This window comes from Nymphaea colorata, chromosome 8 (assembly GCF_008831285.2).
Source record: "Nymphaea colorata isolate Beijing-Zhang1983 chromosome 8, ASM883128v2, whole genome shotgun sequence".
Taxonomy (NCBI): Eukaryota; Viridiplantae; Streptophyta; class Magnoliopsida; order Nymphaeales; family Nymphaeaceae; genus Nymphaea; species Nymphaea colorata.
The window spans coordinates 3,309,319-3,423,723 of record NC_045145.1 but is presented as its reverse complement, the minus strand read 5'-3'; the positions used below and the strand labels follow the sequence as shown (position 1 = coordinate 3,423,723).

At 39.1% G+C, this 114,405-nt stretch overlaps 8 protein-coding genes and 2 pseudogenes across 32 annotated transcripts; all 10 read right to left on the bottom strand.

Moving 5' to 3' along the window:
• Window positions 1–15,111: 15,111 nt before the first annotated feature.
• On the bottom strand, window positions 15,112–28,010 carry LOC116258925 (zinc finger BED domain-containing protein RICESLEEPER 2-like). 25 transcript variants are annotated; one of them, XM_050079151.1, is made up of 13 exons: window positions 27,863–28,010; window positions 27,648–27,754; window positions 21,747–21,788; window positions 21,204–21,347; window positions 18,278–20,398; window positions 18,144–18,198; window positions 17,992–18,064; window positions 16,841–17,876; window positions 16,530–16,564; window positions 16,385–16,439; window positions 16,135–16,258; window positions 15,826–15,951; window positions 15,112–15,742 (listed from the first exon to the last, which is right to left on the bottom strand). In XM_050079151.1, the coding sequence occupies exons 5-6, from the start codon at window positions 19,457–19,459 to the stop codon at window positions 18,160–18,162; spliced, it is 1,221 nt and encodes a 406-aa protein (XP_049935108.1). In that variant the 5' UTR covers window positions 19,460–20,398; window positions 21,204–21,347; window positions 21,747–21,788; window positions 27,648–27,754; window positions 27,863–28,010; the 3' UTR covers window positions 15,112–15,742; window positions 15,826–15,951; window positions 16,135–16,258; window positions 16,385–16,439; window positions 16,530–16,564; window positions 16,841–17,876; window positions 17,992–18,064; window positions 18,144–18,159. The 25 variants fall into 25 exon arrangements, 23 of the variants coding, with proteins under 23 accessions (XP_049935108.1, XP_049935110.1, XP_049935103.1 ...); XM_050079153.1 differs by lacking the exon at window positions 16,530–16,564 and having other exon boundaries at window positions 16,841–16,955; window positions 17,097–17,876; XM_050079146.1 differs by lacking the exon at window positions 16,530–16,564 and having other exon boundaries at window positions 16,841–16,955; window positions 17,289–17,876.
• LOC116258830 (UDP-glycosyltransferase 708G1-like) lies at window positions 24,907–27,023 on the bottom strand (annotated as a pseudogene).
• Window positions 28,011–31,675: 3,665 nt separating the features above from the next.
• Window positions 31,676–36,839, bottom strand: LOC116258829 (cationic amino acid transporter 3, mitochondrial-like). The gene is made up of 5 exons (XM_050079242.1): window positions 36,828–36,839; window positions 33,036–33,132; window positions 32,657–32,829; window positions 32,502–32,568; window positions 31,676–31,943 (listed from the first exon to the last, which is right to left on the bottom strand). The coding sequence occupies exons 2-5, from the start codon at window positions 33,105–33,107 to the stop codon at window positions 31,935–31,937; spliced, it is 321 nt and encodes a 106-aa protein (XP_049935199.1). The 5' UTR covers window positions 33,108–33,132; window positions 36,828–36,839; the 3' UTR covers window positions 31,676–31,934.
• Window positions 36,840–38,422: 1,583 nt separating this feature from the next.
• LOC116258828 (UDP-glycosyltransferase 708G1-like) lies at window positions 38,423–39,817 on the bottom strand. The gene has a single exon (XM_031636241.1). The coding sequence runs from the start codon at window positions 39,815–39,817 to the stop codon at window positions 38,423–38,425; it is 1,395 nt and encodes a 464-aa protein (XP_031492101.1).
• Window positions 39,818–40,346: 529 nt separating this feature from the next.
• Window positions 40,347–61,350, bottom strand: LOC116258827 (UDP-glycosyltransferase 13-like; annotated as a pseudogene).
• A 4,173-nt stretch (window positions 61,351–65,523) lies between these two features.
• Window positions 65,524–67,821, bottom strand: LOC116258585 (UDP-glycosyltransferase 708G1-like). Its single transcript, XM_031635783.2, has 2 exons — window positions 65,973–67,821; window positions 65,524–65,889 (listed from the first exon to the last, which is right to left on the bottom strand). Exon 1 carries the CDS (start codon window positions 67,484–67,486, stop codon window positions 66,092–66,094), a length of 1,395 nt encoding a protein of 464 aa, XP_031491643.1. The 5' UTR covers window positions 67,487–67,821; the 3' UTR covers window positions 65,524–65,889; window positions 65,973–66,091.
• Window positions 67,822–69,284: 1,463 nt separating this feature from the next.
• LOC116258826 (UDP-glycosyltransferase CGT-like) lies at window positions 69,285–69,986 on the bottom strand. The gene has a single exon (XM_031636240.1). The coding sequence runs from the start codon at window positions 69,984–69,986 to the stop codon at window positions 69,285–69,287; it is 702 nt and encodes a 233-aa protein (XP_031492100.1).
• A 5,317-nt stretch (window positions 69,987–75,303) lies between these two features.
• LOC116258506 (UDP-glycosyltransferase 708G1-like) lies at window positions 75,304–77,717 on the bottom strand. Its single transcript, XM_031635675.2, has 2 exons — window positions 75,870–77,717; window positions 75,304–75,710 (listed from the first exon to the last, which is right to left on the bottom strand). Exon 1 carries the CDS (start codon window positions 77,265–77,267, stop codon window positions 75,891–75,893), a length of 1,377 nt encoding a protein of 458 aa, XP_031491535.1. The 5' UTR covers window positions 77,268–77,717; the 3' UTR covers window positions 75,304–75,710; window positions 75,870–75,890.
• A 3,255-nt stretch (window positions 77,718–80,972) lies between these two features.
• LOC116258502 (pentatricopeptide repeat-containing protein At3g20730-like) lies at window positions 80,973–83,858 on the bottom strand. Its single transcript, XM_031635668.2, has one exon. The coding sequence runs from the start codon at window positions 83,578–83,580 to the stop codon at window positions 81,139–81,141; it is 2,442 nt and encodes an 813-aa protein (XP_031491528.1). The 5' UTR covers window positions 83,581–83,858; the 3' UTR covers window positions 80,973–81,138.
• Window positions 83,859–84,882: 1,024 nt separating this feature from the next.
• LOC116258644 (uncharacterized) lies at window positions 84,883–94,042 on the bottom strand. Its single transcript, XM_031635913.2, has 5 exons — window positions 93,439–94,042; window positions 91,114–91,307; window positions 90,165–90,447; window positions 89,191–90,004; window positions 84,883–87,678 (listed from the first exon to the last, which is right to left on the bottom strand). The coding sequence occupies exons 3-5, from the start codon at window positions 90,393–90,395 to the stop codon at window positions 85,235–85,237; spliced, it is 3,489 nt and encodes a 1,162-aa protein (XP_031491773.1). The 5' UTR covers window positions 90,396–90,447; window positions 91,114–91,307; window positions 93,439–94,042; the 3' UTR covers window positions 84,883–85,234.
• Between the last annotated feature and the right edge of the window lie 20,363 nt (window positions 94,043–114,405).

Sequence of the window (114,405 nt, the reverse complement as noted above, 5' to 3'; positions counted from 1 at the left end):
TTAATAGTATCTATATTTATATATTTTGATTTAAATATGAATACAGAAAAATTATAATTGAATCAAAATCCAAAATCTGATTTCACAAACTGAATTGGATTTGAATTTGATTTTTACATTTATATTCAAATTTGAATCTAAATTTTGAATTCAATCTACACACTTTTTCAAAATATAAAAGCATTGAATATAGGATATTTATTCAAAACTTAATCAAATTCAAATTCGAATAGATATTTAAGTATGTCTAAATTTGAAACGAAATCATTCAAATCTGATTGGTTGTCATTTTTAAAATCTAAATTCAGTTTTACTTTTTAATTGGATATTAAATTATTTTATATATCCAAATTTTTTACAACGAATCAATAAGATACTCGGATCTAAATCCATAACTAACTTAATGTAGTCATTTTCAATTTTAATAGAACCTCCACATGAAGGCTTGTATTTGAAATTAGAGTGAATGATGTGGGCGTTGTGGAGAATTGCGCTCAATCATTTGATGCCGATAGCCTCGTCGTTACCGTCGGGATGACCTGTCGATCCGGTAGAACTGCCAGTCATGCACCTTCCGTAGTTCTACAAACGGGTCCGATCCGGATCCAGTCTATCTTTATGTGCAATGCAAAATCTTACGCCACGTATGAGCTTGAGAGGGAAGGTGGCAGGAGGTTCGTAGCTATGAACGCCTCGAATTTGGATCTGGTGTGGTAAGGATGTCAATATATTTATTCATTCGGGTATGCGATCAAAATCATTCAATTAAAAAAAAAAAAAGAATATAACAAGATTTAATATCTAATTAAAAAATCGGATGAAAGAATACATATAATGACATCGGATCAAATTCAGATACAAATGCAGATATGTAATATATATAAATGTCTATTTAAATTCAGATAGGAGTTAGTTTTAAATAAGTATCATATATTCAATGCTCTTATATTTTCTAAATCAGCTAGATTTGGTTCAAAATTCAGATTTAAATTTGGATATAAATATAAAAAAAAAACTGATTCAGACCAAATTTGGATTATGAAATCTGATTCTGGATTCAGATCCAGATATGATTTTTCATCATTCATATTCAAATCTGAATTCAAATCTAAATACATGAATATCCAACAAAATGGATGTGGTTAAGATTTTATGTGATTTGAATATGATCTGTTGACATCCCTACTAGGTTCAAGTTTGAATCCGAATGTGAATTTCACATCTACTACAATAGGTATTCTATAGCGTGGACCAAATCTGCCTTCATTTTAATATAGATAAATTCTTTTTAATTAACAGATTTTTTATTACAATTTGAGAGTTCGTCGGCCTTCTCAATCATCACATGTTTTTAGTCCAAAATAGTTGGTGACCTTGATTTTGTTAATGTGTATATTTGTGTCCTCAAATGGCATGTCATTTTTCGGAGAAAGTTGGCACAATGGTCCACAGGATTTGGTAGGTCGCTAGTTAGTGTTTTGAATCCCTAGAGTTTAACCCTTTGCACTTCAAACGGAGGTCACTGGTACATAAGTTGGAACATGGCTAGGGTGGTACCTCGAGACACCAAAAGCATACTTTGAAGTTGACAAAGGGTTGGTGGAAACTTCGGCTATCTTCTAGGGTTGATGGGAGCTTCGGCTATCTTCTGGCAGTAGAATGAAATACTTTTTCTGTTCACCCAAAAATCGCATGATCATTCAAGCCGACCATGTGGACAAGCCTCATGCTATAATGTGAATTAAAAGGTTTGAATGGAGAAAACGTTGGCAATATTACTTTATTGCATAATAGGGTTTAAGGTTCTAACTACATAAAATTTCGAAAACACCTGGGTGCATTTGATTGGAAAACTAAAACGTTATGTTACCAGGATACATGTTCCTACAACACATATTTATATTCTTGATTAAGAAAACATGATAACTATAGACGTTCTTAAATCTAATACCAAATGCAAAGACATAATCCCGCCATTTTTCTGGAATAAATGCATGGTATATTTGAAACATGTATTTTGATAACTTAAATTTCCAAAACATAATGTTCTTTTCACGTACGAATGATTCTCTAGATTGTGAGGCTTGCATTACTCAAAAGTGCTAATGCAATTTTGTGTGCGACAACAACAAACATGGAATACATTTTTTCGGAAACTATATTCACAAAACCATGATTTCACTACTAAGAACTAAGCATTATTGGCTATAAACACATGCTACTTTTTATATTTATCTCTTGGATTTAAATTTTACGCCCAAGATATACATACCCACTTCGGAATCTGACAATCTTACAAAGTAGCACCTTTTGTATATGTGTATCTGACTTAATAAGGTCATCATCATAGTTCCCTCTTCTTACCTAATGATGTGTATATAGTCATGTAGTTATATATAGTAAATATATAAAATTTTTATATTCTGGTTGTATTCATAAATGACCAATTTGAGTACTCCAACTGGATATTATTGTAATTACCTTTAATTTGTCCTTAGACTAGCCATCTTGCACTAAGAATGCCAGTTTATGGATGCGAATCTTGTATAATATATATGCGTGAAAGCTTATGGGAACAAAATTTTTAGGGTTTTTCTCTTGTTATGCATGTGAATTGTCGTGTAAGCAGTAATAAATAATAATCTCTCAATCATGAATGCCTTTAGCTGGAGTTCTTCAAAAGTATCCCTTTAGACTCATTTGGCAAATTGAATAATATGTAACTGTCCCATTAATATGGTCTAAAGATTGCAGCAAATTCATATAGAACACATTAAAAAGTGTTTCAACTTTTAAGACAGATTTATAGAACAGTTACAAACTATTTCATTTGCCAAATAAGCTAGAAACTCTTCATAATTTTTGAAGGTTTTAACAAAAGTATAATGCATTAGGTAAATTTAGAATGAATTATACACAAATGCCATCTTACAAGGTGATTTTATTTTGGACTATGACACCTTTTTTTCTTGTCCAATCTCTTTAACTTTTTTTTTTTATGTAGGTTGTCTTATTGGAGAAATGTTATGTACAAATGGAGTGGTTCATCTTCAATGTAAAAACACAATAATGGGATTCCTGGATCGACAAAAAAGTTGTGTTTTTATAAGAGGAAATACTCTTAGCTATTTTCAAGTACTCCTACATTTTTCATTTTCTCATTAAATATATTTTGTCCATGAGTTCATCTTGTTAACAATTTGAATATCATTATTTGTTCAACTGATACATGGTGAAACTATTTGAGGCTTACAACCTAATTTGTATTTGTAAGGAAGCAAGATTGATTGACATTAATGGGTCATTTGGCAATGACAACAATAACATTCTATTTTTACATATTTACCCCAATAATTGGGGTATATTTATGAAATACTATGTTACAGTATTCGATGAATGTACCTCAATACTTTGGGTACATAGAATAATATATTATTGTTCTCATTGTCAAACGACCCTGAAAAATAACACGAGGTAAAAGAGGGTAAGCAAGTTAGATGGCTAGATGACGAGAGAATTTGAGAAAATCAAATGTTTAGAAGGTAAAATTGGAGGTAAGAAATTAGCCTTAACGATGAGTAAAGTAGCACAGACTCGACTTAATAAAGCTCCTTTCGAGCCTAAGTTTGAGTTGTACAAATGAAAAGAGTACGAGTTTTTATTAGAAGTCACTTGTTTTAACCTAGTGAAGCTTGGGTTCACTTAAGTTTTGACATCCTTTCTTGCTCATGGAGTTCCGATTTCATGTCTGACTCTCTCACTTTAGATTTTCCACCATTTCTTCATCTCTTAGCTTCAATTTGCAATTGCCATTTCTGTCAAGGAGTGCCAAATCGAGGAGCAATCCAGTGTTTTCTTCTTCCTTCAACATGCTCTCTTCTCAAAGTCATCCGTACATCACCCGAGGTGTTAATGGTTCTCTCTCTCTCTCTCTCGATCTTCTGCACTCTCAGCTTCTGTTTGTAGTCACTGCTATTACCAAAGGATTGCGAGAGACAAGCAAGTCAGCCTTCTCTTTTCCCTCCCTTCGCTTTTTTTTTTTTCATTCTTGAAACTATGTGTTCTTCATTTGAGTGTTTTATTGATATACTTTACTGTTTGAAATTTAGGGTTCATGAATTTGAGTGTTCATTATTTGATTGTCTTATCACTTAACTGGATTCTTTTAGGGATTCATGCATTGCAGCAGGTCGGGCCGGTTTGCAGAACAAATATGGCAACAACAACAATGGTATTGGCAGGGATGGTGTGTTAAAGATTGTGAAAGAAGAGAACAAGAGGGAAAAGAGGAAAACGAGAGAAGAGGAAGAAGTTGATTTATTCATTGTCGACTACACAATATATATAGTCTTTGATTTTGGTGATATACATAGAAACCTCTAATGTTGCCTAAGATCAAGGATTAGCTTTAGATAAGATCTTAAGAAGATTGATCCACCTTATCCGCCTTATCTTGATAAGACACATCTTTTCAACACTCCCCTTCAAGTTGACGCTCTCGGATTGCCAAGCGCCAACTTGCTTCTCAGACTGTGGAATGCTTCTCGTCCCAAGGGCTTGGTAAACATGTCTGCAACTTGTTTAGTTGTGGGAACAAATTGAGTTTGGATGTCTCCATTCTGAATCTTATCTCTCACCACATGACAATCTATTTCGATGTGTTTTGTTCTCTCATGAAACACTGGATTGGCTGCAATATGCATTGCAGCTTGGTTGTCACAGAATAACGTCATGGGCTCTTTGTGGACGATCCCGAGATCTTTGAGTAAAGCCTTTAGCCAAATAAGCTCACATGTGGCGAGGGCCATAGACCTGTATTCTGCCTCTGCAGATGATCTAGAGACTGTTGTTTGCTTCTTGGTTTTCCAAGTAATAGGACTATTCCCAATCATGGTGCAATATCCACTTGTAGATCTTCGTGTCATTGGACATGAAGCCCAATCTGAATCACAATATGCTTTGAGGTGAATCGGCCCCTTTGATGACAACATAACTCCATATCCAGCAGTTCCCTTCAGATATTTCAATAAACGGTTCATGGCTTCTTTATGCGGCACTCGTGGTTGACTCATAAATTGGCTCAAGATGTGGACTGTGTGAACAATGTCTGGCCTTGTTAAGGTCAGATATATTAGTTTCCCAATCACTTTTCTATAATGATTTGGATCTTTGAGGATGTCTCCCTTTTCATTGTCAAACTTTATGTGTTGTTCCATAGGTGTCTCACATGGTTTTGCTCCCATGTACCCTGTCTCATGAAGTATGTTGAGGAGATATTTCTTTTGAGATAAGAAGATACCATCCTTTGAAGTAGCTAATTCTATGCCAAGAATATATCTGAGTCTGCCTAAATCTTTCAACTTGAATCTTTCATTCATCATGTGCTTTAGGGAATTGATTGCATTCAAATCATCCCCTGCAATGATGATGTCATCGACATACACTGCAACAAATGTTCGTCCTCTAGTGCCGATCTTGGAAAATAATGAGTAATCTGCTTTGGATTGAATATAGCCCATGTCTTTGAGAAAGGTAGCAAGTTTGGAAAACCAATTTCGAGAAGACTGTTTAAGCTCATATATAGACTTATTTAGGCGACATGTCATTCCTTCCTCCCCTTGTCGACTAAATCCAGGAGGTAATTGCATATAAACCTCTTCTTCTAGATCACCATGTAAGAAGGCGTTATTAACATCAACTTGAAACAAGTGCCACTTTTGAATAGCGGCAATAGTCAATAGACCTCGAATAGTAGAGATCTTGGCGACTGGAGCAAAAGTCTCATTGTAATCAATTCCTTCTGTTTGTGTATACCCTTTTGCAACTAAGCGGGCCTTGTATCGCTCGATAGAGCCATCAGATTGGTATTTGATTTTGAATACCCATTTGCAGCCTATGGGAACTTTGCCAGGAGGAAGTTTCGTCACAGTCCAGGTATGGTTGGCTTCTAATGCATCAATTTCAGCCTTCATAGCATCACGCCATCTAAGGTCCTGCATGGCTTGGGCAAAGGATGAAGGTTCACATTGCTCAAGGAGGGTAGACATGAAACACTTGTAGTTGGAATTGAAGTTAGTGATATCAAGACATTGTGCAATCGGGTAACGAGTACCTTTTGTGGGGCTTGTCCCTTCACTCTTCAACAAATGGCTGAAACTGGGCAAGATTGAGAAACATTTGTAGTCCTTTAGATGAGTTGGTATATGCCTAGGTCGCATAGATCTGCGAAGCTGGATTGAATCATTATGAGTAGGTTCGATGGATTGAGGAATGGGATCTGGGTTGGTCTCATCATCTAGAAGAGGTTTGCTTGGGCTTGAAAGAAACTCATGTTCTCCTGAGACATAATCATTGAATGGTAAAGGAAGAACCACTTGTTCATTGTCCCCAGTGTGCACTTCATTTTTATATGGAAAATGATTTTCACAAAATCTGATGTCTCTGCTGGTGAACAACGACCCACTTTCAAGATCATAAACCTTGTAAGCTGATTGACCATATGGATATCCAAGAAATATGCATCGCCTTCCCCTTAAGTCAAACTTGTGATCTTTATGAATATTGTAGGCATAACATAGACATCCAAAAACACGCATATGTTTGTAGTTTGGTGGGCGTTTGTATAAAACTTCATATGGAGTTTTATTATTTAATGCACTAGATGGTAACCTATTGATAATGTAAGCAGCAGTGGTGACACATTCTCCCCAAAATTTTATGGGTAGTTTAGCTTGAAAAATCAATGCTCGTGCCATGTTTAAGAGGTCTCGATGCTTGCGTTCGACCACACCATTTTGTTGAGGAGTCGCAACACAACTATGTTGACGATCAATGCCTTTTTCATGAAGAAAGTTATTCATCTCTTGTGAAAAGAATTCAGTTCCATTGTCACTTCTAAGAATTTTGATTCTAGTTCGAAACTGGTTTTCAATAAGTGCGACAAAATTTTTAATGACTCCAAAAACTTCAGATTTATATCTCATAAGATAAATCCATGTAGATCGAGAAAAATCATCAACTATAGTTAGAAAATATTGTGCACCAGTCAATGAAGGCGTGTGATAACTTCCCCACACATCACAATGAATTAAGTCAAAAGGAGCATGTGTTGAAATAGTACTGTTGGGAAAATGAAGTCTAGTGTTCTTAGCAACAAGGCAAATATCACATGTATCAACAGATCTACAAGTGTCAATAAGGTTCAAACGAGATAAAATAGAAAGTTTGGAATCAGAAGCATGCCCGAGCCGAAGATGCCATGGAGCAGATTTGGTGGTAGCTAAGTTTATGCTGAGATTTGTTTCATCTAGGACATACAATCCATTCTGCAATCTACCCGTTCCAATCATAGTCGTCGAGTGACGGTCCTGCACCACACAAGAGTTCTCATTAAATTTTGCATCACATCTTAAATCACTACAGAGTTTAGGAATAGATATCAAGTTGAATGCAAAGCTAGGAACATAAAGAACATTTTTCAGTGTTATCTTAGGGCTCAAATGAATGTCACCTATATGGGTGACGTTGGCTTTGGACCTATTTGGTAGACTGATAGGAGGGTGATTGGTGATGATGGGTTCATAAAGGTTGGAGATAACGTTAGTGATATGGTGGGTTGCACCGGTGTCAAGGATCCATGATTGTTTAAGACATGAAATGGGCGAGGAGTATTTACCTGAGAGGTTAACTCTGGGTTCAATGGTACCTTGATTAGAGTTCTCCATGAAGTCAAGGAATTTTTTGAATAGTTGCTCATTGGGTTGATCGTTGGATGCAGTTCCTAGGGCAGCGTTAGCCTTTGGCTTTGTCAATGCATTAGAAGAACCAGACCTGTTAGGGAAACCAACAAGAAAATAACACTTAGCTTTGATGTGTCCAATTTTACCACAATGTTCGCATTTCATACGTGGTCTTCCTCTCTCCTTGGTCTGACTGTTTTTGTTTCTTTCATACATTTGTGGTGAAGGCTGCATTGCAAGAATAGAGACCTTTTCCTGAGCATGTACCATATTCACATCCCTTTGTTTCTCCTCCTGAATAAGAAGAGAATAAGCTTTGGCTATAGTAGGAAGCGGATCCATCAACAAGAGTTGGCTTCTAATGGCTGCATAGCTATCATTAAGGCCCATCAAGAACTGCATAAGTTGATCTTGTTGGTGAAGATTCTCAATAGCCTTCATGGTACCACACGAACAATCAGGGATGTTAGCATAGAGGGCTAACTCATCCCATAATCCCTTCATTCTTGTGTAATGAGCTGCAATAGACGATTGATTTTGCTTGCAATTCATTATCTGAAATTGTATTTGGTAAATGCGTGGGCCATTGGCTTGAGAAAATCGAGCCTCAAGATCACTCCAAATTTGGGCAGCAGTCTTGGCATGAATTACACTAGCCAAGATATCTTTATGGATGGAGTTTAAAATCCAAGATTGAACCAAGTTGTTGCATCTTTCCCACGTAATTTTGAGGAACATAGGACTGTTAGGCTTGGTGATGGATCCGTCGACAAATCATAACTTGTTTTTGGCGGAAAGGGCCATTGTCATGGCCTTCCTCCACATCATATAGTTATCTCCTGTCAAGACATTAGAGACTAAAGGGGTACCTGGTCCATCAGAATGATGAACATAATATGGGCTTCCTGTACTAATGTCGTCATCTTTGCGTTCCTTTAGAATGACCTCTCCCCTTTCTGCCATCTTCCCCAAACCTGTGAGGTTCTCTGCAGTCGCAGCTATCGTTGCCACAGCAACAGCGATGCAGCAGCAGCAACGCGGGTCGCCTGCACCTCAAGCCGGAGAAACTCAGAAGTCACCGAGTGTTGCAGAACAGAAACCAGAACATCACTTTTCTGTTCAGAAGAAAGAATTCTGGAACAACATGTTTTTCTGATTGAAAAGTGGAACAGGACTCTCCGCTAGAAGGCGCTGCAATAGGAGGCCTGCAGCAGAACAGGGAACCGCCAGAAGAAACTTCAATTCCGGCCGGCTCAGGATCCAGCACGGTCGCCTTAGGCTGGAGTGTCAGTCTGAGCGCCAAGAACGCCGTCGATCGCTGGAATTGTCGCTAGCGATTGATGAAGCTACTAACGCCCAAACAGGCAATAACAGGACAGGAGGCCAGAAATCGGGCTATTCCGGCGGGTACCGACCACCACACAGGTCGAGCTCATGTCTGTTGGAACCGCCACTCACCGGAGACATTGCTTGAGCAATTTCATGGTGAATGAACTCTAGTGAAAACAGCGGCAAGCAGATGATCGGAGGGCGGAAGTCTGGTTTTGCCCCTGTTCAGTCGCACAGGAAGAAGGATGCCCAAGTTTCCTCGATTCCTGCCTGCTCAGGCGTTGGTTCCAGTCGAACGACCCAAGGATGCCCTTTGGGCACTATGAAGGGGAATGATCACCGAAGTATACAACGCTCTGGCCTGTGACGATGGCTGGGATTACCTCTGGCCTGTGACGATCCCTTGGTCTGTCAGATTGGAAATTTCTGCAAAGACAGCATATGCCATTGCTCATCTTTACTCTGCTCTGATACCATGTTAAAGATTGTGAAAGAAGAGAACAAGAGGGAAAAGAGGAAAACGAGAGAAGAGGAAGAAGTTGATTTATTCATTGTCGACTACACAATATATATAGTCTTTGATTTTGGTGATATACATAGAAACCTCTAATGTTGCCTAAGATCAAGGATTAGCTTTAGATAAGATCTTAAGAAGATTGATCCACCTTATCCGCCTTATCTTGATAAGACACATCTTTTCAACATGGTGGCAGTGATGCATGGTCTTTTCTTCCCTCTGAATGACACGGCTTTAGCAATTCATGTATTTAGTTGATTGCACACTGCAGGCGTTCTTTTCACTGCAAGCGTTTTTTTTCTTCTTGTCTAAATCTTTCACTGTTTTTACATGCTTCGCACAAGGTGGGGGGATGACCAACATCAATTTCTCTTCTGCTTTATATTAAGTTTATACAAATCTAGGTATAAATTAGGACCTTTTTGTGGTTCATTCAGCTACTTCAGTTAAAATGACATGGGATTTGTGATTGTTTACCTAATGAATACCTGAGTTCCGTGGCTTCTGAATCTTCACCTTTGCTTTTCCTCTCCTTTATATATTTATTTGACTTATGTGCTTGTTATGAAATATCTGGGGTTTGAGTAGGATGGGTCGTTGGAATCAACAAATGTGGCTACTAAGCATGAGAAGGACCACTTGGAGAAAATGGAAAACAATTTGATAAAGCATGATAGCCCGATGCAGACTGCTGATAATTTTGTTATAAATCTTGGATTTCTATTGTAGATTGTGATTTTTGTATTGTTACACATTTGAATGTGTAAAAAACTTATTTTAATGAAATTGATCTTTATATTGTTAGGAAAAAATTCTTATGTCCAGTGTATTTAACTTTCTATGTAATAGTAACTAAAGATCTGTAATGATGTTTGTAATAGGCCTTCAGTGGCAATCAAAAATTGTCATCAATAATGGCATTTTATCATTGTCATTGAAAGTCTTTCAATGATGCAGTAACGAAGTCATAAACCATGGGTAGAGTGTCATAGAAGCATTTGTTTTTGGTATTTCATAAAAGTCTAATAGCAACACTCAAAGAATGCCACTGAAAGCTCTTTGCATACCCCATTAAAAATATGTACTATGGCATAAATGCAACATCACTGAAATCTCTTCAGTGACAAAACGTCACAGAATGTGTTCCATTTTATGGCATCCCACTATTAAGTCATAGAATAACATCAGAGTTGCAACATCTATTGGCATTTATAGTGACATTCATTATGCCCTACAAAAGACATTCAAAGGTGCTTTTTGAACACTACTAAAAGTTATATATCTTGCACTGGCTGCATCTCTCTATCTTTCTCTCTTTTTGTGTGTTTACACCTCAAATTTTTCTCAGTAAATTTTGAAAAATTTCATAAAATATTTTGGGCAAGCGTCGATGTCCACCCAATACAATCCTAGACCCGAGTCTATGAATTATAGACCCGAGTCTACGAATTACTAGCAAATTCAGTTTAGAATAATGAACTGCAAAATCAGAATATTGAACAAGATTTCAAATTCAATTGGAACCAAAACTAAAATTCTGGAATCAATCCAGATCGAGGCCCATAAGTTAGAACTTTCACATGCAAAATTAAAATTCTCATTAGTAAGAAGAATTAAAATCTTCTCTCAATTTTGTTTCAAAGCAAAGAGAGAAGATAGTGACTCTCCCTCTCTCATATATATATATATATATATATATATATATATATATATATATATATATATATATATATATATATATATATATATATATATATATATATATATATTCTTCCTTAGAATTATTCTAGGAAGACACTACCAATGAAAAATAATCTAGGAATAATTCGCCTAAAGCAAGGACTTTCTAATTTTCAGAAATTATCTTGAAGTCAATTTAGAAATTGACTCTTTCTAGAAATTAAAACCCAAGTTTATAATTTCAAGGAATCCTAGAATTGACTTCAAACGCCTCGATAGCAAATCAACTCGGATCAGCCCCAACCGAGCTTATCCTCTCCCATTAGCCAAGAAGCTATCCGAGTGAGCATGTTTCTCTCCCTTCCCAAAACTCTTTCAAAAATTCAAGAGAAAGGCACCTCGGCACACTCGAGGCCGAGCCAATCTCCAAGCAAATCAATACTGCACCCCAACCTGCGCGTGTTCTAAATTTTTCGAACAGGTCAATCCAAATAAGCTGACCATTAGAAAAAAACAAGAGAGAATTGAGAATAATATGCTCTCTTTAGATTTTTTTTTTTTTTTTTTTGAAAAATTCCAAAGTGTGATATACTAGAGAACAGCCTGAAATTAAGCGTGCTCCTCTCTTTTACTCCTTCATTTGGAACGAAGAAGACAAGGAAACTTGAAATTTTGAAAATCAAGAGCAGCCCAGTTGGGTTGGGCGTGCCCTTCAAATAACTTTGCCAAGAAATCAAAGAGTAGTTCTTGGTCTTACTCTCTCAGGAACAGCAAATATGTTCCTAAGTTCCAAGGCCTGAAAATCAGAATCAAAACATGAGGGCACTGCCATGACTGGCTTGTTCCCATCCTCCTTTGCTTTCCTCTTTGGAAATCTACAAAGCTGACTGAAGTCAGGCCAACTTCAGCAGATCTCCTCCTAGAAAACATGGAAAGAAGCAGCTGAAACCAGCATGCATGAAGAAAGACACCGGTTGGTGGAGAAGAAGGTGCACGCTGTTGGTGTATGGAAGTTGATCCATACTGGACACTCATTTGCAATACCGCGGATCCAACTTCGCGGTAAGGGCATATATGTCATTTTGTACAAATGCAGGTTTGCCCTAATCCTTATGTTTTGAGGATGGCCGCCGCTTGAGAGTGTCTGTTCTGTGTGTTCATAGAAGAGAGAGAATACAAGAGATCTGTGCGACCGTGGACGTAGGAGATTATTGCTCCGAACCACGTAAATCGTTGTCTTCTTCTTTGTTGCTTTTAACCCCCTCTTGAGAGTGCGAGATGAGAGTTTATTCTGTGTTGTTTCTAACACACGCAACAGACGTGGTGTCTTCCTGCCCATGCAAAATCAAGTGGGAGTCCCCCAAATTTCAGGTGCCTATAAATTAGGCCCGTTGAAAACCAGCAAGGGAACTCTCTCAAGCTAGCTGAAACGGCCCTAGAGAGAGAAGCATTCCAGCTCCACAAGTGTGGTGGTGTCATCCAGCCGAGTCCACATTCCAGACATCTATGGTTTTGAAAACCAGCAATTAACCAAAATGCCTAATTTAAATAGTTTCTAAAAGAATCTCTTGATCGAAATGCAAGTATTTTGGCCAATGGGTAGTCGAAACCAATAGCCACAAAGAAATCTGATTTTTTACAAAGTACATTTGGAAACACGTATATCCAAAATCAAGCTATTCCAAAATCTATTAACTTTAAAAAAATCCAGCAATCTAATCAAAGCCAAGCTTCTAAAGATCTAGAGAAATCCAAAAATGTGATTTTCCTGGCCAATAAAGCATTTCCTAAAACTTAGTCCCTAAATTTGGGTTTTGATCAAATAAACCCATTTTTACCCACGGTCGAGCCAAAAATGAAATTTAATCAATCCCTCACAATTTGTCAAATAAAATTTTGGAATTCTATGGATTTCCAAAACGAAGATTTCAAAACCTAAGCTCCTGGACCTTACTCCTAAAAGCCTTCTCGACATCGAGAATAGACTTGGAGGACGTCCAACATTTCTTACTTCCAAGGTGAACCAATGTCTATGTGAGATTCAATTAAATTGTGTATGGAGAGAAATAGAGTGAAGTATTAATAGAGATACCCCAAGGGGTGGTACTGGACGGTAAGATGGTCTGGTTCCTTTAAGGACTCAGGTTCGAACCTTGGAGTGGTCACTGTTACATCCCAGTACGCTCTAACTTTGGCCCATAAAAAGGCCTGAAGCATGTTATGTAAAAACCCAAGGAGGGGGTCACCGAGGGGAGGGGTCAAGTGGCCTTTCTTAGGGCGGTGGAATGAACCACTCACCCTTTAAATGAAATGAGAAGTGAATAAAGATGTAGTTTATTTTAATGGAAGCATGCATGCACTCACTTCATAAATGCACCTACTCATCTTTGCCAAGATCTTAGTGAGTCGAGTAGGATTCGCTACAATGATCAAGTCATATTGCGACAACAACTTAAAAACACTTCACTTGTTTTGGAGAAAAAATACAAAATTTCTCAAAATGACTACAAACCTAAGAATTTTCAAAGTCGATTTCAGACGGATTCAATGATTGAGATTTTCTCAAAATCAATTTCATCCTGGAGTCAATTTTCAACCCAGAATCTACTCAAAATCAAGCAAATTTTCATGTCCTTATCAAAGTCTCAAAAGAACTTCAGGATTTCTAAAAAAAACTTCTCTAAAAAATCCTAAAGTCTAACGGACGTACAAAATTATTCAAAATTCCGAAACCAAAATTCAAATTTGCCCAAAATCAAGAAAATTTCTCATGACTAAGATTGACCGGAATTTCAAGGCACTAAATGCCAAATCCAAATATGTTTTCAAAAATTCTGAATTTGTCGAGTTCCAATCATTCTAAACCCAAAATTTCGACCTCCAAGATTCAATTCTCAAATGATTCCAACTCCAATTTCTAGATTTTGGCTTCAAAACCAAATTCCAGTTCAAATGCTCCCAAGAATTTTTCCAATCAGTTTCAAATCCCAAAACCCAAACTATCTTCAAAATTATAGCTTAAATGTTCTAGTCGTCCCTACCTAAAATTTTAGCTTCCAAGTCCAAAAATCCTTTACCTAAGCTTCAATTGTTCAAATTTTATTTAAAATCCAAATTTCACCGATTCAAAGTTCCAACTTTTGGGGTAAAATCAAAGTTCAACTACTAAATCTGGCATTAATCCAATAATTCTATTCCAAAGACAATTTAAAATCTTCAAAATTCCTGAAATACAAAATATTTCTAAACAAATCCAAGTCTCTATTCAAAATAAACTTAAAAAAAAATTCCAAAATCCAATTCTTGTATAGGCATATGAAAAACATAGCTTGTCAAGCTTGAGAAAAACCTAAACCTTGTCTACTAATGCAGGGTGACTCTCCCGCCTTGTCTGTCCTCAAATTTTGCCATATATTTCTATTTTATCGTGTGTATCTCTTTCTCCCTCTCTCTCTCCAATTTTTGCTATTAATTCCCATTAGGATGACACCCTCTCTTTCACATCCAATCTTAGTCATTATTTCAAAGTCTTGTTACCTTGATAAAGTAAGTGGCAGATTTTAGTTAGATAATTTGAAGATCAAATGAACAAGTTTATCAGAGTACAGTTATAGACATGCATTATGAAGTTAAGCCTGAGGCCTAGGGCTGAACACGAGCTGAGTCGAGCCCGAGCTCGGCTAGCTCGAACTCGGCTCGCCTAAGTAAGAGTCAAGCTCGGCTCGACAATAACTCGACTACAATAGCTCAAACTCGACTCGATAGTCATGAGTCAAGCTCGAGCTCGACTCAATTAAGCTCGATAAACTCGTTTGCTCTTGAAGAGACAGACGCAAGAACAACTCGTTTAAGCTCGATTAACTCCACGCCATATATTAACATCATTTGACACATATATTAACATCATTTGACACATACAAATGCTCGGTAGTAGTAAATTTACAAGAACGTCTGTGGCCAGAACATCACCATAGTCCATAGGTCATGCCCAACTCGTCACGAGCCAGCATTGCCAAGGCAATCACCATAGCACATGGAGGTGGACACCATGATCCAACCAGGAAGCAGATTGTAACCATCACCATCAAATTTTGACGATTGCCTAGGTCCCAAACTCAAAATATGAAAAAAACATGGTGCCAAAAAAATGGATCATCTGAGTGCCTAGGTCCCAGCATGAAGTGGGCATCACGGTGCTTTCCTCCGTGAAAAAGAGGCTCTTTCTGATAGTGGACAAATGATCTCAAACAAATTATACGACATCCGTTGATCATATAGGTTCTCCTTAGAAGCAGCAGCTTCCTCCTCCTCCCACCGGAAGGCAGAGAAGGGCCAGATGCACCTTCTTTCTTGGAAACGGCTTTTGCCATACACTAAGCCACCCCTCCAAGCACCCACCCTCCTTGAGGGCTGCGCTGCTTGCCTTAGCCTTGTTTACTCGGGTCTTCCAGCTTATGTAGTCTGCCCACTTAAAAGTCTGTAAATTTCAAAATACAAGATTTCATCAGATAAAGTCACCTAAAAAAAGCAAGCAGTCTTCGCATTAAGATCTCAACAAACCTCATTAGTCGTGGTGTTTGACAGACAGAGATGAGCATGGTATATGAAGAAACCCGCTAGCAGCATCGAAACAACCGCAAGGAATACTATCAAAAGAATATGTGTGTTGTAGGTGCCCAATAACCACTGAGCACAAAATTTAAAAAGAAGGAAGAAATATTAACATGGTAATAAGAAATGAAAGAAAGAAAACTGCAGAAAAGGCAAAATGAAGCTCAATTAGTTGATAGTAGACCTGTAGAATCATCTTTACCTTTTTGTCAGAGAGAAACTGAATCAGTAATAAAAAATTTAGACCAATATACTTACAGTTAATCAGTTGAGAACTTGAGATACATAATCTCAACTGATCTACAACTTTGACCGGCCATCAATCACAATCACCTACAAACCAAATCTGTTGTTGGGGCCCGCATGCTGAGCACTTTCATGTCTACATTTTAGGGCAATAATATCGTAACTTTAGGAACATAATATACCAATTCAAGCTTCATCAAACTGTTAGATAAGATACATGGAAAAAGGCCCAAAAAGTTTAAAGGATGAGTTCAGCTTTTACGCTTTCTGTCATGTGCTAAACTGGAACTTGGCAGGCCCTTGACTCCTCAGGATCTCTGGTTTAATCAACGCCTTAAGTGAGTTTCATCAAGATAAAAGCTAGGGAAAACGAGTACTGTACTGCCAATCATGATATGGGCCTTGACCTTTTCAATGAACTCATGAACCAGTCTTATCATCACTGTAAGTATTTAGCAAAAAACATAATCTCATTCAATTAAGGGATTCAACCAATGAATCTATCTTCTGACACAAACTTGTGTTGACGCTGATTAGTGTAACCCAGTGACTCAACCCAACTATGACAAGAGCAACACTATTCTTTTTCAACTTCTTTCCAATTGCCTCCAAGACTTTTTTTTATCATGTTTAATTGGACTACAACCACAGAATTTCAAGCAGAAAATGAATACGAAAGACTTTTCATGGTATGTCAAATTATGTTAGTTACACAAACCTTCCAGCAAATACTATGATTCGCTGTTGCTGCTTTTTGTTCTGGCGATGTTTAAGTGCTAGTTGAGCCACTTGAATTCCAGAAGTCAGATTCATTTCACCACCAATCTCCAGACCTGCAAAGATGAAGTGACCAATCGTTCAAATTTAGTGGCAAAAGTTACACCTTTAAATGTATATCTTCAGTCAAAATTATGTAAAGGCATGCACCAAACGTGAAATCTAAAAGTCTTTTTACAGTTTGTAGGAGTACTAACAAAAGAAGGAGCCCGTTTGAAAGCAATGAAGTCCACATAAGCATTTAGCTGATACAATTGAGTTAAAAACCATGACTTACTCAAATTGGGCCTAGTAATAATAATAAAGAAAAATTATACATTGCAAATCACAAGAAGAATGAAATATAAGTAACACACACACACATTTGGAACTCACTGTAAATAACTTACCAGAACTCAATCACATGCTGGAGACACGTGAACAATAATAGACCAACTTTCCTTTGGCAACTTGGTTTTCCATGAGGACCACATATGAATCAATATCTTAGTATGCAACAGCAGCACCAGACTACCAACAATAGTACATTACTAATAGACCACATACATGCAATAGATGAGTCATCACTCATCAGTTGCTTGGAAAGCATTCAACGTGCAGGCAGAAAGTTGTTGAACAGGTATAGATGTTTTGCCACCTTTCACATATGAGCGAATTGCCATCTCAAGTCCCAATTCCTCAGCCATCGCAAGTTCACAACCATAGCGATTCTAAGAACAGCAGGTCCCTGATGGACTTCTGAACTTACAAGTTACAAAGTTTCATAGAGTGTATCATAAACAAATAAAATGACAGTGCAGAAAATTAGTCCATCAAATTCATTCCAAATGAATGGGACTTAAACATAATTAGCTTGTTCATAAGTATGTAAAAATAAGTGAACAAATGTTTTGAGAACCCTCACTCCTCTCAACTCTCAAGGAACCAAAACTTGAAAATAAATCATCCCTTCCTCTAGCCACAATAACAGCCACCTCCTGAATGACATAGAAAAAAAGGCTATGTCACATTATTGCCAAATTTAAAATACTGCTCTTAATTGGTAAAGGAAAGTTAAGAAACGGTACCACTAACTCGAATTCACATACTCACTTCATATAGAAGCTCTTCACACAATCATGAGTCATGAACATTGGACATCAAAGCAGAAAACTACAAGAGGCAACTGAAACAGACACTAGAATCACATTAGATCAAGAAAAAAAAGAAAACAAAACAACGAAAAAAAAAAAAAAAAGCATTACCAAGAGATAACTTGAATCATTCTAATGATATATATTCACTTGATTCATCCTCAACCTGAAAGAAATACATATAGTCAATTAACAAATTATTTACAAAATATTTAATGAATACAATTTCTTCAAAACATACTTACTTTTGTTAAAACTTCATGCATTGGATCATCATCATTCTTTACCCAATTACCCAAACAAACCAAAGCTTCAACTGTTTTTGGCATCAATGAACTACAACTATCATTAATAATTCGACCTCCTGTACTGAAAGCTTTTTCTGAAGCAACAGAAGTTATTGGAATTGACAACAGATCACGCGCCATTTGTGAAAGAATTCGATACTTAGATTCCTTATCCTTCCACCATTGCAAAATATTGAAAGAATCTTCATCACCATTATCATCATGCTTAATCAATCCATCCTCCAAATATGTGTCTATCTCAGATTTGGTGACCTGAAAAGCAACATTCTCAGCTTTACCTAAGAACTCAAAAAATAGCTCTGTTCCACTACGTGGGGCGTCTCGACTCTCTCGACCTTGAATACTAGAGGAAGTAGTTGATGCAGTAGAAATATTGACATCCACTTCATTTCTTTGAATGTAACTTTCATAAACATCTTGTAAAGATTGTTTTATTATTTGCATTTGTTCTTCCCTTTCTTCTCTTGACTGGTAAATTCTTGAAAAAAAAAATTCTGATAATGTGAGTTTCACGCGTGGATCTAATATGGATGCAATAATCATTAACAAGTTACAAGATTTCCAATATTTATCAAATTTCTCCTTCATTTTCACTGCCATTGCCTTCATAAACCCACCTTCATTTTCAACCTTTTCCTGCAATATTTCTTTAACTCTCCAAATTTCAAGAAAATATAAGTTTGCTGTTGCATACGATGACCCAGAAAATAAGGTGGACACATCATAGAAAACCTGAAGAAAATCACATACCACTGCTATTTTTTCCCAATCCTTAGGTCCAAGCAACCATACAAAACCTGGGTCTTCCATGCTATACCTTGCAAAAGCATCTTTATATGCAAGAGCTGTTTCCAACATAAAATATGTTGAATTCCATCGAGTTGGTACATCTAACACAAACTTCTTTGTCGTTGAAAGATCCAACTCTCTAGCTGCAGCAGCAAAACCATGGAGTCTTGAAGGTGACATTTTGATATATTTAATTGCATCTCTAATGCTAATGATTTCATCTTTAATGGCACTCAACCCATCTTGTACCATCAGATTCAAAATATGTGCACCACATCGCACATGAAAAAATTTACCTCCATAATACAAGCTGATACCACTTTTTTCCATGTTATCTTTTAATTTTCTAGCAAGAACATCGTTTGATGAAGTGTTGTCAACTGTAATGGATATTATTTTTTTTAATCTCTCACTCTGCAAGATGCTTAGCAATTACATTTGCTAAAACTAACCCAGTATGAGGTGGCTCAACTTCAGTAAAGTTGATGATACGTTGTTGCATATTCCACTCTTTATCAATGAAATGTGCTGTTAATGCCATATATCTAAGTTGTTGGTTTGACGTCCACATATCTGTAGTCAAAGCAATCTTATCAACACCCTTCAAGACATGAAGCAATTTTTTCTTTTCATCTTCATATAATTTCATAACATCTCTCTTAACTGTCGTTCTTGAAACTGGCACCCAATTAGGAAAACCAAGCCTAAGAAGGAATCTAAACCAACAATTATCTACTATGGAAAAAACATGTTCTCCGGTTGCCACTAGTTTTGCAATTATCTCTCTTATTGCCTGAGCATTGATGTTGGAACTTATTTCCATAAGCTTCTTCGTGACATCAGAAGTATTCTCAGATTTAAAACTTAAAATCGTTTGTTTTTTGTTAGCAAAACGTGTCAAACATTTGTGTCTTCTCATTGATGATGTAGATCCTCCTGCACTTATTAAAAATAGTGTACTGCAGTACTTACATTTTCCTTTTTTGATACCATTTATAATGGCCTCATCAAAATCATTCCATATTGATGAAGTCTTTGACCTTGATCTTTTTGCACCACTTATACATACTTCAGGAGCATCTATTGAAACTCCTTCATTTTCAGTGTCTTGCGAATCCATAGGAGTTTCATTAGAGGAATGTACTCCGTTTGGGACATCATCTGAACTCTGTCTCGAATCACATACTTGTTTGCCCTTATCAATGATATTTCTTCCTAAATTTGTCATTCTTCAAACTAGTGTTCTTCCCTCCTGCTCAAGCTTTTCTCCTATTTGAACATGAAATTTAACAGAAACATATTACAATCTAAGGGAATACCAACAAAAGACATCCTTACAATTTAAGGGAATACCAAAAGAAGACATCCATCCATATATATATATATATATATATATAGTGTGGCATAACTGAACCACACTTAGTTTTGCTTGCATGCATTGATTGATAAGAACAGGTTCACATCGATTTATTTAAAAACATAGTAGAAAATCAACAAAGCAATAAATAAACAGAAAAGAAAAAATATGAAATATACCCAAATACCATTGGAGCGTTTTAACAGAAATCCTTAAAGAAGCATTAGAACCTTCCATATGATGTCATCCAGACCAATCATTGTGACATCAACTGCCTTTTCATTTCACAAATGACACAAATACTTGTTCAAAAAAAAAATAAAAAAACAATGACATCAAGCATTTTTCAAATGACATTAGACTGTTTTGTTAAGTTAAATACATGACTGTGACATGCTGTAAATCATGGTTGCACTAAAAGCAAATGTGTTGAGAAGGTGGAAAGAGAAGAAGACTTTTGAAGTGTTACCACCAAAGAACACACAGTATGATAGGTATGCATATCATACTTCCATACATGCATCACACGCTGCATTAACACATATCATGTGCTTTGGAATGCAAAATTAACAACAAAGAAAATATTATCAACAGCCTTGCAAAGTATAAGAAAATATCATCATCAGCCTTGCAAACAATGTGTGCCCAAAAGACCAAGATAAAAGTATAATCAAATTAACATTTGCAGATCAAGATATGAAAACAGTTTTTGCTTACAGGAATCGCAGCTTTGTAAGCTTGCCCAAAGTGCTAGGAATGGGTCCAACGAACTTGTTCAAGTAAAGATCCAAACTAACCAGGCTTGAAAGATTCCCAAGTTCATTAGGTACTGCACCACTTAAATTGTTACTGTAAAGCTCCCTGCAAGAGAGTTATTTTTATTAGATACATTGTTATGGAAATTTATGCAAGTCATAGAAAAAAAAGACTAAAATTGCACAAAACTAAAACCTTGCTTTGACCTATACTGCCTAAACATTCATATGCTTGGTGAAGCTTGGTGATTCTTCATTGCAACACACATGAAAAACAAACAGAAATGACCCAGAGTGAGTTGACTTGTAGTTTGGTTAGGGAAGTTTAGTGAATGCCAAGTCATAGCATCTTTGTGTTTTGAAATATTGCTCTGGATTTGCTTAGCTTGAGCTTGTTTTGACCTCAGCCTACACTTGGGGGAAAGCAAACGAAAGCCTGAATAGGCAAGAGGCCCAATCGATTCAAGAACCAAGCACATATTTTAAACAAGTACTAAATTTTCACCTTCATGTATCGATAATCCTCAGGCATGATTGTTGCAACAACCTGCAAACAAAAAATGATTTGCTATGAGGCAAGGGAAGGCTCTACAATTAGAAAAGCGACCTTAATTCCTTGTTCTCAGACGTGCTAAACTAGGAGAAAACTCAAATAATATAAAAGGGAGAAAAGTACTTAATCAGCTAGGTGCTATGATTGCTACTCCAGTTGCTCTACACTAAAAAAAACTAACATCTTAAACTCCCAGGGAAAACACATAAAAATTGTTTAATATCCAGAAACCATGTATTACAAAAGTGGAAAACAATAAAAGAAAGACGAGGATGAACCATCATCAAGAAGTCTTAGTATCAATAGCCGAATGGATATCGCCCAACTTGCTTACTAAATATGAAAAAACTAAACGTTTACCGACATTTAAGATCAAAAGTAATGTTGTATGAAGAAATATAATCAGTTTGGGCAGCCTTATGCAAATGGGCAAGGCACAATGATGAGGATGATGATAAATAGTACCGGTGGACAAGCATTACAACCATATGCAGTACCATGATAAATAGGTGAGTATATGATCTAGAGAAATGTAATCAGTCAGACATCCATTTTGGAGATTAAGGCTGTATATGACAGGCATGACCTGAGGCAGCTTCGTTACCTAAGTTTTAGACTTAAATTCTGAAGACCTAAACATCATGAAAGTTCACACTCCTATCGAGTGCAATGCAGACGGTTGAAATGTTTGGCCCCCCAAGCACATGTTTTAAAGTTCAAAACCTATGTCTCAAATCTCTCAGCCAGAAAATAAAGTCTTGTTCAAAAACTCCAGAAACAGAAATCCAAAATATCGACATCAAGAAGATAGATGATCCTAGATAAGTAAACTGTATAACAAGTAATTTACATTCACTAGAGAAGCGCATACAATGACAACTACAGTGACTCCAACGGTTTCATATATAAGATACAATTAATCCAGATAATAAAAGGTTGAATAGTGGACACCCACCCTGGAACAACCACAATGGAGAAGCTGGTCGAAGGAGGAGAAGCGGCAGCCGGCAGGAGCACAGAGCACAAGCGGAGAAGAAGAGCACAAGCAGGGCGGCAGCGGCAGCTGTGCAGAGCACAGGTGTCAGGCGGAGAAGAGAAGAGAAGTCGGACTGTCGGAGACGACGGTCGACGGAGAGACCGAGAGAGAGAGGGAGAGTCGGAGTCGGAAAGAGGGAGAACGAAAAAAAGAAAGTAAGAAACCCTAGCCTAAACTTTTTCTTTTCCCGCCTGAGAAAAGTGAGACAGCTGAACCGATTTTTTTAAAACCGGTATGTTAATCGAGCCGAGTCGAGCTTTAACGAGTCCTGTAGAGTGAACTCGAGCTCGACTCGATTAGTTAAACGAGTTGACTCGTGAACTCGAGCTCGACTCGTTTAACTAATGAAGCAGCTCGTTTAACTTACGAGTCGAGCTTAAACGATCGAGCTCGAGTAGCTCGACTCGTTGTGCAGCCCTAGCTTGAGCCTAATTTTTTGAGTTGGAATCGAGCTCCAGTTGAGTATTTCAGGTGTCGAGCCCAGCCTCAACTCTTCTCCTGTTTAGGCCGACAAGAAATGAAGTGGGAGATTTTCCTTGCCAAATATCTAAACCCAATCCAAATATGTCACTAATCATCTGGGTCAATTATTAAGGGCACCAAGAGATCTAGGCCTAAAACCCATAGCAAACTTATTATGCTCAACTCTGAGTGTTCCAATTGGACCAGTTTTATTGGGTTATCATTTGGGTCTTGGATTGCATTTAGGTATTAGATTTTAAAAAATAGATTCATATTCAATGAGGAGACCCTTTAAGAAGTTGTTTAGTTTGATACTTATTAATTACTTAGATAGTGTATACTCAAATGTCATCATCTACCAAGTACAAGACTTGCATGTTTTTCTCTAAAAATGAACTTAGAACTGAGAGTGATCCTTGATAAAACAACGAGATGGCCCCATCTGCAAGGATCTTGGCCAGGACTAGGCATCTGGCCAGGCCATAGCGTGACTGTAGCCCGCACCTGAGTCCATCTGGATTGCCTACAATTGGGCTCGATTAAAAAATATACTTTTATAACATATATAATTTTATATTTATTTAAATAAAATAATATTAAAAATAAGATATCGAATAGGCTTGGTCCAGGGCCCGAGTTGGGTCAGATACTAAATACCCATCAGGTGCCAACCTGGTGCCTTTAACATAGACCAGGCCTTGTTTTAGTTCGATCCAAACCCACCCCTACCATGGGTCTTCAAAGTTCTCATCTTAGCCCTTTTGGCCTGTGGTGTTTTGCTATACATGACATATTAGATCACCTCTCAAATTGGATTTTTATTACAATGCAATGCAACAAATGGTGTGCAGTAAGAGGCCAAAAGACTTTTCCATCCAACCTAGAATGGAAAAATCAGCAATATATATATATATATAAAAGTTGGATCATTCCAGCTAGGATTGATCTATTCTGACAAATGCACCACGGTTCATGTGTGTGTGTGCCCCGATGCATGAATCAGGACTTGTGCTATGAATGACAGAGGATTGCACCAGCCAAACCTGGTTAGAGGGGCCCACTGTCTTTCTTTCTCATACCAATAGGTCAGGGACAAAAACCAAGCCCATTAAAGTTTTATTAAAACATTTTAAACAAAATATAAACATGTTAATATATTTAAAAAAATATTTAACGTAAGCATGCTTTGGTTCTAGTTGTTTTTATGAAAAATGTGAAGTTCTGTAAAATGTTGATATTACTGGGAGCTGTTCATCTTTGCTTACTAGAAAGGACTACTAAACCCCAAAAAATGTTCAACCTAATACATGTTTTACATCAACCTGTTCTTAAAGTAAGGTTAGATCACCAAAAAAGAAACATGTTAGCCATTGAACTAAAACTGTTTGGTTGTTGTCTCTGGCATAATGTCTCATACAGCTTTCTCTGTCTCTCTCTCATACTGTTTGGGCGTTACAAGCTGTAGGAACAGTTTTTGCGTTCTCTGGTGACGAGAGAACACTCGTCCTCCACAATTTCTTTCCAGCGTTTGGTGCGGCCAGCTAGAAAAATCTAATTCTACAACCTTTTCATTATACAAGAAACATTTTCACTGCACAAGGAACAACACAGAAATGCTTGAAGCAATGTGATTACATTTTTCTTTGGAAACCTAACAAGCAATGCCATTACATTCAAATGAAAAAAGAAACAAAGAAACAAATGATGGAAACCAAATCAGAAGGAGCATAAATTGAGTTCACATAGCTTCTTAAACAAAAGCAACTGAACCGCATACTTCTGAACCCACCAAAATAGCCATTCCTACAACACAAATTTCTACACCAAATTTATTGACGTTCCATTTTCATCCTCCACATCTACACATTTTAGAGAACAAGATCCAAGATTACGCAACTGCTTTCCATCTACCCATGAGTTCGGCCAGAGTCCTACGATAGTCTCCAGCCATGCTAATCGACCTCCTAGCCTCCTCCCGCAGCTGCTGGGCGTGCTCTCATTGAGATGCTTGTCTCCCATCCACAGTCTCAGTTGCCTGCCAATCTCCTGGCCCTTGAGCAGCCCTCCTCCATTACACTCTCTCCAACTTCTTTCCCAGATCCCCAGTCCACTCCTCTCCACAGCCATAGCATTGAGCAGCTGATCTCCAGCCTGTGGCCATTCAAAAATGGGCACCCCATGCCACACTGCCTCAATCACTGAGCTCCAACCACAGTGACTGAGGAAGCCACCGACCGAGCCATGGGCCAACACTTCTTCTTGGTCAGTCCAATTGTCTACAACCAGGGCCCTGGCCTTAGCCCTTTCCACAAACCCATCAGGCAACACATTCTGAGCTTCCCCTTGGCTCTCCTCTTTGTCCACAATCTTGGTCTTGAGCACCCACAAGAAGTTGCAGCCAGCCATCTCCAGCCCATTAGCCAACTCCACAACCTGTGCAGGCGCCAGAGCGTGACGACTCCCAAAAACTGATATACAGCACACTGCCCTCAGGCTGCTCGTCGAACCACTCGGTCACATGGGCACAACCCTCGCCGCCGGCGGGCCTTCCACCCACCAACGGGCCTATGGGAAACATGCTCGGCAACGACATCAGTGCCAGCTTCCCATCAGTGAGTGCCTGTAAAGACTCTGCCTCCAACTTGGAGAATGTGTTGATGAGAACTCCAATTGCTCTGTTGAGAGCTCTGTTGTTCTTGTGGAAGAGGGTGGTGAAGAGGTGCTCGTGGTTCTTTACGGCCGGCGGAACACAGTAAGACGGGACGGCCCCGACTCCCAGTATCTGAATTTCCTCGGTCAGGTCGCCACTTGGTTCAGAGCTTGAGAAGCAGATGCTGAAAGCAAGCATGGTTGCAGAGGACACGAAGAGGACGTAGTTCGGTATAGAGTGATTCTGATGTCGCACATGCAGGAAACAAGGAAGATGTCGAAGATGAAGGCAGAGATAGGGGCCTTCGTAGCAAGTTGGCTTAGGAGAGGGCGAAGTACGTCCTTCGAGCGGCTTAAGGTTTCAAACTGAAGGCAGAATGGATCAGTGGTATTGTGGTGGGAAGAGTTAGGATTCAGGGGAAGAGGGTCGTACCATAGAGGATGTACGCCTGGAGAAGATGAAAGGAATGCAGAAATATGGTGTCATTCTGCATATGATACTGTGGATTTGGTGGCAACAAAGATGACGTTGAAGCCGTGTTCGACGATGGTCTCAGTGAAGCGGATGAAAAGCAAGATATGGCACATGCCCGCACTTGGAACCATCACAATCCATGGCTTCTTAGAGTTCATAGTGCACGACTCGGTGACGGCTGCTACAGATAAGAATGTTGGAAAGCTATTGAATTGAAGGGCAAGTTAATAACCAAACCTGGTTATATGTTGGTAGAAGGGGAAACTTTCAAGAGCCAACATGGAAGATCTGCTAATAAGGAGGTGATTGGTAGCCTTGGAAGATCCGAGGGTTGTGTGGGATCCGAAGTGAAAGAAATCTACTGTTCAAATATGCATGTCCGGTTGCCTCTTTAATATGTAGTTTGCCTTTGATCACATGAATATGTCTTCTTTTGTTTTCTACATTAAAACCTCCGACTCTTTTCCAACTTTTTTTAGGAAAGCATTACCTAGAAGTAGGGCTGCACACGAACGACTCAAAAAACTTGAGGTTAAGCATGCCACCAAGGTGCGTGGTGTGGGTGCTGGTGCGGGTGCCGGCGCGGCACATTTCAAAAAATTTAAGTGCGGCGGTGCGGCGAGAGTATTTATTATTATTATTATTACTAATTTATTGTAATAATAATAATATGTATATAATATATATGACAAAAAAAAAACCTCCAAGGAATCCACAATAAACATTTTCTCATAATAGCTAACAGTTCTTGCTCATCTAAAGCGATCTTGCTTTGTGTAAATAAAAGGTCCTGCTTTCCCTTATTAACAATTTTCAGTATCATTGAGTATCTAGTTTATGAACCACTCTATGTAAGACACAAAGACTGTCGGTGCATGGAGTTTACATAAGTTTACAAAGTAAAGGCTGATCAAAATGGCACTAATCCGCCCTGCTTAATAATCTATACATCCAAACCTGAAACCTAGGAAACAGGTTTTCAGGTGATACACCTAAATTTCTGAAGGCTACCGAAACAATTAGCCCCAAATCCCTCATGATCTCAGACGAATTCCGAGTTTCCAATCAAGATTTCAGATCATTAGAGCAACAAAAAACTCGATTCATGATCGGAGAAACAAATAAACGAGATACATCAATCCAAGCACAAAAGAGAAACCCTAACACTAAAGATAACTGCATCCCTTCGGGTTAGGAGAAAAAAATATCTGATCGTGGAACTCTGCAATACCTTGGGTACAAAGAGTGGCAGCACTTGCTCTCGCTTTCTGCAGGCAACCGAGTGGGTCAAGTTCCACGCACAAGGAAATCCTTCTGCTATGCAAGGAAAGGCAATGGCTGTAACAATAAACCGAGAGAAAACAAGGGCATTGAAAGAGGGTTGAGGAAGAAGATGAAATGGGGAAAACAATGGAGGGAGACAGACGGCTGGAAAAAACAAACTACCTGAACTAATTTGATGCAGCCGGAAGAAGACGATCGCAGCCAAGTGCCAACACCGGTCGCCGGACACTCAGGGAGGAAGCTACCGCCGGTGGAAGGGATCGCAGCAGAGAGAGAGAGAACTAAGAAGGCTGAAGGCGTTAGCAAAGGGAAAAAACGAAAAAGTCGTGCCCGCCATAGTTTTTCATTACAATTAAAAGAAAGGACAAAAATGCACAGACACCGCACCGGACTCGCGTCAAACGCGAGTCGGGTGCGAATCAATAACATTTTAGTCGGATGCGTCTGACCACCAGCGGACTAAGAAGTTTTAGCGAGGCACTAATCCATTTTATTATTGGAATGATGTATAGCATAATAATGTATATAGTATATTATATACATTATGTGACCAAAATATAATATAAGTTGTAAACATAATATGTTATAAACATCGTATGTACATGTTATGTTATTATTATAATACTAAGATACGTATATTATATAATATATATAGTAAAAAATATAACACGTATATGTATTTATCGCAGTTTCCTACATAAGAAAGCGAGCCAACGTGTGGGGTAGGGTTTCTTAAAAGCTAGGAATGATGTCTAGTTGGGTCGCCACACAAAAATGTATATGTGAAAAGCATATGTGCATGCATTCTCGAGATTTACACCATCAATCCAAACCTAAACTCTGTTTTGAATGGGGCAGGTGGATCCGACTCCATAGCTAACCAAATCCATTCCCCAACTCAAGTCATGAGCGCAGTCCATCTTATAAATGGAAAAAGCAATCAAATCAAGCTTATTTCGATTTCTAAAAATTTTCAGAAATTTCTATGTTTTTGAAAAACAGCAATAACCAAAATGCCTAATTTAGTTAGGAATCTCTTGATCGAAATGCAAGGATTTTGGCCCAATGGGTAGTCGAAACCAATAACTACAAAAAGAATCCGATTTTTTACAAAGTACATTTGGAAATACGTATTTCCAAAATTCAAGCTATTCCAAAAACTATTAACTTTACAAAAATCCAGCATTCTAATCAAAACCAAGCTTCTAAAAGGAAGAACTTCGTCCCAAAGAGACCTAGAGAAATTCAAAAATGCGATTTTCCTGGCCAAGAAAGCATTTCCTAAAATTTAATCCCTAAACTTAAGCGAGTCGAGTTGGAGTTGTTACCGTGATCAAGTCAAGTCATATTACGAGAAAAACTTAAATACTTCACTTATTTTTTGAGGAAAAATACAAAAATTTCTCAAAATAACTACAAAAACTGAGAACTTTTAAAGTCGATTTAAAATGGATTCAATGATTGGGATTTTCTCAAAATCAATTTCATCTTGGAATTAATTCTCAATCTACAATCTAGTCAAAATCAAGAAATTTTCATGACCTTAACCAAAGTCTCAAAAAAAATTCAGGATTTCGAAAAAAAATATCTAAAAAATCTTAGAGTCTAACGAACATCCAAAGTTATTCAAAATTCCCAAACCGAAATTCCAATTATCCAAAAATCAAGAAAATTCCTCATGACTACGATTTAGATTATCCAATTTTCAGTACCCATTTTGGGAGCAAAATTTTGAAGCACTAATGCTCAAATCCGAATATTTTTTCAAAAATTTTGAGGTTGTCGAGTCCCAATAATTCTAAAGCCCAAAATTTTGACCTCCAAGATTCGCTTCTCAAATTATTTCAAATCCAATTTCTAGATTTTGGCTTCTAAACCAAATTCCAGTTCAAAGGCTCCCAAGAAATTTTCCAATCGGTTTCAAATCCCAAAACCCAAACTATCTCCAAAATTCTAGCGCAAATTTTCTAGTCGTTCCTAGCTCAAATTTTTAGATTCCAAGTCCAATTCTCAATTCCAAAAGTCCCTAGCTAAGCTTCAATTATCCAAACTTTATTTGAAATCCAAATTTCAACTACCTAATCAAAGTTCCAAAACAAATTCATGGCTATTCAATCCAAAATAAATCTCTAAACCCATGTCCGAACCCAAACACAAAATTCAAATCTAAAATCCAACTCTTGGATCCGAATTAGATCCAAAAACCTGAGTTAAGATCTAAATTGAGAATTTCAAACCAAAATCCAAAGCCGAGATTGAACCAACAAAATTTGATGCTACCAAGCGCTACACACACATGCACGGACCCTCCCTTTGTTTTATGTTTTGTTCTCACACCAAAAATACGTTTTTGACGTTAAACCACTCACTAGAACGTGTCTGCGACCAATTGAACCTAATCTGAATCTAAAAAAGGCCCAGAGTCACTTAAAACAGTGTCAGCCTCCCCATTTGTAACAAAAACCATTTTTGCATATTTAAAATATGATTTTTGTTAATATTTTTATGAACAGCCCTCTTTTTAGGTTAGGGAGGTGAATCCGCCCCTCATTGGTCCAGACAAGACAATAAAGGGGGCATTTTCCCCCCATTATAAAGAATCGGCGTGCGCGCTGCTAAGTGCAATGCATCGGCACAGGGCTTGCACATGGTGCAGATCCTATTTTGGGTCAAAAACCACCACTTGAGAAACGGTTTTGGCCTTGTTGTTGGCAATAGCCCTCCCTGGACACCAAAGAGATATTTGCACGGATAAGGGCTAATCCAACTTAATCAAAGTTTATTTAAAAAGAAAAATAAAAAAACATTTAAAAATACTTGAAATTCTCGTGAAGATTTTGTGAAATTTAAAAAACTTCAAATTTTGAGTTTTGACTCCAAAACCTTTTATAAATGCCCCTATAATCTTCTCTCTTGGGCATGAGCTAACCCTTGGGAAACCTTCATTGCTTTCTCACTTAAAAATCTAAATTTTTCATTATATCTCTCTTTACATTTCTCCTCTTCTCCAACCTTGGATGCAAGCTTCTCCAAGTTCAAACTATTCAAAAGAGCACATTGAGACCTCTTGGGGGGGATATTTTCATCATTTTGGAGCTTCATCCAAGGTGATCCTAGAACCATTCAAAGGAGGAGGCTTATTTCTAATATCATCTATATTCGAGGACGGCAGCAAGGGAAGGCCTGCCAAGGCCATATGCCCATGGGTGCAGAATTCTTCAAAAAAGCGCGGGTTGACTGGATGACTTGAGACCTTGGCTTAGAATGTAGTCTTCCTCTTATTTCTATTTTATTTTCATTTCCTCTTGCAACTTCCCCATAGCCCTCTAAAGATTTCCTCTCGAGAGTCGAAAGCTACTCTTGAGTGCACGGGGAGTATGAGTAAGGCGAAATAAATCTCATTTCTTCATTTATTTCCAAAAATATGTTTGTTACATTGTTTTATTCATCGTTTATGTTGAAGATTATGTTTATCCATGGTGTATTATTTTTTCCTTAATTAATGAGCAAATGCACGGTGAAAATGAGTGGTTGGTTGAGACTTCTTCAATCTTATGTTGATTTTTTAGGTTGGGAAAGCCCTTCACGGAGATATAAATGTTAAAGTGCATCTTCATGTAATTTTCGTGCTCAGTTTTTTTTCTTAAACATCCGATTAGGAACCCCAATGTGTGTTTTCTTATGTTGCTCTCCATTTCACTTTCATACCTAAGGTCACTTTTGATGGCACCGATTTTTTAGAGGGGGAACTTTTTCTAGGGTAATTTTACCCTGAAAAAATGACAGAAGGGTAAAATTCCCTTCTTCTTGTTTCAGACCATGTTTGATGGTCTGGAACTTTTTTGAAGGGGAAAGAATGCCTATTTTGATAGGCAGGAAAATTTTTTCAAGAAAAATTTTTTTGACCGTTTTTTGTCATGGTCAAAAACTGCAACCGACCGTCCACCACCTACACATAGATATGCAATTCAGCCATGGAAAAAATATTTAAAGCCATTCAATAATAGAGTTATTACATAAAACCCTGTGTAATGTACAACATAAACGCTAGAAAGTTGTAAACATCATCTGTTAAAACTGATAACAAGCCATCCTCTATAAAACTGCACGAAAACCAGGAGAAGACAGCAAAAAAAGAAGGTTCCGTTAGATGATCCAATTACTTCATAGATTAAAACTTGCAAAACTGTGAATCCTGTCAGTAGAACCGCGTGTGTTGAAAACGCTACATCGTTCAAAGCCACTGGAATCATCTACAAGTTATGGAATACAGAAACATTAGTTTATACAAAGATTAATGCTGCTAAAACAAATGTTCACTACAAACTTGCAACTTTTAGTTGAAATTCTAAGTAGTGCAACTAACTCCACAATCTTGAACAAACAAATAAAAATTTCTCAAATCAACTGAAGCTTCAATCAGGGGAGCTTGTGGGATCAAACCACCAAAGACTAAAATCCACAGAAAAACTAACAAAACCATTAGAAAAATTTTTGGAAGAGGACTGCAAGAATGTATAAACACACACAGAGGATGTACTTTCAAAAAATTAAACTAAAAAAATGTCAAAAATTGACAGATGAACCTAATATGTATGAAAAAAATTCAGAAAATGCACCTGGACACTAATTTCTAATTTCATGAAAATGAAAAAGGCAGTAAGCACAAATCATTAACGTTGTTTCCAACACATGTTTTACATGTACAGGACAAAAAACAAGCAAATACATGATTACTAAATAATTGCAATGGTATGCAATCTCATTGGTTAACTATTTGTTCAAGCTGCGAAGAACTTGCCTGGGGAAGGATTGAACCCAACAATGTTGCACAGAGAGCAGTAATTGCACCGGCAGTGATAATGTACCTAAAACAAAACGCAGATGAATTAAGCCAACCACAGTCATTTGGCTAACCTACAAAAAACAACACGATTTCCATTGAAGCTGACTTACACTGTCCACTGCATCCCATGGCTGGAGAAAGCAGATGAAATTGGTGTGTCAGGATCCATTCCATAATAAGGCACCAAACCAACTATAACCACAGATACCAGCATGTACAAGACACAGCATAGGGATAATGCGATTCCAATTCCCAATGGCAAATCACGTTGTGGATTCTTCACCTGCAAGATAGGATGAGCGTCAAGCATGAAGTGACTACTGACTACAAATATCAGGCTATATTTACAATAAAAGCTTTGACTAACAAGTGCCTATGAAAGTTAATAACGAATTGTTTCTGCTATATCCAACTTCAACAATTTTTGTCACATGGAATGAAGCAAAAATGCATTGAAGGGCATTCATAATTACGTAAATAGCAATATACCTCCTCAGCCGTGCTTGCAACCGCATCAAAGCCTATATATGCAAAGAAAACAGTAGCGGATCCAGCAAGCATCCCATTAACTCCAAAAGGAAAGTACCTAGAACCACAACAAGAACCTTCAACAAAACCAAGAAATAAATTGAGAATTTCTCATAAAAATAGTTCCAGTGCATATAGGAGAAAAAGTAAAAAGTGCATAACCATCTAGAGTGCACTTTTCCCTTACCCATTGGAAATCCAAGGACACTACCCGCTATGATGACAAAAATCATCACACAAACGTTTGCAGTGATAAATGCTGACCTAGAAAAGTGCACTCTTTAAATTAACATGTCCCAGACATAATTCTTACCAAAGGCTGCTCTTGCGACCCCAGATACAATGGCCTGATTCAAGGAAGGTAGGGCCACAGGCCATCATCAAAATATGCATATAGGGATATCTTTTTGGTCATTGTATCATATCATACTGTATTAACAACTGAAATTCTAGATTCAGTATGTTGGTAGTTCAACCATTGGAAGCCCTGTTTTTCTTGCTCCTGAAGTTAAGAGAACGTTCAAAACGATAAATGAAGCATGACAAAAGTCAGTCCTATTGTAAAGTGGCCATAAGATTTCTACAACTGTGGCAGAGATCAGACAACATGTTGGCGTTAATATGGAGGTCACTAGCATGGTTTCCAAGGTAGGCGGCATTGCCTCCAGCCCACTGCAAGCAAGTGGTCTTGAGTGGGCAGTTGGAACCCACTGCACAGAAATCAGGGGGACAAGCTTTTAAAGAGGGAAAAGTTTCCATTGATAGGGATATCCACTAAGTGTGTAGTCTTGGTTGGGATTGCCTAAAACAGATTTGATTAAGAAATCTGAGTACAACAGGAATCTTTAAGTTCATTGTCTTTCTAAAACAAGAATTGACCATCTAGAGCCATCCAGATTGAGGACGGAAGAAGGCAAGGATCACCCATGAAGCAGCGGAAGGAAAAAAGCAGATGGCGATGAATAGAAAAATACAGAACGCAGAATAGGGATAGCGTACTTCAACTTCTTCGAAATACCACGACGATGGCTGGAGGCAGACCAGCGTCGGTGGTGGAGAGCACGGCGAGCGGACGACGGCTGGAGGCTGGAGCGAATGATGGTGATGAGGATGCCTAACGGGCAGAAAATTTGTCTCCGCCAAAAAGTCAGACCCTCTAGGGTCCAACTTTTTTCCAGGGTAATTTTACCCTGGATCCAACCTTTTACCAAGGGGAAAAACCTGCTTGCTGGAATCACAAAAGCCGTACAAGTTCGACAAATTTACCCTGATGCACAGTGAATCCCTGTGCATCAAACGGAGCCTAATTGTGGGATAAATCGATTTTCTTGTCATAATTATGGTTTTATGTTTACATATTTATGATCATGTTTTCCAAAAAAAAATTGAAAGCAAGAACCCTTTTTAATGAGGCCTTGGAGACTTAGCATAGGCTCTTGCATGAGCCTAAGTTCCTCTCCGACATACTTAAAAAAATCAAAGTTGGATATTTTTAAGTTATTTTTTTTATTTCAATTCTTATAAAGACGTGTATATACATGTTATATACGTATACGTGCACATGACTATTTTTCTTTGTCCTTTTGTTTTTATGATTTAACATATTCTTTTACAAATTCTCGTATATGTACATATAAATATGTATACGTATATTCAACTATAAAATCTCTCTCTTTTTAAAATCTTTTTCGCCCTTTTTATTTGATTTATACTTTGTTTTTATAAGCTTTCATATGTGTATATATATATATATATATATCTCCCTTTTAATTCTTTTGTTTTGTGATTTTCAAAATCTCTTTTTTCTCTCTTTCTCTTTATTCCTCTCATATTCAAGTATTTTTCTTTTTCGTTCTTTTGAATACTTTTTTCTCCCAAGCTCGTTTCATTTTTCGACTTCACCAAAACCGAAACTTAACTACTGTCTTAATATTGGAATCTTGCTTGATGGTTTACAACCTCATTCCATTTTCATTTTTTTTTCTTTTCATAAAAGTATTTATGACAATTATTCAAATAAAAACGAGAAGTTTAGATGAATGTTGTGGTAGAAATGAGTGATTTGCTTTTAATAATGTATGGTCAATGTATTCATATATCCATTTTCACTTAAAATCACGAAGATTCATAAGTACATCTCTAAAAGAACTTAAACAAGATGAGATTGAGCTACAGCTAGGTAGCAACCGAATTAGAGTAAAGTCTAAAACCTACTTAGCTTCTTAAGATAAACTCAATCAACTTCAAAAATGATTTTCAAAGGTTTTTAAATAATATGCGTAAAGATTTTTCAATTCAAAATTTCTCAAATTAAAATGTTTTACACTCTCAAATGATTCTGGGAAATTTTTTCAAAAGTTTGAAACATCGAATCTTCAATATTTTCTCAAACAAAAATGAAATGCATCAAGAATAAACATAGCTCTTGAATTGGTTACCCCCTTCCCTGGTAAAGACGTCAAGAATGATCAATCCTCATACTAATAGGCGAGCCCATTTCCCTCTCATTTTAAAATAAACTCATTTTTTGGCGCACTCCAAAAAACCAAAATATTTTTAGAGATACAAAGAGATAAATGAAAAATTTGCTTTTTCTTCCTCTATGCAAATATAAATAGCCTAAAATCCACATACAATGAAATACAGTACTTCATGAAATATGTATAAAATATAGTAGACAATAAAAATGCGCTCTCTCTCTCCTATCCCAAACTCCCAAGCAGGAAGGCTACATTTGGAATATGATCACGAGGATGATGGCCATTGTATCCCAAAATCCCCAATAGTTACAGCCCTCTTTCGTGGTTTGGGAAAAAAGATACACATTTCCTATGGTGGTGACTAATTAATTGTAAGTAGTAAGTCATTGAAGAACAAGAGATGAGGAATTAGAGGTGGGGTCGATCAACGTTCTCAGATAGGGCAACCCTGCTGACAGAAAAGAAGTCATAGAAGAAGTCAAGGTAGAGGAGGAGGAACAATGAAAGGATAAAAAAAGTGAGATGCACTATGCCGACTACCAACCAGGATTAGAATTACATGCAGGGGCAGAGCTAGAATTTTGTTAAGGAACGTGCTAAATAGTTCAACTTCAAATTTGGGTAGGATCAAACTGAACCTAAATAAAAAAAATACATTACACAATTAATTTTTTTTTTATTTTTCTAATAAATTTTTTTTCAGCTAATTCGGGGTGGGCCATGTTCTAGGCGGGCCCACCCCTCCCTCCTCCCCTGATTACATGCATGAGAGTGCAGCACCAGCATTTGAACAGACTGAAGAATGAGCCGATTTTGAGCCAATGAAGGTTTGGAGAAAGGGTTTCAGAAAAACGTTCCAGAGGTAAGGGCGTTACAAGCTGTAGGAACAGTTTTTGCGTTCTATGGTGACAAGAGAACACTCTGTCCTCCATATTTTCTGTCTACCGCTAGGTGCTGATAAACCATTTCGAAGAACATTCTGTTCTTGGAACAGCTTGTTCCTGCAACCGAACGCCCTTAAAAGGGGGCTGTTGGGTAACAGTAACATTTTGTTACTGCACATGAATTGTCTTGAAAGATCTGCTAATAGGGTAATTATATGTTGGTAGAAGGGGAAGCTTTCAAGAGCCAACAACAAAGATATGCTAATAAGGAGGCGATTGGGTACAAGCATATATATGTTATTGTATACTAATCTTCTATGCATGTAAATACATTAGGAAAAGCTAAAAGAAAAAGATAACTACTTTGCTCCATGAAGCATCTGACTTACCTGGCAGCGATGATGTCCTATCCAGGGGGGGGGGGGGGGCGCATAGGCCATGGCTCCACACTGCCAATGAAAAAAAAACTTTTACATTGAAAAAAATATTATTTTTTAATCACTCTATGTATTTTTTAGATTTAAATTCAGTTTGGCCTTACCCGGATCCAGAGGTTGGACTGTCCTGGCTCTGCCACTAGTCCTATCCCAAGTGATGGGAGAAGATAGCTTTGCTAAAATATGCACAATGAGAATATTAAGTATATTAAAAGAACAAGTCAATACACTACAGGGAAATCTAGTTGTACTTGAGGAGAAATGTACAAGATATGATTAGTTCAAAGCAACATGTGCTAGAGTACCTCAGTTCGAGGCAACCTGTGTAAAGGTCCTTGAGCTAGAGGCTAAATGTGCAAGGGTGGATATGCTGAAAGATCATACCAGTCAAATTATAGTTTCGCTTGCGGGATCATTCTATTAAGTTTTGAATATATTATATATTTTACTGCTCCCTCAATTTCTTAGAACATATTTTACTTCTTTTATGCAGGTTTGCCCACACCTCCTGATTTCTCCCATTGATGCATGCAAGATTAATGTACTAATTTTCATGTATTGAACACATGTACTTGTACAATCTTCATATGAAAGACGGCCTAAAATTATCAACAATTTGTTGACTTATTTCATTGTGAATTTATGTAATAGAACCTTCATTGTAAATTACAACTGTTGTTTTTGTATTCCCATTATCTGGGTTGAACAGAAAATATTTTAAACAAAATATAAGCATCCTCATATATGCTAAAAATATTTTTATGTAAAACATGCTTTAATTCAAGTTGTTTTTGTGAAAGAAGTGAAGTTGTACTATGAAAATGTTGACATTATATAAAGGGTTCATCCTTGCTTATTATAAAAGGACTATTAAACTCCAAGAAATAATGAACTTATTATATCTTTTCAGCCAACATTTTCTTAAGGTTATATCAGTAAAGTTAGATTGCATTAGATTAAAAAAAAGAAGTCGTTGCCATATGCCGTCTAGTTTTTGTCCCTGGCTTAACGGCCTCAGACCTCTTCTCTCTCTCACTCAAATATATATATATATATATACACACGGGAACGATTTCTGTCTCCCACATATTTTAACTTACGTGCAACCGTCAAGTTACATACAACGTGCAATTAAAAAAAAAATATAACTCCACAAGAAACATTTTAACTACACAAGAAACAACATCGAAATGCTTGAAGCAATGTTATTACATCTTTCTTTCGAAAGCTGACAAGCAAGGCCATTACATTCAAATGAAAAAGAGTGAAAGAGAAATACGAACAGGCATTAGACGAAACAAGAAATGTGTCGTTCAAATTGGTGCTGCTGAAGAGGCATTTCAACAAAAGCTTGAAACAGCACTGGAACTAAAAAGGATGGGCTCCGGTGAAATTTGTCTTCTTTGAAGATGAACAAATTAAGCAGTTTCGTGAACCACAGAATCGGACGTCTTCATTCCTGCATAAATTTCTACAGCTAATTTATTAAATTGGCGTTCCACAATCAACCTACACATCTACTGATTCTAGAGAACAAGGATCCATGATTATGCAACTGCTTTCCATGCGTCCATGAGTTCGGCAAGAGTTCTATGAGAGTCTCCGGCCGCCCCGATCGACGTCCGAGCCTCCTCCCGTAGCTGCCGGGCGCGCTCCTTGACATGCTTGTCTCCCATCCACAGTCTCAGTTGCCTGCCAATCTCCTCGCCCTTGATCAGCTCTCCTCCATTAGACCCTCTCCAACTCCTTTCCCAGAACCCCAGTCCACTCCTCTCCACAACCATAGCATTGAGCAACTGATCTGCAGCCTGTGGCCACCCAAAAATGGGCACCCCATGCCACACTGCCTCAACCACAGAGCTCCAACCACAGTGGCCAAGGAAGCCACCGACCGAGCGATGGGCCAACACTTCTTCTTGGTCCGCCCAAGTGTCTGCAACCAGGCCCCTGGGCTTAACCCTTTCCACAAAACCATCAGGCAAGACATTCTGTGCTTCCCCTTGGCTCTCCTCTTTGTCCACAATCTTGGTCTTGAGCATCCACAAGAAGTTGCAGCCAGCCATCTCCAGCCCATTGGCCAGCTCCACAATCTGTTCAGGCGCCAGAGGGGTGCGACTCCCAAAGCTGATATACAGCACCCTGCCCTCAGGCTGCTCGTCCAGCCACTCAGTCACAAGGGCACAACTCTCGCCGCCGGCGGGCCTTCGACCCACCAACGGGCCTATGGGAAACACGCGCCGCAATGACGTCGGCGCCAGCTTCCCACCATTGAGTGCCTGTAGAGACTCTGCCTCCAACTTGTAGAATGTGTTGAGGAGAACTCCAGTTGCTCTGCTGAGAGCTCTGTTGTTCTTGTGAAACACGGTGGTGAAGAGGTGCTCGGGGTTCTTTAAGGCCGGTGGGACACAGTAAGACGGGACGGCGCCGACTCCCGGAATCAGAATTTCCTCGATCGGGTCGCCATTTGGTTCGGAGCTTGAGAAGCAGATGCTGAAAGCAAGCATGGTTGCAGAGGACGAGTAGAGGACGTAATTCGGTATAGAGAGTGATTCTGCGACGTCGCACATGCATGAAGCAAGGAAGATGTCAGAGATGAAGGCAGCGATGGAGGCCTTGGTAGCCAGTTGGCTTAGCAGAGGGAGAAGTACGTCCTTCGAGCGGCTCAAGGCATCAAAGTGTAGGTAGTATGGATCAGCGGTCTTGTGGTGGGAAAAGTCGGGATTCAGGGGAAGAGGGTCGTACCACAGAGGTTGTATGCTTGGAGAAGATGAAAGGAATTGGGAAATATGGTGTGATTCTGCAGATGAGACTGTGGATTTGGTGGCAACAAAGACGACGTTGAGGCCGTGTTCCATGATGGTCGAAGCAAAGCGGATGAACAGCAAGATATGAGACATGCCCGCACTTGGAACCAGCACAATCCATGGCTTCTCGGAGTTCATGGTGCACCACTCGGTGATGGCTGCTACAGATCAGAATGTTGGAAAGCTATTGAATCAAAGGGCAAGTTACTAACCAAACCTGGTTATATGTTGGTAGAAGGGAAAACTTTCAAGAGCCAACATAAAAAATCTGCTAATAAGGAGGCGATTCGTAGGCTTGGAAAGATCTGAGGGTTGGGTGAGATCCGAAGTGAAAGAAATCTACTGGTCAAATATGCACGTCCGGTTGCCTCTTTAATCTGTAGTTTGCCTTTGATCACATGAATATGTCTTCTTTTGTTTCCTACGATTCCTTTCCTACTTTTTATTAGGGAACATTACCTAAAAGTAGGGCTGTACACGAGCGACTCACTTTTTTGTAGGGAAGCATTACCTAAAAGTAGCTGTACACGAGCGACTTACTTAGGGCTGCACACAAACTTGAGTTCAACTTGCTTAACTAGTTTCTATTAACTTAACCTGTTTAGTTTTTTTTTTCAGTCGTTTAACTTGTTAACTCGTTTAACTTCTTTAATTCGTTTCTTTCAACTAATTCAATTTTGAACAACCATTTAACAGAAAATTAAAAAAAAATGCATATATTCTAAGTCCATATATCCCTTAAAAAAACTTTGCAATAGAAAATGTCTCGTTCATGACTCATTTATGCAGTCACCCCAGCCGATCCACTACTCATTTAACATTTTGAGCATAAATTTAAAGTGCAAACCTGTCAAGCTGAGTCCAGTTTTTACAGCCCCACATAAAAGTATATCCAATTAACTAAGCACACAGGAATCCGGCCAGTCACAGGTCGTATTTAAATCTGATCATGTGATTCTAATTAGTTATGCAGAAGGAGGTGTTCATTGAAAAGTTGGTTCTACCATGTCAGTAGTTATAAATGTCGTTGTAAAATCGCATTAATCACACTGCAGTTGCAACTACTCGTTGGCAACTGACGAGGGCTCAATCGCTATCAATTTTGTCAGAAAATGTTATTATATACATTTCTTTCAAGAAAATGTTCTTTTTATTTTTAACTTTTTTCTGTATAATTTCATTTATTAAAAAATAATGTTTTTGCCTATTCACAACTCGTCGATTCTTTGCACCACTGATTTCAGCTATATATGACTTTGTTTACTGCACACTAAGGAAGTTTGCTACAAAAAGACTTACAATAACAAGGCCAACAACAATAGATTGTATTCTTACATAAAAAGATGTTGGTATACTTTATACTAAAGTTGACGGGTGAGGAAAATGAACAGGAACCAGCAAAAATTAGGCAAAAATCACTCAAGCATGCTTGTGACTTCTCCACCCTGTTAGGTCCATCTCTTCATGACTTCCATTAATGCAATCTCCGACGACCCTCCGCTCTCCTCGCCTTCTCTTTGATTTATCCCTCCTCTCTGAACCTCAGATCCTCCATCCACTCCTTCAAACGCTTACCAATCTCCTCTCCCTTTACCACCAGCCCTTCTCCCCCTCTCGAGCTCCTCTCACAAACTCTACCTCCGCTCTTTTCCACAACTGTGGCATTCAGCATCTGGTCTCCTGTCAGGGGCCAAGCGAATATGGGCACGCCATGCCACACTGCCTCTGTGACAAAGTTCCAGCCGAGTGGTTGACGAACCCACCCATTGCAGGGTGAGCTAAGACCGGCTCCTGTCGAACCCATCTGTTCACAACCATTCCCCTTTGATAAAATTAAAGAGACGTTGAGTGATCATCAATTGCCCTTTTCATTAATTGAATGAATAAGGAAGGAGCTACTATTCCAATTAAACGCTGAATAAACGTTCCCTTTATTTTGGCAGCTCCTGCTCTCTTAACGCCATTAGCCTCTGCTGTATAGCAGAAATTGTAATTCAATTTTTGAATAAAGAAGATTGATCTCTCTCCCCGTGGACATAGTCAACAATAGCCCAGCCACGTCAAATGTCTTCTCTTCATCTCTCTTAGCTCTGTCCAAACTCTGTTTTATCGCAATTCTTCACCCTTCCCTTCACCCTCTCGAGAAATCCACCGGGCAGAAGCTCCTCCAGCACTGCGCCTACGTCTTCGTCTATATCGATGTCCTCTCTTCACCACCCACAAGAACCTGCAGCCTGACCTCTCTAGACCAGCAGCCAACTCCAAGATCAGGTTCGTGCTCAAGGCATTGCGACTGCCAAAGCTTGTTATAGTCGTGTCCCCCAAAAGAATGCTCAACAACAATAAAAGAGGGCAAACCACCACAAAACTGCTAAAAACGGAATCACAGGGCAGCGAGCATAAGATTGAATTTCCAACACCAATGTTGCAGCAATATATATCAAAATATATGCTAGAGATGCAGAAAAATAGGAGATACCAATTTACGTGGAAAAACCCCCAATAATGGGGTAAAAAACCACAGGCAAGAGAGAGATATATTTATATTTCAAAGAGGCAATACAACTACGTTGTTCTTCTTGCAGAGAATAGCATAAATCATTCTCAAGAATGAATGCGCAAGAAAACAACAAGAAAAGAAATCACCTATGTTCTTCTTTTCTTTCCCTTGTTTTCTTCACGTTCTCTCTCTACACTTGAACCCACACGGCTGCCCAAACCCACAACCGTGCTCTTCTTCCTCTTTCCTTCTTGCCTTCCTTCTCTCCTTCTCTTCTTTGCTTTCTTCTTCTCCTTCTCCTTTATTAGTAGCCACAAGAAGCTTCCCCTTCTCTTTTTCCCCAAAAAAGAAACCCACGATAGAGAGAGAGAGGGATGTGAGAGCAATGAGGGCACCATCGGGTGCTCTCTCCTTTCTCCCGCCTGTCACTTAAGTGACGGGCCGGATCGGGTCTTGAGGCTGGACCCGACCCAACAAACTCCCCCTCCAGCCTAAGAGAGGGATCATACCTGCAAAATGAACAAAATTAATACATTGCCTTAAAGGCAGTCATCCCAACTAAGTCTCTACACATATCATGTTTCTCCTTAGGTAGAGACTTCGTCATCATATTTGCAGGATTCTTCTCTGTCTTTATCTTCTCTAACTGAATCAATTTTTGCTCAAGCACATCACGTATCCAATAATATCTGATATCAATGTGCTTAGTCCTCGAGTGGAACGCTGAATTCTTCGCCAAATGTATAGCGCTTTGGCTATCACAATGCAACACATAGGTCTTCTGACTAAGGCCTATATCATGAAGAAAACTCTTCATCCACAACAACTCTTTAAAAGCTTCAGTTGCTGCAATATATTCTGCCTCTGTAGTGGAAAGAGCAACACACTTCTGCAACCTGGACTGCCATGATACAGCTCCCCCTGCAAAAGTAAAAACATAACCACAAAGAAACTTCCTAGAGTTCAAATCATCTGTCATGTCTGCATCAACAAATCTTTGTATCTCTGGATTAGATTCATCAAAACATAAACAGTAAGTGGAAGTACTTTTTTAGGATCCACTTCACTGCTGCCCAATGCTCCTTGCTTGGATTTGACAAGAACCAGCTAACTACACCAACTGTATAAGCCAAGTCTGGGCGTGTGCAAACCATAGCATACATGAGACTCCCTACTGCGGAGGCATATGAAACATTCTCAATTCTTTCTTTTTCATCTGCTGAACAAGGACATTGCTCATTTTCCAATTTAAAATGTGCTGCTAAAGGTGTACTTACAGTTTTGACATCTTTCATGTTGAACTTGCTAAGCACCTTCTCAATGTATTTCTCTTGTGATAACCACAACTTCTTGGCCTTCCTATCACGAACAATCCTCATGCCTAACAATTGTTGTGCTGACCCCAAGTCTTTCATATCAAAGAACTTGTCCATATCGATCTTTAATTGGATAATCAATTGACAATCCTGTCCAACAATAAGCATGTCATCAACATATAACAACAAGATAATGAAGCTACCTGATGAGAGCTCTCTGATGTAGACACAATGATCTACGGCTGACCTGCGATACTTTTGATTTATCATAAATGCATCAAATTTTTTGTACCACTGTCTGGGTGCTTGTTTAAGTCCATACAAGCTCTTCTTCAACTTACAAACCATGTGTTTCTTCCTGGCAACCACAAAACCTTCTGGCTGTGTCATGTAGAATTCTTCCTCTAGATCTCCATGAAGAAAAGCAGTTTTTACATTTAACTGCTCCAACTCCAAGTCTAGACAAGCCACCATACCAAGTATTACCCTGATAGATGACATTTTAACAACAGGAGAAAAAATTTCATCAAAATCAATACCTCTTTCCTGCTTGAAACCTTTCACCACTAACCGAGCTTTGTATCTCAACTTGCCTTGACCTTCATTTTTAAGCTTGTAGACCCACTTGTTCTGCAACACTTTCTTAACTTTTGATAGCTCTACTAAATCAAAAGTGTGATTCTTGTATAAAGAATTCATCTCATCCTTCATAGCTTTAATCCATTCATCTTTATGCACATCATCTAGCACATCTGCATAGCATTCTGGCTCTCCACTATCTGCAAACATAATATATTCATCAGTAGAATATCTAGTAGATGGTATACGTGTTCTTTTACCTCTTCTCAATTGCTCCTCAATTGGTTCTGAATGAGGAAGAAACTCCTCCTCCAACTCATGCTCATAATCAGTTTGAGTCTCCATAGGGCTGCCATGTGTATACTGCTCATCTGCCTCTCTTTCCTCTTTCTCTATATCTTCATCAGTCTCACCATGCTCAGATGAAAGTTCTTCAGGTTCTGCATAGGTTGGCTCATGAATACCACTAGCATTCACACCTGACTTCGTGTCTCCCATGACATCTTCAATAATCTGATCCTCTCTGAATACAACATCACGACTCCTGTAGATTGTCATTCTTTGGATCTCATAACCTGTAACCAAATTCATCATCTGCATAACCAAGAAATATTAGAGGAATGGCTTTATCATCTAATGTGGTCCTATATTCTTTAGGTACATGCATAAATGCTTTGCAACCAAAAACTCTGAGGTGATCATACTTAACCTCTTCATCTGACCAAACTCTCTGTGGAATGTCTCAATCTAGAGGCACTGAACGAGACTTATTTATTAAATAAACTGCAGTACGCATTGCATCTACCCAAAAATACTTAGGCAACTTAGAGCTAGATAACAAACTTCTAATTCTCTCAATTATTGTTCTATTCATCCTTTCTTCAACTTTATTATGCTATGGAGTATAGGGAACTGTCTTTTCATGTCTAATACCATGTTTTAGACAATACTCTCGTAAAGAAGATGCTATGTACTCACCATTGTTATCTGTACGCAGTCTCTTCATCTTCTTACCAGTCTCGCACTCAACCGCTGCATGAAAAGTCATGAAGATGCTACTTACTTCACTTTTGCTTTTCATTGTAAAGGCCCACACCTTCCTAGATGCATCATCAATGAATGTAACAAAATAGGATGCTCCACCTTTAGATGTCACATTTATAGGTCCACATACATCTGAATAAACTAAATCTAAAACATGTTTAGTTTTTGAAGAGCGCTTTTTCTGAAAGGAAACTCGATGCAACTTACCAACCAAACAATGATCACATGGAGATATCTGTGCACCATCTGCTTGGTAACAAATTCTTCTTGGTGAGCAAGTCGATTCCTCTTTGACTCATGTGACCTAACCTCTTATGTCACAAATCTGACGAAGTACGACCAGTAACTGCATTAACATCCACACTACTGATTTGAGACTTCATCTCATACAATGAGCCAAATCTGTCACCTCTAGCCAACACTAGTGCCCCCTTGGTAAGTTTCCAACATGTCTGACTAAACGAAGTACAATATCCATCTTCACTTAGTCTTCCTGCAGAAATCAAATTCATTCTCAAGTCTGGAACATGTCTCACATCTCTCAAAGTCAACTTGCATCTTATGCTCGTCTGAATGCAAACATCTCCTATCCCAACAATCTTCACAGTGTCACTATTGCCCATGTGAACTACTCTAAAATCACCTGCTCTATATGATAAGAATAACTCTCTACATGGTGTGGCATGATATGATGCCCCTGTATCAAAAATCCATGTAGAATCACCATTCTGAACCGTAAGACAATCATTTTCTTCAGATAAAAATAACACTACCTCATCATCTGAAGCAACTGCAGTGTACTCTTTTAGCTTCACATTCTCTTGAGTCTTCTTTTTTTGCTCTTTTTCTTCTTTCAATTTCCTGCAATCAATCTTTTTGTGCCCTGGAATACTACAGTGGAAGCATTTACCTGTCATCTTGGGTCTTGATTTGGACCTAGAGTTTGACCTGTCATGCCATTTGTTATGGTTCTTTTGTCTGCCCCTGTCTCCAATCACTAGCACTTGCGAGCTACCAGTACCAAGAGAATTTCTTCTTGTTTCTTCATTTAGAATGTTGCTGGTTACATGCTTCATTGTAAGCACACCATCTAGAGCGGAGTTGCTCAAAGAAACAACTAAAATCTCCTAACTGTCGGGAAGAGAACTAAGTAACAAGAGTGCCTGTAACTCATCATCTAATATCATTTTCATGACTGACAACTGATTGATTATGCTCTGCACTTCATTCAAATGCTCTGACACTGGTTTTCTCTCTCTAAGTTTTAGATTTACCAATTGCCTAATCAAGAAAGCCTTGTTCCCAGCTGTTTTCCTCTCGTAAAGATCATGCAACTTCTGCCATAACGACTTCGCGCTCGTCTCTGTGGATACCAAATGAAAAACACAGTCATCTAACCATTGTCTGATGGTGCTAATGGTTTTTCTATCCAATAACTTCCATTTGTCATTTGTCATATTCGCTGGCTTCTGGTTCTCAATGGGTGCATATAGGTCTTTACAATACAGCAAATCTTCCATTTTCGCTTTCCATATAGTCCAATTGTTCCCATTTAAAGAGACCATCCTAGTGGGGGTCGACTCCATCCTTTAATAAGAATGCACCCAACCAACCTGGCGCTAACCTGTCTCTGATACCACTTTGTTATAGTCGTGTCTCCTAAAAGAATGCTCAACAACAATAAAAGAGGGCAAACCACCACAAAACTGCTAAAAACAAAATCACAGGACAGCGAGCATAAGATTGAATTTTCAACACCAATGTTGCAGCAATATATATCAAAATATATGATAGAGATGCAGAAAAATAGGAGACACCAATTTACGTGGAAAAACCCCCAATAATGGGGTAAAAAACCACGGGCAAGAGAGATATATATTTATATTTCAAAGAGGCAATACAACTACATTGTTCTTCTTGCAAAGAATAGCATAAATCATTCTCAAGAATGAATGCACAAGAAAACAACAAGAAAAGAAATCACATATGTTCTTCTTTTCTTTCCCTTGTTTTCTTCACTTTCTCTCTCTACACTTGAACCCACACGGCTGCCCAAACCCACAACCGTGCTCTTCTTCCTCTTTCCTTCTTGCCTTCCTTCTCCCCTTCTCTTCTTTGCTTTCTTCTTCTCCTTCTCCTCTATTAGCAGCCACAAGAAAGCTGACAAACGCCACAGGCCTCTCCTTCTGCTGGTCTAACCATTCTAGTGTTTGGTCATGGCCGCCTACTTTAGGCATGGCTTCACCGCCAACTACTAATGGCCCTATGTGGAAGACACTCACGAAGCCTGCAACCACTGTCACGAGAACACTCACAATAACAACCATGTCAATTACATAAGCTTCCCTACCAGATGTTGATACATGTTCATTTCATTTATGGAGTCACCATCTTTCTTTCTCAATTTATTGTTGGCCTCAAGGGGGTACCTTTGGTTTAAATCTCATCATTCTAATCTCTTTAAGAAGATCTAAGGTATAATTCCTCTGACATAACAAAATACCTTTGTCTGAATAAGCTACTTTGATCCACAAAAAGTAGTGTAGCTTTTGAAGACCTTTAATTTCAAACTTGTGTAATATTTTCTTTACACTTTTCCATCATCTGTACATTGTTCCCTGTCAAGACTATGTCATTAATATAGGCTAGTAATATCACTATATCTTGATTAGAATGAGACACGAACATGGTGTAGTCAACTGTGTCACACTTGAAACCTATCTCAGCCAGTATTTGACTTAGCTTTGAAAACCAAGCTTGTGGTGATTGTTTTAATCCATGGATAAACTTTTGTAACTTGCTGAAGAAAGTTAATCAGAGAATAAAAGAAGACACGATTTTAAGTGGTTCTGGCATTCAGGCCTACATCCATGAGAGAGAACTCCACACCCTGATTTTTCTTATTATTATGCTCAAACGTTACACACAATATATTATTAGCAGTCCCATTAAGGAAAGGACCGAGCTGCAACTCTTTACAAGGCAGTTCACGCCATCAAGGAAATAAATTATGGCCACTTCCCAACTTCCAAAGATGAGCACCCTTCAACCTCAATAAACCAACGGGTGGGAGATAAAAAAGGCAATCTGTATTTTCAACACTTGCCCCTTCTTGGGATTGTGATCATACCTTCGAGGAGGTTGCATGTAAACCTCTCTGTCTAACTCACCATGCAAGAAAGCATTTTTAACATTATGCTGAAATGCCTCCCAACCTTTGTTAGCTGCCACTTACAGAAGAATTCAAACAGAGCTCATTTTACCTACAAAAGCAAAGGCTTCTGAGAAGTCAATTTCTTCTCTTTGAGTGTACCCTTTCGCCATGAGCTGAGCTTTGTATCTTTCTCTAGATCCATAACTATTACACTTGATCTTGTATATCTAACGCCATTGGCCGCCACACAATCAGCTCCCCTTATGCTTGTGATGATTATTTTGAAGAGTTCTATAATGCATATCACTCTGATGGCATGATGAAGGATGGATGCACTGATGCCCTTTTTGTTACTGTTCACAAGTGCCAGATGTTTTATAACCTATAGAAGGCAATGAAATAAGAAAGGTTATATTTGAATCCAATAGAGAATTAGTGACAAAGCCTCTCAACCAAACAGTTTTCAAACAAGCTTCTTCAAAGCCTACTGGTATGTGGTTGGAAAGAATGTGTGTAATGTAGTTAAACATTTGTCAAAATTGGTAGGCTTGTGAAGAAGATTAATAGAACTCATATGGTCCTTATTCCTAAATTCTCAGGTGTAGAAAACATCAAGGACTTCAGTCTGATTGCATTTTGTAACAACATAGTTCTTTGCCAAATCATACGTAACTATATGTAGAACATCTTAGGGCAAATTCTAACCAAGAACAAGGGGCTTCCTCCCAACTCGACTGATCCACAAGCATATCCTTCTTGCAAATGACTATGTCAATAGCATTTTTTTTGCTGAAACTTGACCTATCAAAAGCCTATGATAAGGTGAACTTTGACTTCCTTAGGAGATCCATGTGTTACTTAAGCTTCCATGCGCCTGGAGTGATAGAGTTTTGACTCATGTGCATATTGTCTCTTACGCAGTCATCATTAATGGGAGAGAAGGAAAGTTCTTCAGTGTCAATCGTGGTCTAAGACAGGGAGATCTCCTTGCCCTCTATCTCTTTTTGTCTGTGATGAAAATGTTCATTTAGAAGTTCAAGTATGAGCCAAGAGGGGGATCACTTGACATTCCAAAGCCCCACGGTTCAGTGATCATATTTTCTGCTTTAATGTTTGTTGATGAATTCATTATTTTCTGTAAAGCAAAGTTGTATCTGACCTAGTGTTTGGAAAAAATATTTAAGGAGTTTGAGTTGAAAGACAATAAAATATAACTCTGATAGATCCACTATAACCCCTTCCCATATTTCAGGAGCATAGCTGTGCATAGAAAGAAAATTTTGGGTTGGAATGTGGGGCAACTTCTCAGTACCTATCTAGGTTTCTCATTATTCAATGGTAAGTGTACAGATGTTCTGTATACGCCATTGCTGGAGAAAATTGAACAAAACCAATGTGATTGGAAATGTTCTTACCTATCCTATAGAGCAAGGATATGTCTTGCCAAGTATACACTCACACAGGTTATTAGGTATTTAGAAAGCATTTGAACTTCCTAAAGGGACTGTTCAAGCTGTTAAGAGGCTGATGACCAGATTCATTTGGGGTAACACGCAGAACAACACCACATCCATATGGTTTGATGGTACTCATTGTGTCTACGCTATGCAGAAGGTGGTATCGGCCTCAGAGACATTCAAACTCTCAATAAGGACCATATGATTCAATGGCGCATTAGAGCTTGTTTTCAAGACTCACTATGGGCAAAATAGCTAGTACTAAGCTAAAGGCATCTCCTAATCACTCTACATCGTGGACGGCCATTTTGTGAGAATGGAGGCTGATGACCAGATTTCTTGGTGCTTGGAGAATGATGTGCAGGCTATATTTTGGCTTGACTTTTGGGGTTGGGGCCTCTTACTCTCAATGTGGGTGATGATCATGGAAACCTCGAACCGCACTTTGGGCCTCAGCATTGCCCAAACCTTATCTAATTGGAAGCAAGTGGGCAAACTGGTTTCACCTCCTTGATCATACAAGTTGTACATGGAACCATAGTTACAAATAAACACAACATGCTTTGTTAGGAGAATTATGATGCCGCACTCTCAATAGGTTGAACATCTACTGAATTGGAGAAAGGCGTGAAGAAGAAGAATGGAGAATATACATCTAGAAATCAAAGGCCCCCAAAGTTATAAATGGTTTTCATTTTTGGCTTGCAACAATAGGTTGTTTATGCTCAATAAACCGAAAAGGTTTGGAGTGGCTTTTTCCTATCAATGTAGCTTTTGCAAAGAAAATGGGGAAACTATAGACTTCCTTTTCACTCAATGTAAATTTTCATAAGGGGTATGGAAATGTATAGTAAGGAGGTTTGACACCCATGTTCCTCATTGTCAAGACGTTAGTAACTAGACTCTCAGATTGAGAGCGTCAAGCTTCAAAAGTGGCGGTTGTCGAGCATATGGCAGTCATTGTTGCCAATGGTGATTGGCACCATTTGGATGTAATGGAATTATGTGGGACATGGAAACTTTATGCTGCCAGTCAACGTAATAGTTTATGCCATTTAGAGGGATGTAAGGAGTTTATGAGAAAGGCTGCTTCTAAACTCCAAGAATCACTGTGAGGTATAGGTCTGGTTTTCCACCAACATAAAACTAAACAAAGGAGAAGTTCCTACTCCACCAAGCCAGGCCCATCTACAGATTGTCGTGCATGCTCGTAATCACATTACCTATATTTCACTTGGTATCTTCATGCCTGATGGTTAGGTAGCAAAAACTGGCCTCCTATTGCATTGTACCCCTTCTTACTCAGAAGGATTCTAACATTAGCCTCATAGTTGAACCATCATTTTGGAGACGTTGCATCAGAGTTGCTTTGTAAGACCCACGATTTTTATTAAGTTTCCTTTAATATTTGAAATGTTAATTTGGGGAGGAATCAAATGAAAGATCAAATGATTCTTCATGATTTTTCAAAAACTGTCAAGTTTATCATAAAGGAGATAATTATGGAAAAGATAGGGATGAGGTTGTAACTGCCAAGGGTAACCACAACACTCGTATGGAAAGAAAGGAAGGGAAAAGAGTATGGAAAGAAAGGAAGGGGAAAGAGAAACTGACGTGATTCCTTTACTTGAGAGAGGATGAAAGATAAACATCTGTTATTGCTACAGCCATCGACGAGAGAGTCCTGCAACGAGAGGATTCAAGAAAGAGAGAGTGAGGGACGTCCTCATCTTTGCCCTCCTGCTAGTTGAGGTAGATATTGGTGGTTGTTGTGAGGGAACCGGAAGCGCAAGAAGACTGTGGCTGAAAATTTAGCTTGGATTTGAAAGGTATGGGGATTTTCTGTCATGAATGTAGCATGAAGCCTGTATTTTTGGATGTGGTATAGATACATATACTTGTAGACTTATGTGTTTATATGCCTAGATGTGACTCTACGCACGAGGTGTTTTGATGCACAATGTTCTTAGTAAGAGTTATCTTTGAGTTTCTTTTTGAAATAAAGAATGTTTGATACAAATGTGAAGTGCAAGGCCTGTAAATCATAGTTGAAGTTTTGAAACCCTCGGGTTCGTGCGTTATGTTGTATGCATTAGTTCTAGTTCATCTGTGAGAAACCAAGATTTCATCCGACCCTAAGACAGAGCATGCACATTTGAGATAGAAACGAAAATATCAACCCTCAAGGAGGGTCTGACCTTAGAACATATGATACAAAACTGAAATGGAAAGACTCTGCAATACAAGAACAAGAAAGCCGTCCAAAACGATGTCGATAGAGGAAAGGCCTGCTCTGTTCGAATTGGGGTAAACCCAAAAACAGCAAACAAGGATGAGGGAAGGAATTACCCCAACTCCATTGACAAGCAGACTCTGTCGACTGGAAAAAAAAAAACAAACAGCTATCATCCTCACGCTGGTAGCAGAGGCGATTTGGGGAAAATAGGGAACACGATGCTGAGCTCCTCCTGTCGTTCCTTTCTTCCTGTCAGTTCTTCGCTGCCGCAACGAGAGAGAGACTGTGAGGACGCCGTTGAAGCTTCGAGGTCGTTGTTCTCACGATTGTGGGACTGGAAAAACAAGCGTGGAGAAACGAGAGCAAAGGAGGAAGTGGTGGCGGCTGAAGACGTCGCTGGTCGGAGTCCCCTCCGCTCGTCTTGCTACACTCAGAGGAAGGCCAGAGAGGAGGATGGGTCCCTCTCTGGTTCTGTCCTCCTTTGGAGACCGATGGAGGCTCCATCGCCGCACGAACGAGATGAAGGAGAAGGAGAGCGTCAGACGGTCGGCGGGCGTAGCAGCAGACGGCCTAACGCTGGATCTCGAGCGAGACGGAAAGATCTCCCTTGTGCTGGTGTTGGGTTGTTGAAGACGGTGGAGAAACCACCGTCGGATGAAACCAGGACGCAAGGAAGGAGCGCCCTCGAGGAGAGAGAAAACGCAGGCGTGAAATGAGAAAAAGGAGCGCCCGGCCATTTTTATATCAAGTTGGAAAATTTCAAAACGGGTCCACTAATTAGCAAAATATTCAGATAAGCTGTTATATATTTTATAACTTCCATGACGCAACATTTTTGCTAAAAAAACCTCTTCAAAAAAGGCTTGCGAAAGTGTTTTTCAGCAGGAAACGGATATTTAATATGAAATTATGTTTCGATACCCTTTAAGTTTTTATAAATTGCCAAAAGGTAGTTTTATAAATTAAAGATGAAAAGTTATGTGTTATTGCTCTTTGATGCTCCTAATTGAGTTTAAAATTTCAGAAAGAGTCACGTTTTAAGAATTTAAATTATAAATTCTCCTACTTTTGAATGGTTATTTTATTTGAGAATTCTTGGCGTGATAGTCCGTATGTTGTTTCTATATTCGACTGTGTTTTGAGGCCATTATAAAAAAAATGGTTTATTGTTTTTGTCTGGGAAACCGAGCCTGAGGGCGGTTTCTGTGAGAGGTACTAGACGATGTCTAGCATTGGCAAACCCTCACTTTTGGAATTGGAAGGCGAAACGTGGACTTTGTGCGATGGTTTATGCGAGTGCGAGCTTTCTGTTTTGCCCAGTGTTTGGTTTTGTCCCGGGAGGTAGTGGTGCGCCTGATCTCACTGTTGACGCACGCTCCTCTGGCTGTACTGGAGGGCCCACAGGGTATTGGGCGGCACAAGGGCTCGGGATTCTGTTCTGTTTCTGTTTGGGAGCGAGACTCCTGGTCTCTCCACGCGGGTTCCTAGAGAGACCATGCTACTGCAGCGACGATCTGGGATATCTCAGGAGGCTTCACTGCAGGTACCCTCGATCCGTTGGATCGCCTGGTGAAGAGATGTTCTGTTCTGCCCGTGAGTGCCCACAGGGATTTCTGTTGCTCGGCACGATGACCATGACATTGTCATAGAACCACGGTTGGAAGCCTACGAAATTTTGGAGGTTGTGCACACCTCGTTCTGTCTTTGATGATGTGGATATGTGTTAAGTTTTGGAAAACTTATGGTTGTAGTTCATAAGGCTTTTTTGGAATCGTTTTATGAAACTAAATATTATTTTGGGTCATGTTCCATTCATGGCTGGATTTTCTCATACTCAGAGGAATTATAACCCTTCTTTCTATATCTACAAGTTGTCCTTGATAGATTTTGGCTTTAGAGCGACGACCTCAATCTTGTGATGGACGGGCATTGGCATTCTGGGCACTGCGCCGGTTTTGAGGATTTGTGGTTATAATTTGTTTGGGTCCAAGTGTTTTATTATTGAAATAAAACAATGTCTGATTTCTTTATGTTTTGGTCATGACTCAATGTTGCTTCCGCCATTATAGAAATGAAAAAAAATTTTTGGTGTCAAAAATTGGGTCGTGACATGCTTAATGCATCGAATAGAAGCTCAATATTTTTTTGTTGTAGAAATTGCATCTATGTTAAATCCTGATCCTGTTGTGAATATATTATCCCTTCTTTGGAAACCATGGCCTCCTGGAGCTCCATTATACTGGGACAATTTGATTCCAAGCTAGATCTGTCCTCTTTTAGTATTTTTGATTTGTACGTATATCCATTTTATGATAATTGATGAGGGCATCTCCGGCAGGTTTGCAGCAAAAGAGAGATTTCCATAAAAACGCCACTTATTCTTGCCAATGTAGGTAATATAGTTATTTTCTGTAAGGCAAACACTCAACTGCTGAGAAATCTGATGAAGATCTTTAACGAGTTCGAGAGGACAGCGGGAAAGATCATTTAACCTAAACAAGTCAACTATGATTCCTTTCCGGTTATGGTGTCTATAAGTGCCACCCCTACTGATATTCTTGGCTGCAGTGTCAAATCCTTGTGACAGGGTCCGTGGCAAACTTGTAGTTGGGGGTTCTACGATTAGAGGGAAAGAAGGAGTGGCGGTTCATGACTTTGGCAATTAGGAGGCTAGGGCCGAGGTTTATGGCTGGGCATGGTTTTGCAAGGATGGACGCTGGCTGGCTAGGGAAGTGGCTAGGGTGACTCGAGGGCTTGGGCAATAGGTTGCATTGGGCTGAGGGAAATCGTTGTGAACCGGGAAGGGCTTGGCCCATCATGCCTAGCCAATGGCTGGATAAGCTCCGCACAAGGCCAACAGAGTTCACCAAGGGTTAGAATTAGGAGAGAGGGAGTAATGGTCAGGCTTGGAGGGAGTATCGAGAGACGGTTGGGGGTGTGTGTGTATATATATGGAGAGAGGAAGAGAGAGAGAGAGTAATAAGCTTGAGAGAGAGAATGAGTGTGAGGTATAGTGAGAGAGTTGGTTGGCATGAGGCTGCTGTGCGTGAGAGAGAGATAGAGATGGCTTGAGAGAGGGAGAGAGAGTGTGAACGAGAGATAGAGGGGTGGCATGCAAGGGCGAGAGAGAGAGAGATAGGTTGGGACTAGTAGATGGGGACCGAGTTTTGGCTTGAATTGCTCATGCTGGTGTAAGCCATCACCTATCTGTCAGCGAGCTAGGATGTCAAATCATAGTTGTATCATTGAGGTTGCAGGATTCCTTCCAAGACGAGAGCTTCGGTGCCATGCCAGAGTATGCTTGGAATCAAAGAAAGCTGGTGTATCAGACTTCGAAGCCTTTGGGTTGAGGTGCACCCATCCAACTGGAATCAGGTCCAATCATGTGAGGCACATGGGCTACTTCTAAGGTGCCGCTCCAGCGCTGTTGCTAATTCATGCAAGCTTCTATATTTCCAAAGAGCATGTCTGGCAACAGTAACAAGTTGTTACTATTCCATGAATTCAACTATGGACCATGGTAACACAATGCTTTATTAATGTATCTCAATCTTTGGGGGTAGATTCATGAGACAGTATTTGTTACTATTGCTAAACGGGTACAAAAGCTGTGAAAAAGAGGGGGCACTTCTGATTTGGAGTTGTGTTCAAGGTGGCACACAATTGCAAAACTGTATATGAGGGAAAAGGTGGGGGTTTTTTAGGCTCGTACGAGCTATCGATCGTGGGCTTGCATCATACTTGGGATTACCTCTTTTTGTTGGTAGCTGCAAAGAGGAACATTGTGTTGTTTTTATTGAGATAGACTTTGTGGGTGTAAAAAGAGAAAGTTGCCTATGCAGGGAGAGTATGCCTAGCGAAGCAGTAAAGCTCTCCATTAAGCCTATTATTTCCAACTTCATTTGGCATGTTGAGATAGGAAAGTTTATCCAAGCAGTTCTCTCTCTCTCTCTGTATATATATATATATATATATATATATATATATATATATATCACATATTTTAGCAAACAACCTACACGCAACCGTCAATCTAACTCTACAACCAGCAATGTCATTACATTTTTTCTTTGGAAAGCCGACAACATTACATTCAATTGAAAAGGAAATAAAGGAAAATATGGAAAGGCATTAGACAAAACAAGGAATGTGTCGTTCAAATTGGTGCTGTTGAATAGGCATTTCAACAAACAGTTAGGAACAACACTGAAACGAGAAACGATGGCCTCCCATTAAATTGCTTTTCTTTGAAGATAAACAAATTCGTTAGTTCCGCGAACAATAGAATTGGAGGTTTCCATTCATGCTCTTGCCATTCGTGAGACAGGAGGGGGAAAAAAACAGACTTGGGTAATGGTGATAGCTGCAACCTTAAGAAGAAAACCAATTAGCGAGCTTAAACTGAGTTCATATTGCATCTTAAACAAAAGCAACCAAACAGCATACTTTCTGAAACCACCAAATGACAAATTTCTACACCAACTTTATTAAATTGGTGCTCCACATTCAACCTACAAGAAGTTGCACCCACCCATCTCCAGCCCATTGGCCAACTCTGTAAAGGGTCATCACCAATTCTCTTGGAAACGAGTTTCTTTTGTAAAGTCGGTGCTTGTGTAATGATTAAAGGAAAAAATAAAAAATAAAAATGAGGAAATCGGTGGAAGCATCCACCACCGACTTCTTCATCCCTATAAATAGGGATGATGGGCATTTTGAGTGTGTGTGAAAGAAAAAAAATGTGAGTTGAGTGTGTGTTGGTAAGTATTAGCTCGTGTGTTCACTTCGTGAGCTCGAGTATTGCAGTTTCAAGTGTGTGCTGCAAGGGTGTTGGGTGTTTTAGCTCACTACGTGAGCCGAGGTGAGTTTTCTTGAGTCCTCTTTTATAATATCCAGATTGATAAATAAATAGTTTACATTTTGAGATTATCAATTGTTGGGCTTTAGCTCATTTTGTGAGCTATTTTCGTTTGGGTATTAAGTTTGTTTTAAGTATACTCTCTCAAGTTTATCATTGAGCATTAGTGTGGATGTTGAGACTCTGCTAGTTTTTTTTCGCATAAATTTGAGTTTGGATCTCAGTTATATCTAGGGCCCACATTCATTTTTCTCAACAAGTGGTATAAGAGCGAGGTTCAGTTTAAGGGCTGATTTACTAGTGAGATTAATTGGGCCAATTATATTCTGAAATTACGGCGGTATTAGCAGTTGCATTAAATAATATTGAGAAACTTAACAATAGCAATTATGGCTATTGGAAATCTTGTATGGAGTCGTATTTTCTAGGACAGGAATTATGAGAGATTGTATTGGGATCAGACATTAATATTCCTGTCGACGAGGAAGGGAAGAAGAAATGGATGATCAAAGCAGGAAAAGCTCTATTTGCAATTAAGGTATCAATTGAAAAAGATTTATTAGAGCATATACGTGATGCTACGACTCCTAAAGAAGCATGGGATGCTTTTGCAACACTATTTTCTCGAGCTAATGACGCCACCTACATCTGCTAAAAAATGAGTTAGCTACATTAACTCAGGGAAACATGTCGATTGCAAAATATTTTATGATGGTTAAAAATATTTGTAGGGAAATTTCTCAAATTGACCCTGAGTCTAAGATTAGTGAAGCCCGTATGCAGAGAATTCTTGTTCGTGGACTTCGTCTAGAATTTAGCAATTTTATAATTGGTATTCTAGGCTGGCCAATTCAACCAACTTTGTTGGAGTTAGAGAATCTCTTGATCAATCAAGAAACATTAGCGAAGCAAATGGCTGAGCTTTCACTCAAAGAAAATAATGAGGAAGCGTTGTTTAGTAAGGGTCAGAGATCACGTTGGCCAGCTAAGCCAGTCACTAGGTCTCCAAGTAGGAACATTGATGAAAAGAAAGAGAAAAATATAGAAAAGAAAACAAGAGAAACTACATAGCAATGGAGACCAAAGAAGAAATGTTTTAGACGTGAAAAATTAGGTCATATTGCTCGTGACTGCAGAGTCAGAATAGATGAAGGAAATATAGTCATGACAAGTAAGCAATATGGGGGAGCTAATGAGGCTGTACAAAAAAGTTCGTTTCTATACTCAATAGAGGTTAAAGAGGAGATTACATAAGAAAGATGCAATTCTGTGCATATAAAACCTGTAAAAGAAAAAGAAGAGAAAATCAATTATCAAACTGATTAGATAATTGATTCTGGATGCTCAAATCATATGACTGTTGATGAGAGCAAGTTTCTAAGTATGAAAGAATATGATGGAAATTGAGTTGTTGTTACTGCTAACAACACAAAGCTCCCAATGGCACATATTGGAGAAGCAGATGTTGTAGCCAACTTTAGCAAAGATCGAATTTTACGGAATGTTTATCATGTTTCAGGAATGACAAAGAATTTGTTGTCTGTGCCACAACTTACAGCTTTAGGTCATTATGTATTGTTCGGCCCAAATGATGTGAAAGTTTATAAAGACGCAGATGTTCAAGGAACTCCCATGTTTGAAGGAAGAAAAGTTGAGTCAATATATATGTTGTCAACAGAAACAACATATATTGACAAAGCGAAGAAGCATGACACTTCAGATATCTGGCATGAGAGACTCGCTCATGTAGGATACAATAAACTCCGGGAGATGTCAAAGAAAGGGCAGTTGATTGGCCTACCTAAGCTTGAGGTATGAACAAACAAAGTATGCTCAGGATGTTAGTATGGAAAGGCGCATAGAAGGTCATTCAAAGAATCCAAGTATAGAGCTAAAGCACCATTCGAGCTTGTGCATTCAGATGTATTCGGCAAAGTACCAGACCCATCAGTTGGAGGTAAGTGGTATTTTATCATATTTATTGATGATTTTTTCAAGATATACTTGAGTCTATTTTATGAAAAAAAAAATCTGAAGCACTTGAAAAGTTTAAGGAGTTTCACCAGATGGTGCGAAAAGAACTTGGATATAGAATTCGATCTTACACACTAATAATGGTGGCGAATATACATCTGACATGTTCATGGCATACATGAGACAACATGGTATTCGAAGGCAATTCACATGTGCCTATACGCCACAACAAAATGGAGTGGCGGAACGAAAAAATCACCACATAGCAAAAACATGTCGAAGCATGATGCATGCAAAGAACATGCCCCCGAGATTTTGGGCAGAGTGTGTCAGCACCACTGTACACGTAATTAATCGACTACCAATGCCAAGATTTAAATTCAAGTCTTCATATGAAATGCTTTATAAAAAGAAGCCATCTGTGAGTTATTTTAGAGTTTTTGGTTGTGTATGTTATGTTTTTCTATCTGAGCAACACAGGACTAAGTTCGACAAGAAGGCACAAAGGTGTGTGTTTGTTGGATATGATCCATATCGAAAAGAATGGAGATGTGCTAATCCTAGCACATGACAAGTTCATGTTTCTCGTGACATCATCTTCGATGAAGCATCGTCTTGGTGGTCAGAAGAAAAGAAGGCGCTTCCAGACTCTCCAGTTTTTTAAAAAGATGTTCGAAACAAAATACAATTTGAGATGAATCAAGGTGAACCTGAGCCATAAGACATAGAAGCAGGACGATCAGATAAACAAGTTCAAACGCCTGAACATAGCCCAAGACGAGAAGAAAGAGCAGATCCATGGAGAACTGGAGTCAGTCCTCTTCAAAAAAAAAAGTATAGAAGAAAAAAGGCCATCACAACTTAAAGAGCCAGATGGAGCACCCATAACACTAACAAGATCAACGAGAATAGCAAAACCAAATCCCAAGTATGCAGATGCAGACTGTGCTATCATGGAGGAGATCGAGCCAGCTTCTTTTGAAGAAGCAAAAGATATTGAAAAATGGCAAGCAGCAATAAAGATGAAAAGAAGGCATTGGAGTATAACAAGACCTGAAAACTCGTACCAAAGGCTTGACCAGTGCAAACATTCACCAAGTTTGAAGAATGTTAAGAGTCATGAGTCGAGAGTCGGTAATGAGGGGGAGATTGTAAAGAGTCATCACCGACTTTCTTGGAAGAGTTGAGATGACTCAAGAGGCAACGAGCCTCTTTCTTTTGTAAAGTCGGTGCTTGTGTAATGATTAAAGGAAAAAATAAAAAATAAAAATGAGGAAAACGGTGGAAGCATCCACCACCGACTTCTTCATCCCTATAAATAGGGATGATGGGCATTTTGAGTGTGTGTGAAAAAAAAAAATTGTGAGTTGAGTATGTGTTGGTAAGTATTAGCTCGTGTGTTCACTTCGATTGCAGTTTCAAGTGTGTACTGCAAGGGTGTTGGGTGATTTAGCTCACTACGTGAGCCGAGGTGAGTTTTCTTGAGTCCTCTTTTGTAATATCCAGTTTGATAAATAAACAATTTACATTTTGAGATTACCAATTGTTGGGCTTTAGCTCATTTTGTGAGCTATTTTCGTTTGGGTATTAAGTTTGTTTTAAGTATACTCCATCAAGTTTATCATTGAGCATTATTGTGGACGTATAAATTTGAGTTTGGATCTCAGTAATATCTAGGGCCCACATTCATTTTTCTCAACAAACTCCACAATCTGCTCAAGCGCTAGAGCATGGCGAATCCCAAAGCTAACATTCAGCACACTGCCCTCAGGCTACTCGTCCAGCCACTGGGTCACAGTGGTACCAACCTCGCCGCCGGTGGGCCTTCGGCCCACCAACGGGCCTATGGGAAACACGCTTGGCAATGACATCCGCGAGACCTTCCCACCATTGAGTGCCTGTAGAGACTCTGCCTCCAACTTGTAGAATGTGTTGAGGAGAACTCCAATTGCTCTGCTGAGAGCTCTGTTGTTCTTGTGAAACACGGTGGTGAAGAGGTGCTCGGGGTTCTTTAAGGCCGACGGGACACAGTAAGACGGGACGGCACCGACTCCCGGAATCAGAATTTCCTCCATCGGGTCGCCATTAGGTTTGGAGCTTGAAAAGCAGATGCTGAAAGCAAGCATGGTTGCAGAGGACGTAGTTCAGTATAGAGAGTGATTCTGCAACGTCGCACATGCATGAAACAAGAAAGACGTCGGAGATGAAGGCAACGATGGGGGCCTTGGTAGCAAGTTGGCTTAGCAGAGGGAGAAGTTCGTCCCTCGAGCTGCTCAAGGCATCAAACTGCAGGTAGTATGGATCAGCGGTCTTGTGGTGGGAAACGTCGGGATTCATGGGAAGAGGGTCGTACCATAGAGGTTGTATGCTTGGAGAAGATGAAAGGAATGCGGAAATATGATGTGATTCTGCAGATGAGACTGTGGATTTGGTGGCAACAAAGACGACATTGAAGCCGTGTTCGACGATGGTTGCAGCGAAGCGTATGAACAGCACGATGTGAGACATGCCCGCACTAGGAACCAGCCCAATCCATGGCATCACAGAGTTCATGGTGCAGGACTCAATGATGGCTGCTAAAGATCAGAAATTTAGAAGGCTATTGAATTGAAGGGCAAGTTACTAACAAAACCTGGTTATATAGCCTTATAGGTTGGTAGAAGGGGAAACTTTCAAGAGCACTATCGAAGATCTGCTAACAAGGAGGCGCTTCGTAGCCTTGGAAATATCTGAGGCTTGTGTGAGATCCAAAGTGAAAGAATTTACCGTTCAAACATGAATCCAGGGTCCACGCATGTCTGTTGCCTCTTTAATTTGTACTTCGTCTTCTTCTTATGCTTCTTACATTGAAACATTACGATCCTTTTCCTACTTTTCTAGATACAAAGGAAGCCTTACCATAAAAATATGGCTGCACAAGCGATTAAAAAACTCGAGGTGCTCGAACTCAAGTCAAATATTCATAGAACAGGCTCCAGCTCGACTCGACTACGTACCATCGACCTTGAGTCACTTAACTCATTTAACTCATTTCTATTAACTTAATCTGTCTCGTTTAACTTGTTAACTCATTTAACTTGTTTATTTTAATTAATTCAATTGTAAACAACCATTTCACATAAAATAAAATTAAAAAAGAAAAGAATGCATACATTCTGCATCCAATATCCCCTAAATAATGACACATTTATGTAGGTGAACCAAACCAAGTTTAAATGAATGGAGTTCTTGTAACTCAAACTTGACTCGTTTGTAAACAAGTCGAGCTCGAGTCCAGTTTTTAAGAGTGAGTTGGAATCGATCCAGAGGTCATTTTGCAGCCCTACCTAAAAGTATATTAAACTAACTAAACCCATAGGGATCCGGCCAGTCTGGATCGCTTTTAATCATTGGTCGTATTCAAATCTGATCAAGTGATACTAATTAGTTAGGCAGAAGGAGGTGTTCATTGAAAAGTTGGTTCTACCTTATCTGTAGTTATAAATGTCGTTGCCGCATTGCATTAATTACACTGCACTTGCGACTACTCCTTGGCAAGTTTTGAGGATTCCAAAGCCCCACGGTTCAGAGATCATATTTCTTGCTTTAATGTTTGTTGATGAATTCATTCATTTTCGTAAAGCAAAGTTGAATCTAACCTGCTGTTTGGAAAGAATATTTAAGGAGTTTGAGTTGAAAGCATATATAAAATATAACCCTTATAAATCCACTATAACCCCTTTCTATACTTCAGTAGCATAGCTGTGAATAGCAAGAAAATTTTGGGTTGGAATGTGGAGCAACTTCTCATTACCTCTCTAGGTCTGTCATTATTCACTGGTAAGTGTACAGATGTTCTATGTACACCATTGCTAGAGAAAATTGAACAAAACCAATGTGATTGGAAATGTTCTTGCCCTACCCTATAGAGGAAGGATATGTCTTGTTAAACATACTCTCTCACAGATTGTTAGGTACTAGGCCAAAGCATTCCAACTTCCTAAAGGGACTATTCAAGCTATTAAGAGGTTGATGACCAGATTCATTTGGGGTTACACGGCGGAACAACACCACATCCATATGGTTGGATGGGACTCAAGAGGGTGATATTGACCTCAGAGAGATTCAAACTCTCAATAAAATATATACAATTACAAATAAACACAACATGCATTGTTAAGAGAATTGTGATGCAGCCACTCTCAACTCCTGAATTCGAGAAAGGCATGAAGAAGAAGAAGAATGGAGAATGTACATCTGGTAATCGAAGCCCCCCCCAAGCTATGAATCGTTATTGTTTTTGGCTTGCACCAATAGGTTGCCTATGCTCGATAAATTGAAAAGGTTTGGAGTGCCTTTCGCGAATCAATATAGCTTATGCAAGGAAAATGAGGAAAATATGGACCTCTTTTTCACTCAATGTAAATTTTCAAAAGGGGTATGGAAATGTACAGTAAGGAGGTTTGATACCCATGTTCTCAAATTGAGAGTCCCAAGCTTCAAAGATGGTGGTTGTCGAGCATATGGCAGTCATTGCGTGATTGGTACCATTTGGAAGCTACGGAACCATGTAAAACATGGAAACTTTGTCATTTGAAGGGATGTAAGGAGTTTATGAGAAAGGCTGCTTCTAAACTCCAAGAAGTACTGTGAGGTAGAGGTATGGTTTTCCACCAATATAGAACTAAACATAGGAGAAGTTCCTACTCCCCCAGGCCAAGCCCATCTACAGATTGTCTCGCATGCTAATAATCACATTACCTATATTTCATTTGGTATCTTCATGTTTGATGGTCAGGTAGCAAAAACTAGCCTCTTAGTGCATTGTACCCCTTCTTACTCAACTCCCTTAAAGCTGCATGAAGACATTTTGCTATCAGTTCCTGATCCGAAGGGTTCTAATATTAGCCTCATTTTGGAGACGTCGCATCAAGAGTTGCTTGGCAAGACCTACAAATGCATCGAATAGAGGCTCAATGTTTTTTTGTTGTAGAAATTTATCTCTGTTAAATTCTAACCTTCTTCTGGAGCTGAACTATACTGGGACAATTTGATTGCAAGCTAGATCTGTCCTCTTTTAGTATTTCTGATTTGTCCGTATATCCATTTTATTGTAACTGATGAGGGCATCTCCGGCAGGTTCGCAGCAAAAGAGAGATTTCCATAAAAACACCACTTATTCTTACCAATGTAGATAATATAGTTTTTTTCTGTAAGGCGAACACTCAACTGCTGAGAAATCTGATGAAGATCTTTAACGAGTTCGAGAGGACAGCGGGAAAGATCATTAACCCAAACAAGTCAACTATGGTTCCTTTCCGGTTATGGTGTCTATAAGTGCCACCCCTACTTATATTCTTGGCTGGAGTGTCAAATCCTTGTGACAAGGTCCGTGGCAAAGTTGTAGTTGGGGTTCTACGACAAGGGAGAAAGGAGGAGGAGTGGCGGTACATGACTTTGGCAATTAGGGGGCTAAGTGATTTGGTATTTACCTATTACAATATATATATATATATATATATATATATATATATATGTGTTTTATGTTTGGGGGGTGCGGGGAGAGAGAGAGAGAAAGAAAGAAAGAGAGAGAGAGAGGAGCAGAGACAACAAAGAGTAGCCTACACAAGAATCGAACAACAAGAAGTGTATCTCATTGGGTCCCTTGCTTGACCTTCTCTCCTGACTGGATAAGGAAGAGTAGGGCTCATGGAGACGTGTCTCTGTCTACTCTTAACAGCCGTAGACGTATGTTAGAAGAAAAAAAACTAACTGCATGAATGTGATGCCCATACTTGAAACCTCAGGTCAAGAAGATCTATATCTTTTTTTTAATTTTACAAGTGGAGAAAGTTCAAACTTGAAGATGCCAAGGCAGTAGAGTCTAAGGATCGGTTCTAAGAACAGCAATCACGGTCACTCCATCTTATGTGTCCCAAAAATTAGCCTTGCCAATATGCTTCAAGAGAAAAAAAGTGAGGGTTTCCAGAGCAAAGTTGAGGGGTGAAGCCGTATGGTTTTGCAAGGTACCATGGTAGGAGAAGATCGCGTGCTCTTCCCCCTCCATGTAATTAGATTAAATATATCAAGCCTTTTTTTTTTTTTTTTTCGTTCTTAGAGAACCCATCATGTGCTTTAGCAAAAAGAATGCATAAACGTTAAGATGTTTTTAAAAATACCACACCTTTGTCATATAGGAACCTATATAGGGAATATATTTTTCTTAGATAAAATTGCAGAACTAAAGCCAAGCACTCCTTTATAAATAACTTTTTCCTTTAAAATCCCGCTATTTAACCACGAGTTCTTTTTGGGAGAATCTTAGAAACCAAGTAAAAAGCCAAGAACTTGATCTTGTCAATATAAAATAAAACATTTTTATTAAAACTTCTGTAAGGCATCGAATTGTTTTGTCTCAACAATGATGTGTAAGTAGGTTTTCACCTTTCTTAATATTTTGTTATACATAAAGTAACGAGCTCAAATCGTCTGGCTATTTTGAGTTTCATTCAATCACGACTGTTCGCTCCATTGCACTAAGAAGCTCAGAACTAAACAGAAAATTTAGAAATTCTACAAATATTTCTCAAAAAATATTCAAATATTTTGTATTTTTTTTTTAAAAAAAGCAGTACTTCTGTTTTAATTTATTTAATTCAGGGTTCAGTGTTTAAAAAAAAAAAAAAAGCAAAGCTGAGGTACATGTGGACAATTGCCCACACAGTCCAACGCCAAGACACAACGATGAGCTAGAAAAATCCAACTCTACAACCTTATCATTACTAAGAAACATTTTCACGACACAAGAAACAACAAAAAGATGCGTGAAGCAATGTCATTACATTCGACTGAAAAGGAAATAAAGGAAAATACGAACAGGCATCAGACGAAACAAGGAATGTGTCGTTCAAATTGCTGCTGTCGAACAGGCATTTCAACAAACAGTTAGGAACAACACAGAAACGAGAAAGGATGGCCTCCCGTGAAATTGCTTTTCTTTGAAGATGAACAAATTCAGTAGTTCCCCGAACAAAAGAATTGGAGGTTTCCATTCCTGCTCCTGCCATTCGTGTGACAGAAGGGCGAAAAAAGAGACTCGGGTAATAGTGATACCTGCAATCCTAAGAAGAAAACCAATTAGCCAGCTTAAATTGAGTTCATATTGCTTCTCAAACAAAAGCAACCGAACAGCATACTTTCTGAAACCACCAAAGTAGTCATTCGTACTAGACAAATTTCTGCATCTAATTTATTAAATTGGCACTCCAAATTCAACCTCCACATCTAACTCATTAGGGAGAACAAGGTTCCAAGACTATGCAACTGCTTTCCATCTACCCATGAGTTCGGCCAGCGTGCTATGGGAGTCTCCGGCCACGCCAATGGACCTCCGAGCCGCCTCCTGCAGCCGCCGGGCGTGCTCCTTCACATGCTTGTCTTCCATCCACATTCTCAGTTGCCTGCCAATCTCCTCGCCCTTGATCAGCCCTCCTCCATTACACCCTCTCCAACTCCTTTTCCAGAACCCCAGTCCACTACTCTCCACAACCATAGCATTGAACAACTGATCTCCAAACTGTGGCCATCCAAAGATGGGCACCCCATGCCACACTGCCTCAACCACTGAGCTCCAACCACAGTGACTGAGGAACCCACCGACCGAGCCATGGGCCAACACTTCTTCTTGGTCGGTCCAACTGTCTACAACCAGGCCCTTGGGCTTAACTCTTTCCACAAACCCATCAGGCAACACATTCTGAGCTTCGCCTTGGCTCTCCTCTTTGTCCACAATCTTGGTCTTGAGCACCCACAAGAAGTTGCAGCCAGCCATGTCCAGCCCATTGGCCAACTCCTCAATCTGCTCAGGCGCCAGAGCGTGGCGACTCCCAAAGCTGATATACAGCACAGTGCCTTCAGGCTGCTCGTCCAGCCACTCGGTCACATGGGCACAACTCTCGCCGCCGGCGGGCCTTCGACCCACCAACGGGCCTATGGGAAACACGCTCGGCAACGACATCGGCGCAACCTTCCCACCATTGAGTGCCTGTAGAGACTCTGCCTCCAAATTACAGCATGTGTTAATGAGAACTCCAGCTGCTCTGCTGAGAGCGCTGTTGTTTTTGAGCAACATGGTGGTGAAGAGGTGCTTGGGGTTCCTTAAGACCGGCGGCATATAGTAAGACGGGAAGGCACCGACGCCCCGAATCCGAATTTCGTCGATCGGGTCGCCATTAGGTTCGGAGCTTGAGAACCAGGTACTGAAAGCAAGCATGGTTGCAGAGGAGGAGAAGAGGACGTAGTTCGGTATAGAGAGTGATTCTGCAACGTCGCACATGCATGAAGCAAGGAAGATGTCGGAGATGAAGGCAGCGATGGGGGCCTTGGTAGCAAGTTCGCTTAGCAGAGGGAGAAGTTCGTCCTTCGAGCGGCTCAAGGCATCATACTGTAGGAAGTATGGATCAGCGGTCTTGTGGTGGGAAAAGTCGGGGTTCAGGGGAAGAGGGTCGTACCGCAGAGGTTGTATGCTTGGAGAAGATGAAAGGAATTGGGAAATATGGTGTGATTCTGCAGATGAGACTGTGGATTTGGTGGCAACAAAGACGACGTTGAAGCCATGTTCGACGATGGTCTCAGCAAAGCGGATGAACAGCAAGATATGAGATATGCCCGCACTAGGAACCAGCACAATCCATGGCTTCTCAGAGTTCATGGTGCAGGACTCGATGATGGCTGCTAAAGATCGGAAATTTAGAAAGCTATTGAATTGGAGGGCAAGTTACTTGCTTGGAAGAAAGGGAAATTTTCAAAACGAACATTGAAAATGTGTTAATAAGAAAGGCAATTGGTAGTCAATTGGAAAGATCTGAGGCTTGTGTGAGATCTGAAGTGAAAGAAAACTATTGTTCAGGATGAATCCAGGGTCCACGCATGTCCGGTTGCCTTTTTAATCTGTAGTTTGTCTTGAATGTCTTCTTTTGTTTTTTATATTATAACCTTGCGATCCTTTCCAAATTCCAGCTTTTAAATCGATGGTGAAACCCTCCACTTGCTTGGGAATTATTTATAAAATTTTAATTTCTATTGTTAAATGACTGCGACTTTTTTATTGTTTCAAATTCGCCTCTGCATTCCATCTTTGTGTCTCTTGAATTCATGGTGTCTCCAAGAAAAACAAGAAGAAGAAGAAGAAGCAAACCAGTCGAGGGATTGGGTAGTGGGGTACTGAAACCAAGAGAAAGAGGACACCCCAATTACTGAAACTTATTGTCAGCGAAGTTTGGCATTGAAAATGAATCGCACTTGAGTCCCATTTTCTTTAAAAGAAAACAAACAAACAAAATTTCAGCCAAGAAAAGTCAGGTCTCATACTCCAAATTTCAGGTACGAGGCTGAAGAGCGAATTGTCAATGGAAACAATTTTCGCTGAATTTGTCGCTGGTGTGATAATCGAGTCCCTGTTCTTGTTAATGTTGAGCTCCTGTACAATGTTGAGGTCGAACATATTCTGTTGAGTTCAAGTCGAGCTGGAGCTCAAAGTTTCAGTAGAGATTCATAGAACAGGCTTCAGCTCTACTATACTATATAGCGTCGACCTTGAGTTCAACTCGCTTAACTGGTTTAACTCATTTTTATTTACTTAATTTGTATCGTTTAACTTGTTAACTCATTTAACTTGTTTCTTTTAACTAATTCAATTGTGAACAACCATTTCACATAAAATAATTTTTTTTTTTTTTTTTAAAAGAATGTATACATTTTCCATCCAAATATCTCCTAAATAATGACACATTTATGTAGGCGAACGGAACCGAGTTTAAATTAGCCGAGTTCTTGTAACTCAAATTTGACTCATTTGTAAACAAGTTGAGCTTGAGTCTAGTTTTTACAGCGAATTGGAATTGATCCCGAGGTCATTGTGCAACCCTACTTAAAAGTATATCCAACTCAATAAACCCATAGGGATCCGGCCAGTCTGGATCGCTTTTAGTCACAGGGCTCCCTGTATTCAAATCTGATAAGTTGGTTCTACCTTGCCTGTAGTTATAAATGTCGTTGCAGAATTCCACTGTACTTGCAATTACTCGTTGGCAACTTGCGAGGTCTCAATCGTTATCAATTTTGTCACAAAATGTTATAATGTGCAGTTCTTTCAAGAAAAGATTCTTCTTATTTTTTTAACTTCTTTCTATATAGTTTCATTTATTAAAAGAATATTGTTCTTGCCTGTTCACAACTTATCGCTTCTTTACACCACTGATTTCAGCTATATATGCCTTTGTTTGCTGCACACCAAGGAAGTTTTCTACAAAAAGACCTACAATAACAAGACCAACAACAAGAGATTGAATTCTCACATAAAAAGATGTCGGCAAACTTTTTACTGAAGTCACTGACGGCGATGTCGGAGATGAAAGCCGAGAAGGGGCCGGAGTCGGTGAGGAGGGAGCAGAAGAATGGCAGATGGATTCACTTTGGAGGGTGAAAGGGTTGGATACTTTTTACTGAAGTCACTGACGGCGATGTCGGAGATGAATGACAATTGCCTGTAGAGACTCTGCCTCCAACTTGCAGCACGTGTTAATGAGAACTCCAGCCGCTCTGCTTAGACCTCGGTTATTCTTGCGCGACACGGTGGTGAAGAGGTGCTCGGGGTTCCTTAAGACCGGCGGGACACAGTAAGACGGGAAGGCACCGACGCCCGGAATCCGAATTTCGTCGATCGGGTCGCCATTAGGTTCGGAGCTTGAGAACCAAGTACGGAAAGCAAGCATGGTTGCAGAGGACGAATAGAGGATGTAATTCGGTATGGAGAGTGATTCTGCGACGTCGCACATGGATGAAGCAAGGAAGATGTCGGAGATGAAGGCAGCGATGGAGGCCTTGGTAGCAAGTTGGCTTAGCAGAGGGAGAAGTACGTCCTTCGAGCGGCTCAAGGCATCAAGCTGTAGGTAGTATGGATCAGCGGTCTTGTGGTGGGAAAAGTCGGGATTCAGGGGAAGAGGGTCGTACCACAGAGGTTGTATGCTTGGAGAAGATGAAAGGAATTGGAAAATATGGTGTGATTCTGCAGATGAGACTGTGGATTTGGTGGCAACAAAGACGACGTTGAGGCCGTGTTTGACGATGGTCTCAGCGAAGCGGATGAACAGCAAGATATGAGACATGCCGGCACTAGGAACCAGCACAATCCATGGCTTCTCAGAGTTCATGGTGCAGGACTGAATGATGGCTGCTAAAGATCAGAAATTTAGAAAGCTATTGAATTGGAGGGCAACTTACTTGCTTGGAAGAAGGGGAAATTTTCAAAAGCGAACATTGAAGATCTATTAATAAGGAGGCGATTGGCAGTCAATTGGAAAGATCTGAGGCTTGTGTGAGATGTGAAGTGAAAGAAAACTACTGTTCAAGCATGAATCCGGGGTCCACGCGTCCGGTTGCCTTTTTAATCTGTAGTTTGTCTTTTATCACGTGAATGTCTTCTTTTGTTTCCTATATTAAAACCTTGCGATCATTTTCCTGCTTTTCAATCGAGGGTGAATCGCTTGGCCATTATTTATAAATTTTTTATTTCTACTGTTAAATGTCTGAAACTTTTTTATGGTTTCAAATTTTCCTCTTCATTCCATCTATGTGTCTCCCTCTCTTGCATTCATGGTGTCCCAAAAAGAAGAACAAGCAAACCAGTTGGGGGATTGGGTAGTGGGGTACTGAAACCAAGCGAAAGAGAACACCCCAATCACTGAAACTTTAGTGTCGACAAAGTTTGGCATTCAAAATGAATCGCACTTGTCATCCTATTTTCTTAAAGAAAAAACAAACGAAACAAAATTTCGGCCAGGAAAACTCATGTCGCATACTCCAAATTTCAGTTACGAGGCTGAAGAACGAATTATCAAGGGGAAAGAATTTTCGCCAAATTTGTCGCTGGTGTGAAAAACGAGTCCCTATTTTTTGTTAATGTTGAGCTTGTGTATAATGTCGAGGTCGAACATGCTCCTTTGAATTTAATAAGTTCAGCCAAAAACAGAACAGAGAATGGACAATACACAGCAGCAAAATTTACATGGTTCAACTTAGATACCGACATCCAAATGGTAGAAAGAGGAAGAGTTTTGTATTATTGGTAGAAAGAGGAAGAGTTTTGTATTATTGTATCTGTTCAGATTACAGCTGCCCTTTAAATAGGATTACAATATAATAGGCAGCTTTTCTTAGTCACCCAATGAGGCAATGGTACTAGAGAAGAGGAAGGTAGGTTGGAGTCTTTCTAAAAGTTTTATTTCCTTAGGTGACTCCCAACGTTCTCTTCAAATGGTTTTTTATCTTCTCCAATTTTGTGTGACATTTTCCCCCTCAAGTTGGTGCACAGATATCAATCTGTCTGAACTTGTTGGCAAATGTTTTTGTTTACTGAGAGCTTTTGTGAAAATATCAGCCAATTGGTGTTCGCATCTCACATGTTGTGCTTCAATAGTTCCACTTTGGATTTTTTTCTCCAACAAAGTGACAATCCACTTTTATGTGTTTTGTCCTTTCACTGATATGCATTGCCACCATGTTATCACACATTAACTTCATCAGTTCTTTGGGCTCAATGTCACATGTGCAGGCTGCCATGGCTCTATACTTTGCTTTTGTGCTTAATGGAGCTACTACATATTGTTGTTTGCTATTCTATGATTATAGATTTCTACCTACAAAAGTATTGTATCCTGAAGTTGATCTTCTATCGTTTGGATTTTTTGCTCAATCAGCATCTGCATATCCAATGGCATTGAGATAATCATTTCTTCTTATTAAAATCCTCCCTCACAAGAGTTCCTTTCAGATATTTTAGAATTCTATGTGCAACTTCTACATGAGTTGGCATTGGCTTGTGCATGAACTTACTAACAAGGTTGACAGTGTATGTAATGTTTGGTCTGGTCATAATAAGATAGATGAGTTTTCCAAAAGTTTCTGAAAGTTTTGCACATTTTCAATTGCTTTTCCTTCCTCCTTTTTTGACTTGCAATTGATTTCCATTGGAGTCACTGCACACTTAGTTCCCATGTAGCCTCTTTCTTTGAGAAGATCTAGAGTGTATTTTCTTCGATAAATAAACACTCCTTTATCAGATTGCGCTACTTCAATGCCAAGAAAGTATGTCAATCTTATATGTCTTTTATCTTCAATTCTTTATCGAGATACTATTTTATTGTGTCATGTTTTGTATGTCATCTCCCATTATTATAATATCATCCACGTAAACCAGTAATATAATAATCTTTGAAGCACGATTGTAGGCAAACATGGTAATGTCCGACGTGCTTTTGAAAAAACCGATTTTCACAAGAGCCTCACTAAGTTGGGAGAACCATGCCTAGGGAGACTGTTTTAAAGCATACAGGGTCTTCATCAGTTTACGCACATATCCCTTTTCATTTTTTATGCTTTCTAGAGTTTCCATGAAAACTTCTTCATTTAAGCCACCATACAAGAACACATTTTTTACGTCCAATTGCAGGAGTTCCCGCCCTTTTTTTTATGCTACTGAGAGTAATATTCTGAGAGAGCTCATTTTGGCAACTGGGGCGAATCTCTCATTATAACAATTCCTTTAGTTTGTGTAAATCCCTTTACAAGCAATCTTGCTTCTCCGATATTTTATTCGATACACCCACTTACACCCAACATCATTTTTTTCCTTCTGGTAGAGGCACCATTTTCCAAGTGTGGTTTCTTTGTAGTGTTTTTAGTTCTTCTTTCATGTCTCACCATCCTAGATTTATGTTTGCCTGCAAGAAATTTGTAGGCTCTTTATGGTGGTAAGTATTCAATACATAATCTTGATATGATTTTGACAAGTTTTTAAATATTAGATAATCATCAATAGAATGAATTTTGTCAAAAGATAAGTATGTATAGAAATCATTTAGCCTAGTTGGTCGCTTGGTGAATCTAGACAATCTTCATAGTTTGGTCAAGATTTCTTGAATTGACCTTTGAGACATTTCATCGTCTTGAGGACAAGCAGCACATTAACTTCATTGGACTGAGGATGCTGATCACCGTTGCTTTGATTTTGGTTCCCAAGAAATTGATCGGCATTGGGACGCTTACTTACATTATCATGAATGTTTACCAATGGTTGTGGAAGACTAATATCAACAAGTTTTTGTTGTTTCGTATCCCCCTGAATGTTATCCTTATAAAATGGTTATTGTTTAGAAAACTTTATGTCACGAGTGACAAAGAATCTTTTCAAATGAGGTTCATAACATTTGAACCCTTTCTTTTTACTTGAATATCCAAGAAAAATACATTCCATTGCTCTTTTTTTATAATGTATTCCAAAATTTTTTTGGAACATGAACCAAACATTTGCATCCAAAAACTTTAAAATGATTAATAGAAACTGATTTATTAATAAGTAACTGATTGAAATTTGATCTTAATGCTCAAATTAGGTATTCTATTTGCTATATAAGATATGGTTCCTATTGCTTGAGACCAAATATAGATGGGAACATTCATGTTCATCATTAGGGACCTCACAATATTAAGCAACTGTCAGTTCTTGTGTTCAGCGATGCCATTCTGTTGGGGAGTACCGGCACAAGTGAATTGGGGACATAAGTCTTTCTTTCTCATGAAATTATCAAGAACTTCATTGACATACTCTCCTCCATTATTCGACCTCATTTTTTTATTTAGGTCAGATACTGTGTGTATACATGCTCATAGTATTCTTCAAAAATTTTGGCAACATCACTCTTATTTTTAAGAAAATAAACTCAAGTTATGTGAGTTTTGTCATCAATAAAAGAAACATTGTATTTATATCCAGAATGAGAATTAGGGCTGGCCTCCAGACATCAAAATGAATTAAATTAAAAATTTCGACAAACCTTTCTCCAGAGTTTTGAAAAAGTAATATAGTGGATTTTGAAAATTCTCATGCATCACAAGGGTGCCCATCAGGATTGACGTTTGGAAGAAGAATTTTCAACGACCAACCTGAAATATTACCAAGCCGAGAGTGCCACAATTTGTTCTTAGATGCCTTTTCTGCTAAAGCAAGAAAAATGGCCTTAATGTTGTCTAAAACATATAGACCATTGTGCTTGTACCATCTACCAATCTCCTTCCTCAACTCCTTGTCCTAAAAAATCACATTCTTTGAAGGAAAAATAGCTAAGCAGTTATAAGCTTTAGACTTAGTTATCTTATTTACATATATAAGATTGGTAGAAAGTTTAGGAATATAGAGCACGCAAGATCTTTTATTTGGTTTGAAGAAACAAGATTCCCCAATGCCTTCTACAGTGAAGGGTGTGCCATCGGCCATGAACACATGCCGATTTTTTTCAAGATTTAGATCAACTATTTTAGAATGATCACCAGTCATATAATTAGTGGCCCAAGCGTCAATACTCCATCCTAAATTTTTTGAATGAGTAATGAGAGTATGGTGTATATCTTAAAACGAATTTCCAATAGGCTGAGTGGAAACCAGATTTGTCTTAGAAAAATGATGAAAAAAAATTTTCAGCTCTTCACAGTGATGAAGTTGGTTGTGTTGGGACTGTTTGATGATAATGGTTTCACCTTTGATGATGGCTTCCCATTTATTCCCAACATTTTTCTCTAATGTGTCAGTTTTTTTGCATTATGAACATTTAAAATGATTTCTTCCTTTTTGCATGATGATCATATTTCCACTTCCTTTGATATCAGTCTGAAATTGTTAGGCAGTGGCTCGGAACGAGTTTGGTATGCTATCTTTTCACTTGTATCTCCAGCAAGCTCATTTTTCTTTTTCGGATTCATAACTTTCTGAATGGTTTGACAAACATGATTAAAGTTTGGCAATGAGTATTTGACTCCTAACACTTTCAAAATCAACACCAAGTCCACCAAGGAAATGGAAGATTTTATCCTCTTCCAAACGTTGTCTATACACGTTTGGATCAGTTGTAGCAGGGCAATATTGCATTAGTTCCTCCCATAAACTACGATATTGGCTGAGACAAAATTGTATGTGTTTGTCTGTCATTGAGATATGAGCAAGTTTTAGCTGAATTTGAGAAACTCTAGTCAAACTATTTTGCTCCTCATATACTTCTTTTAATGTATCTCATATATCCTTAGTTGTTTCATGATAAACAAGCATATTTGAAACACTCGGCTCCATTGAATTAATTAACCAAGACATAACTAAATCATTTTTAAACTTCTGTTCATCAAATTTTGGATCAGACATAGATATGTCTAGAGGGGAGATCTTACCATTTATGAGGCCAATTTTTTATCACCCACTAAGAAAGAGTCTTGCTGCTTTGGCCCATCCTAGATAATTGGATCCATTTGGAAGAGTTGTTGTGATCTTCAAGGTATTATTCTGCTCAGTCATAGACTTCTTTACATCATCACTTGAATTGCTGTCTTGATTTACATTGATATGAGATTCGGCCATGGTGGAGAACATTGAATGCCAAGATCACGAATAATGCTCTGATACCATAATAAGTTGAGCTAAAAACAGAGAACGCACAAGACATAGCAACAAGATTTACGTGGTTCGGCTTAGATGCCGACATCCACGGTAGAAAGAAGAAGAGTTTTGTATTATTTCTTGTCTTTGTTAAGAGTGTAGCTGCTCTTTAAATAGGATTACAATATAATATGCAGCTTTTCTTAGTCACTTATTCTAACGGTACGAGAGACGAGGAAGGTAGGTTAGAGTCTTTATAATTTTTTTATTTCCGTAGATGAGTCCCAACCTTCTCCTCAAACGGTTCTTGATCTCTTCTAATTTTGCGTGACAGAATTCAAGTCGAGTCGAGCTCAATGTTTCAGTTGAACCGAGCCAGCTCGAGCTTGACTGGGCTTGTGCTGAGGCCTATCCCTTTACACCACTGATTTCAGCTATGTAGGCATGTCATTGTTTTCTGCACAAGAAGGAAGATTTCTGCGACTTGTAGAATAGCATTTGGAAAGCAAAGACCCACAAGAAGAGGTTATATTCTGACATAAAAAGATGTTGGTATGCTTTAATAAAGTTACGAGGATGATGCACAAGAAGCAGCAAAAAGCGCAAAATCACTCACGCATGCGACATCTCCACGCTGTTAGGTCCATCTCTTCATGACTTCCATTAATGCAATCTCCGACGACCCTCCTGAACCAACTGCTCTCCTCGCCTTTTGTTTGATTTCTCCGGCCTTGTCTCTGAGCCTCACATCCTCCATCCACTCCTTCAAACGCTTACCAATCTCCTCTCCCTTCACCACCAGCCCTTCTCCCCCTCTCCAGCTCCTCTCCCAAACCCCACCTCCGCTCTTCTCCACCACCGTGGCATTCATCATCTGGTCTGCTGTCAGGGGCCAAGCGAATATGGGCACGCCATGCCACACTGCCTCTGTGACAGAGTTCCAACCGCAGTGGTTCACGAAGCCACCCACTGCAGGGTGAGCTAAGACCGCCTCCTGTCGAACCCACCTGTTCACAACCATCCCCCTTCCCTTCACCCTCTCGAGAAAGCCGCCGGGCAGAAGCTCCTCTAGCACTGCGCCTCCATCTTCGTCTATATCGACGTCCTTCGTCTTCACCACCCACAAGAACCTGCAGCCTGACCTCTCTAGACCAGCGGCCAACTCCAAGATCTGGTTCGAGCTCAAGGCATTGCGGCTGCCAAAGCTGACATACGCCACAGACCTCTCCTGCTGCTGGTCTAACCATTCTAGTACTTGGTCATGGCCGCCCTCTTCAGGCATGGCTTCACCGTCGAATACTAATGGCCCTATGGAGAAGACACTCGGGAAGCCTGCAACCACGGCTCCATCATTCAGAGCCTTGATAGAAGCGTCCTCCATTTCATACAGCGTGTTGATGAGGATCCCAGCTGCCTTCGAGAGGGCCCTGCCATTGTCCATGAAATGGGTGACGAAGAGGTTGTTGGGGTCCCTCAGGGCAGGGTCTAGACAGTAGCCGGGGAAGGGGCCGACGCCGGTTATCGTGAAATCGGCCGCTGCTGAGCTGGTGGCGATCTCCGCAGTGGCCGGAAAGCAGGCTACCAATGCAAGCATGGTGGCGGAGGAGGTGAAGAGGATGTAGTTGGGGATGGAAAGCGAGGCGGCAATGTCGGTGGTGCAGGATGCGACGGCGATGTCGGAGATGAAAGCCGAGAAGGGGCCGGCGTCGGCGAGGAGGGAGCGGAGGAGAGCAGGGGAATGGCGGATGGATTCAGTTTGGATGGTGAAAGGGTTGGATACCTTGTCTGTGCTGACGGGAGTGGGGTGGAAAGGCAGAGGACGGATGTGGGGGTTGGAGGAGAGGAAGGAGTTGAGTCGATCAGACTCAGCGGCGGTGACGGTGGGGAGGGTGGTGATGAAGGTGACGCAGATGCCATGGTTGGAAAGGACGGAGGCCAGGTGAATGAAAGGGGAGAGATGGCCCATGCCTGCACTGGGAAGGATGACAACATGAGCTCCTCCGTTGCCGGCCATAACTTACGAAGAGATCTTTGCAGATTAGATCTGATTGCTGTGATAGTGCCGTGAGAGATATGAATGCAGGAAAGTGGTACTATTGAAGAGGAGACAGCCAGTATCTGGTAGATGAGATGCAGATGATAATGGAAGTTTTACAGATATAGAGGATTCAACTGTTACACAAATAACAAACGAAAGCTAAAGATTGTCAATTTCAGTTCACCTACTTGGATTAAGAAATCTATAGCCAAAAGCTTGGTGGCTAGTTCTATGTTTCAAAATGAACTTTGGGTGTCCTTTTTGTTATCTCGTCAAGTAGTTGAGCATTGAATGGTAGGTTGGTTGCTAATGGAGGAGGTGAGTGAACACGTGTCCTACTACCAGCTGCCACTTTTTCAGTGGCTAGAAAAAATAAAAGATTCTAGTGAAAAATGTACTGTGCAATCTATTTGCACAAGTTAAGATCATGTAACTAATAGAATCGATTATGTTTCTTCTCAAAATTGTAACTTATCTATGTGATTAGTAGGTAAGTTGGTCAACACACTAGGATGAACAAATGAGGTCGAAATAAGGCTACTAGTGATCTCTTAATTTTTTCAATTTGTCTATTTTGATCGTCTTCAAATTAGAAACAGTTTGACTATAATTTGGCCCACCTTCAAAGGCACCCACTTTGAGAAAGACCCTTTTATGTACCCAGTACGCACAGCTCCATGACCGTCTGCTACCTCTATTCAGTTTTTTTTTTTTTAAAAAAAGAGAGAGAAAAGAAAAGAAAGCTGTGGCAAAATCTGTTGAATACACCTCCTACATATGATGCAGCTTGTACATCTTTAACTTGGGCACGCAGCCTCTGTTCATGGATGTCAATGATTATTAAGTATAATTCCAAGGTTTAGCTAAAATATGAACTCAAGAAGCCAGATTCAATGACAAAATTCACATCCGATTACTAATCACACTCAGAATATATAGTAAATATTTTTTTACTTATGGAGCTCATAGAGATGATTTTGACAGATGACGTCCAAATTAATCCGATTACATGGTAGAAAGAGAGAAATATCTTATATCCAGTGAGAGTATGCCAAGTGAAAGCAGCAATGTATCACCCGTTTTATTGCTGGGAAAGAGCCTTTCAAATTCCGACTGGAACCATAAGGAAAATTAGGACTGTTGTGGCAAACTTCAAAGGGATTTATATAGGGGACTGCAGACATTCTCACCTGATGAGCTGGGAAAAGCTCAGTTTACCAATAGATAAGGGCGGCATCAATATGAAAGATCGAATATGTATGAACAAAGCTTTCATGGTCGAATGGGGTGTTAAAGATTCCACCCCCCAGTCTAGTTGGGTTACACTAGTCAGACAGAAATCTCTCTCCAACTCAAGTTAGTGGTTAGATCAATGTCCTGCTAAAGCTTCTGCCAAATGGGGGTGGAGTGAGGCAGGACATGTAATTCAACGGGGAGTGAGTAATGGAGCCAAACTTTGAGGATAGACTTCTCACGCTTGACAAATAGAAAGTCTATGGATATCAATTGGCATCAGTGTGTGCTGTGGAACAGCGGAGGAAACGAGTATTCATCTTTCTTCAAATGCAAGTATTCTAAGAAAGTGTATCAATTTTGAAGTGAACAGTTTGGTTTCTTTATAGATCGGACAGATAATTCGAATGAAATGACTATAAAATGGAGGATGGGAAGCTTCAAGCGAGTTTGGATCTCTGAGTTTTGGCAGATGGTGTTTCCTATGACCATTGCAAATACCTGGAACTCATGAAATCGTGCTAGACCTCCACCTCGAATTTTCAATATTAATGTTTGGAAAGATATCCATATCTTTTGGCCGTTTGGGAGAGCTGCAGCTACATTGCTACAATGAATTGCAGAGTAAAGATATCAAATTATGGTTCGCCACTTCCATCGGGCCTGATCCTTGGCTACCAGCTTCCGTAGCTCTCTATTACGTGCAAGTGGAAATATCTAGAGAACAAACGATTCAGATAGCTTTCACCGAATCACCATCAGTAATAGAGAGGGCCTGTTTCTGAAGGTGTGTTTGTGGCATATCAATTGAAGAAGGAAGCTGCGAAGGTTTTTGAAGACATCCTGCTCATGGTCCCTGATTTCAAGATGCATCCATCTTACAGTCAGTTCAAGGGAATGGAGAAATGGAATTAGAAGATGTTTATACTATCCAAAGGATGCAGTAGAAAGAAACTTTGTATTCCTGGAGGAATCACATTGTGCTTTCCGACTGTAACCCTGCATATAATGTAATGGCCCTACTGCAGAAACCTTGCTCACAGGGAACGGTAGTGTACCGGGGCACTCTTCCATTGAGCTAGAGTGTGCGCTTTCGTTTTTGTCTATTTTTTGGCTTGTGAATATTTCATTCTTTGTAATAAAGGGGGCGTCCCCAGCAGGCTTTCAGCGGCGGTTCATTGTGTACTAGACTGAGAGAGAGAGAGAGAGAGCCGATAAAATGGGAATATATAACAAAATTTGAAGACAAGAGGTCCCCTAATACAAAAACAAGAACAAACCGCAAAAACAGAAACAGGAAGAAGAAATATACAATACAATCCACAGAAAAAAAGAGATAGAAGAAAGACGGAGCGGTACAGTCACCCAGCCGTAGACGGACAGCAGCGCTTCAACCGAATGGCAAACTGGACATCCCCTTGCACAAGACGAGCCACAGAATCTGGCGAAGAGAAGGTGTTCCTGAAGACTCTGTTGTTGCGCTCCTCCCAAATGCGCGACCAAGCTGAAATGAGCCACGGCCTCCAGACATGACCTCAGCAAGCAGTCAGGTGAGGGGAAGGACAGAAGAGAAAAAGAAGACGAATGGATGGTGGGTTTGGAAGACTACTAACAAGGGAAGGCCAGGCAGAAGCAATGACACTAAAGAAAAAATTGCAAGAAATAAAAAAGTGGACCCGAGACTCAGTCGCGACAAGACATAGGGGACACTGGTTAGCCAAACTGATGTCAAGGCGTTGCAGGTGGTCAAAAGTATTGATATAGCCAGTAAGAAGAATCCAGACAAAAGTAATTGCACGAGGAGATGGGCCAGGAGACCAAAGGGACTGGGGTGGGAACGACGCGACAGAATGACCAAAGGAGGCCAGGTAGCAAGAAGAAAAGGTGAACTCACGGGTAGGTGAAAGAGTCCAAGATGGGGACGTGGACAATGAGAGGTCAGCAAGACGGAATAAAAGAGGAAGGACAGAAAGCATGTCGCACCAAAAGTGAGAGGGAAAGGTGTGAGAGATAGAACAATTCCAGACGCTAGGGGAAGACACGTCGAATTTGGAACTAGACTGAGAGAGAGAGAGTAACTAATAGTATTGCAACCCAAGGCCAATTGGACGGAAAGCATACATTCAGGGGTTACATGTCATGAAAAAATGCTATTAACCATGCAATTCATTGACAATTCATTGACAAGCTGGATCATGTCGTTAACTGGCACTAAGATGGCTACTAATTTTATTGGTCCAAATGGCGATCATGTTGGATTTAGGTGCATCCCAGATTTTAGCTGGCTTGGTTCTTCAAGACCAGCATTACCAACGAACCATCAGAGAATTCTCCCGTTCACGTGCAGTAATGTGAGAGAAAGATGGATAGAAAGCACTCGAGACTTGTCTAGTTTATGGAAGATAACTAATTAAGAACTTCAAGGTGGTAAAAGGCCGCATAAACATGTGCAAAAGCTCGTATCAACAATGTTACAGGATTTTCCTTTACACTATCTTTCTGAAATGACACCAAGAATAACAATGAATGAATAAAAGAAAATATATAACCCCTCTCTGGAACGAGTGTTTGATGAGATTTTACAAGTTGACAACCAAGCAGAAGCAACCGCAACTTAACCCCAATCATATGGAAAAGTTTTTAAAGGAACCCGTTTGGCCGCTCCTACTAAGCTATATCCAGGCAACTTTTTCAAGCCTCTTGCTTTTGCAGCATCCCTGACTCTTTGTGCATCATCCCATCTTCCAGCACCGGCATACATGTTCGACATAAGTGTGTATGCGCCGGTGTTCTCTGGGTCTAAAGATAGAAGATGCGTTCCTATGGTCTCTCCCAACTCGGAGTGCTGGTGAACCATACAAGCACCAAGCAAAGGTCCTAAGGTGCTAGCATTACCTTTGAATGGAAAGCACTTCATAAGATTATATGCTTCTTCAAGTTGACCAGCTCTGCTCAATAAATCAACCATGCAAGAGTAGTGCTCTTCACGTGGAATGATCAAGTGATCATCAATCATTGAACGAAAGAGATGCAAGCCCTCTTCTATGCGACCAGCATGGCTGCAAGCAGCTAACAGGGAAGTGAAGGTTACTCCATCTGGCTTTACCTTTTCCCTCTGCATCTCATCAAACAGCTCGAGCGCTTCCATGCACCTCCCATGCATTCCGCAAGCATCAATCATTGTGTTCCATGAAGCCAACGACCTATCTATCATATTTTGAAACAAAGCTTGTGCATAATTAAATAATCCCCACTTGGAATAAGCAGCAATCAGATAGTTGATGATGGGAACATCCTTCTCTAAGCAAAAATGATATAGATATCCATGAACTGCTCTCAGTTGGTTCAGATAACCAAGTTGACTGCATGCAATTAGCAAAGTCGAAAGAGCAACAGCGTCAGGCTTCTGCCCAGTTCCGTGCATCACTGAAAACAAATTTAATGCTTCGCCAGCATGCCCTTGGTTCACATAACCCATCATCATTGATGTCCATGAGATCAAATCCTTTGGGCTCGTTCTGTTAAACAGCGCCCTTGCATCAGCAAGGTGTCCATGTTTAGCATACAAGTCTATGATCTGGTTGGTTACTGCCGTGTCCAAATCATAACCACATTTTATGGTCATTCCATGGATCTGACTGCCTTCTTGAAGGTTCGGCAAAACCAGGCACCCTGACAACAAATTTAGTACTGTCACCACATTGGGTTTAACACCAATGCTCCCCATTGTAGTAAACAAACTGAAAGCCTCATTGACCAACATGAATCGAAGATACGCCGCTAGCATAACATTGAACAAAACCGCATCCCTTGTTTCCATTTCATCGAACATTTTTCTGGCAATGCTTATACTTTTCGAGAAAGCATACATTTCAATCAAAGCCGTGTTTCCCACTAAATCGAGAAGGACACCCCTTCTGATAATGTATCCATGAATGCTTAGGCCTTCACGAATGCACTTCAAGTGAGTACATCCTAGAACAAGATTCGATAGGGTGATTGCATCTGGTGATACATTTCCTTCATTTTTCATGAGATGGAAAACCTCAAAGGCATCTGATGGTCGACCACACTGAATGTAGCTCGTGATCATCACATTCCAAGTGACTACAGATTTTGTCTTTGCATTGGAGAACAGATATCTCGAGATACCTTCTGCACCACAACTCATATACATTTCAATAAGACACGTCTCAAATACTTCATCGTCGGTATCCCTTCCCATTCGAATAGCATAACAATGAATCGACTTACCAATGCTAAGAGACTCTAATCTCGAAGCGGCCTTGAGCAAGCTCATGAGTGTTACACGGTTTGGCAAAATCCCTTCAGTTTGCATGTCAAAGGCTATTCTACAAGCCATCCAGGCGCCAAGTTCCGCACTATTCTGCAGAAAGCCAGAGATCATAGCCGTGCAGATAACAACATCTCTATGTGAAATTGCGTCGAACACTTTCTGAGCATCATATAAAAATCTGCAATTCATATAGCAATTGATAAGAGAAGCACCAACAAACCGATCCTTGTCGAATCCAAGTTTTAAGCTATCACCATGAATCCCTCTGGCAACCCTCAGGCATCCCAGCTCCGCGCAGCTCTTGAAAGCGAAAGTACAGGCAAAACTGCCAATACCGACTTCTTCCTTCATACCAGAATACAACCCCAAAACCTCCTGAAAGAACCCTTTTCTGAAGTACCCCAGAATGGCAGTGTCCCATGGATGAGAATCTCTATGGGAAATAAGATCGAAGACCCTTCTTGCTTCATCCAGGTATCCATAATTAGCATAGCAGCCCAAAATCTTGGTACCCAACACGTTATCATTTGAAAGCCCATGAACACAGGCATGAGCATGAGTCTGTCTAAGAGATTCAATATCTTGAGATTGTCGACATATTTCTAAGAGCGGTAGAGGTCTTCCAGTAAGATCGTCTTTCACTACATGACCGTGATTCCCAAAACGCCTCGAGACGAGGTTCAACACTCCAAAAGAGGCTATCCTAGAGCGGTTTTTAAGGGAGAGAAGATACCCCAATTGGTAGAGACAGAGTGGCATGCTTATGGGATCTTACTGCTGACAAAGGGACTCGGAAGAAGAACGACATTGACTCCATGCTGGAACGAGGAATTGGACAACTTGCACCAGATGTAAACCACTCGATGAATCAAAGCAGTCAGCATGCTCCCTCTCTCTGGTTGTATGTGGAACACTTACAACTGACAGGCAGACTAGATTTCTCGCTTGTTTTCATGCCTACCATTGGCATGTAATGATAAAGGAAAAGTCTATCTCAACTGTTTCCTAACTACTAGCCATTGTGAAACTTTCGAGCTGCGGTCGATTCTTTTATCGCAACCCACCTTCAAAATATAAATGACCCACAGGATTCAAGAGGCTAATTTTTCACCCAAGACCCAAGAAATATTTTGAAATGCTCAACTAGGTTCACGGGGTTATACTACCCACGACACAGGCGCAAGTTGTCCATGTGGAACTTGTCTCACAAAAAAAAAGTCATTGCCTGTTTTGATTTAATAATCATGGGCTTAATCGACAATAACTCCTCGCAACTGACTATGGAGCTAATCAGGACCTTGTACTTGTAGTTGATTTATTTTGAAGCATCTTTGAGCATCTTTTGACAGAACTCCAAAGGTGACGCTGAATTCCAGGAAACAGAAAACAGTAGGGTGCAAGCGGCACCAACAGGTATGAAGCTGCAATTCAAACGCTGGCACTGGAAGACCAAAGGATTGGTATGGTGCAGCAAGCTATGGCTGTCGAACTAACAGTGTGGTGCAGTTCTCATGAGGCATCTCCTTTCATATAAGCTAAGATGGACATACTTACGGATTGTTGATCAATCCAATTTGGCTCTGATATTTGAACAAATGGTTTAAAAAATCAAATGTAAAAAAGATATATATATAACATCCAAGTAACAATCGGATCAATTTCAGATATTAGAAATGATATCTGATTGGATTTAGATTTGAATCAGATTTAGTTTGAAATAAACATCCTGTACCCGATGTCCTTACATTTTAAAAGCTCAGATTCAATTTAAAATTCAGATTAGAATGTGACTTTAAAAATTGGATTTGGATTGGATTTAAATTGTGAAAATAAAATTTGTATTGGGATACAAATAATGTGAACATCTGAAAAGTATATATGTTTAAGATCTAGTACATTTAATTCCAACATGATCTATTGACATGTACTTGATACCAAAAAAAGGGGAAAAGGAAAAGCATCTCTTTGCATATAATCAAAACCGAGCATGCTTCTTAGGATCAGAGAGGACTAATGAGAGTTAATGAGTGGATTTATTCGTTGACCATGGAAAGGGCAAAAGAAAAGGAAAAAAAACTGCATTAGAAGTACCTGACAGGCACCAAAATTGTCAACAAACCCGTTTGAATTTCATAGGTGTCTCGGGTGAATTTCCTGAGCCACACCCAACACAAGAAGCTGCACCAACCCATAAAGTCAAAACTAAAACAGAAGTGCCGCACTTCCACACCAAATAATGCACATTATTATGAATAATACAAATGGTTACTCGACAGATGATCAATGGGCCCAACCAAAACTGGGCCCAGATGGAATTCTTTACACAGGGCAACTACGGGGGCCACCACCATCCTAGAGCGGAGTTTTTTAATAGCACTTCCCTTACACAGATTCCCTTTGTTGTCATCCGAATTCATGACTTTTTTGTCGTGCATGAAGTCGGAATACTGCTCGGACATCTCTGCATCCTACGCCTCCTTGTCGTCTTCCCCCAAGAGAAACCCTTCAAGCTCACAGTTTCATCAATTATTTCAGGGTCAGAAGTTGGCTGAAGGACTGCAAGAACAGCCTCGTTGACCTCCACGGCCATGCTGATGCATCTCGACCGCCTCCCCCTTGTTGGGGAGCTCCACTCATTCCTATAGCCATTTCTTCGTGCTACCACTGGCTGCCAGAAGCAGCCAGATGCCCTCATCATGCTACAGATCATTTGCATGTCTTCACTGACCTCATGCCTGGAGAGAGACATGAGACCAGGCAATATATCCCTCTGGAAGTCTCTCTGCCGTCTACCTCTCCTTGGTGCTCGCCTAGTAGGTTGATTCTTGGCTGGAGATGCATCTGTTTCAGGTCCCCCAGGCTCCTGGTGAGGCTGTGACTGGTAACAGTAGTCCTTGTCCATTTTGTCCTCCCTCAACATCAGAGTCATTGATTCAAACAAATCCTCTTCAGAAGAGTGTGAATCATCACCATTTGATCCAGAAGCTTTGGTATTAGACTCTAGAAGGCCAGAATCTGGACAAACTAAATCGGCAAACCATTTCAGGGAATCGGTTAATGCTGCCTCTGGTTCATTCCAAGCAAAATCCTCTGATTTCTCCTGAGAAAAAGATGAAATCATAATGAGCGCTTCAGCTGCCACGGTAACAAGTGAATTTGATGATTCAATTGAGCAACCACTGGAACTCCAACGAAGTTCATCACCTAGAGAACAGTCAAATCTTTTAGACTTTTCAGTGCACGAAATCTTCTCTACCAATATGGCAGGCAATTCAGGTCCCTGTGACAAAGCAGCATCACCAGGCCAGTTCAAATCTAACTGATGAATTTTCCCTACATTCCTATTTGAATGTTGTGCAAGATTGATGCCAGGATCTTGTGGTGTCTCTTCAGCGATAGATTTAATCTCCTGTTCAATATGACCCAGTTTCTCTTCCTTGGAGACAATCCCCTTAGTTGTGGATTCATGCTCCATCCCAAACAAATTGACTTGTTCATTCACACCTTCCTCCAAATGGATGGATTTGCCTTCACAAAGGCCCAAAGAAGTGCTGAGAGAGCCTTCATATGTATGATGCCCATGTGCTTGTTCTCTTGACACCTGCTTTTGGAAATTGTGTACCTTGAGATCATTGTGTAGGCTTTCTTGAGGTTTATCAACATGCTTATGAGTTTTGAAGCCATTAGACTTTGAGCAATCTTTCATAGACTCTGGGGACAACTGAAGTGCAAATGGTTCCTGGAAGAAATTAAGCCTACCGCTGCATGAGCTTTGGACTATCCCAGCCTCAGGGGCACAAGTCGATTCATTTTTGTGAGCATGAGAAACAACAAGCTGCTGAATAGCACCAGGACCACCGTTTGACTGTGAGACACTTCCCACATCACAGGTTGGTTTCTCACTTGGGGCTTCAGTTTCAGGTTCAACCTCTAATATTGGCTTTTCCAGGTCGATGATGAGTGTTGGCTGATCAATAAGCCGTGAAAGACCTAAACGTGGCTGTCCAATACCATTATTGGACAGCAAAGAATTGCTGGGATATGTTTTTGTCTCAGCCTCATGTGACCGCATGGGCTGCCCTTCCAATATATTACCACGTTTACCTCCTTTGTCAACCAGCAGAGAGTTCTGGTTCCAAGAGGCAGCATCATCTGTAAACCCATTTTGCAGAACCAGACTTAAGGAGACACTTCTGTTTGATTTGACATCAAGAGAATCCATGCCTTTCAAAAGCTTCCTAGGACCACTGTCTGCTGACTGTCCATGACTCGAGCACTCTCCATTGTTCAGGTCTAGCTTACCAAGGCCTGTAGAAGTGAAGGATGGATATGACCTATCAGCTGCTCGTGCAGACAATTTAAAACTATCATGACGTGGTGGTACTTCAAGGTCAATTCTTTGACAAGATCTTAAGCTGCCACTGGGATGCCACTTCTGTTCAGAAAATTCAGCACTTTGAAAAGGTGTTAAGGGGATTCTGCCAGGAAAATTCTGCCCCATGGACCTGTCTAGATATGCAGGTGACTGGAACCCGAAAGGTAACTGATTGCTAGTGGAAGCCGAGTTCTTCTGAGTGAAAATTTCGGCAGGAGCAGTATCAGACAAATCAGGCCGAGAAAGAACAGAAAAAGTTACTGGAAACGAAGTTGACAGACTCGTGGCTCTTGCAGCTCTGGTATCAATTAGATTTACTTTAGGAAATTCTGCATGTGCATTACGCTGGTCCTTGAACCATGATTCCTGTTGCTGTTCACTCAAACAAAATCTAGGGATTTCATGTGATTTCCCAAAATTAAACTGCTCTTTGCCATTTCTATATCGCTGAGCAAATGGAGTGTCCACACTTCCATAATGACCTGCAAATGAAGTGAAAGCAAGATTTAATATGATGTCTGCGTCCAGAGACGAGTTCGGAAAAGCAATCACAGCAAAATAGATTTTGGCCAACACAATCAGCGAATCTTTCAGACCATAGCATAACCATAGCCACAATTCCAGTCTTTCCTCCCTTTTATTAGAGGAAGGTGTAACAGAACAAAGAGAAACCAAATATTTGACGACATTGTAAGATTAACAATACATACTCCTAAAGACTCAATTTCTAATTGTTTAAGTCCTCAATTCTGCCTTCTTTTTGAAATCAGGCTTTCCCAGCTAAAGACAACTTATGGTTTAGATCTACTTGGCAAAAGCTATTGTCAGTAACATTGTAATAGTGATTAGCATTTTACATAGGCCAGTGAATAACATAAATAACGCAAAAGAGGCGTGTAACCATTCAGGCAGCCAACCAATTTAGACGCCCAAGGAACCAGCTGTATGTACCTGGAAACTTTACTGATTAATTAGCAACATTATACATAACCATTGATCAATCAAGCCAAACATTTTGCAACAGAGATCTATCAATAGCATTGAGTCAAACACATTATTTTGGGTGAACCCAGTTAGAATGCAGATATAAAAAAAACTAGCAAATGCGGATATAAAAACTAGCAGACGCAGATATAAAAACTACATGCACATTGCACAATTGACATTGTAGAAATCCAAAACTCGCAATTCATAGGCCGTAATTGTTCTGTCTAACTGTTTCTACTAACATTGGTTCTCCAATAAGAAGAAACCAATAACATAGAAAGGTACCTAGAGAAGCCCTTCAGGACATTGTATGCTTTGGCACTGAAATCTCATAGTATCATTTGTTACATAAAGCAAGCAAGGAGACCATCCCAGCTAGTTAAACACTACTTACACACAAAACTAGCTGTTCATCTGGGTCAGGTCATAAACATGACTTTGAATTTTATGTTTCCCAATGTCCAATGTGATTAGATCTGCCAACGGTTGACAGAGTAACCTTGAAATTTTTAGAACTTTTAAGCTGAAAGTGTATCAGTTTGAAAAATAGCAGTTTTTGAGCAATTTTCACCTTTCACAAACTAAGTAGACTCTGGAACTGGAGGTACACAATATGGAAGAACAAAAGCATAGATTTCCCAATGTGCTTGGCAATAATGCAATAACAGAAGAAAGAAAGGCATTAAGATGATGGTTTCATAACATACTTAGAAATATTTGAAAGCTAGTATAACTTTTTCCTTAGATTGGTGACTTTTGTGGATATACATGTTCAAAATAGAATTCATAATTTCAACTCCTTCAAGAGAATAAAAGAGCCTACCATGAAATGCATGTGTTGCAGATCATGTAAAACATTCTTCTAGGAGAAATTATCACAAGTTATTGGAGATGCACGAAAAATAAGCTTCCAGAATTATATATATGTGCCATATTCACTTCTATAAGAATCTTATATAGTCGTTTAAGAGCATTTGGCAACTCAAGGGGGGGACAAAAACATTTACCAGGCCTAAGATTTGAAGATTGCCGATCACCTTTACTTCTCTCACACTCTGAATCCAAAGAAATCCAATGCCTGTGAATATTTTCAGTATTACTACCCTGAATATGATCTTTTAGCAGTCCAAAAGGACTTCCACCTGCTTGAGAGCGCAGTTCTTTTGCTCTTATCTCATCATTAAAGATATCTGGAATCCCAAAACTTGTTGCTACTTCCTTATTACGCTCTCTATGGTTAACATTTAACTCTGATATCTCACTAACATGGATGCTGTGTAGTAAATGTGTTTCTGACCTGTGATGATCACCACTTGTACTTGCATTCAAGCCCGGACCAAGAGTCAGCTTTACCTCACTCTCAGGAACCATATTAAGGTTCCTCTCAAGAGGATACTTAATTCCACAAAAGGATCCAGATGATGCTTCAAAAACTTTGACCTCCTCAATTGATGCTTCCCTGTCCTCAATATCAATGTACTCATCAGCTGGAAGCCGAAGGTCAATAGTTTTTCGGGGAAGCTTGTTCATTTTAGAGCTCTGCAACTCAGAATACTTTTGCAGGCTGCTGTTCTCTCTCAAAAGAGTAAGTGAAGACTGCATGTTGTCAGTTTCAGAAGCAGACTGCCTACTGCAACTTGAGCTACCCACAGATGGCATGGCCATCTGACAGATCTTCTCTGAATTGTCAGATCTCATTTGTAATATACACTGGCCGTCATGCATAGCTTCCAGTGGCAAGGAGTACTCGATCATTTCTTTCCTTTTCAGATCGTCCATCAAGTTCTTTTGCACTTGGTATAAGCGGTGCAGTTCACAGACCTAATAAAAAGAATATTTTTGGTACTCAGAAGGCGAGGCAAACTTGAAACCATATAATAATAGGCAAAGTGGATAAGAAAGAGAGTGTAGCCGGCAAAATAACTTATTATACAAAAGGGCTCGAGGGATGAATAACTAGGTCGTAATTAGTCAAAGTTACCTGCTTCCGGAATATGGCTTCATGCTTAAGCATTGTCTGCTTTAGCACCTCCTTGTCATATTCAGAATAACCATCCCTACTCTGCTGCATGAATCCATTACAGAATGGCCCACTTTTCATCATCCTGTCATCATAAAATTGCGAACAAATAGTACTCCTCGTGTCATCATTTAGATCCCTCATGTGATAATATCCAGGCAAGTAAGTGTTACATTGTACTTTTGCTCCCATTTTCTACAGAGAGCGTGATAGATACAAAAATATTACTGCAGTTTGAAGGAACCTGCAGAAACCCCAATCATAAAAGTCAGCAGCAACATACATGTTCATTAAATGATTATAACTTTATAAGCAAGACAAATATGAGATGAGAAAAAAGGAAACTGAATTACTGACTAGCTCTAATAAGAGGAAACAAAAGCAAATTGCATGTGCTGAATTAAGCAAAATATGTACGTAACTTGTAAGTTGATGGAGGACATGTTGATTGCATCAAATATAATCATAATAAGTTCTGCTGTAATGATATGAGTTGACACGTAGACAAACATAAACTCATCCATTCCCATATATGGTACTTCCCTGTTCCCATTCAAGCTCTTGCATTCCCATGCATGGTATGTGAGTATGTCTATATTCCATACAAATTTGTGAATTGAAGTACATGATCCTTTGTATTCTGGTGTGCGATAGTTAGCATTATTTCCAAGTAAATACATGAGATTTGATCATAGGTTTCTATTTTTTTTTACTCCAATTGCATTTAATGTTGCAGTTAGCCTGTTATTGCATTTAGTTAGAAACACAAGGGTTTTGAACCAGAGTTGATGAAAGTAGTGGTTTTTAATCTATCGACATGTCAAAGTCAAACGAATTGTTCCCTTTCTCTTTTTCCATTTTTAATAAATTTAAATTTTTGTTTTAACTCAAGGGAGTTTGTAGAACTTACCGAATCTCATAAAAATAAGTAGACTTATACCGGAATGCTGAACCTCAACATCATCAAACTCTGTCATCAGGTGGAAACAATCCCTTCTGCTCAGTTATCTTTCCTTCGTTTGCAAACAGCTGACCTCCCTCATTATGATTTGTTGTTGGAATCACATCACTCGCAGAGATGGCATTCTCAAAATTTCAGTTTGCCTGATAGAAGAGTCAAATTAATTCAAGTTATATTTCCCAACTTTACGATTGAATAATGCTCATGCAGTCATATGTCCAATCAAACATCACCATAAAATGTTTATGAAAATTAATAGTCAAAACCAAACATTACGTGTGTTATGAGCTCCAGATCAATTGATGATTAAGTAATTTATTTTGGAAAATATTGCACTCAAAGGTACCCCTCGGGACCTGGATTAATAACAAAAGGGACTTTGGCAGAATTTAATGCCAAGTCCCCAGTTATAGAACTTATGAATTACCAGAACGCAACAACCATGTAAATGATGTAGAGCATCATAGAACAGTTCCAAGATTATGTTTTGGAAGAATATGAGAAGTCAAGAAGCTGAACAGCATCAGTGCAGGTAAGCAACATGTCCAGCACTTCACAGGAAGTTAATATAACTAATATAATTTCATACAAAATCAGACATCACTAAAACGCATTTATTTGTGCATGAGAGAGAGAGAGAGTGAATGTATTGCTGTTTGTCAACCAATTATCAAGCATTTTCGTAGTATTCCTCCTAGAAGTATACTAATATGTTGTGAAGAGGCGATCAGGAAACAGACAGATGCAAAGAGGGAGGTTGTCATACTGCCACCACCTTGTGGTATCAACCTTTAGAATGCGAACAACTGTTTCATTTTTTGGCTTAAAACTTGAAATTTCAGTCTAATGAATAAATTGTGTGGAGCTTATGTTTAGAAGCTTGAAGAAAATGCTGGACTACTATATTTTGAATACATGAATCATCAATATTGCAACAAAACAATGTCATTGTCAAACGCTATTGATTTATTAAAGCTGGAGAAGCTGCAGCTCATGATCCTACATCATAGCATGAATGTTATTCAAACCGTCATTTCCTATTCAACTATTTTCTCTGCTAGAGAAGTCCCATCTTATACGATTTCCATGTCTTGGGAAGAAAGGCAAAGGTAGGTAATTGTGGGCAGCAACGAGCTCAAATTAATCAAAAAGTTCACGGAGAAGAAGAATTTGTCATGACGCAGGTTGCATTCATTAAATTATCCATCACAGAGATCACTGCGCTCTTCTAAATTATACCATCAGAAATGGGGAAGTGGACATAAACTACAAACCAACAATAAGCGTTAGCAAGGTGACCGCCTTGAAGCTTGTAGTTCCAAAACAAATCTCATACCAGCAGAAACAACAAAGAAAGCGAGACAGAGTGGAAAATCTCCAAGACCATCAGTCTATGATCAGAACTAAAGATTCATGCCAGATTAACAACGGCACGGTTCATATCCAATACATCCACCATGCAGGAACCCAAATATTATACTAAGACCCAGAGCCCACTTAATATGCCCAAAAAGAAACAATGAAAACCATTTTCCGACAAGTTACAGATAGAAAATTAATTATAAAACACTGTATTAGTAAAACGTGAAGGACGACCAAGAATTCAGCGTAAACCTTATCGTCTGTGGATATTTTATCTCGAGCTCCCCGGCCTCTAACCATAGGTGAAGAACCCCCAGAGAAATAAGTAACGTATATAAAAAATAAAAATAAAAATCAAATTTGATCAAAGGAAAAAACGGCTTGCGATCAACAGAAACAAATCAATAAACTCCAGTTCACGGATAAATTTAATAAAACATTCCGAGTTCTGAAGAATGCCCAACACAGGTCGACGAGTCGATCATCGAAAAGATATTTAGAGCTTAGAAGAATTTATTCCAGGAGAAAGGAAGAACGGTAAAACAACTGGCCCCCCAGAAAACCACACAGAGATCGGTGCTTCCCTTCGCTCCGTATCTCAGGAAGAAATATTCAGGCAAAATTCGAAAAAAGAAAAAGGAAAAGGAAAGTATAGTAAAAGGGAAAATATCTTCTCCGTAATTTGTGAAAACCACGAGAACACGTCGATCATCCGAGATCGTCCTCGAACTGCAAACGAACAACACGATCTACAGTGGAAAAAACAACGAAATCAAGAAAACTCCATTCAAGCCACAGATCTCCCACTCCTGAACTTAGGGGGTGACAAAAAACCGCCGTAAACCTCTCCATTACTCCGTCAAAACCCCGTAATTTCCCCCTTCTTTAAAGAGGCATAGAGAGAGAGTCCACCTCGATCGACGTCACGGAGGTCGACGGCGGCCAAGACGTCATCGGCGGCTATCCGACGAGCAGAAGAGAAGCAAAGGAACCTGAATGCGAGAGAGAGCGGCACCCCAGGACGAACACCCGCGCCCTCCCGGCCTCGGACCCATCACCGGTCCTACTTCAATGCCGCCAGGAAACTACCAAGCAAAGCCAGCCGCCGGAGTTAACTAGAATTCCGGCCGACGCCAGTATCAGAGAAGGCAGGCGTGTCGGGTCCACATATTAACTGGTGAAAGGGCTGGGTCTCCAAAGCGTTTGATCTATCGTCGCCGCTGCTGCTGCTTCTCTTCTCGTTGGGGAGAGGAGACGGTCGTCTCCTGCAACGGGTCCACCACGCAAGCGAGCAAGAACACGCACGCCGAGCGCGCGCGCGAGAGAGAGAGAGAGAGAGAGAGAGAGAGAGAGTTCCGCTTCTGCTGCTGCTGCTGCTGCTCAGAGAAAGCGGCCTCCCCACACACAGAAAACACAACAGCTCTTCCTCTCCCCCTCCTCCTCCCCCACCATTCTCTCCTTTCCTCTCTCTCTTCCTCTTTTTTAATTCCTTCCTTGTTGCTGTTAATGATATTTCTCTCTCTCTCTCTCTTCACATCTTTCTGCGGACAGACTTGAAGAAGCGTAGAAACAGTGACATGGAATTTGTCAACATTCGGTCTCCTTCCCTCTCTCTCCCGCACGTGCCGGAGAAGATCCCCTCGGCACGTGGGAGCTCTCCCGTCTCGGATCGGACGGTTCCCTTCCTTCTTCCGTGTCACCCGCGCGACTCGGCCTCCGAAAACTTTTCCAGGGATCTCATTTTCCCTTCTGGAAAACTTTTCTCATAAAAAAAAATAAAAAACCGTGAGTGGAGACAAAAGGTCGGGGTTCTCTAAAATGGAATTTTGTCTCCTTCCGAGGAAAACTGTACGCGTCGTTCTGATCTCTTTTAAACGGCAAAACCGTATCAAAGATCTCCTTGATTCTCTCTTCCATTCTTTTTCTTCTGCCTTTGCCAGCGTGCCCCTCTTTTTTTGGTTTCTTCTTACACATTTCAAAAAAAAAACGAAGCAAACAAATTTTTTTTTTATTTACAGAGAGAACACTAATATTTAGGTTTGATTTAAGTTTTCGTTCATGGGCAATACGGGAATAGATTTTTCCAAACACGCCGCTCCGTGTTATGGAATATCTTATGGTGAAACAATAGGATCCGATGTAGTTCTGGATTTTGTGGTTGTATCCGATCTTTCTCAGATTTTTAATCCATTACAATTCATGCTACATGTTAAAAGCGATGGATAAAAGGTTGGATGAGAGGTGATCTGATCTTAAATCCATGAATTTGAGATCCTACCGCGGATCTCAAGTTTGCAGTGAAACAAACACGACCAAAGGTAAGAGGAAAGGGGGAAAAAAAAAATCCTTTCTCCTTTATTTTGAATTATTCTTTATTTTGTCTCTCATTAACAAATTAGGGTTTGGGTAGTTCCCTGCCACACTTATTGTAACATGGTGCAGCATGTCTTCATATTGAATTCTTGACCCCTTTTTTTAAGTAGCAAATGAATAGACTATTTGTTGGCTACTCAAATAAATTATGGAGTGTGTGTAATTCATGCATTTAATAGATATGTGACCGTTCTCTTTTATTATTATTATTATATAATTTTCTTCCAGCTGAGGCTGATAAATTGGTATCCTTAGGTTTTTTTGGGGGATCAGAATAGGTTGTTATTTGTAATTATTTTTGCCCAATTTAGGGCTCCACTTTTGAAGAATACCAACTTGGTAGCCTGCAGATTGCCCTAGAATGCAATTTATACAAAAAAAGTCACAACCTAACATCCTAAGTTATCCAGTTTTGGGAGTGTGATTAAAAAGCAAGAAAAAGTAAGGAGATGATACCAAATAAAGGTTAAAATCTGCCAGTACCAGTATCATTCTAATCAAAGCATGATATTTTTATCTGAAAACTGAACACATTCATGTGTGATTTTTTGCCGATTATGTCATCGATAATAACACTTTTCAGGATCGAGTCTTAACATTGTCATGATCTTTTTCAATACAGCGGGGTCAGGAGAGATTCTTTTTCCCTCTTTGGGGTGGACAATCTGTCGAGGTAAAACTAGAAAAAACGAATCCCATGTGCTTGTTTTGTTGGTCGCTCAATCCGATCTTGATTCTGAATCAGGAATTTTGAATCTGGATCGCGGCCGGGTTCATGATATCCGAAATTTTCACCAAAACAGAGATATTTTCTGATCAGGTCTGTGCCGGCCCTACACGGCAGCTCGAGTTTGGTGGGTTTGGTCCCAACTAACCCGTTTGCGACCCAGCTCGGTTGCCCGACGAGCCCACCAGGTTCGTTCCCGATCCGATTCATGAATCGAAGCGAGACGATAATCCGATTCGCCATGCATTCGCTTTATCCTCCGCGAGTCGTGGGTCGCCGTCTCTCCTGCGGACAACAACAGACTCCTTCGCTTTGTCAGTGAGGAATTAGTGGCCCTTTTTTTCACCCTTTTAAATGAAGTGAACATGGTCTGATATGCCCCTGTCGCTTCTAGAATTCGCGAAAACGTCCCCGGCTGTTCTCTTGTGGGAACGAAAAAGACGGGTTCGGCGGAAGTACGGAACAGGGGTGTGATGGTCATTTCATATGTCGAAACCAAACCTGACAGGTACAAAGGCCTGACTGCTGTGAACCTGTTGGGTATTTTATCTTGGACTGTTTGCCCTCGGGACGTGATTGCCCTTCGAGAATTTCGAAAATGGCGTTGGCGCCCTTGACCATTATTCCCATCCCACTTCCCCCGCAAGGAATCAGGGGAGGCGTGTTTGCCTGTCCCTCGGAAAGATGAGGACTCCTTTGAAAGTCTCCCGCGCCGGACCTGGGAAAATGCCGCTTTTCCCTCACAAGACTGGAAAAGTTTTCACAGCTACTTTCATGTGTTTACTAATTCTGTTAAGGTTGAATTAGAACTAAGTCACAAATGGCGCAGTTACAGCAACTTTAGAAAATATATACATATATGCACATATATTTATATACTAAAAAATAAAATAAAATAACATTTAAATATATAATGCAAACCAAAAATACCTGTTAGTAGCATATGCTCAAAAAAAATGAAAAATGAGTCAAAACAAATTAAATCAAATAAAAACTATTTGTGCTTCTAAATATATATTTTGTAGGATTTTATTGAAATACCCATTGAGTTAGAATCAGACATGGCTAGATCAATAATACGATGGAGGAACTGTTCAAAAAAAGTTAATAGTTAGAAAATAATCCATTTTTCTTTTAATTCAAAGTACGATTTAGATGAAACCAATATTTTTTTTTTCACTAAATAAATGATTTAGATGGCATTAATAAATGCATGGTGCCACTGCCATCCCGTGTTACAGAGCTCTTTTCCTTGGGAGGCAAAGCGCTACTGAATCCTAAGAAGATCCGTTTTTCTTTAAAAGAAAAAATCTCATTATTTTTGTTTTCATGTGAGATTTTGTCTTGTTGTTCCTCACGAGAAATTTCCATTTTCCATTTTTTCTTTGGGTGTTGCGCGGAAACATGCAGAAGAAAGACTTCACTTCCTGACCACTTGACTTCTCTCATTATATTCAAATGATTATCCTGTTCGTTAATTTAAAATTATGGGTTTTTTTTTTTTGGTTTTTTAAAAAATAAAAAACTATTGCAAGAGTTAGGAATGTGACATGGTGGTTTGACGTATTGTGCCGAGAGTCATTATACGAGAAAAATGCGATGCGCCACTTTAATTCAGGTCGCAATCTTGCCTGAACTACTATTTGGTATTCTTTTCTTTTCAGGTTCACATATCTTGGATCGAAGTTGACTCTTAATAAATAAATAAACATATATATATATATATATATATATATATATATATATATATATATATATATATATATATATAGAGAGAGAGAGAGAGAGAGGGAGAGAGAGAGAGCATTATCTTGATTTGAATATAAAAACATCATATTTTTGTTTCAAGAAGCACACTGGGATCGTGTTTGATATTTGGGTATTGGATCCAAAAAATGATGTACACAATCACAGCATATTTTCTAAAACAAAAACATAATAAAATTTTAACGACAAACTCAATGGAGGTAAACTTTTGCAAAATGAGGTTAAGATGGAGATTGACAGAAATGTAAGTCTCACCAATGCGACCTCCTCTGAAGAAATAAATCTTGGCGGTGGTTAGAAATAGTGTTGGCCCTGTATCCACTTAAAAACTGGCTGCATGAATGTCGCATTTAAGGGAGTATAAAGGAGGGATAAATTTTCCTCCAGTAAAAACTAAAAACCGCACTTTATGTTTTTGGGGACCTCATCCTTCTCACTCAAATGCAGGTAAAAGTTTTTTTTTTTTTTTTTTTTTTACCCCAGAAATATGTCTCACTTTGCCTTATTCTAATGTTGTAAAAAGTTAGTTTTCTAGCCGAATTAGTGCCAATGGTGAATTGTTTGGAATTGACAAAAATATTAAAAAGTTGTTTTTAATATTTTACTTATTAAAAACTTTAATAAGTTTTTAAACCAAAAACTCACTTAAATTCTTTTATTAAGGATGCGATTTTCAGTCATATGGCAACTCTGGTAAATTGCTGTTGCGGAGTAATGGGGGTCGATAACTCGCATAAAAGCTCTTTAAATTCCTGATTTTCCGATAGTTTTGATTTGACATGACAATGCCGCTACTAAAAAATCAGTCAGAAAAAAAGAAACAGACGGGGCAGGCCCATAAAAAGCAATAAGCGACAATATTTAAAAGCCATTAAGAGAGAGAGAGGTTCCGTTTGAGACGCACAAATTCTGAACCATCTTCAGTTATTGCCAGTGATACATGCCGCTGCCTTCTTTCTCTTGCGCGCCGATAGGCTTTTTACCATTTTAACCTTTCAACTCAGTCGAGCTAAAACCGGACCTCAACTCGGTAAACTCGTGTCACTTGATTTATATATATATATATATACATTTAAATGAAAATAAAACCCATAAAAGTACCAAAATTCATCGAAAATGACCGGCATAATCAAGGAAGACAACTGTTAAGTCGAGTTTCAACAAGTTTAAATGGTGTAACTTGAACTCATTTAGTTCATAACTTTAGTTTAAACTCAAGCTCAAGGCACGAATGTACAACAAACGAGCCGAGTTCAGCTCGAGTCACATATTACTCAACTCGAGCTTCTTGAGGCGAGTTGGAGCCCCACTCAATAAAACCTGTGTCAATTGATATATATATATATATATAAACAAAAACTAAAACCACAAAAGTGTAAGACATTACTAAACATAAAAGACATGAGTTGACCGGATTTTGAATGGGGATCGAGCTAGATGTCGGGTATCGAGCAGGAATGTTAGGTATCAGGCCAAGTCAAGACTCGATTTTTGGGTGTTAAGCCAAACCGGCCCGATGCACAGACCTAAGCTCTACTCGTGAAATTTTAACTCAAGGTCGAGCTTAACCCATTTATTAACCAAGTTGAGTTTGAGTCAACCTTACTCAGTCAATTCAAAATTTCAAACTTGACTAGTGCCACACCCCCACAGAAAGAAAGGGTAAAAATGTCTTTTTAGTAGCCTTGGACAGATCGGGAGTACAACTGGGAGCACTTGCAGTAACCGGAACAACCGACGGTCCCCCACCAGATTTTGTTGTTGCCCAGATTTCTTCGAGGAAGGAGGGAACAACTCGGAACGGAACACGAGAAGCACCACCGCACAGAATTCCCATCTGATCTGATCTGATTTGGACAGAAGGGACACCGGAGTGCGACTACAGAGACTCGGATCCCTCCGATTTACGGAAACTACCCATTCTCGTCGTCGTATCGTCTGATACGATCCAACGTGTATCGGTCGGAATCTCGTATCGGTTGTGCACCCGAAACGATAGTCGAAACCCATTTTCTAGAATAGTGACGCACACATGTTTGCGTTTTTTTTTTATTATTATTTTAATGTTTGGAATATTCAAAATTGCAAATCCTGGAACTGCGATTGATCGGGTCCGTTTAATGGGCATCAACTTGTGTTACTAAAATCCGATGCGTATCAATATTGTTTTGTAATTCGCGACTCAACGACCTAAAGGGCATTAGGTCAATTTTTTATTGTATTTTAGTCGCAAGACATGGATCATGCCGAATACATTTAAGCCACTGAATCTAGTCAACCAATTTAGATTATAAAATTCAAATTAGGTTGTACTTATATGTATGGATGACATATTTTCAACCAATAGATATTTTCCTTGTGTTTCAAGGTAATTTATTTTTTCATATAAATGTTGAGTTTTTTCTTCCCCCTAGAGACATCTTTGATCTTACTCACACACATTTTTTCTTTTTAATGTTTTAATTCTGGTTGGACACATTTTTTGGAATTCCATACAAGTGTTTGATTTATTGAGTCAAAAAGGGAGAAAAAACACAAAAGAAAAAGGAAATTAGAAACCCTCGACTCACTACTAAGTTCATATTCAAGTTATTTTAATACCAAAAAATTTTGGTTAAAGGGTATTTAATTGTTTAAATTTTAAATTTTAATAACTACTTATAGATAAATAAATAAATAAATATTTGGGAGGTATCAATATAGAAATAAAACAATCAGCTTTATAAGCCAGTGTGGGCAATTAAAAGGAAAATAGGGCCCAGCTTAAATAAATAAATAAAACAATTCGATCTCAAATAAATCTCTTGATATCCCCATTCAAGCAAACAAACGATGAGGATACACATGGCCCTATGTGAGCAACTGCGGCCTACTAGTTATAAATGAAAAATGGACTTAGGTCATTGGTCTAAGCATATTAGCTGTCTCATTGGACTCAAGTGGCCGAGATGTGCTCCTTAGTAAGAAATTTTTATCTCTTATGTTGAAACAATAAGTAAATATCATATTCATGATTTTTCAGGTGACTCAAACATGAGCAACCTTTCTCTTTCAATTCTCTATGTCCACATGATGAAGATAAAATACAGTATATCTTTTAATTCGAATGTTGCTACTCCACAATTTGCAATCAAAAGAAGTGGCACCCATGAAAAATGAATTGATGACATGTCTTCTATATGACTACCTGTTCGACCAGTTATACTATGTTTCTTTTAGTAATATACATGGTTTTTTAACTTTTTAATATTAAAAAACTGTGAGAAAGAGAAACTATCCTACGTCAAAATATATATATGTTTGGTATGAAAACAACAGTTTACAAATCCATGCAAACTTTCAATGACATTAAAAATATAAAATGAAATGCAGGCTAAGAGTCCCAATTCAATACTTGCTCAACCCACTCATCATGATTGATGCCCCATCATTTTTCACAAAAAGTTTTGTTTGTTTTTTTTTTTTTTTTTTGGGTCAAGTGAAAATTCAGCGGCACTGTTTTATCGCCGCTGGATGATGTGGACAGGAGAACGTTGAAGTAAAACAGGCGGAGCATTCGAGAAGAGGAATAAGACGTCAGGTTTCATGACTCCAATTATTACCCCAGATAGGAGAACTTTCGAACAATTTATTATACATATATATATTTGATGTTATAAACAAAACAATGTTTTCAGTAACAATAAATAATGTAACTTGTTTTTTTGTTTTTAGCAAATGTAGTGCTGCATTCTGGCAAAGAAAGGCGTAGACATCGGCCAGCCCAACATTAAATCAAAACAATTAATTGTAATACAAATATTATAAATATATAAATTAATAATTTTTTTTTAAAAAAAGATCATTTTTTGGGTTAATCCGAGTTTATTGGGCCACTCGAACCAGCTCGATAACAAGTCAGGCTAATCCAGGTCTTGTTTTTCTGGACCCGAGTCGGGCTGGGTACTTGGCGACAACCTGGCCCAGTGCCTAAGCTTAAGTTTAAGTGCTTCATATTGGAGGTGCCTCTAATCCACTCATTTGGGTATGCGTCCCACTAATTATTAAATGAGAAAAAAGGAGAAAATAACCTTTTTTTTTTGTGTTTTTAGATCTAAACCTAAAAACGTTAAAAAAAAGGAGCTCTCTATCCGAAAATATAGGGGTTGTAAAAATCAGTTCTTGAATCAAATCATCGAGGCAGCTGGCTGGTTTACCGATTCAGTTGTATCGGTTGTGATAACAGAAAAAAATATCAGGAAAAGTATCTCTTAAAAATTAAAAAAAATAAATATTGAAAATATATATAAAAAAATATTTATTTTTTAATAAGGCAAAATTAACTCAATTTGCTCACTTGATGGAAAACAACATCAAAGTTGATTGTGTTTCCTGAGCCTAACCTCACTCATGTCTGTTAGCATGGTATTAGATTGAAACACGACGATAAGATTGTGTTTGTTTCAAATCTGTGGATTTAAAGTCAGAGACTCTCTTCCTCATCCGACTTAAAATTCATGATTTTTAACTACTGAAATAGATCTCTCAAAACACAATTTTTCAATGTAGCATTGGATCAACATCCCTCCCACACGCACCGTTTCATTTCTTCTCCCGACCGATACAATGAATTGAGTCGTATCGGGGATGGCTTCTCGGTTTGCATCAACTCATTTTCTATTCTCGAGTGCAAAATAAATTTATTTAAATTAATTAAATAATAAATAATTTTCAAAATTTAGGGGAAAAGGACATGCCCTAAAAAGTATAGGGTGAAAAAGAACTCTTAGTCTCTCTTTTTTCTTTTTGTAGATGGTGGATGTAAGACACCTTAATTAATTGATAGGCGCTCTTCGCCCAAGTTCTAAAATAGTCCTCATCTTCCCAAAATCACCCAAAAAAAAAAAGCTAGGGGGCTTCTGCTTCTAATATGGGACCCCATCCACTCACATATATATATATATATATATTCTCAAATCAAAATGTTAAGCATAATTTATTTTCTATTTAATCTTTTGATTGGTACGTCCAGGGGTGAAGGACAGGGTGCCCACCTAGGCCATGGCCCCAGCCCAACCAAATGAAAAAGAAAAATACAGTGTAAAAATTGATTTTTTTTTTTTGCCTTCATGTATTTTTTAATGTGAGTTCAGTTTGATTCTACTCAAATTCAACCCACAAAACCCAGCCCCCCATTTGGCATGCCCCTAAAAAAAATCAACGTACATGTATCTTTGTCCCTGCTTTGACTTATGTAGCTTTTTATATTGCCAAAATACATCAACGACTTAATTTTGATTAAAAGATTTTAATTAATATTTTTAAGAGTCATTTGGCAGCATGGGCATTTAATAAAAGTCCAATGAAATTGCCTTATCTTTCGATAGATTTATAAAAAAATAGAACTAAACCTAATTTTTAAAACATAAGTGAGTATCCCGCCTACCAAACAACCATTGGAAAATTATTTAGCAAGAAAAGACACGCCATTTTCCCATCCTATAAATCTGCCCTACCTAATTCGTAGAAAACTCAAACAGCTCCTTAATTGATAAAAATAAATATTTATCAGCTGCATTTAATTCAGAAATTATATATATATATATATATATATATTTAAAAAAAGAAAAAGAAAAAGCAAATTGGTATGTGATCCGGTGAGACCCGAACCCGAAACCCCCACCGGGGCTCCGATCCCGATGTCGATCCGTGCGTCCCGTTCCCGCGCTCCGCAGTCGCAGGGAATCTAAGATTTCGGTCTCCCTCTTTTCGCCGCCTTTTTCTTCTCGTTATTTCTTTTATGGCGCCTTAGGAAATGTCGGATTTGCCCACAGTACTTTCCTGAAAAGGCCGTAACGTCCTTCGGAATCTTTCCGTACTCCCCACCTATGGCCATCCAAATAAAATGTCAGGAAAAGCCCTCATATTTCATTAAATGACCAGGCTACCCTTTCGCTCCTATGGATGAGCTCGGTCAGGTTCGTCGGTGCGAGTCTGCCCGAGCCCACTAGACTAAAACCAGGTCCAAGTCACAGCAACATAATTCATTGATGCTCCTTGCATGAGACTCTTCAAAAGTGTTGTTGCAAATAATAATTTTGACTTAAACGACGCGAAAGAACTCGGACACATGTGGTCTTATGTTCGTAGCAATTGTTGCGGAAGGATCGGATTCAGATCGGATTCGAATCGACTTAATATATAAAAAGGTTAGATTCTGTATTGGTGCAGAAAAAACCAAAAGCCCAAGACCACACCTGGGGCCTTTTGACCAAGATGATGTTGGCTCCCACAAAAAAAAGTGGTCCATCAACAACAGATAAGAAGAGAGAGAAGAAACGAATAGTTTAAGACATGGGACATTGAATTGGGGAATTGATGGAAGATTTGGCAGACGAATTTCCATTTATGCACCTGGTGCACATGGATACTCAAATTTAGGCCTGCATGGTGACCATATTAATAATGCATGAATATGAACGGTGAAAGTTATTCAAAATATTTACTTGGTGGTGAGTTGAGGAAGGCAAGGATGGAATTTTGAAATTAAGGAGGGCCAAAAAGATAATCTCATATGTTATTTAAATGAATTTTTGGTAAGTCACCTCTACTTAGGAGATTTTTTCACATATTGTGAACTTAAAATATATATATTACAAAAGTTGGTTTTTTGTTTTTTTTTTTCAAAAAGATGTTAGTTCAAAGGTTAAAACAGAGTTTACCAATGGTAAGATCTTCTTTCCCATATTCTCCATGCATGATTGCCAACATACAACCAAGTAGTGATTTTCATTTGTACAACGACTGACTATTTCTCACATAATTATCTGCATGGGCAAAGTTTTTTTTTTTTTTTTTTTTTTTTTTTTTTTATTGTAGGAGCTGAACTATAGTTTTAAAATTTTAACATTGGGCTGAATTATAATTTTAAAATTTTTTTATATAGGTTAAACCAAAATTTTTAAATTTTAAGTGTAAAATTTTGAATTTTTAAAAATCTAAGTTGGGGGGCAATGGCCAGTGGCCACTACCTGCCCTTACCTTCCCCCCTTATCATATGTATATTTTTAACTCTTATTTAAGCATTTGTAAAAAATGAATGACTTTGTCATCGGTTTGATTCTCGTCAACACTATTTTTTTTTGCTTCGGCACGCATTATGAGATTTATTATCTCAGCGAAGATTTATTATCTTGAATAGGGATTCAGAGGAGACTTTGGTGGAGCAGCCGGTTCTTAACCGGCGGGAGTTCCCAAGCAGAAGAAAAAAGATGGAAAAGAAAAAAACTAGATTTCTGGAAATTGGGGGATCGAGAAATGCGCCCCTTCAGTAAAATTCCAGAAAAATCACCCGTCCAAACAGGATCTTAAACGGCCGGCGTAAAAAGGTGGTAGGCATCTGTACGTGCAATCTTTTCTGAAAGCAAAGATTCACATGTTGGACGCTTTCTCATTTACTTCGCAGCTCCGAGAACAACAGTCCACCTTTCTCACTTTCCCATTCAATTCTCTATACATCGGGTCACTGTGTGACGGCACGGCACGGCACGGCACGGTTCTTGTGGAAGATGCTGCATTCCTTTTTCTTGGCATTTTCCCACCTTTTTTTTTCCATGGAAAACCTGCCCTTCCCTGGTTTTATTCTTTTTTCTTTCTGAATTATTGGCAGATCCATGTTTGTATAAATTTTTTTGAAACTCATTTTCTGATCTTTCGTGTTTACCGGGACACGGTGTTTCCGACAGTGTCGACGATGGCGTGGCGGGAACGGACCGGACACGATAAGAATGCATGGAAAGGGACGTTCTTATATTCATAATATGATCATTAGTGAGCTAACGACAGCGTTGTGCCGAGTTCTAGTCTTATCACGAGATTTGGGTCCCAGTGATGGCTATTCTTTAGCGTCATGCTCCTTGCTCCGTCCAACTCCAAGTGGTCCACTCTTAGATCTCAGCGATCAAGACTTTAGCACCAAATAGTGATAAATCGAATCGGTTTCTGAACCAAATCCGCTGGCAATCGAACTTCTTAAACCAGATTGGAATCAGAATCATTTTCGAGCGGTTTCATATTTAAATTTGTATTTTCCTAAATAAAAATAAAAAAAAACATGGAAAATAAAAGAAATCAATAGGTGTGTCACGTGAGTCCGTTCAACGTATTGTCACAAAAAGTGCGTTTCATTCGAAAAGAACGTGTATAAAACGTAAAAAAACAAGTAAACCATATAAACGTTAAACAACTTTTTTTAAAAAAAAAGAACAAAAAAAAAAAACAAAAACACATATATACCCGCATTATACGTTTTTTTCCTTGTTTTTTGCCGTTCGTTTTTTTATTAATTTTTATTTTTTATAATTTTTAAGATTTATTAAATGTTTTCATTTTTTTAAAAATTCACCGAGATATTCACGAGATGTATGACTTTGTCGTATTATACTTGAGAAATTACTCGCCGTATAATAACCGTACATGTTTTTTGTGACAATGCGTTCATACACAAATTCGAGACTAAGATGATTCAAGCCGATTTTGACAACACTTTGCCTAAGCTGACTATAGGTCCGGTATTGATCAGAAGGTTGGCAAATTGACATCTGAATTGGTATCCAAAGAATTGACTCGTACAAGAAGTGTATATATATATATATATAAAAAGGGTGATGAGCCACTACTCTTCTTGTGCTTTATAATTGGGAAACTGGTGACTCGGATCAGTAAATAACCATCTCATCAGTTCAATGAATTGACTTGTCGACTCGGCTGAGTTTTAAAATAATTTGAATCGGGTGAGTGAGGACAAATCATGGTCGAGTCAAACTGAGTTGGGTAGAGTCCAGGGCAAGTTGTGCCAACTTTCACTCGTGGTTAGGTTTTTGGCAATCTGAGCTGACTCGAGCAATCTTTAAGCGGCGAGTCAGCTGACTATGTGGTGCCCATCATCTCTAGGGTTCACAAATCTTGTTTCGGGGCCTACTACGATTCAGGGAAAGAGTGCAATTGGTTGTAACGATGGCTGAATTTGAATATCAAACCTCTTTGAGGTGGACCACCTTGTCACTCAGTGCGCTACAACTCGTTATGATATAAATTTGGATTGAAGTTGATGACTTTGAAAAGTTTGATGTGAATGTGGTAATGTGAATTTCGGAAAAGGGAAGGAGGTTTTTCGGAAGATGTACCGAGAAGGCCAGCACCCATCAAATTGGATTCGAGTCGGGTACCTATCACAAACTCAGCTTATTGGCAGTCCTGTCTGGATCTGACCTGCTCCACGAGTACACGGAACTGAACACTCTGAAGTCCTAACTCCTAAGGTCTTCCAAAAGATGCACGTAGAGATGGTCAGACCCGGATCAGGTCCGGTCCCACGCTTCAGTCTGGATCTTTGTCACATGGGATTCCCTGACCCAGGTTTGATGCAGTTGTACAGATCTAGATGCCAGTCTATCCATGATATGACTGGACTTGGATCCGGATGCAGTTGGACTCTGGAAGGGCCAGACGCTTCGTCCCATCAATTCGGGGACCCGAATGCGGCCAAAGGCTAGACTTTAGAAATTGTCGGTTCTGGATCTGGACCCACCTCAGATCCAGCTGTTTTACAGAAATATACGGCAGTGCAGGAATCACGTACTTCTCAGGCAAAAGCGATCCGAGAGGAGAGATTAGAAGCCTCCTTTTGGAAAGAACCATCAAGGCTTTCCGCCTCCCGTCAATTAGCTAGAATCCATACGGAAATTTTGTAATTTTGTGCTCCAAAAAGATGCGTGAGTATTGTCCTTTCTTTTCATTCCTTTTTGCTACCGGCCAAAAATTTACAGAAAGCGGCCTCCGTTTTCTATTATTACATATTACGGGTTTACCTAATTCTTTAATTTTCTGATAGATAATGATGGTCATGAATATTAAGCCTTGTTTTGCAAAATCTAGTAAAAGGGAGGCAGCCAGACATAATAATCGCTTACTTTTCCTCTTTTAATGAATAAGAATAATAAATTTCACACTTTTTCCCTTTGTTCGTTTAAGCCTTTGAGTTGAATGGCAGCAACAACATCCTGCAGGAATTTGGGACCACTTAACTTAAATTATCCCTGAAAAGCTAGAAAACCACAAAGCCTAGGGACCCCATCTGTGTTCTCCGTCTCCTGAATTTTCCATAAAAGAGATTGGATTCATAAACAAACAAATGTTTGGCCTCTTCTTTGAGTTTATATATATATATATATAAACCAGATCATTTAAATATGATATTTTTTTTTTTTTTTTGAAATCTAATCTTACCAATATGATCTTAAGGATATGTTTGATGCAAAATATACATTAAACTGGTCATTTTTTAGGTTTTAATAGTGTAAAAAAATAAATGGCTCTCATAGCATCAACATTTTGATAGTAGAAAAATAAAACACTTTTCATAAAAACAACTTGATTCAAAGCATGTTTTATATCACAATAGTTTTTACAAATATATTAAGATGTTTATATTTTATTTAAAATATATTTTTAACAAAAAAATTCAATGGCCTGGATTTTATATCTTATGGGTTTTTATCAATTTCCCTCTCTCTCTCTCTCTCTATATATATATATATATATATATATATATATATATATATATATATATATATATATTAGACCTTGAACATATTAATATAATAGCTCAGAGCTTGGTAAAGAAGATCTTTTGTCACATGATTGTCTGCTCTAGTCCCTTTAAGAAACTTTCGTTATTAGGTTAGTAGTATATTTCTTATGTTTAGACATTACATGGCATCATCATCGAATGGGGCAAGTCTTGGATAAGAATCTAGGGTTCCTCAAACAATTCTTTCAAATTGGGATCCATTCAAAACACAAGAGTTATCAACTAATTAATATTATACTATAATATCATGATAATCATATATTAATAAATATAAATTAAAAATTAAAAAAAAAAAGATTCAGGTCGTGATTAATCGTTTGATGTTTGAATACACAAAAGCATTGATGCCTACTTTTGAAAAGCAAAAAAAAAAAAAAAACAAAGCATTGTTCTTTTTATATGACCTATATTTAGTAGAAGGCCAGGGCTTGATTCGATTCTCATAGGCATCAACTCCCTCACTTTATTTTTAATGGACTAAATCTAAGTGCGATAGTTTTAAAAAGTTATTTTGATGATCTATGATAAGAAATTAATAAATGGGATTCATCACATGTGGTGAGGAACTGAGGATGGATCAGGTTTTTATTTATAGGAACTATGGAATTAATTTATTGCCACCCACTGGTCCCCTCCTCACATGATTTATGATTAAAATCATTTATTGCTGCAACTCTCTGCAACTTACGGATTTCAAAATTCATTGTCACAATAATATATTGGCCAACATAAAGATGGATAGGAGCTTACTTTTTTTTTCCTCTAAAGAAACCCAAAATCATATCAGCTGTCCCCTTCATTCTTATATGTGCAACAATTTTTTATTGGTTCTAAATATCCTTTGTTTATATGCTTGATAACCACAATTAAACATTTCAACTACCAAGTATTACTTTTCATGAGAAGTTTTGGATTTTGATAGGGACAAAGAAACCTATCCATAATTTTGTTTTTTTTTTCCTCAACATAGTACACGATTAAGGAAGGACTGTGTAAAGATAGATCCCTACCACCAGCAACTAATTTTTGTGGTAGTAAATCACATGAATCTAAGTTAGAAAAAAACTCTTTCCTCTCTCTTATATACGCGTGAGTGCGGATGCACACACATACATACACACACATAAGTGTATACATATGAACAAAGTTGATGGTGCTTTATAGGATTGCATATATATATATATATATATATCATTGGACATAACATAAGTGGTGGGTGATGGTGAAAATCTTATCTCCGCAGTTCAATTTCAATGGGCGCTATCAGTAGCAAAGCCAGAAAAGTTTTCTAGAAGGCCACTAATTCACATGTTTTCATAACTAACGGAGCACTTCCGTATATCACAAACTAAATATTAAATGATCTTAATGTAAAAATGAAAGAAAATTGATATGCAGTGACTGAGTTGGAAGTTGTTGGCTGAGGCTTCAAAAACTACTTAATATGTAAACAATGAGATGGTCATGAGTATCAGTGTAAAGTGCAGGACCAAGTTAATGTTAATGGTGTAATATCTTAGCATTAGGTCTTGATGCAGCCTTAAATACTAAAGGTGAGTTGAGTCTCGCTCAACTTGAGCAGACATATAGGAAAGAAGGAGAAGTAAATGAAACATTATACCCTGAGGGGTGGTAGCGTATTGGGCGGTAAGACGGTTTACCTATTTTAGGAACTCGTGTTTGAATCTTCAAGCGATCACTGTCACGTTTTAGTGCATTCTTTTTCTGGACCGTAAAAGATCTCAAAGCATGCTCTATAAACCCAAAAGAACATACACGCACAAGGGAGAGAGAGACAGTGGCCTTTCTTAGGAGCAGTGAAATGAACCACTCACTCTTTTTTTACAAAAAAAAACAAAGCATTACAACTTAGAAGGTGCTACATACAACCAAAAGTTCAAATGTTACAATGAATTCTTTTAAATGACTTGCACTGCAGCCAGAGGTGAAGGTCAGCAAAGAAAAGCCGAATCTTAGCATCTACAACAGTCTTATGACAAACTTGATTGACATAAAAGATTAAAAAAAGAAGGGCATCTGGATGGCTTCAAATCGCATCACTTAGGTAACATCTCACAGGGACCCGCTCTTTCTTCTTTTTTTTTTTTTTTTCCCCTTCCCTTTTTAATATGGGCGGTTGGCAAAAATCCAATGGCACTTGTTGGCAGTCCTCGATATGTTTCTAATGCGACCATTAAGCGGTTTTTTTGCTGACCGATATGCCATTTCGGCCTATCGGCTTATTGATTTATAAATATTTTAAAATATTTAATAAACCAAAAAATTAATGTTTTAAGCCTGGCATAGTCCATTCTCGTTTTGGATTAACAACAGTTTATAATGCAAACATGGTTTATGGTAGATTGAACAATTATTTGTAGTATTTTAACGATGAATTTTTAAATTTTGATGATAAGACGTTTTGTACTATTGCTTTTTCCTATTAATTAAAAAGTTGGTGCAATGGATGAGATAAAAGATGATAGCAGAGGCCCTACCCCCACCCTTCAATTCTTTTTTTCTTTTTAAAGTTTACATGTAAATTTTAAAAAATTTGGGTTGCCATATATAAAAAATTAAAAAAGTGGTATTGTTTTTGTCAAAATTTGAAAACTTTAATTCGGCATTCCTCATGAAAACTTTCTAGCTCTGCCCCCGTATGGTAGATGGTTATTTTAGATTTCAAATTCACACCGCATCAATTCCCTATGTTGCAAAAGAGGGGCTTTGACGTGCAAGTTGTAGTGCAGTCGCTCGGATGGTAGGATTAATCATCCTGCTTACCGAAAACTTTAGTATAGAGAGTTCCATCTTTAAGGCCCTTTGTAAGTGCCGTTATAAAACTGAAAGGTTGGCTGTTAAACTTTGACTGCTGTTGTCACCGACGACGGCTTGATCTTCTTCACTGCTGGTGGAAGAATCATGGCTCGTTTCCAATTAGCTGTATGTTCGACGAAGAAGTGGGGCATTTAGGTCGTGTTTGATCCGTGGAATATTTTCCACCCGAGCGAAGAAAGCCCCCCCCCCCCCATATGCGACAGGCCATCAAAGCCATGCAGTGAAGTTAATGTGAAAGGTATGTGTGGCTGAAAAGAGGAGGAAAAAGAGGTCTCGTAGCCAACTACTTAACACATTAAAGCACTGCCCATGTACTAGGGCGCTTTAATAAATACTTGTGAATGTTACACAGCAACTGAAAAGGAGGGGTCACTGCTTGCTGCTGTTTTCGGTGTTCTAGCATAAAAAAAAGCTAGGTAGGCTTGGGAATACAGCTCCAATCTTATCAATAGCAGTGCGTATCAGCCAATACGTATCGTATCGTATCAATGTCTCGGTGCAACAATGCAGGCGCTGCCGCACGATCCGGCACAAAGGTCTTCTAGGGGCCGTTTGGTACTAATAACAATATTTTACTGTTTTATGTATCTGTGACAGATTCATGGAATGTTATAACACAGCATTCCATGAATCTGTCTTAATAATTGAGGCAGATACATGAAATAATAACATATTGTTACTATCGCCAAGCAAACCCCAATTGTTAGCTTTTAGATGGTAGAAAAAATGCATACTACCAACATTGGCTAACTCCGTGGCAGTAACAAAGCAAAAAAATTTTGGCTGAGAAGCAATAATCTTCAGGATCAGCGTAAAAACCTTTGTGTTCATTTCTATTGAATGGAGTGCAGGGGCACCGAGCTGGGTCTGAGACTCATATTTAGCGGCCCGGGCCTGGTCCGATGGAGCAGCGCATATGGTACCTGCCCCTAGATTCCCTCTAATTCAAAATCCACCTGCCCACATGTGGCTCAGCCACTGCTTGATGAATCCTCAAGCAACACTTCTACTTCATGGTTTTATTAACTTATGGAGATGCTGATTGCTTAAGCTTCAGGCAAGAGATTTGGAAGAGTTTAAAGGTTTCAATTGGATCCCATCTTTCTGTTCAGATTGAATCAGATCCAGATTCAAATATCCAAGTTAGCGTATTTGGATCCGATTCTCATGAGCTTCAGTCTCAAGTAGTTAAGCTAAGATTCAAAAACCTAGACTCATTGTCATGCTCTCACTCCTGCAGCATGATGATTCTAATACCCACAAGCACATGTCCTGACCATTGACCAGGAACATCATAATGCCCTTCTGCAAGACAAGGTTGAAACTTAAGAGAGTGAAAGTTCCTCCATTTCGGGAGCAATCCCACTGACTCTCTCTCTCTCTCTCTCTCTCTCTCTCTATATATATATATATATATATATATATATATATATATATATATATATAAAATGTGTGTGTGTGTGAAGAAATTAATTGAGGGAGAGAGCTGCAGACTCTAGAACTGCTCTGACTATCTTTTGTGCTTCCCAATGTATCTTTTGTACTCGGCATACTTATGTTGATGAAGAAATTCAATATGGAGAACAAATTTGGTAGTTGGCTGGTGATGGCAGTGCCTTCATCATATCCAAGAAGATGAACAAGTAGATGAATAAAACAAATGAACTGCTGAGGAATGACACCACATAAAATAGATTAGAAGGATTTTCAAGCACGGCACATTCCCTTGCATTTCCTTCATCTCAAGAAACCAATACAACTAATTCCATCATTGTTCATTGGGAACAACATTGTTTTGGGAGAGCGAGATCTCTCTCCTCTCTCTCCCTCTCTTTCTCTCCCTCTCCCCACTAAGCATCCAAGGGAAGGAATGATATAATATTCTGTGTTCACTGGACATCCCCATGTCCATGCTGCATGATTTATCCGATCGATCCACATGCCTCGAGAGAGCTGCTGCAACAGATAGAGCAATGCCGCATTTCTAAAATAAAAATAAAGAAACTTAGCTTTCATTAGATAATATTTTTTTCATGTTGTGACTAACGATTAGGGAGTTGACTGTATCATGTGGCGTGGTGCAGCTTTAGGCCAACTTGTGGTTAGGGTTTTCCTGTTCTTTTTTCTTTTACTTTTTTTCTCTGCTTTTCTAGTAGAATAATAAGGTGATGTGAATGGAGTCAATATTGATATCGAGATTTTACTGACATTCCTAGTTTTACCATAGCTGTAAATTCCGGGGGTTTGTCCAATTATGAGTAGCAGGACAGATGCTACACTTGCAGAAAGAAGAATCTCAATGAATTCCTAGGGATAGGCAGAGGCAGCCTAGTCAAGCTTTGGGGTCTGTCAACACTGCCCATATGCTAGATCTGTCCTCCTGTCCTCTCCATTAAAAAACCTGAAACCCTTGGATCTAAATCTGTACATGATACTATTGATCCTTTAAGTTCATGAAGATCATCCTATGAGTAATCGTTTTCGACGATGATCCGACTTGATTGCATGAAAATGCCAGATCTTATGCCTGTTAGATCCAGAGTGGATTCAAAAGCTCAAGTCTAGGACTGACTAATTGAAGGAGATCCCATTAGGAGATCTCCCAACTTCAAATCCATGCAATTTTTCTTGGGGCTTGGGATTATCCATTAATTGAACCAACTCGAGCAACAAGAACCAGTTCTGGACTTCTTTCCAGTTGGCTAAGCTACCTGAAAAAAAAAAAAGAGAAAGCCTTCTCCTCTTTTCTTTCTTCGGAGTACAGAGTTGCTTCGAGACTTGGATGGGTTCATAGTACACCTGCAAACTAAAATGTCGCACTATTATTATTTGCAAAGAACAATATTCATGGGAATCAAATTGACGATTGTGAAAGATGGTAACGATGTTTAGCTTTTCATGCTTATTAAAATACACACACATACACACGGAAGTCGAACTGTGACAAATAACAACCCATATAGCTGGTTAAGATTCAATTCCTATGGAGTGCTAAGTTTCCATATTATAAATGGTGGCAAGCGTGACACTCGAGTTGATGAATATATTCCATAAACATGACACTGTAGTTGATGGATATATACCACAGACATGCTCAAGCGCTGAGGGAGGTGTGGGCAATTACCCACACACACTCATAAAGCGCTTATTTTTATATTAGAACTTCATGATAATTTTCCTCGTTTACATACAGGTGTCCCTTAAAAATTTAAAAATTATATAACTAATGCGGCTTAGTCAGCTTCATGGAACGGGTCGTGAATCATTTTACAAAATGATACAGAGAATTAGGGCACATCAAATCGGAATGAGTCGGTATACTTACGATAACATTTACAATCTTTCCTTTCTTGCAGTTAAGAAAAACAACACAATTTTTACAAATGTAGATGCCATCCAACGGTTAGTTAAGGGCAATATCAATTTAAGATGTGATGCTTAACGTGATCCAATGGTGCCTGTTTAGGTTCCCAGACTATGTGCAACTCTGGAGGATTTGAGAGGCAATGTCGTGAATACAAGAACCTGATATGGATTCAAATCT

Excerpts from the sequence above, each read along its gene's own strand:
- LOC116258925 (XM_050079152.1), bottom strand. The coding sequence starts at position 19,459 with ATGGAAAAAAGTGGTATCAGCTTGTATTATGGAGGTAAATTTTTTCAT. Across the intron at positions 18,199-18,277 it reads TGCATGAAGTTTTAACAAAA|GTTGAGGATGAATCAAGTGA; the intron begins GTAAGTATGTTT and ends TATTTCTTTCAG.
- LOC116258829 (XM_050079242.1), bottom strand. The coding sequence starts at position 33,107 with ATGCTTGCTGGATCCGCTACTGTTTTCTTTGCATATATAGGCTTTGAT. Across the intron at positions 32,830-33,035 it reads TTGCAAGCACGGCTGAGGAG|GTGAAGAATCCACAACGTGA; the intron begins GTATATTGCTAT and ends CCTATCTTGCAG. Across the intron at positions 32,569-32,656 it reads CATGGGATGCAGTGGACAGT|GTACATTATCACTGCCGGTG; the intron begins GTAAGTCAGCTT and ends GTTTTGTTTTAG.
- LOC116258828 (XM_031636241.1), bottom strand. The coding sequence starts at position 39,817 with ATGAACTCCGAGAAGCCATGGATTGTGCTGGTTCCAAGTGCGGGCATG.
- LOC116258585 (XM_031635783.2), bottom strand. The coding sequence starts at position 67,486 with ATGAACTCTGAGAAGCCATGGATTGTGCTGGTTCCTAGTGCGGGCATA.
- LOC116258826 (XM_031636240.1), bottom strand. The coding sequence starts at position 69,986 with ATGAACTCTGAGAAGCCATGGATTGTGCTGGTTCCTAGTGCCGGCATG.
- LOC116258506 (XM_031635675.2), bottom strand. The coding sequence starts at position 77,267 with ATGGCCGGCAACGGAGGAGCTCATGTTGTCATCCTTCCCAGTGCAGGC.
- LOC116258502 (XM_031635668.2), bottom strand. The coding sequence starts at position 83,580 with ATGCCACTCTGTCTCTACCAATTGGGGTATCTTCTCTCCCTTAAAAAC.
- LOC116258644 (XM_031635913.2), bottom strand. The coding sequence starts at position 90,395 with ATGGGAGCAAAAGTACAATGTAACACTTACTTGCCTGGATATTATCAC. Across the intron at positions 90,005-90,164 it reads AAGCCATATTCCGGAAGCAG|GTCTGTGAACTGCACCGCTT; the intron begins GTAACTTTGACT and ends TCTTTTTATTAG. Across the intron at positions 87,679-89,190 it reads ATCTTCAAATCTTAGGCCTG|GTCATTATGGAAGTGTGGAC; the intron begins GTAAATGTTTTT and ends CTTCATTTGCAG.